Below are 116,888 nucleotides of genomic sequence, written 5' to 3' on the forward strand. Positions count from 1 at the left end.
GTTGGCATCTACGGAGTTTAGGAAGGATGATTGGCATTAAGAGATGTAAACATATGTTGCCAAGAAATAGATTTAAACCTTCAGAGCCCGGTGTCTTTGTTTCGATGGAAAGAATGATGCTCTAGAAGATGAGGAACAACATGGAAATGGTAATTTCATGTGAAAGTGAAAATGCTTTAGCATACGTTCAGCAAAATTGTTGACCGGATATTTTTTTTGAACAAGTGCCATCCTATTTAAACACAATGAAGTAGAAGTTTGAGGTATGTGAAGTCTTTGATCTTAGCCTTATAAGCTACTTTAATATTTCTAATCCATAAAAGATCTTGTAAAAACTGTCCATGTTAAGCTACTTAGTGCTGCAATACATTTTAGTCTTATTGATGCAAATCACTACTGCAATATTGAGAATGAGTAAGTAGATACTTTAGATTTTCAAAGATTTCTATTTAGGTTTTCAAAACAAGGACAAGAACCTGACCTCAGTTTCCCTAACCACAGAAAGTTGAAAATCTCCTCGTGTAGGAGGAAAAGTCATATCTAGAATCCATCAATCCACCAATAGTTTTTTTTTTTAATTAATTGATCAAATTCAATTTTTGCATAATAATGTATGTTTGGCTAATTAGTATTAAACTATTGTGTTTTTTTTAACATGACAAGCAGAATGTTTAAAACCTTTAGTATAATTGAGTGGTGAAAAACGTTTTTTAATCATTTTAAAAAGAGAACTTAAACTGTGACCAACCAACTAACTATCCAAAAGGAAAAGATCTTCATTCAATAAGTTTCTCATTTAAGCTATAAATGTTATCATCAAAGTGTACTAACAGCATCCATCTGCAGGATTGTTTATATCAGCGTTGTTTTATTTTTAGTCATGTTTTTTTATTTATGAATTATAAGTACTGATAAACGTGATCATATTTTCATTGTTGTAGCTCGACCAGATGACATCACATACTGTTTGGTAGTTCAACCAACAGGGAGACAAATATGCTCATGTGTTTCGTTGTAAAATCTTAGTCTGAAAACTATAAACTGAGTAAAGCTCTTAAAAGCTTAGATAAAAGTAGCAGCACAAAATGATTGGTTCAAAAATGGTAGTTTGAGTAAAGGTCAAGTACAAACATTTGACCTGTGAGCACAGTGTGTAACTATAGTATATATTACCATTATTCCACCACTAATGTAAAGGGTTATTATAGTTTTGACAAACTGAATTTGCTTATAGGCTTTGATGTGTGGGCCAATGTATTTTACCTGCATACAATATCTGAATACATCTTCTGTCACTGACTGTAACTCTGTTTAAGATATGGAAAATTAAAACACAATATAAATACATATTAGGCGGCTGCATATATGAAAAAAAAAACACCTAACCCTAACCTAACCCTAACAAAAGGTTTCTCAGCTGTTTTTTGTAGTATTAGGTGTCCTTAATAACATACTAAAAGTTTACCAAAATTTGACCACTAGAAAGGTGTCATTTTCAAGATGGCGTCCAAGATGGGCAGGAAGCCCTTAAAATATCGTAACTCCTTCATTATTTGACCTAGCCAAGTAATCTTGGTGTCTAACCCCATGTTTTAGGGGTCTATGAATCCATTGGACTTGTCTAAATTGCACTGACATGATTACAAACTTATGGAATACATGATTTTGTGAGATTACTGTAAGGTTTTATCTTTGTTTGGGGTGAACCAGAGATGTAAACGATTTAGCCTGTCATGTAACTTCTACTCAGTACGTGTTTTTGGACACATACCCTTTTTTTTTGCTAAAACACAGACTTGACATTCAATGTAAAAGTTATTGCACCCAAAAGTAACTTAAATTGGAGTTGTATAACTTTGATCAACAACTCTGAATTAGCCCGAACAGAGGCCTGTGTGTGAACCCTCTAAAATGGTCACTCATTTCAATTTGAATAAGGTAATACATATGTAATGCATCCTCTATAGATGTTTTTGAGTATAAAAGTGGAATTATACTAAACTCAACAAAACTAAATTCACAATTTTCAGCAATTCAGAAGATGGTGGAAGAGAATACTGACATTTGATATTGCTTGCCTCATTGAAATATTGTTGGCAGCACAGTGTATACCATTTTGCTATAAATTCATCCTTGACTATTTAAACCACCCCCCACATTAGACAGATCTCTAACACATGAAATGAAATGAGTGTGTTAAGAGAGGATGACATTGTTGAATTAGCTTGAGGAAAAAGTACACTCCAAATGCAATTTTGACCATGAGTCATGTTGTTGTAAACCAAGAAACGTGCCCAATTTTCAGTAAAAACTTAAGAGATGGCTCTGATGTGGTTGAGGTTCATCAGAAGGGAGCTGATGGAATCAACAATGCAAGTGTACAAAGAGGCGAACACGTACACATTTCCGCTGGCGAAATAGTAGGCTACACTCAAAATGTCGACAGAAGTACATAAATAACAAAGACATTAAAATCCAACAAGAGAATAAAGCTCAGCCACCAAAAAGAAGTGCCAGAGTAGCAACTGGTCCTTTCAACAGCTAAACCGATTGTCTTTTCTGTGGGACTACGATAACCGTGATCTACATGCTGCAGACTGTGTTTACCACCACTTATGCAGTAGTAGTTTTCGTAACGGATATAACATACCGATACAGTTCCAGAAAGATCCAGAGGCAAAGAGCAGAAAGTCTGGCAGGCCCAAAAATGAAGATCGGGAGCAGGCATTCATGAAAGTTTGCTCTTACCTCGAGAGTAATGATGAGGAACAGTTGACAATTACACATCTTCGAGACAAAATGAAGGAATCTCTGTCAAACCCAGATTCTGAACCATATGGAAATCAATACCTCAAGAGAAAATTGAGATAACAGTACCAGGACAATGTAGCTTTCACTGAAGGGGAAGGCCTCCATGACATGGTGACAATGAGAGAGAAGACATCACAAATACTACAATCTTATTTCAGCGAACAAGAAAAGGATGAGGAATCCCAGAAACAAGCGATCATTCAAATAGCTGCGCGATTGATCAAAAGTGATATCAAGTCCAATGTCCTGTCCGTTACGGATCAGTATCCGAGCACAAAGTCACTTGAGCTTGACTCTGCCCTTTCGTTTGTTCCTGAGACTCTCCGTACACTTTTGAATGTAAGGAGACAAGCAGAAAGGTTGCAGGAATTGGACAGGCAATTGTCCAGGCAACACGACCACGTGCTGTGGTAGCTCCATTACAACTTGGCCTTGCAGTGCAGGCACATCATATGTATCGGTCACAATTCCTGGTGGATACCCTTCATGGAATGGGATTTGCTTCATCATACAAGGAAGTTTTACGTTTTGAAAGGAATGCAGCAGATTTAGTTGCCCCAGATATGTTAGCGGATGACATAGATGTGCTGGACATGGCACTCTCTTTTGCTGGGGACAATGTTGACCACAACATCCTTACTATTGATGGTAAGGGGACCTTCCACGGAATGGGAATCATAGCAGCAATCACTCCAGGGCGAAAAAAAGGACCGTATCATTCCAAGGAGACACTTTACCAACCTAGATTTTGCAGTGCAAAGTAAAATCCCAGTCATCGAATATCGCTTTGCAAAAATATGTGCGCCAAACCATCGTGTTCAATGACCTCCCAGCACTGATCAACTGTGACAGAACAGTTGATGTCCTGTGGGAGCTCTCACTGAACTTCAAACAAGAAACCCCAGGGTGGCAGAGAATGATGCATATCATTCATCAAGGACAAGAACATCCAGGCCAATCATCAGTTGTGGTCCTGCTAATGATTGTAATCACTTGTAATCACTTATCTATCATGCAAATATGCTAATTAGAATATTACATGGCCAAAACATGTATCAGGCACAGAGGCATATCATATCCATATCACAGGGATTAACATGTTGTGCTGTGTAATTTGTTAATTTGTGATTAATCTGATACAAATGACAGCTCTGAGGCCGGGTAATACTTCATCAATATTGTTCAAAAATGTTTTGGAGAGAGGCAGAGACAGTGTGGAAAAACAAATGTTGCCCAATACAGGACCCTAAAGCTGATCATACAGGTCACTGGTAGAGTGGGGTAAGTTGAGCCAGTTTGTATGTGGTTCTCCAGTCAAAGACAATTGACACAGAAGTACAATAAAAACACCTCATTTTAATTTGGGATGTTGTTAATCATTTGAAAATATAAGAATGCATTTATGACAAAGAGCCATGAAAAAATGACCTCAGAAAAAAAAGTGCTTCTGTGACTCAACCTACCCCAGGGTAGGGGTAAATTGAGAATTTAAACGCATCAGGCCGAGTAGGAACATAGATTACCATTACGACTAAGATTATAAAACAGTAATATTCAAAAAGGTAGACACAACTTCAAAGTAATTTTTTCATGCAAACTAAGCTATTAGCAATGCAAATAATTTAGCCAATCAGAATCGGCGTCAGCTGACTGGTATTGTATACATTACCTACTTAAACAATGATGCTCGTCTCCGTTCCCCTGGTTTTCAGCAGAGCCTTCCTTTTCCATTGCTCCGGTTTCGAGGTGTAAAAGTTGCCTTTGTGTTGATCTTAAACTTCACCAGAAGATGGCGATAGTACAACTTCCGGTCCGGTCGTGACTGACCAATGAGGTTCCAGGGCAGTGGACGGGTGGGCGGGGACTGAAGCAGAAGGCAAACATGGCCGCGTCCTTAGATGATGATTACGAGTCTAATAATCAAGAATACTACGCTCTACTGAACGTCAGGAAAGAGGTACGGTTCATTCTGTTTAACAGTGAAGCTTAATGATTACTCACCTTCCGCCCTGAGTGTCGGTGGGTGGATCACCGGAGGGGAAACGGTGTGCAGTCGGTGCATCATCCTTCAGTTTTTGTAACGGTCTTCTTCCTCTGCACCATCATCCGTGCAGGTTGACACCGGCTGATGCAGCAGAAACATGATTATGCAGGTTTTTGACAGTATCTCTTCACTTCCTGCAGGCAGTAAATGCATCCAAAGCAGCTGCAAAGTTATATTATATGATGTTATGTTATATCTGTGCATCGACGAGCACTGTAACAAACCTCAGTCTTCTTCTATGAGACTGAGAGGCCTGAGTGGGACTGTAAACTGACGTTTATTGAATAACGTCAGGTTAGGTAACAATAAGTTCATACTGGAAGAAGCTTTCTTAATAATACATCTTGTAGACGTTGTTTCATGTCAGCGAGGTATTGGCTGTCTTCAATCAGTTTAAAGCAGTGTGCAATCCTTTCTTACAGAGATGATTCAAGCTCTCGATTTGCAACTTTTTTGATATTCTGTTGTTTTTTTTTTCAAGCAAGAAAATGACCCAAAATGAATAGTTTTAGATTAAGATATGGACTCCCTATTTGAATTCGTCATTACAAAAGTAAATTGTACTAAACAGCTGTAAACACAATCCTATGCCAATTGCCAAATAATACATTTAAATGTGCTTTCATGGCATTTTTACCTGCCCTCTCTTTGGTACAGGCTACATTGGAGGAGCTGAAGGCATCTTATCGAAGGCTGTGTATGCTCTACCATCCCGACAAACATCGAGACCCCGAGCTTAAAAGTCAGGCTGAACAGCTGTTCAACCAGGTTCACCAAGCATATGAAGGTAAGGACTAAACACCTCTAGAAACCCCTTTAGTTTAAAAATGTGTATTGCGATTCACCTGACAGTTGAAACTTTCATGACAAAGCAGTGTAAAAAGATGCAAACACAAAAGATGTGAGTAAACTAGACCATTGTGACCGTCTTTACCCTCAGTGCTGAGTGACGATCACTCCAGAGCCATCTATGACCTCTTTGGGAAGAAAGGGCTGGAGGTGGAAGGCTGGGAGGTTTGTAATTCTGTCTTAACATAATCCTTCTGTCCTGAAATTGAGTTGTTTTGCTGCTACCCTACACTTCCAGTCTAAACTGATCCTTCTTACATATGTCTCATGTTGATGTTGATGATATGCAGATTGTGGAAAGAAAGAGGACACCGGCTGAAATCCGTGAGGAGTATGAAAGGCTGCAGAGAGAAAGAGAAGAGAGGAGACTGCAACAAAGAACTAACCCCAAGGTTCTCTAAGTCACAATCACATTTCCTCTTCAATGTCACCATTCAATTATTTCTTGTGTGAGCCACCAATTCATGCAGATACTGATAAAAACATTGCGCCTTAAAACTTACTAACCTTTTACAGCTTTATTTATGAATTCCTGCCAATCTCTCCCCCTTTCCACCCTCATCACTCAGGGCACCATCAGCGTGGGCGTGGATGCAACAGACCTATTTGACCGTTATGACGAAGACTTTGAAGAGATGCCAGGAGGAGGCTTTCCTCATATTGAAATCAACAAGATGCACATTTCTCAGTCCATTGAGGTACAAAAAACACATACACACTGTTGGAGCTATTTCATTGTTGTTAGAATTAGTTTTGGTATTTAGTTTACTAATATTTGGGTGGTGTCGTTTATTTAATTATTCTACACGTTTTCTTTATTTAGAATAGATATTTGGGGTAATATTTTCTTTTGCTAGTTATTTGTTTAGTAAATTTAGTTTTGCATTAGTATTTTTGTTAGGTATTTGGGTAACACTGTGGGCACCAGAGGCAGGTAGAGGACCAGCATGCACCTGGGTGGGCCTGTGTTTTTTTTTTTTACCAGCGCAAGAGAGGCAGCAGGAGACACGATTTTCTTTGTTCTTTTGTTTGCTTTCTTTTGAACCAAATAAACCACCAAAAAACCGCAGACCTCTTGCATGGACATTGGACGTCTTTTGCCTGCGTACATCACATCCCCCATGGTGCATCAGTGGTCATTTGATGATGTTTGATATTAGTTTATTTAGATTTTTTTTTTGTTTCTGGACAAATAGCCACTACACACACATTTAAACACACACACTCTTTAGTATTACACTCTTCACAGCTGCTCACCTGCACCAGAGTCACTGTAGAATTCTCAGTTTTCATCCAGTTTTTTTTTTTTTTTTCCCCAGGCTCCTTTGACGAACTCGGACACTGCAGTGTTGTCTGGTTCACTCTCTACACACAATGGGAACGGAGGGGGCAACATTAACATGACTGTACGAAGGGTAACGTCAGCCAAGGGATGGGGAGAGGTATGCACCACACAGTACAAACTGTTTTTAAAATAATGTTGAACATGCCCTTTGTGGTAAATGTTAGCATGGGGTGATTTTGTTGTTCTTGCAGCTTATCTGCAGTAACGTCTTCTGTGCGTTTTCCTCTAACAGGTGGAGTTAGGTGCAGGAGATATACTCGGACCTCTCATTGGGTTAAAGGTGTTTCGTAATCTCACTCCACGCTGGTGAGTATGATCCGTGTGATCCAGGACTGAGAACACAAACTGTAAGAACATGTGAGCAACATTCCCCGTCCCTTTAATTGTTAATCCACTCTTGTCATTTCTCTGCCCAGTTTCTTGACAGCCCAGTGCGGCTTGCAGTTCTCACCTCGAGGTTTGCGACCAAGCTGTTCTCTGATGACAGCACGCCACCTGGACCAGAACACCATGGGTTATCTGCAGTGGCGCTGGGGGCCCAACAGCGCCATGACAACCAGCCTGGTGCGAGACACAAAGAGCAGCCACTTTACTCTCGCTTTGCAGGTACAAAAACAAAGCACCAGCACATTTACACCTGCTGTCATCATAGTCCATATTGTTTTTATAGTATCTTAAAATGTGTCCTAATCTAAGATTTGTTGCATTCTGTATGAATTATCTCCCAAAACATTTAGCTTGGTGTGCCTCACTCATACCTGATGGTGAGCTACCAGTACAAGTTTCAGGATGATGACCAGACCAAAGTGAAAGGCTCTGTGAAGTACGTCTGTCTGCTTTTAATGTCTCAAATGTCTTATTCTGTGATAAACAACTGTTTCCCTTTGCAGGCAGTGAAACTTATTTTTCCTAGTACTTTTGAAATGCAACTTAATACCAGCTGAAAATACTGCTTGGTATGAAGTGTTTTTAGAAAGATTTACAGTGATTTCTTTTAATTTAATGTTACACATGGTTGCACTTTTCTAGCAAATTGTGAGAACATGTTAAATCATGCCTCATAGGTACAAGAAAGCTGTTCATCTTTTCAAATCCAAGTCATGGTGATATTAAAGAATCATGTTCAGTAGTGCAAAAAAACATGAGAACTAAATCTCAATGGCCTTACATTACAAATATTCCCTTCACTGTTGCATCATATGACGTGCAAAACTTCACCTCGAATTTAATAGTAAAAGGTTTATTTTACAGCTCTCACATGCAGCATTAAAAGAGCTGCAGGAGATCAAAAGCAGTTTACACATAAGACATAGCAGGGAAATAAAAAGAAGTAAAACCACAGTTGAATATTCATAAACATGTAAATGAATACAAAATACATTTGACAATAAAGAAATAAAAGATGAAAAAAAATTAATTTGTCAAGTATTGGATCCTCAGAGGTTTTTAATCTCTGCTTGCACAGTCTGTATGATTGATTTCATCTCACTGTAGCTGCCTCACTCTTACAGTCTTTGTTTATTTTTGTCTTCCTCTCTAGGACAGGCTGGTTTGGCACTGTGGTGGAATATGGAGCAGAGAGGAAGATCAGCCGACACAGTGTCCTGTCAGCGACTGTCAGCATCGGAGTCCCTCAGGGAGTCACGCTCAAGATCAAGTACGAGCCAAACCCCAAAATATGAGCTCATTCCTCTCTGTGCACCTCTGTCTCTCGTGATTATCTGGTGTGTGTGTGTGTGTGTGTGTGTAAATTGCTTACCCTTTGTCTCCATGCAGGTTGGCACGCGCCAGTCAAACGTACCTGTTTCCAGTCCACCTAACAGATCAGCTGCTGCCCAGTGCAGTCTTCTACGCCACCGCCGGACCTCTGCTGTTCTACATGGCCGTCCACAGACTCATCATCATCCCATACACTCGCGCACAGAAACAAGAGTTAGTAAACATGTCCTATTTGTTTTTAAAATGATATTTTTAAACATTAAAATTAAAAGAGCTTGTTTTGCATCAGAAATATGAATGCTCTAATGAAGGCTGCAAAACCCAAAACCACTACGGAAGTCCAGGCATTTTGATGGAGTAGTACAACATTTAAATGGCAACATACTTCATCATATGCATGTGACTCCCATTGGGTAATTATTGATGTCTACTCTGTCTTTCTCTGCACTACTCAGAGAGCTGGAGCTGCACAGGAAGAGCTCAGCCACAGACATCGCTAAGAAGAAGCAGGAGGCAGAGTCTGCTGTGAGTACTCAACATGCAGACACACTCAACCTGTCTGTACACGATCACTGATCATTGTTTCCGGGGTTCAGCTCCCCTAGTCTCATCTTTCTCTCTCTCTCTCTCTTTTCCTGTTCTGTTTTTTGTTTCCTCCCTCCCCCCACCCCTCCTCCTCCTCCTGCTCCTCTTCCTCCCTCGGCAGGTTCTGCTGATGCAGGAGTCTGTGAGGAGAATCATAGAAGCTGAAGAATCCAAGATGGGTGAGAGAACACACATGCACACTCGTGCACAAATGCACTCACGCAAACACAGCATTAGGGTGGGAAACAGAGTCCTTTTCTTTTTAAAGCTTGCAGACAGATAAGACTTGATAAAAACAGCATAATACAACAATGCCTGAAAATTCAGTTTTTCAAAGTCTGACCTCAATTGTCTCTTTCTGTCCAATAAGTGATAGTGAAGGTATCATCCGTTATACTACACGTCGAACTAAGTTAATACATCATAGTGGACTTATGGAGTAGATCAGCCGTTCAGGCTGCTAGTTTGACTCAGTTGGTGGAGCAGGCGCTTGGTTAGACTTTGCGTCGACTTATTTTTAAAAATTAAAAAATTGATTCATATGTAAGAATGGATTGTTAATGAATACTGCATTGCTCATTTTCACATATAATTGTTTTTTTTTTTAATAAATGAAACAGCACTGGTTAAGCTCAGCCAATAGAACATGCACCTCCCCCTTTTTTTTTATTTGTGAGAAGGTTGCATTTAATTATTTGAAGAATTTGTTTATTGGATGTGTTCAATTTACCCTTTAATCTAGACGCTCCGTCCACAAGGAACAGTTAGCTACATAGTATGAATATCCAGCCAGCAAAGTAGCAGGACTGTTACATGAAGACACTTTTAACTTAAAAAAAAACATGTGATTCTGTGTAGGACTGATCATCCTGAACGCCTGGTATGGAAAGTTTGTGTCTGACACCAGCCAGAGGCAGGAGAAAGCAAAGGTGATCGACGTCACTGTACCTCTGCAGTGCATAGTCAAAGACTCCAAGCTCATCCTCACTGAGTCCTCAAAGGTGCGTGGGTTTACGTGTCCCCTTTGACTACCTATACAGATCTGCATGAATACATCAGTGTTCTTTATGTCTCTCTCTCTGCTCAGGCTGGACTGCCGGGGTTTTACGACCCCTGTGTGGGAGAGGAGAAGAGTCTCAAATTACTGTACCAGTTCAGAGGTGTCATGCACCAAGTCATCTCTGCAGACACCGAGCCACTACGGATACCTAAGCAATGTCAGTATGCATTAATATAATGTAGATGTACAATACATTACAACAGACTGCAGTATTTTGAATGCATCCATGTTGAGAATATTTGTATTTCTTTTCAGCACACAGACTTGAGTCTGAGTCTTAGGAGCCCAGCAAATGTTGGAACAGCATAGATAAAAATAGACTCTCTAATCAGAAGCATCCAAGAGTGGAGAGGACACATCAACAAGAAGTCTTTTTCTCCCCTCTGGTCCTCTTCTGTCATGGTATTAGTGAACCTGTGTATCCAGTTTCTCCACTCCTCCCTTTCCCGTGGGCCAGCTCCAAGGGTCAGTACCATGCAGGAGTGGGCTCAGGGTTTCTACAAGGTATCACCCTACGTGTCTCTAGGCTGCTGCCAGAGTGCAGACTCCTGAAAACATAGTTTAATATATGCACTACAGAAGAAGAACTGATAGTCACCACAGACATGGTGGTCATTCCTGCTGATAAAGAGCGAAAGGTGCACACGAAGAGTTAAAAGATATTTCTTAAGTCGAGCATATACAAATGAGCTGTGCTGTAGTTTTATTCCATATCATTGTCGTCTTTTGTCCTGTGTTTGTGTCACCCTGTTAGGTTTGAATCTAATAATGTAATAACATACAAGTCGTTACACTAACTCATGCAAAAATGTTTAGAGGAACACCATGCAGGATCGTGTCTCAGTGACCCTGCTGTGGCTGTTCAGGGATGAGTTTGTTTTTGGTCCTTTTTCCCTTCAGTCACATCATAAACCGGTGCTCAAATTTTCTGTGATGGATGTGGGGGGGTTTAGGGAGGACTTCTACATGACAAATATGTGCTTTGATGGTAGCGTCTCAACCAAGGTGAGACAGGCTTGATCTCTTTATACAGACACATATCTCAGGCCAGGCTGGAATTGAAAGTTCTAAATTGGTAAATATTTAGCTAAAAAAAGCTACATGTGTGGAGAGTATTTTACGGTTGGGACGTTAGCACTAGAGGACATAGATCAACATTTTCCCCTCATGAAGGTTGTGTTTGCTGCTGACAGTAACTCGTTAACGGAGCTGACCTGAGCCACTCTTAAGTTTGACTTATTTGACTGACTATGGCACATTGACATAGATACGTTTATTTATTTCATTTGTATTGTTTGTACTTCAATCATGTGCCATGTATTTAATTTGATGTAATGTGCCCCTGCTTTCTTTTTTTAATTGACTGCCACTGTCACTTGTATTACTAAGTAATACATTGTAATGCAATGTTCAAGATGATAAAAACACTTGTGAGCAGACTTTAATGAGCTTCTTCTATGCGGTTATCAAAACACTAATTTACCTGCACTGTAGCTTTGTTTTGTTTTTAAATCAGGATGGTGAGGTATACATGAGGACATCTAATTCAAACTATTGCACTTTCTGTTCAGATTTATTATTATAGCACAGGAATTGTTTTGTTTTCTGTTTTGCATCAGATGCACATTCCAAGAAAACCCCCCCCATTTGATAGCTTTCTTTTAGTTGTAAAAGGAGAAATGTGACAGGAGGGATTTGGATGGGAGATCCTGTCCTAGGCTTAAGGGAATCCTGGAAGACTCTCAAACCCACAACTACAGGATGCAAATGGTATTTTATCTAAACACAATGGTAATAGAATAGAATTACTTTATTGATCCCAAACTGGGAAATTGTGGAAAATTTAATTAATTTGCACAACATACAGTGTCATATATTTTAGATGTTAGTTGTCATGAAAGAGCTGCTGATGTTGACAACTGGACTTAACCAGTGTCTTATAAAGCTGACTTCATATGGTTCCCTATTTTGATTAGTTTTGGTTTGACTATTACTGCAATAGACCTTGAAGACCAGGTGACTGGTCAGCATTGAGATGGAGACGTTCTTGTCTGAGTCTGAAGGATGTCGCTCCCTGTCCTTCTCTGCAGTGAGATCTCTTAACAGTCTTGAGTTGGGGTCCCTTTTACATCAGCAACTTTGCACTGCTTTTGTTTGTACTCTTTGTTTGTCTTGAATGTTTTATTTGGAAGGTGAGCTGGCCGCCTCAGCTCTGGTGCCACCATGAGGCCAGCACAAAGACTGCTATCCTGCTGTTAAACTCCAACCCCCCACTGAACCACACGAGTATGTCCATGCATTGTATGGTGGAGGAGCCTGTTTTCTCTGTCCTGTAAAGATTACAATAAATATGATCCTCTATGATTCTTGTTTGATTTCAGTGTTGACTGAGTGAACCTCACTGTATTACCAAAAGATGAAAGGAAACCCAGTTAAAATGGTAACTCTTTATTTACAATAGTTTACAATAGTTTCACAGAAACAGTTTGCACCACAGTACAGACAACGCTTTCTCAATAAGGGGATAGGACAACCCAGGATCAGAATAAACTGCATCACAATGAGCATTGTTAACAATAATTACACAGATGTCTTAAAGACGCACGTAAAAATTAGACATGTTTGCCTAAAGATATCTCCAGGTTCTCATCAAGACATGATCGTCCTGAGAAATCATTTGGGGGTCTTCGAACGTCTAGAAAACATCAAACCTGGATGCTTGCTGGGTACCAACAAGTTAACCAACATTTGTAAATACCAGAAGACAAGTGCAGAGATGAGCTTAACCATTCTAAACTCTCAGAAAGTCTTGTGTATGTTACAAACCAAACATTCAATGTGTGTGTGTGTGTGTGTGTGTGTGTGTGTGTGTGTGTGTGTGTGTGTGTGTGTGTGTGTGTGTGTGTGTGTGTGTGTGTGTGTGTGTGTGTGTGTGTGTGTGTGTGTGTGTGTGTGTGTGTGTGTGTGTGTATTTCCCTGGCCAAGTCAATTGATTCTGCATGGTTAAATCCCTCCCTGGACTAATATCCAAGAGTCTAAAACATGTCACTCTACAGTATGGCTTTTATATATAAATCAGAAAAAAACAGCAGATGGCACATGAATAACAGCTTAAAATCTTTTGTAATGTGCCTTAAAAACATCTTCCAAATAAACCTGCTGCATACAAAAGCAACTATTTACTGCTGTAAAAAAATGTGAGAGATGATACGAGTCTGATATCTGCTCTTCTGATATGACCCGTCAGAGACTTACTAAATATTTCCCAAAACCATTGCCGTGGTACTTTTAGCGGACAATCCCGTTTCTCCATCCCACAAGTGACCAATGACCACCAGGGGATTTTTTTTAGCTGAGACAAGTCATAGCAGCACAAGCCTTCACCCTCACACAGTGTAAACCAGTCAGTCAAACTAACACACTCGCATGCATAATTCCAACTGGAGCATCTTCATCGGACGACACTTGCCCAGTTAAGAAAGAGAGCTTTTCACTCAGCTGATACCTCTACAGGACGGTCATGAGTTCCCTTCTTTAAATGTGCACCCTCTCTGAAAACGTGAGCATGAAACTGTTGAAAACAACAAAATGAGGTTCCTGCTCCTTCCTGTCAGCAGAGACAACGGAAAACGCTTGAAAGATATTCTGATAACATTCAGATTCTGATACCTTTAATCTTGAGTTAAAAAAAAACATCATCTTTATTAGTGTTGGACAAATACTGAGTGGTGACTTTTTTTTTTGCTTGCTTTAAAGATGGCTGCACTTTCTGCAACTTCTGCAGCTTGGGATTTTTGACACCATCACATGATATTTTGCATGAAACACAGTTTGTCTTTGCAGCTCTTAAACTATAGGTAGTATTCATTAATGCTGTGTAGCTTTACTGTTTAAGAGAAGAACAAAAAAACCCTTACATGCTGGGGTTTGAGGCTGTTAAATAATGTTATCCATTGAGATATTTGCAGATACTCAATACTGCAATTTGGAAAGTATCGGACTGATTTTTGAACCGGTTTTGGAACAACTCCTTAAAAGACTTTAACTGACAACTTGCATGTTGTCTGTCTTTTTTTTTATATGAACAAACAGTTACTTCTGAAAGAATCCTTAGAAACAGAAGTCTGGTAAAGTAAGAACACTGTAACGTGTGTAGAAGCTTCACGTGTGGCCATCTGAACACCTTTCATTCAGAGTAGTAGCTTAGGCTGGAAGACAGTTTGTGAAGTAGAAGAAAGGGCTGTACAGGCTCATAGCCTCAAAAGTATTCTTCCACAAAGTCTTAAATAAAAAACAAAACAGGAAATAGATGAAGCAGATGCATACTTTACTCTTTTTCCTACATCTTTGTTCTATTGGATAATACCTCAGCTTTACTATAGCACCATCTGAAGCAAGTGACACAAGGCTTGACTTGTTTTCTCTTTTTTTTTTATCCGTTATTTGTTTAACAATGATAGGAGGCCTGTACGAGAAATCAAAGCTAGTTTAATCAGAAAGATATACCTATCCCTGTGACAGATGGTCAGATAGATATTTCTTTGAAGAAATGAGAAAAAAGTGCAAACTGTCTCTCCCATAAATCACAAAATGCACCATAGAGGGTGGCAGTTGCGAGGGGTTTTCTCTCTACATATGGCAGTTCAAATGTTTCCAGTGTTCACGAGACACAAAGTCTAGTCGGCGCAGTTTTCTGCTAATGTCATCTACAGACAGACATCCATTCAGTGATTGCCTTACGCACAGAGTCTGTAGGGAAGCAGAAACAAGTCTTAGGAAATCTAAAATAGCACTCAAACTGTTTACAAACGGGATAAAGGCTTGGGAAAGGTCCACCAAAGTGTCTGTAGAAAATGTGGCTGACCATGAAGGACAGAGACTGAAGGGTGCAAGACCTGAATTCGAGGAAGGAGTCAGTCCAGCAGGTGCAAGGGGGGGGGGGGGGGGGGGGATCAAAGTTCAGGGTTCTTGAGTCAGTCAAGCAGATGCTTACGTGGGCCGACTCGTGAGCGGTGGGAGCGACGGCTATCCGCGTTTCCGTGCGTCTCTCGGCAGCTCTGGCACACGTATGTCTCTGGCACATGGCTCTTGCGGATCTTGGCACACGACAGGTGGATCCAGGTGTTGCACTTGTTACACTCGATCATGGCGCGGCCTGCGAAGGGCTTCATGCAGAAACAAGTGACGAGGTCCCACGAGTCGTCGTCTGAGGAGAGACAACATGACGAGTTCAGCTTGGTCACAAGGGCTGTGCTTAATACTCGACACAATTGTTTTCACAATACTTCATAGATATTCCAGCCCCCACACATCAAAACTTTAAATGGATTAAAAGTGTCCTTTTATTTCCCTTAAATTCCTGAGATCACAACAACCTCTGGGTCTGTAGATATCACTCTTCAACTAGTGGACACCGAGAGAGAGCAGCAGTGGTTGATTAACGTAAAGATGAAGAAAGCGAGGGCGGTTTATGTAAAGAAAGTGGTAAAATAAAGAAATAAAGCAATATTTCAAGGTTATTTTGAAGGTGCAAGAAGGAGCAACAGTTTGGATTTTGTATGATGAGAAAATCCAAACTTAAAGAAAGTGGCCAGGGTCTTTGCAGACACAGACACCACCACACAAATCAAACTGGATTAGGAGTGATAATTGACGTGGAATATTTTAAAATAGGTCCACGTCCTACTTTAGGGAAATCCTCCTCATGATGCCTTTAGTTGCTGTTGACAGTTTTTCACGAGTTAGTAAGTATTTACTTTTTCTACACAAGCATTGGATGCAGGTTATAAATTAAAAAACAGGAGGGTTCACAATTAATGGTACCCATGGCTTATAATGTTGTTACCATGGTATTAAGACCGGTATTGATATTGTTTGATTTTTACTTTTACCACATTAACGTTTAAAATTCTGGTATTGTGAAACTGTTCTAATAAATTGAAATGGAAATATTAAACTAAAAAGATAAAAATTTCAATTTGATTTAACATAGCAAGTTGTATTCTTATACAACTCCACTTTCGAATTTTCAATAAATTATGGAGAGTATTGCTAAGTATCACAATTATGAGGTCCTTCCCAATATCCAACCCTATTGGTCATTTGGTTGAACTTCTAACAATTAAATAATGCACAAAAAAAATAAAAACCTACCCGAGTCTACCATGATGTCTTCATCCTCTCCTGATCCATCTTCGTCTCTGAACACCACCTGCTTCCCCTGACGGAACACTGTTCTGCTTCCTGAAAAGCCCTCCACCTTCTGTACCTTTACCACCCCTTCCTCCAGGTCCTGACCTTCCCATGATTGGCCCTCATCATTGGGCTCCTCTTTGCAGGGGGCTGGACAATGTAGACGCTGGGGAGGGAGGGGAATGCTGAAATCATCTTCTGGCTCTTCTTTGATCATTTTGCCACCGAAGGAGACTGGGTACTGCAACTCTTGGACTATAGACTGGGCCTGCTGAACCGCACCTTCCTCACCACCTGAATGCTCCCTTTCCTTTCTCCTTTTCTTCTTCTTCAGCTTGTCAGCTTTCCTGCGGTCATCTGGGTGCAGGGTGGTAAATGTGTGCTTAAGGGGAAAAAAAACAGAGGGCCGTTAAAAGGTGTGAAGGTGAACACATTCTGTTTATGTCAACTTTTACCCACTCACATCTTTCTTGGTGTGACTGGACAGAGGGGCTCCGGGATGTGGACGTTTCCTGCTCCTGTCCTGGGGGGCCTTGAAGGGCCGTTGGGGGCAGGAGGTTGGGGGTCCAGGTGTCCAACCATCACTGTCAGCGGTGCTGCCTGTACTATTAGGGGGGCTGGAACTACTGCGCAGTGGAGAGTCCTGTAAACGATGAAGATGTTACAGTGAGTGAAATTAAGCAGGTAAATAACTGATTCAAAATATTTGTTAAAGTGCTCCAGTGTGAGAAATTCCCATTTTAACAATGCACAATAGAAGGTGTTCTAAATCAATTACAAAGAGCATCCAGTAATGAAACTGAATTCAGATATGTGTGAGATCTTGGGATGTTAAAAGAAAAACTACTAGCTTGTACCTAAAAAGATACTTTTATCAATTGTAAAGAATCTAATAAAAACAATTCATGTAAGAAATGATTATGTTGTTTTTGACAGCAATGTATCACTTTGGGTTGTTGTTGGGGTCTTGTGGAGGCCAAGCTTTTCTTAGAATCGATTAAGGAAAAAATGTTAAATACAATTGTTTTAAATGACAAAGATGTGTATAAATGTGTTTGAGGGAGAAACTTGGGTATGAATGGATGGTCCATGTGACCAAGACTACTTGCAGCAGAACAGACAAGCTCTGCTAAGGAGATGACAAAAAAGCATAGTCGGTGAAGGAGGCTTTAAGTAACAGACAGTTTGTGCATTCCTGCAAACAAGACAGGAAGACATTTGTTACACTAATAACAGAGTCACACATGAAATCTTTTTTTACAAAAGGGAGTATATATAAGAAAGGGCTTAGGTTAATTTGTAACAGAGGGAGTGCTGAAACCAAAACAAACAAAGCCAGGGAAACTACAGAGACAAAAGAATCTGTTTTAGATAATCTCATTGTCGAAATCTGTTTGCACACAGAGGATGAAATTCAATACGCCTAAAAGAAGTCAATGTCCCATGTCAGATTTCCAATCCGGTACCCAATTTGCTGAGTTGGCTAAATGTAATTTAAGAAAGATATGTGACATTTTTGTAAGAACAGTTTGACTGTGAACGGTTTCACTTCACCTTTTTCAGTCAACATAAAGTCAGGACTTCTCAAAGTTAATTACAATGTGTGTTTAGTTTTTGTGAATTGATTAAATCCATGCGATCAGAGAGTGACAACTTTTGGATTTCCCTAAGCATAGTGCAAGTCTTTTTTTTATGTATTTACGTTTTGATGAATTTTGGATCTATGTCACCCACTGTTTAGGAATTCCTACTTTAACAAATCTTTTATTTGACTTAGGTCCTCAGAGTTCAAGAACCTGCGCAAGAGAAGTGTATTTAACTTTAAAAAAATGTTTAGCTCAGAAATACAAGTGCTTATGTCAAGTCTACATGCAGTGCTCTCGTTTACTCACCTCCTGGGGATATGGGATGTAGCCGGCATAGGCCAAAACAAAAGTACAAAACTTGTTAAAATCCTCGACTGTCCTCCTCCTCCTGTATTGAGGACTGAAACCCTGTAACACAGAAACGTGATTGAAACATCAGCTGCATCGGACCTTCACAGACCCTGACATGGCGTTGACATGATCGGCACACACAAACTGACACTTGACTCGTCCACTATGAGGGACAAAAAAGTGGCTAAAGTATAAATAAATGAATAAATAAATAAATGTTGGGAGAAATGCATACAACAATGTATAAATAAATGATTAAATAAATGCATCAATAAATATATAAATGCTGAAAACAATACATCAATGAATAAATAATGAATACACTTTGTTAATGAAAAAGGCTATTTATATATTTTTACATGTATTTATTCATTTATTAGCGTATTTCTACAGTTATATATGTATCAATGCATACATTTCCACATTAATTGAGTTATTAATTTATTTCCGTATTTTTACATTTACAAATCTATTTATTTATGTGTCCAGGTCGTAAGAGGAAATTTTAATTTGCTTCTGTCTGTTTTTCAAAATTGATCAATCTTACTTCAGTAATGTTAGGACGGCCCACTTAATTTATATATTTACTTTTCCTTGTACAACATGGACACAGAAATACATAAATACATATATGAATATATTTATTTATATATCATTTTTTACATGAATTGTTGCATTTATTTATATATATATTTATTAATGCATTTTTTTATTATACAGTATTGTATGTATTTCTCCTAACATTTTTGTATTTATTTATTTATACTTTAGTCATTTTTTGTCCCTCATAGTCCACTTAATAAATCTGGGCGAAATTAAATATTAACATTGTGACACAAACATAGCTGAAAGTTGAATTCGTCACATAGATGCCTTTTTCTTTTTGGGCTAATCAGTGAACACTACCAACCCCCACCCAACAAACCACAGCTAATGTTAGCTGGGTCGACTAGCAATGCACCTCACATAAGTAACTAATGCTAAGAGGCTAGTTGCTGGCTAATAAAGGTGGAGTTTATCTGGTAAACAAAACGTTCAGGTCATAATTAAATTCGAATTAAAAAATGCCAAAGATTCAACGTGAGTCATTAAAAAATAAGTGTTAATAATCTGTTTACTGACATGTAAAGCAGGTTGTCTCATGATGCTTAGTTAGCATCTGTTAGTGTTAGCATGCTAACACTATGATGATGGAATGTTTTCTTTACGTTAACCAGCAAAGCAACAATCATACACAGCAAACAGCTGGACTGTCGCCAAACACTCATTAATACTGACAATGTCAAGTTTTACTATCGAAATGTTCAAGTCTTAACATGATTTATCTGAATGTAAAACTTAATCTTATTTGTGTACCAGTTGCTAACTACATGTCAACATGCTAACTCTTACTAATCAGCAGCTGCTACATCGTGTGGTGACAAGTTGATGTTTGCTAACACCGTTAGCCATGCCTGCACACTACTCACTCTATAATAGTTCATTAAATAATAAACTTACCTCCGGCTGAAATGCATTGGATGTCGATGGGTCAATGTCACCCATCTTTATAGAATACCCGACAACCTGGCGTTGTGTTCGGGTGACAGACTGGAGAAACGGACCGTAAACACCGCTGTGGTTACCTAGCTCTCCATGCTAACATACCTATCGTTAGCGTCAACGTTACTTATGATCAACAGTGTTCACTCAGCGTGCCAATAACGTCACTTCAACTGATGTCAGAGTCGGTTCAAAGTTTTAAAACGTGCCTCCCGTCACCATTAAACGGTAGTAAACGCCACCACAGTGTTTCCACCGAGCTATCTGATAATGTCTCCGTCTGATCCAGTTTACTGTGGGGGGGAGCGGTTCACGGCTGTCACCAGCTGCCTGTGCGCTGTTCTTCTTCGTCTACTATAAAACCATGTCAGCTACGGGTCAAAGCGGCGCATTACCGCCCTCCTGTGGCGGGCGTCGTGAATAAAACATTCAATGGCTCCCTTCTATTAACTGATGTGTCGACTGACTTGTCTCACAAACCGGATTGAAGAAAGGGAAAGACACTGAAGAAATTATATATGGAAATGTTTAAAGTCGGGTCAAAATACTCTGCTTCGATTTATTTTTTTAAATTGTTTTAAATCTGCCTTCCATAATAGCCACAAAATATAATATTATATATAATAATAATAAAATAAAATAAAATAATAATAATAATAGTAATAATAATAATAATAATAATAATAATAATAATAATAATAATAATAATAATAATAATAATAATAATATAATATAATATAATATAATATATTTGGCCAAAATCGCCACAAAGGAAATAATTTGGACGTAAGATACTGTACCAACCATAGACTGTAAGGGTTATTAAAGGTGAAACCTTACTTCCAGAGCTCAAATACAATTTATTTTTTTTCAAATTGAGTGTGAAACATGTCAGGGAGGAGAATGCAAAAAAAAAAACAAGAGTACTGTACAAAGAGGCAATACAAAACAACAACTCATACTACTGAGAAACTACTGAATCAGGAAATTGAAGTATTTAAAAATTGTCCACTAAATCTTTTTACAAGATACTGCGACTTTAAGTTTATTTTTTTCCATTTGTGAAATTATTTTTGTAGGCTACTGAAACCATGCAATTAATTATTTCCTCCATGTTATTTAGTAATGCATAGGCTACTGTTTTCACGTTATATTCTAGTACCTAGTTATTAAAAAATAAATGTATTACCGATCAATATAAAATCAAATGTAATGAGTACACGTTCAACAATATAAAATGATTATACATGAATAGTATTCTATAGATGATTAATGTTTGATATTTATAATTCATGCAAATCAATTTGATGTATTTAGCTTACCGTCGGGAGGAGGGCGCTCTGCAGCAAATTAGACGCGACCACACGGAAGGTGGATTCTCCAGTTTCCGGATGTTGTGGATGTTGTGGACGGCGCGTATTTCACAGTGGTCGACGAGACGCTAAACATTTGATATCGTTTATAACTTCAGCCTTCAAAATGACAAGCATTAGACACCAGAATTTCCGCAGCTTTTTAACTGAACGCTTTACTTCCGCGGCGGTGGACATTTTTGGAGAAGTTGAAGCTATTGTGGAGGCTTACTACGAGGAAAACAAACGTCTGCGGGATATCCTGCACATGGTGGTCAACCCCGAGATAAAGATACCGAGGATAGGTGGGTTACTAAAGTTATCTGTATACTGACGACACTTCCAGCAATAATAAGCCGCATGGTTTAAATACAGACTTGTTAGCTGGTTACATTGTAAAACATTTGAAAACAATAAAAGCTAATTGGCTTTCTAGATTAGCCCATGTTTTTATTTTCTTCTTTCATTGTATGTATGCTTCTTGCTGTTGTTTTGTTTATGTAAAGCACTTTGTGACCTTTGTCTGTGAAAAGCGCTCTATAAATAAACTTTATTATTATTATTATTATGTAGTTTTATTCACCTATGTATGAGGGACAAAAAATGACTAAAGTATAAATAAATAAATGTTGGGAGAAATGCATACAATAGTGTATAAATAAATAATTTAATAAATGCATCAATAAATATATAAATAAATATATAAATGCTGAAAACAATACATCAATGAATAAATAATAAATACACTTTGTTAATGAAAAAGGCTCTTTATTAGGGATGCAACAATACAGTCAGCCCACGGTTCAATACCTACCTCGGTTTTTTGGTCACGGTTCGGTTCTGACGGGCCGGGCCGTTAAAATGTTTCCAGTGTTTTAGACAAATTTTACAGAACATCAAGGGATTTAGAAAGAGAGCTACTTTTTTTTCATTTTAAAACTATTTATTTTACTTTGAAGTAAAGCAAATTCAAGTGCTCTCCTTTCAGCCTATTGGAAAGTCAGATTAGATTTGAACATGAGGTAAACTACAATTAGCTCAATGAATGTCAACAAAAAAGTGCTTTGGTGGCATACTGTCATATTTCTCTTTTAGTTACGATTATTGCTTCTCTCTTATTCTTGTAATGTTCAGTATTGTAAATATTTTGAGTATTAACAGCAGCTCAAACGATTTAAGAACACTTCAAAATTGAGGTTCAGACGTGGTTTATGTAATAAGAGCAGTGAGGGTGATGTGCAGACAGAGGAGCACTCAGTTGATGTTGACAGACATCAGTTAGTTAACAGACAGCAGCCTGCCATGTAGTTCACATACTTCACTGGTTAACATGGAAACTGTGGAGCAGATGATCAATTTCACTTTTTCTTTCTTGTCTGTCCACTTATATGCATAATGGCACGTTCCCCGACTCTTGCTCACCCGTCTAGCTCTCTCTCTCTCTCACGTGTGCAGACCCACAGTTATGTTTTAATGCATGTTTTTGACATAATGAGGGAGAGAGGCTTTCGGGAAAAGGGCGTTTGCGGCCGTTAATACACCTGGACGAGTGGGAAACACTGTGCAGTACATGTTTTCCAGGAGCGCACGCTCGCTCCACACTATCAGAAACTGGTCCACATTTCCACATTAATTGAGTTATTAATTTATTTCTGTATTTTTACATTTACACATCTATTTATTTATGTGTCCACATCGAAGAAAAGTATATATGTAAATTTGCTTCTGTCTGTTTTTCATAATTGATCAATCTTACTTCAGTAATATTAGGACAGCCCACTTAATTTACATATTTACTTTTCCTTGTACAACATGGACACAGAAATACATAAATAAATATATTAATATATTTATTTATATACTATGAATTGTTGCATTTATTTATATATATTTATTGATGCATTTATTAAATTATTCATTTATTTATACATTATTGTATGCATTTCTCCCAACATTTAATTATTCATTTATTTATACTTTAGTCATTTTTTGTCCCTCATACCTATGTACCATTTGTGTATGCTCCTCTGTGCATGCAGTATACGCTATCATAAAGGGGAGCATTTGTAGTTATGAATCCCCATCAGACTGTCAAAATGCATTTGATAAGTTAGTGATCAACTGAAGTACAGATGATTTCACTTTGCATTAATGCTGCTGTTAAATACCTTCAGTTAAATACTTTTCCTCTACTTCAGCCCAGCAGAAGGACGAAACGGCAGATAACAATAACACATTTAATGTCTGTACTGCACATGTTCATGAAAAAAGCTTTTTGTGCCCAAACTGAAGGGAGAATTGTCTAGTTTATAAAATATGTGGTTTTTTTTGTGTGACCCTTAAATAGATGATATTCAACACACCGGGATATCTACAGGCATTGGACATGGGCCCTCTGAGCAGACCGGGAGTGTGAGCATGGCAATATCAAATCCATTGCCGTTAAATCCTAAAGAAGAGCAAATAGAATATGACATAGGTCAGGGATCAACCAATCGACAAGTTCTGGAGGAAGCTGATAATCTTATTATATCAGATTGGGTTAAAAATGACCCCGATGCAGAAGACTTAAATATGCAGTCCACTGACTCGTATCATGTTCAAGAAGTGGAGGTTAACCAGGAAAGTTTAGCCACAATCTCAGTGGATGAAGGGAATAATGACGATCCCCTTTCCTCACCGGACTCCGATGATTACCAACAGCTATCCATGAGCGAGGAAAGCTCAAGTGAAAATGTGGAATCTCAAAAACACAATAAAAAGAAAAGGATAGAGGTAAGCATGTTCAAATGCCAGAGAGCCCATGAATCAAAGCATTTGATGAATAAGTCAGACTGATATGGACTGGTCAGGTCTTTGTGATGTAGTTAAAAGGGGTTTGTGTAGCAAAACATCAAAGTTATTTTCTAAATAAAGGATACAAGGAGCCTTTTGATTGATTTTCCTGACCTGTAGGTAGTGGGTTAGTGTTTGGGTAACTAACCATTGCATACTAGTGCTGAAAAAATGAAGTGACTAATGATCTTTTAGTAGACAAAAAGTTCACTTTGAAGCTTATTGTTAGTTTCTTTTGAAAAGCAGAAACACTCATTGTTTTCTTGATGTCGTTTTGGATTTGAACGTCTAACACTCTTATCTATTGAGTGTTTTTATAACAAAATGTTTTGGATAAAAGCATTCCCAGTTGACTGAATATAAGTATGAATTGCCAATGATAAAACAGTCAATATATAGATTGTTTTTCAGTAAATTGTAAGACACTTAAGGTAAGTAAAAATGATCATTAAAAAGAACTCACCATGGGGCGCAGACAGTGAACAGGTCTCGCCCTCCAAGTGGACGTTGAGAAACTAGGATGGATTTTTTTAAATTCTTAGATATTTTATAGACCAAACAATTGATCCATAAATCCTGATATAAATCAACAGATTAATCAATGGTGAAAATAATCGTTAGTTGCGGCCCTGATTCTAAATCTACTCTGGCTTTGACCTGGTCATTACAAAAGGCCTGTTTTTAAATTTTGTCAGGAGACATGCCGTGGCATACAGCTAACTAATGTTTAAAAAAAGCCAGAGTGTAATCTTTGTGTCAAGAACTTGTGTTCCTTCACTCGGCGTATGAGGCACTCCAGATGCACCCTGGGGTGGGCAATGGTGTGTGGGTCTCACTGGTCTCACTGATCTCAAGGGCACACATCTGGGACCTGCCAGAGGGAAATGCCACACGGGCAACGGCATAAAGAACACCTCAGTTAACCACAATGACCTTCCCAGGTGTGAGGATGTTTCAACTTTTGCCAGATCTGTTTGTCACTGGTATATCAGTGGAAAAATGATCCTGAATTTGAAGATACAGCCCCTTGGGAGAGTACAGTGGGACTCGAATGCACTTTCAAGAAGCCACTTACAGATGACTTTAATAAAGTTAGTCTGAAAAAGATTACTTCCAGAAGTTTAGAATGGCCCATACTTCACCCATTCAACCTTTAAATTCAGCATCATTTCCTGTTTCACTCCTTGAGCTCTAATCTGGGCTCATTGTCAGCCTTAACCAAACAAACTCCAGTACAACACTAAACTGTATTTATAAATGCATGTAGTTGATTTAAGATGTCATACTTTAAATGATGGTATGAAACAGTTGACAAACCTCTTGGTGTCCTAATGAATGTATATACTGTTTTGATTATTTTGCAAGGTTTATGTTTGATAGTTAAAGTTTAAATTAATGAGTTCATTTCTTTATTTGGTGGAAATCTTCCTCCACAATAGAAGAGGCGCTCCCTGCAGAAAACCGTGCTAGAAATGCCAAGGTAAGATTATTAAGACTGTGTGAACTACAATTTCGCTGCATAGCTTCCTTCTTGCTTATGTGCTAACAGTCGGAACCTTTCTTTATTCAGGATGATGCCCTACAAATCTCTTATTCCTACCCCAGCTGACTGCCACTCTTTTTTGGCAAGGCTAACTGAAGCCTACAAGGACTTCCCTGATGATCAAAAACCTCTGATAACAAAAATGGGCCTCACTGAGAATTTTGAATCAGTGGACTGTGCTTTTGGAAAAGTCCCAAAGGGTTCCCCATTGTCGTATCAGTGCCCTTTGCCTTCAAGCAAGGATTATCAGATTCATGATGACGCTCCCCCTCGCCCAAAGCTTCCCTTGTTATCGCCACACATGTTAGATCCAATGACTGATTGTCCTACTCTCAGTGCAAAAGAACTGGAACATTTAACGGTCCTGCAGATCAACTTGGACGCAGCACAAAGTCTGGAGAGCTCCACACGCCCTCCACATGGTCACAAGGAATTAGCCGAGGAGCTGCGGAAGCTGCGTCTTACCAGTCGTTTTTGGGAAATCTGCAAACTCAAAGCAGGACAGAGTAATGTAGAGCACCTGATATTTAAGATTCGGAATGGAACCCGTCGGTCCAAGACGGCGCAGATAGATGAGGAGATGAAGACTGAAGCACTGCGGGAATACTGTCGCAATGTGTGTGTCAACTGGTCCCCATGCGGCCTGGTCATCCATCCTCATGCTCCCTGGCTGGGGTCGCAGCCTGATGGGTTGGTGTATGACCCCAAGGAGAAGCCCAAATTCGGGCTGGTGCATGTCAAAGTCATCCAGTCCAGGAGCTTCATCGACGGCAATTTCCTGGTCTGCAACTACGGAGTCCTGCAGCTGAAGAAGACCCACTCTCTGTATTGGCAGATCCAAGGAGAGATGATGGTAGCAGGCATGTCGTGGTGTGATCTGCTGGCGGTCTCCAATGAAGACATACTGGTTCAACGCATCTACAGAGACAAGGCTATCATTAACATCATGAAGAAGAAGTTGAACGACTTCTTCTTCTATTACTACTTGCCAAGTCTGTTATAAGCTGATGTCACACTGCGTTCATTCTCAACATTATGTTCCCCACGGGGTGATGGTTGGGAGTTTTTACAGATTGGACATGACTTGAATGTAATCTTTAAAGAAAACGACCCACAGTACATTATTACAAGGAAGTTTCTTCTTTTGATCATCTCTAAGTTCTCATTGCAGCTCGAGAAGTGTGTTTGGTGAGTCTTATTTCCTCTAACCTTGAAATGAGAGATGAGTCATTATATTAAATGCTTTTCAAAGTTTAATAAAATGTTCTATTGGCCATGTTTACCTACCATTCTATACTCCTGTCACCTGTTATAAGGCTGCTAGTGATGTGAAGAATATTTCTATAACAGATTAATCTACTTATCACTTATTCATTCATTTGATTAATGATTTAGTCCATGTGATGTCAGATGAAAGTAAAACAAATCTGCCTCAATTTGAAGAGTTCAAGCCCTATTTTATGTCTGATTGGATTTTTGAAGAAACAGAAATATCCTCATTTGATCCGGTTTTAAGGAGAAGATTTGAATGTTCAAAATAAAACGTATTGTAAAAAAGCACAAAACAAAATAATTCACTTGTGAACCGCTCTCCCACTTTCTGGCTGCTTTCATCTCCTCACTCTTTACATGACCTTTGAACTCTTCAGGTCTTCACCTTTGAACTGCAACAAAAAACATATTCAGCTCTTACAGAACCAGCCCCCCTTCACTGTTAATACTGGATTTTCTACAATTCACTTAGCAGACGCTTTTATCCAAAGCGACGTACATCAGAGAGTAAGTACAACACAAGCAAGGATCTAGAAAAAAAGGGAACAATGTCAGTAAGAGCAGACGATCAGCTTTGAGTCTGATTGGACACACAGGTGCTGACAGGAAGTGACCAGAGGCAAAGCACAACATTGACGGCAGTTCTTGAGAGCTCTAATCAGTATAGAAACCATCTCATAAGTCATCGTTATCAAATAAAAACCATCGTCATTACCATCGTCATCATCAATAATATGGAGACCATCATCATTAAGTTAGTAGGTATTCATGAAAGAGCTGGGTCTTTAGCTTTTTCTTAAAGGTGCAGAGGGACTCTGCAGATCACATGGAGTTTGGAAGTTCATTCCATTTTCTTTAAACCAAAGTTTAGATGTTTTTATATCAATGGGTTCTTGGGTATAAGACCATTACAGATGCTAAATGTTAATTACTGCCAACCCAGAGGAGATGCTTTATCTAGTTTCATGGTCAAAAAAACGAGCATTTTTTTAAGGAGGTTTTAATGTTCAATAACAAATGCTATTTAACCCCTAAAGTCATTGGCATTAGACTTAAAGAAGTTGACTGAAATCTTTCCCTTTGTGGAGTTTGGGTTTCTTCAGACCAAAGACCCTCTCAAAAACAAACCCAATATTAACATCATCAGACACAATGGTTTAGGACTTCAATACATTTTGTAAGAATTGTTTGTAGACTTGATTTTGATATGTACAAGCGGTGACCTGTAGGGAATTTTAATCATTTCTAAATTAGAGGTTGGAGTTTGAGATGCTTTCTATGCAGCACCCTACCTGCTTGATTGAACCAATCAACAGCAGACAAAGAAACATCCAGCATATTTTGGCACTGACCCTACGCAATAGTGTGTTTTATTTAATAGACAGTTATAAACCTAAACATATGATGTCCCAAAAAAAGTATTGAATTGAACTAAACGGAGCATTGTTGCTCAATAAATCATGGTAGTTAATTTTGAAATACAATTATATCATCTCAGTTTTATGAAATTCTCCTATTTGATGGCGATTAACTTCATTCTCTCAGTTAAATGAAAAAGACATTTGAAAAGAACTAAGAGTAATTTTTCAATTATGATTTTTTTTCTCCACCTAGTATATGGTAAATCCTCCATGTGCACAAAACAGTGGTGTTTCCGCTGAGCTCCTCTAGAGGGCGCTGTGTGATTTAAACGTGTAGGATTTAGCGTAATCTCTTGGGTTAATATCAGATGACGTTGAATGAGGCGATGTGTTTTTTTCTGCTGATAAAAAAAATTGAACAAACTAAAGAAACGCTTTGTCATGTCACACTTTTCCCCCTCTGTGGGAAAACAATAATTAGTCAGCAGGAAACTCATAGTTAGTGACATTTTGTCCTCTCGCGTCTCTTTGTAAAACACCCGGATGCTGTTGTTTTGAAATTATCAGATCGCTGCTCTCGCCCGTCTTGTCGAGCTCTTGTCACGGCTTCACTTTGACCTTTGTTTTTTTTTGTTGTGTTGATAATGGCCATTAATAAAACTTACATTAGTATCGGATATGCCTCGTTTGGGATGCTTATGGGCTTCTCCGCTTTCCTGGTGTGGAACATCGTGTTCAAGCAGCCGTGGACTGCAGCCATGGGAGGACTGTCTGGTAATGTCAACAATGTGCTATCTACATGTAGCTGTATGTGTCTGTAAGTGAGAGGAGAAAGCTGTAGGTTTCTTGACCCCCCTCCTCGGACTGAAGGTGCCCAGAGTTAAACAGAGATCACTTTAACTTGTTTGTGAAGGGCAGACATGTCAGCTGTTCTGGTGTGTCAGACAATCAAGTGAAATTCTGATGTTTTTGATGGAAGGGCAACATGTTCTGATGCAAATGTGTTTATTCAGAACTAACATGTTTCAGTACATGGGTTCTTCTTTGACCCCCACATGAACACTCTGGGACCATCTGTAGGAGCTAACTATAACATTGGAGGTATACAAAAGTGTTTTAAATAGTAAAAACCTTCTTACCATATAAAGGTCACTGTTTGATAAATAATGAAAATGTGAAGCTAAAAGATTTCAGTTTTCTTCAGTGTTTTAATAAGACATTGATATTTAGTATTAAAGGTGACCCATGTTTCAGTCAGCTTTGGTTAATAGTTTAATGTGTCTGCTATTATCTTTTCTAAAATTGAAAATAAAATACACAGAAGCATATAAAACTGGGGGCGAATGGTTGATCTAATGTAAAGCAAATGAAAGTGTTACTAAAAGAAATACACACATCAGACATTAGAAGTTATCTGTTGGTCTGTAGTTATATTACTTAGTTAGTTAGTCAGAGTGTTAGCCTTAATATTTACAGTCTATGGCTTTAGCAAATTTATGCTATCGAGCTGACCTTTGAACCAAGGTTTGCTGGTTCATATCTTTAACCCCTGCTCTTAAATGTCCTCACAACAATGTACTGTGATCCATTTTATTGGTTGTTTAACCTATATGTATACGTGAATTTAACCCCATTCCCTGAAAAGTTGTCACAGTTTTAAAATATGAATGACATCTCTAAGGGCTGTTTAATTTTACAGAAGGTAATACGTTTGCTACACACTCAAATAAAATAAAAAAAGCTCTTTTTCTCAACACCAGTGTTAATGAAGATGTATTAACAGGTCCATCATTGTAGCAATGGATTGAACATTGTGTCCCCACCCTGCACAGGAACAACTAAAGTGTAAACATCACTTCCATTCTCTGTCAGGCTTTTTGCTGATTGCTTGAGAAGTTAAGTTCACTGTCATGTAGAATAAATGTATAACACTGAAGCTACAAAATAAGAGGGAAGAAGAAGTGATTCACTGACTCAGCAATTAACAACACGCTGTGTCATGATGTGTGTGTTATTTAAGTTCAAAGTAATGGTCATCCACACTTTGGTCTGCAGCTGTTACAGTATGAGTGAGTTGTCTTTAAAGTCGACTTCACCTGACACTCAGTTTTTAACAAAGCAAAGCATTAGACTGTATACTGCTACTGGGTTCTGTTCATTCATAAGAGTTTCTACAAGATTTCAAATTTTCTCATTATTCTTCAGCAGAGAGCGGCTTGGAATATTTTTCCTTAGCTGTTTTCAAACATGTTCTCCTGAAAATTAAATTTCTAAAGAAATGAAGGACAGCCTGCTGCTGAAATTTGAATGAGTTGCTCTTCATACATGTCCTCCACACCCTGAGGTTTGCCCTCTTGGATCTCAGGAGGCAAGACATGACATAAAAAAAGACGTTCCATTTTAATTTCGTCCTAGAAGAAATCCGAGGAAGCCCACCTGATTTTCACTTACTTTAGTAGGCATAAGGCATTGCTTATCCATTCTTTTAGTCTGGAGTTGTTGTTCTTTTTCAGAGTCTAACTCAACCAGCTGTTTAACATCCACAATAATAACAGGAAAGTGTTGTTTCGGGTTCTTATTATATCTGTATTACAATGACACTTTAATGTGGCTTTAACAAAGATGAAACAGTTTTCAAATAATGTTGGTTTTCACTTTGTCTACTGAAGAAACTGCATCATGTTTAATTATCAAAACATAAAAAAATCACCTCCAGTGTTCATCTCTAGAGAAACAATTTGTAAAAGCTAACTTGCTGTTTGTGTTTGTACCTCAGGTGTGCTGGCTCTTTGGACCCTGATCACCCACATTATGTACATGCAGGACTACTGGAGGACCTGGCTGAAGGGCCTCAAATTCTTCCTCTTCATGGGGGTTTTCTTCTCTGTCCTGGCTGTCGTGGCATTCATCACTTTCCTGACTGTTGCCATTCACCATAAGGAGTGTAAGTTCTTCTACATGGCTGTCCTGATTTAGACAGCTCGGTGTGCTGCTTTTCCTGCACAATTCACCTGGGTTCACTCAGAAAAGTTTTATCTGTCATCACACGAAGCACACTTAACCAAAAGACCCTTTATACAAATATAAAGGTCAATATCTTGACGTTTTTGGAGACTCACTGTGGCATTTTCTTCGTTTACAACTGGGGGTTATATGTCAACCAGTTTTTCAGAAGATACACATCATACTGTTGATTGTCATAACAAACAAAAATACCAAAAAGATTTGGGACAACTAAAATATCCTGAGTGACCTAATTGGAGAGCACCACTGGAGTTTGGTGTCCCCATTGCATCTCTGCTTTTGTTGTGTGTACCTAATGCAAACTACCTACATTTCCCAGAATGCCGTTTAACAATCCTGAAGGAAATATGTTGAGCAAATATCTAAATGTTAGTTAAATGTGTCTTATATTTTCTTTATTTTTTTCTTTTGTACTTTTTTTTTTAATTGGCTAAAATTAAAATTTTTGACATAAACTAATAGATGTTTATAGAAAGCTATACAGATTTAAAATGCAATTACAAAAAACAAACAAATAAATCCATCGTAAGAAAAATAAAGTACATTTTTTATACTGTATAAAATATAACATTTCTGTTTGCAGTTTGCAGAAGATATTCCTTCATTAATTAGTAAAATGTTAGTCTCTCTCTCTCTCTCTCTCTCTCTCTCTCTCTCAATATATATAAATATATATATATATATATATATATACAATGACAGACACTGGGTAAATCATCACACATTCTCAAGACATACATGTGATATTCTATGACCACTTAAAGTTGCTCTGAATCTTACTTAATTGACGCTCTTAACTTTTAACAAACTTCATTCAGGAGTAAGTTGTTTATAAAGGTTTGAAGAACTTTACATTTTTTAAATTGTAATCTTAAAAGTTGTCTTAATTTGTATTCTTATAATGTATGATAAAAACGGGTCCTGGACTTTTCACATAGCAGTGTGATCTAGTAAGTGAGTAAATCCTTCAGCCAGGTCCCAACATCATGTTGAAAGTCTTTGCAGTTAAGTACTCCAGCAATGTCAAGACCTTTCTAGAGAATATATTTCATGTTTGGACAGGCATGTGAATATAAAACTAGACTTAATGATAAACTGTGTTTCTCCCTCCAACAGCCCTGACTGACCCCAGAAGCCTTTACCTGTCCTGTGTGTGGAGCTTCATGAGCTTGAAGTGGTCGTTCCTGCTCGCCCTGAGCGCTCACCGCTACCGCAAAGAGTTTGCTGATATCAGCATCCTCAGTGACTTTTAAGAACACTTATACATACCGCATCATGTAAGTACACAGAACTTGGAGTGAACTTACTGCTGGCCTCACAGCAAGCAGTGATTATGGACTTTTTAAGAGAAATCAGAGGAGAGGATGATATATTTACAGTGTGGATAAGCACCTTGATCTTTGGCAAGTGTCTCCTCTAAACCTTCTTTTGCTTTCATAATGTGTGCAGGGTTTGTTGTTGGCTGTGCCACTTTAAAGACAGTCCTGTTTGAAATGATCAACAGTGAATTTTTATTTTTCCTTACCTTAGCCCGCTTTGCCATGCATCTCCATAATTGTCTCACAGCAAACTAAATTATTTTTAACCATGACTCAGTGAAGGGAATTCCTGTGCTATAACACAGTGGTAATAATAAGCTGCAGTTTCATGTTGTAGCCACTAGAGGGAGTCATGGTTCCAACAATAAAACACCATGAACAATACATATCATGACTTGTATCGATACATAGTATTTACATTTCTACCAATTCAATATAAAAAATGAAGACTTCTGGGTTTTTTTCACCACGAGTTGCACATGTGTGTGATGAAATCTGCGTATCACAAAGCGTCTATCCTGCGGAGAACAAAGCGTTTTATGGTTGATGGACCGTGTCAGGGTCCTGCAGAGGAGCAGGTCGAACTTAAATCCTTGCTGCATCAACATGAATGCTTTCATGTGCAAGTCCAAATCAAACCACATGTTCTAGTTCAATGTATCGCAGAACTATTAACGGGCATTTGTAACATAATGAATGACTTTTATATTGTTTTTATTTTTGTGACTTACGAACAGAAGTGGGAGTGTAGGATTAAGCTTCATGTATGGCTTTAATTCACAATATTAGTGATGCCACTCGTGTGCATTAATGTTTTATTGTCCTCGTGAATGATGTATGACACTCATGTTGTTGCTTAATGAGATTACTTTGCCATATTTTCTTTAAATCTACATCTCTGTACATGACTATATCAGAGATGAAGCATTGTGTATCACCATGTATCACCTGACTGATTGTAGGCGTGTGTGTTTGTACAAGAGTGTGTCTGAGTATCACATTAATAAATATGTTTTTTTTTATTTCAAATTCTGCTGTGTAATGTTGTGTTTTTTTGTGTTAGGGATTTGAAAATAGAGATGTCAGCAGGTATTAATTGTTCCTCTTTTTTTTAATAGGAAGCAGTATCCCTTTCTACAGTTTCTGTTCCTCTGAATCGTTTGATTTCTCTGTGCTTTCAAAAGGAATGATACTAGCAGAATTAGAAACCGTTGATCATTTTCTACATAAAGTGCTGTGGCTCTCATTAAAAAAAAAAAAAAAAAGTGTCACACAGGCAGATTAAGGTGCTACATGTGATTCTTTATGCTCAGCCCAGGACGGTCGGTGTTGGGCATTATAGGGGGGGGTTTTAACCATAAGAGGAACAAACCACATTTCCCACCAACCCTGAGTCAGGCAATTATTCCATCCGTCCACTTTTCTATTTTGTCCCTCAAAGAGGAGTTTTTTTTTTTTTGGTGCATAATTTTGTTCAAGCAGCAGCCTGATAGAAAGACTTTGAAGTTGATGTGAAAAATGTGTGACTGAATTTATAACGACACAATCAGTGTTTGGTGCATTAATAGTCATGTAGTTATTCATTTACAGAACAATATCTTGTTGAATCCAATCTGAAGCTGTTAGGAAAATCTCTTGTAAAAAAGTCTTAATGAAAGTGACTCTGGCACGAAGAGTTTAATTATTTATCAGGAGCTTTTATCTTAAAAAAGACACTATCATTATTTCACTGATGCTGTCCTGCATCCGTCCTCGTGTGTTTAAAGGACATTTTTGGTGGTACTTATATCTTAATTGCATTACACTGGTTTGTTTGTAAGCCTCCAGAGTCTCATTGCATCAAGGTAATTGCGATGTTGTGGTTAAATCCCCATGGCAACATTTTTTATCTGGCTGTCATAAACTTCGACATTAAGAAACTGAAAAACAATCCGGCTCACTTTCCACTGAGCAAGCTGGGGGCTTTGGAACCAAATGCGTCCTATTAAGTTTATACACCAGCCTGTAAAACGTGTGTGTGCGTATTGTGTGCGTGTGTGTGTGGTATGTAAAGAGAGGGAGGGAGGGGTCTGGTTTTATTCAATTATGGGACTCCTTTCTACCCAAATCAAGGAAGGAAGTTGTCTCAAGTGTTGACTGGCAGTCTGGCACAGTGTGGTGAGAGTGGAAACAATAGTTTATGCATTCAAATAACAAAAGTATCCTAAACATCCTGTACAATTAGAAAGTCAAGAGCAACAGCAGCTGAACCGAACCTGTAACAAACAACCTACAGCGGATATTATTCCTCAGCTCTCATTGTGCACACATGCACACCTTTCATGCAGATGATGTCAGAATCAAAGGATCGGAAAAGACACAAACATACCTCTCTTCTTAACCTGGACATTTTCATTATAAATACTACTCACATCTATCAGTGAGAGGTTGACCGTAACACTTACTTCTTATTGTACTTTACGTGGGTATTTCTTTTCTATGAAGAAACAGAAAAGGGTTTCCTGTCACAACTTCACCGACCACCAAGGTGCATGAAGAGAGAAATGACCCTGATGAAGTGCTGCTGGAGCTATTTCTTTTATTTGCCACCTTAATCTTCCATTCATAAACCTGACTACATCTCAGAGAGAAATGTTCTCCTTTGTACCTCCTATTTGAAGGTTTCAGCAACATTTGAGATTCATATTTTACATAAAGTATGATGAGATATGATGCATTGTAAAAGATCAATCTACTCCCACTGTCTCGTCTTAACTGCAACAGTGAGGTACTACTCATATGAATGCGTGTATGTTCATGGTCCAATAATGTGCTTTTACCTTGCACACGTTTTTGGACTAATCATGTACTGTAGCATGTTTAGTAACATTTTGAATTCTTATTTCACTTGTAATAGAGTTGTTGTATTTTACAGAAACAGTTAAAGCAATGCCACCTTATATTAGTTCCTAAATAATATACTCTACTATAGTTGTCAGCGTCCTGTTTATTGCATATTTCCCAATCTTTTTTTTCATCTTTTTATCTAAGGCATTGGTGGAAGAAGTTTGGAGATCTTTCATTCCTGCTCTCGCGATTTAGTTTCAGTGAATAAAGCAACGTGTGTTTACCAACATCATTTAATGAAAGTATCCAGAGGGACAGTACTATTGAGGCTGCCGTGTGGCTCATTCATTAGTTGTAAATTATTACCGCTGATATGATCGCAACTCAATATTTGTTGAAGTGACAATGTGATTTACAGTAATCTATGCTTATTTATCACATTCTATCACTTGGTCATTTGTAGGGTAGATAACATGTTAAGCCTCAGAGTTAAACAATAATAAAGGCTATGTAGTAAAAATATTTATAAAAAAAATGACTATGCAAGCTGTAGATGGCATAAAGATACAAACACAGGAAACACTTAAGGGGAGTAGACGATTCTGAGTACTTGAGTAAAAGTAACTTTAAGAGTAACTTTCCAGCACTCAGAGGAGGGCGGGGGTCTGTGCGTGCTCACCAACAGATCCATTGTGAAATATGAACAATGGTAACAATAAAGCAAAAAGTGCAGCATTTGATCTAAAAAAAGAAGCATCAGGAGGGAAGAAAAAAGCTAAATGAAAAGCAAACATCTTGAATTGGTCGAGAACCAGATGGCCTCTTTGACATTAAGAAGCCGCTTTGGCATTTTAAGAAGGCCGTCCCAGAATGATTTCCGAGGAACTTCCGCAAAGCATGGTACAAAGCCCACAGATATTTAAGCAATATCCATAGCAATTTACTGTTTTATTTACAAACTGAAACATATGTTAGCAGCCCCCCCCCCCATCTCTTCTTATTACCACACTGATTTACTGCTGCAGGATTTCTCCCACACTGTCTGCTTTTTCCTTTCCTTTCTTCTCCCCCTCTTTCCCCTGAATTTATCAATCTTTATCATCTTCTCCCATCATGCAACAGTCAGCCATACTCCCTGAAGCTCTACCTTTACACTCAGCTTATTGTTTTTGTTTTTTTTATCCTCCTCTGTCTCTTGCGTCTTCTGTGTGCGATGCTGTCTGTGCCTTTGGGACCACTGTGAACTCGCATCTGAAACATTTTAGAGAGACACATATTTACTGTTTTAGAGCACAAAGGGATATGCCATGGCAGAGCCCGTTTGAAGTGGCTTCACAGGGGGAACCAGAACCAGAGCAAGGGATTTGTGGAACCATAAAGAAATGTTAGCGCTATGTAACTTTGACTAAATTCATCTAGTCTAATGGAAGTAGGGATTGATTCAATGTGAAGGCGTGCCCCTTTGAAGCTGGTCTCTGTTGATGTTTCTAATGCAATTGCTCTGCTGGAGGAACGCAAGCATTCCTCTCTACCTTGCAGACAGAGTTTCACTATTACTTTGACAGGAGAGGATGCGTGATATGGCCCAATCCTGAAGATCCCAGTTTGACACCACTTCAAGTACGCAGTGTTTGATTTGTGAATCTGGAGACGGCGGAGTCTGGGTTTCCTGATAGGCGCCATATCTGAGGATGTTATGTTCAAATTGATTTGTGGTGTAGGCTGTTTTTGCAGAGTCAAAAAGGTGTTTCATCGCCCTTACAGTATCAAAATAGTCACATTTAAATCAGCTTTAAAACACTCACTGCACAATATAAATGTAACTTAAGAACATGCAGGTACATATTTACTTAATAGTGCTTTTGATTTCATGTTTTACCTAAGGATCTTTATTGCTTTAGTTTGAATATTCAGATCCCCATTTAACCTCTTTTTTGGGGTTTCATATACACAGGTTTTGCCGTTTTTAGATTTGATAAGTTCATCTTCAAATGTCAAGCTGAAGCAACATTTTCCAACCCATGTGTCTACACAGTCAGCTCTGATCTGCTGACTCGCTCACAGTCTTATTAGTGTTTACAAAGAAAGTGAACCTTACACATTGAGGAGCTGACTCAGCAGTAAAGAGGACTTTCATCTGATGATTTACTATATATATACTCCATCACGTCAGCGTCTAACTGCCATGTCTGATTAGAATCAGCAGGATTATAAAATAAAATGTGCTGATTTTTCTGTTTTGGTTAAAATGCAAAGAGCTAAAATATATGACGTGGTGATCATGTGACCTGCTACTTGCCCATATGGACGTGATATGATGCAACGTTCAAGCAATCTTCACACTCACTCACACGCGGCTCGAAGCACGCCTCAAATTTTTGTGTAATTTTCATATGTTGTAACAAATGACTTACTGATGCCTTAAAGAACAGTTTCAAGTCATGGATAATAATATAGACTTTTGGGTTGTGATTGGTTGGACCATATTCTGACACTTACAGCTGTTTTACTACCAAAAGGGAGGTTTTTTTCTCAACCTCAAAACCCCAAACCTGTTTCTTATCACTAGATTATTGTGATTGCGTTTGATAATTATGAAGCTTTCACAATTGAAAAAAAAAGAATTTGTTTTAATGATGGAGGTCTCCTAGTAATCATCAAGCTTTGTTTCTCCCCTCCACACCACACTGTCTTCTAACCTGCTGCTCAGCATACTCCAGCTCAGCTGTGAGCTCCACTGGGACTGTTTGTAATGTGCCATGGACCAACCCCAGAACTTAAAGTCTGTAATCAGAGCCAGAGCAGGATATTGGCTAAATTACACATGAAAGCAGGAACATTTGAAGGAAGCTTGAGCACTAAATATTATGATAAATTACGCTCTAATACGAGAAGATAAGTCACAGCTAAGGAAGAATAATAGAGGCTCACACGCAGCGGGGGAGGGGAGGGTTTTGATTCAGCACTGCACTTTTATATTTGAAAAACATGTTAAAAGTATCTTTAAACATAAATATATATTTTTTAAATGTCCCACCTCAAGTTCATTTTGGTGTCTTAGGGCTTTAAAGAAAAAATATATAAAAATATTCAAATATCATTTTTTTCATCCTGAGCAATCAGCCCTTGGTTTCAAATCCTAAATTACTGTAACTATAGATATACATGATAGAATCTTCTCGTAGCCAATCAAAATGACAACAAAAAAATCATCAATTATTTTTTTAATTCAAAGTTGAACACAGATCTTATTTCTTCATAGAGCTTCTAAGTCAGGATTCTTGAGTGTAGTTTGGTCAGATTTGATTGACAGTGGCCCAACAACACCGGCAAACAACCCAACAACCGTCACATTTGAATATTGTACAAATGGCTGAAAGGTCTGTATTAACTTCAAAAACACAGGTAAAAACACAGGTAATGAATGTGGACTCTTTATGACTTGAAACAACCCCAAAGTGCACATCCCTTTCTCTATTGCTTTTTAAAGTTATAATACAGGTTATAACGACTATAAATGACGCTCAGCTATCTATGTAACCTGAAGACTGATAGTTTGACATTCTGGGTAATGTTTTTGCAGAAAGTTAGTCGTGACGATTGAAACCACCTTCACACTTATTTTTAGATTTTGTTAGGGATTAAAGAGACAAGATGAAGCTTGCTAATTAGTGAGATTTAGATTTAGTGATTTTATTTAGTTTATTTGAAAGGAGCCAAGCTAGCTGTTTCTCCCTTGATTTTCTTTGTTTTGCTAAGCTAGGCTAACTAGCTACAGGCTCCAGCTTTTTAATTTCTCAAACAAACTTAAGAATGGTATTGATTTCCCCCCATCTCTGACTTGACAATAAGTGTGACTTTTTGACCTCAGAATCTATCCTTCCACATTCTTTATTAAGTTGGCGTATCTTTAACACCTCCTTTCCACTTTATTAGTTTTCAAAATCCCCACCTTCACCCCTCCCCAGTCCCATCACCACCATCCCCCACATACCATTCACCTTCACCCCTTCATCCCCCTCCTGCTCCTCCTGAACCCCTCTAAGTGGATACCCCACAGGAAGGGCTTCTCCAGGGGGGGAAATGGGTCCCAGATGTCTGCCTTTGTGCCACTCTAGGCTCCTCTGGAGGGATGGAGCCATGGTGGGTATTTTGGTGGTGTAGTGTGCTATGGGCAAACATCAATAACACCAGTGACGAGGGTGAGGAAACTCCAGGGGTGAAGGTGAGGAGGAATTGAATGATTAGTTCCTTTTGTCCAGCCAGCGCAGGTTTCCAAACACATCACTTATGATCAGTCACACTGCGGTGCTCCTACCAGCTGACGACGTCACTGCCGCACTCCAACCTTTGTGTGTATGATGGTAATTGAATTGACTGCATTACAAACTTAAAGAAACTGTTTTCCTTTTTTTTGTTCTCCCTTGGAGAACTTCAAAAGTTTCAACGTCCTCCTCAGTGCAGTATTTCAGGACTGAACCATATGTTGGAGAGTCAGAAACAGACAATACACTGACTCTCTTTGATATTCAAGCTCCCCCCGTGTGTGCGTATGTAAGCCAATATATATTGATATATATTGATATGTGTATGATCTATTTTCAGCTCCAGAGAGGGTTAATGACGAACCCCCCCTTAGAAATAAAAAGAAGACGAGAGCACGGCCTGAGTGTTTAGTGAAACATTATGTCAAGACTCTGACAAGGAAATGAAATGTGCAACATCAATCAGCCTATGAGGACAGAGATCAAACGAGCCTCCACACTCCTGCATCTGGTTCTGTTTGGACAGCCTCACTTTTTTCCCCTTTTCTCCCTTTCCTTTCTTCTCCTTTTCTTTTCCCCTTTTCTTATTCTTCTCCCATTCTCTCTCTCCTTCTCTTCCTCTCTCCTTCTCTTCTTCTTAGCGCCACGACATTCCTGCAGGCCTACACGCTTTGTTAGCTCATTTTTTCCATGCTGGTGGCACGACGCCATGCTTTTGCTAAAGGTAAGCGGCAGCTTGCAAGATTAGCCTTTGTAACAATGACTTTCCTGTCCCTCCGCTGTCCTCCAGAGCTCCCAATAAGCCCCAATTCAAATACAAGTTAATCCTGGCATTGACTTTGCTCGTTATGTAATTTGAGTTTTGTATGATTCGTTGTCTTTGTCCACAGCCTCGCTTGCTTGCTTGCTTGCTTGCTTGCTTGCTTGGATGTCCAGATGACTTTTTTTTCTCTTCCAAGTTGATTGAACCCAACTGGGATCAAGCTACATTCCCGCTCTTGAATGAAATGTAAACCAGCACAATCACGAGGCTCATCAGAAATCTTCTGAACTGCTCCACGCACAGACACTCCTTCAAACGGCGCAGTAATCACGCCCAAATTGTCGGCGAGAAGTTGTCAAGCAGTGTATCGAGAATTATACGAAGCTTAGCTCCAACCCAAGACTCTTCTGTAAGCAAATGATTGTCGCTGCATGTGTTTGATTGAAACATATCTGGAAAGTTCTTGAACATGAAAGATTCAAGGACTCTAGTAAAAAATGTTTGGAGGTGTTGAAATGTAAAGGCCTCCATTAAGTATGCTGTCATCAAAAAGTACCAGATTTCTACAGCTTAGGGTAGCGGAAAACTCCCCACAAGACTTCTCTGCAGTGATCCACACATGACTCACCCATGTCATGACGCATGAAGGTACAAATAGGCACAGTGTTGGGAAATTGATTCAGAAGTTTTTACGCAACATGTAGCCAGTTATTGTAAAAAAGGAGAGTCTACCTTTAAAATAGCACCAGGCCATGTCTTGTCATTTTCTCGAGAAGTCTGCTGTGTCATGACTGTCCACATGTCAGTGAGTGTGTTTAAGTGGCTGCAGACGCACATGGGTTCACGGTTTGGAGGTGGAACATGTGTTGGCGCTGCCCTGAAGCCATGGATGGCACAATTAGGTGCTCTCTCACCTCTGCAGACCGAGGTCACCGGGGCACTGAGGTCAGAGGTTGTTCAGGGTCCTTGTCTGTGTTCCCTTCTCCACCTGGTTACTTGGACAGCTGACGTCAGTAGTGAACGTTTGAGCTATTTAAACATAGATTAGTATTTCTGAATGGATTGGTCGGATTTGAGATGAGATGAGGTTTCAGTGTTAAACATTGGATGTAAAGATGTGTGTACAGAAACAATTGTAAGTCAGAAAAAAAAGAAATAATCTTTTGAATCAATTCCAGGATGTCTGCTTGCACAACCACGTAGAGAGATTTATACATGTTTTTACTCAGGTGTTGCAAGACATTAGGGTATTTCATTGCTAAATGTATGATTTGCCCTCCATATAAACTCTCTTTCTATACCTAAAATGCATTGTTTAGCCTATGACTCCTCTTTCTTTAATCTGCAATCTTTTTTTTTATTGATGCAGTCCACTTTATGTTAAACAGATTGAAATTTCTAATGTCCGCTTCAAAAACATGGCAGACAAATATAAGTGTGAACTGAAGCTTGTTTTGCATGTCAAAGGGAGAAGCACTTTACATCAACGCACAGGATTCATTTGTAAAGATTTGTTGGACATATTTTTTTTTTAGTCATGTGAGTTTACAAAGATACTAGATAAAAGTGTTCAATATAAACGTTTGCATCACCAACGCTCAGAAATGACACGTTTAGACGGATTTCTGTCTTAATAATGTTTCAATGAAGGGGAATGCAGACACAGGGGCTGACGCTTCAGCCCCAAATCTGGAACCCATAAAGCCTCAGACATCCCTGCAACATTAGACACAGCTCTTCTTATTGGCCGAGAGGGCCACTTACCCCCTTCCTCCACCGCCCGCCCAGCTAACACACTTCCTGCTTCTCTGCCTGGCTAAGGCCGAACCACGCCCTCTGGAAGTCCGCTGAGCCATAGAGAACTGCCCGCAGGCCCTTGGTTTGATTTTGGGGTATAAAAGAGGCGGAGGTGGACCTGCCTGTCAGATGGTTTGTTGTTGTTCTGTCTGTCAGGTCTAGAGAGGGATGTGAAAGTGAGAGGTTTAGAAAGGTAACAAGGAAACAGGAGAGCAGGAACAACGTCCAATCTGATGGAGTTCCAGAAGCCATAACTTTTTGAAAGACCTTTTGCTACACAAGGTTGTCAGGCTCAGCTGTCAAGAATCACAGTGTCCTGCAGTGGAGGTTAAAAGGTTTTTGGCTGACGATACAATGAGAGAAGAGGTGTCCTGCACCAACTCTCCAGAAGGAGGTCTGGGGGCGAGTGAAGAAGAACTGGAAAGAGGATCAAAGAAGAGCAACCAGCAAGGAAATCGAAAACGTTCGCCTTACCCCAAGAAGGAAAACCTTGCCCAGGCGGAGGAGAGTAGCACCGGCAGCCCAAACAGCCTGTTGCCATCTGTGCCAAAGAGGGTGAAGAAAAGCCCTACGACTGTTGTATCATTGGCCCCAACATCGCTGGGACCCCGGCTGGACCAGCCCTTTGAGGACCTCCATTCCCAGCGTGTCATCGCCAACGTGAGGGAGCGCCAACGCACTCAGTCCCTGAACGATGCCTTCGCTTCCCTGCGCAAGATCATCCCAACGTTACCTTCAGACAAACTGAGCAAGATCCAGATCCTGAAGCTGGCCTCGCGCTACATTGACTTCCTGTACCAGGTGCTGCAGAGCGATGAAATGGACGCCAAGCTGGCAAGCTGCAACTACCTGGCCCATGAAAGACTGAGCTATGCCTTCTCCGTGTGGAGGATGGAGGGGGCCTGGGCCATGTCTGCGAGCCACTAGGATCCCACAGAAACCATCTCACCTAAAACCCTATTGTGTCCACACCTCCGTCTTTGTCCCGCACCCGTTTCCCGACCTCTGACTGCCTTCCTGTCAGCCTGATCTTCACCTTTTCATCTGAAACCCCTGCACATATTCTTGCTTTGTCTATGTGCTCCCTAATAGTTATTTCCACCTCTACACCCCGTTCCTCTGCATTGTTTCCAATGCACTCCCTTGTCTGTCCTCCAGTTTGGTCCTTAGCAACAAGACGCCCCGCTGCAGCCAATCAGGTATGAATAATATAACAACACAAAAAAATGCACACTTACACTTAACATGCATGTACACATCTAGAAATCATTCAAACACAAACATGCACATGTGCTCACACATTTCTGTATCCATTACGTCATCAGCTCATGGACATGGATACACATGTTAAGCATGTTTTGATGTTTCTTTTTAGGATCAAAATTATCTCAATGTTGTTTCAATACATTATTTGTACTCTCTCAGATGAACAGTAAAACAGAGAGCTTAATATATACATAAGAATAAAAAAATAATCTGCAAATCTCTGCAGGTCACAGGGCAAAATATCTCTTAAAACGTCCCCATCAGTTAAAAGGATTAAATTAAAACATCATGAAGTTAACTTTCTTTTAAAATCTCTGTCAAACATGAATTGATGACAGATACTTTCAGACTGAGGGATTTACAGCACAATGCTATAAAGCACATTCATTCAGCTTTGCATTAACAGGCATGTTATTGAAGTGATAATAAAATCTCTGATTTAACATCAGCACATGCTGTGTTGGTCTTTTAACACACACATAGTATGTCTACATATACGATTTGATCATTATGACTGTGATGAGTGAAGGGTTGTGAGCTTTAATCTGTGAAACTCTAAAATTGTAAACAAATATAACATTCTTTTTTATTTTATTTTTTTATTAGTTCAAACAAAGTCCTAAATACATTCTCGTGAGATAATCACACAAAAAAAAACACTTCCACAGGAATTCAATTTTTTCTTACTTTTTTATAAAGTAGAACAAAGCATTTATTTGTGGTTACATGTGGTTAATAAATATTACGTTACTTGTAAAAAGTATGTTTTCGTATGAACTCAAGTATTGGGTTGGTTCATTTTCATTTTTGTTGGAATTATTGCAAAGAACTTTCTTGTTCAATAACATGTAGTCTGAAAGATAAAATTAAAATAAATATAAAATAAATACAACAAAAGAAAAGCAAACTTACACGCAATAAATAACTTCAATAACATTTTTCTGAAAGATAAAAATACAAAATGCTTCAAATGGAGAATTCCAAAATAAATAATGAATGATGAATAAAGACAAATTAAGATTTATGTAGTAAAAGCAAGTATTTTAATTACAAGCCAAGTAATAAGAATATCTTTAAATTCCTTCCAAACACTGCCATGTACATGAACTTAGCTCGCCGCAAACAAACATTCTGTACTTGCAAAATCGATCCTTAGTCAACAGGAGCAACTGTTACGTGTTTCTGTCAGGTAGAAGTTGATTTATTGGCTTTAATAAAAATAATTTAATAAAATAATTATTCAGATAAGTTTGATCAAGATTTTAAAAGTCTGAGCTTTCTTTTAAAGAAAGCATTTGAAGCTCATTGGTTTTCTCTCCTTTAATAACTGAGATGAACTATGAGCACGTTATCATCGTTGTAATCTAAACTGTGCAGTGTTTGACAGACCTCTGATGTGCTCAGGACAAATGTTTTCCTCCACAATCTGTAGGATACACTGCACACAGGCTCTGCTTTTTTTCAACCATTTTAACAGACACCAGATTGCTGCACAGGTACAGGATGAAAGGGAAAAGAAAGGGAGAGTGAAGAGAAATAAGTGGAGGCATATCGCTCTCTCTCTCTTTCTCTCTCTTTCTCTCTCTCTCTCTCTCTCTCCCCTGCAGCCTTGCCTTCTCCTCATGATCTTGTATCGTGCAATCAGGCCCCGCCGGGGCCCAGACATGCAGGAACCTTTAGATTGGAAACAGTTGTGAGGTATTAGGAAGGTGTGTGTACCAGGGTTAGGGTCAGGCACACGGGCCTGTGTGTGTGTCAGTGCATGTACATGTGTGTACTCGTGTGTGTGTTTGTGTTTAGAGTGAGCTTTAATTACCTGTGCAGCAGTAGCAGAGCACAGGCATGTGCCTGTTAACGTGTGTGTTAAGACATCTGCAGATTAGTAAACAGGAACAATGGCAGATGTTGTTTTTGTGATTTTTATCTTTCATACCTCATGGTTTTTCTATTAGAGGAGTTATTGATTTAGTTTTGCTAACAGGCAGATAGAGAGTCCTTCAAAACAAAATGTCAACATCTAAGATCAGTGTTTAATTGGAGGAAAAAAAAAGTTTAAGGGGGCGTTATTTGATAAAATGCTGAGATGATTCTGAGTCGTTGGTTTGAGGAAATACAAGAGGTTGACAAGAGGTTACTAACATATTTCAAACACACACGCACGCACACACAAACACACACACACAACACACACACACACACACACACACACACACACACACACACACACACACACACACACACACACACACACACACACACACACACACACACACAGTTCTAGAACTGTCATAGACGTTGCAAAGTGACGAGAGTTACACATTATTTTTGAACTGTGCAGGAATCGGCACATCACAAACGCTCCAACACATGCTCTGACTCTATCAACGCGACATACAACATATCCAAGTTACAATATCCAGACATATGCAGTCCCCGGCAATGTGCACGCTGCAGGTGTTCCTCACCACATTATAATTAAACCTCCAGTGGCGTCTGCAGCAGCCATTGAGGGATGGAATGCAGAGGCCCCTGCACGTGGAGCGTGGAGTGTCCTTGAATGCAGCACGGCAGTTATTATTACCTACCACTTTGCCTGCTCTGCCTGTTATCATCTGCTCTGCAGGGGCCGCCACAGAAAGTGCTAGAAAATTCAAGGCCTGAAGGGGACCTGAACGACACATTTCTAGGAGAGAGATGAGGTCAGAAAGGGTCTTATAGGAACATCAAAGACATCGTGTTCATGTGTGTTTGTGTGTGCGTCATGTGGATTAGTCCTCACAGAATGCACAGATTCCCATGATGTTTTCAAAACTTTATATTTGAACATCTTTTTTAAGTTTTCTGAGAGCTGTAAAATCTAAGCGGGCGTGTTTTGCAGGAGGTGGATAAAACCATTTGAAACCTTGACCTCATGTCAGATTGTATAAGGTTTATTCTCTGTTGAGACTAAGGTCAGAAAGGTTTCATTTTGTCATATTGTTTTGGACTAATTCATGTTGATGCATTGAACAGCAGCAAATCGCAAGACATTCCTGTTTGTTTATCCATCCAACATAGCTTTCTCCGAGAAAAGAACAAGATAATTGGTTTGTCCTGGGCTTACACCATCAGTTTACTCCTTGTAAAGTACTTTTTGTACTGAATACTGTGTATTGTACTGTCAGTGCAGAGGAACCTTTAAAGATTTGTCTTAAGAGTGTATAGGGTGCACAAACCCAAACATGAATGTACTTCAGACACGTTAATGCATTTTGATGAACATGATTTGAGTAAGTGTGGATGTTTGGCTCAGGGTTAGATCTTCAAAATAAGAAGATTGTACTGTTTCAGCTGGATAAAACAAATACTCTCCCTTCTGTTTACATTATAATCAAAATTCCTGTCACCGCTCTTTCCTCTGCCGGAACCCCTGGCTCTGCTGCATACATGCAAGTGTGTGTTTATGTGTGTGTATGTGTTTTATTATTTGCACTGACCAGCTGTTGGGTTTCTCTTCTTTGCATATCAAATCTCTGGCTCTCGCTGCAGAGCGATCTGAGACCAGATGCATAGTCCTCTGCGGCTCATCTGCATTTTTAAAAGCCTCTTCCAGGAGTTGTGGCTTGATAGTCATCGTTATTTTTAGAGAGCAAAACTGAACCAAGCACAGGTGGGAGGGTTATGTGTGTGCGAATGAGTGAGTGAGTTCGAGAGAGTGTATGACTGCTACATGCACAAAGTACTTATGCATGTTTCTACATTCGCGCTGGCCTCGCTCAGGCAGCTGCAGGGACAGAGAGTCTTGGAATAATGACGTCTGATTTGACACGTAGACAACAAGACACCACACAGCTGAGGTTCAAAATGCATCAAAATCTGTTAAACATAAAAGTGCATATAGTCCACTGGAGCAGAGAGAAAACAGCATGCATTATGTGCAATTAAACAATAAATTATCAAAATAATTTTTGTAGTTTAAATAAAAAGAAATGCCCCACCTCCCAATATTAAAAATGTGTTTCCTTAAACAACTTTGAATCTCTTAAAGTGAGGCAATCTGAATCACCGGCTAAGAATAGACATTTTTGAATGGTTTCTGCAGAAAGTTTGACAACCACATGTCGTAATGTTGTGAGATTTCATGACAATCTTTAGGAATGTATTTAAAAAAGATTATAACACACAAAGCAAACTTGGTGTGAAAAAGACAAAGAATAGACGGTGCTATAAACTCTGTTCCACTAGGTTTCTCTTTATGACTTTTCAAAGGGTCACGTACGCTATAATGAAAGGCATGTTATGGGTTGACACCAACAGACACTCTTTCTTGCTGGATTCCCTGTTTGACCTTTTTCAATCATAGACTGACACTGGAATGAAGGAGAACCAAGAACGCTCTTGATTGACTGTTTGATTGTAAAAACAAGAAAAGAGAGATTAATGAGCTGCAGCAAATGTTACACTTTTCACTGAACTGAACGTTTGTTTCTGTGTTAAAACATTTTATAACCTCAACACAAAAAGTCTTTTAATGGAGTTCTATATCATACAGTATTATATCTAAACTCAAGATGTGTTTCTTATCTTTGCAGAAAACCAACAAATGGACAATCCTCTGCACTCAAAGAAGACATTTCTCCCCTCCTGAAAAGACAATCCCCCATATTTGTATCTTTACAAACTCTTTCTTTTCTCCTGCCTCTCTGGACACTGAGATGTATTTGAAGCTCGACTCTAACAAATTCCACTTTGTGTTTCTGAAACACTGCTGAGGAGACACAACAGTCGAGAGCGGAACATTTTGAATGACGAGAACAAACACCAAACAAACAAACAAACAAACAAACAAACAAACAGCTGGCCTGCGTTGACAATGAAACAAAATGGCTGCTGGTTCGAGTGCCTTGAGTAACACCGTGATAACCATCATCCACCCCGACTCTCCTCCTCGGGTGACTCACAGCCAGACAGACATTACGATGACTGATGATAATGGCACTGTGATGGTTAGAGGGCGGTCACAGCCAATGAATGTTTACAGCTAAAATGCTAATAAGCTAATCGCTCCGGCTCTCTGAGGCCCGTCTTGTGGGAAAAAGAGGAGCACCAGGAATCTGGCGCAGATCTCTACTTTGTTGTGCTGTAGTAACTGGATAGCTTTGTGTGTATTTTGGGATTGTGTATCTGTATGTGAATTTGGTGTATGCACACTGTATTACTTTAACTCTGCTCAAGCATTATCATGCATAACATCAGCTTCGCCATGAAACAAACGTGCATGGGAAAGGTCCTAAAACCACTGATAACTTGTTTATGTATTTTTTTTTCTTCAGTTGTAATCATTGAGCTTTGCAAAAAAAAAAAAAAGCATTTTAAAATGCAAGGATATTTGACAAATGTTTGTTTTCCCTGCAGCTTTAAGAAATATATTTCTAAACTTGCTGTGAGCAGTTTAAGTCATCTTATTTCTGTTTGATTGTTTTTCTTTTGTACTATTTTGCATTCACATTTGATAATGTTGTGTCAACGCCTGTGGACAATAAAAGTTTTCTTGATGCTGTACATGAGTGCAATATTTTTGAATAGAAGAATTATATATAGGAGGTTAGTGGAGGTGTGACAAAAAGAAATGCACTATGAATTAATTAAAAACAAACGATAAGACTCGAGAAGTTCAAATGAGCATGGCTTTAGAAATAAAAATAGTCCCCAAAAAATATACAAATGTATCGCAATAACCTTTATTGAGGAGTTTTGTAAGGGAACAACTAGAAAAGACAAAGACGAGAAAGGAAAAGAGTTATGTACACTATACAGAACTCCAATGAGAGCGTCAGTTATGTTCAAATTTCTGCCTTCAGATCTCATTAAGATCCAGTTTGTTCAAGCTACCTTCACACAGGTTGGTCTGCATCACACTTCAAGGCACACGAGCTGGTTATTTGGTCTCTATGTACGAACAGGGCTCATTTTTTAAAATCTGATAGAAAAATAAGTAATTTCCATGAATTAAGACAAAAGTTTAAACATAAGATATGTCAGGTCACTGCCATGAATGCTGTTGTAAAAGTAAATAAAGCTACACTCCCCTGAAGGATTGTCACATGTGATACGGAGCTCAAAGCGCTCTCCCAGCATCATTTTCTTTTTTTTCACATTTTCATCAAATTTCCAAACATTACACCGGTTTTGAGTTGCGTTCACAAAATGCAACATAAAGAAAGAAAGAAACCAAACCGAGGCAAAAACTCCACATTTTAGAAAAATAATCCATAGCACCGTAAAATCTGTGTTAGACATGCAAAAAGCACTTCAAAGACACAGAGTCTGAATGTATGAAGAGAAGTCACGTCCATTTTTTTTTAATGAATGAATTTGTTTCATGTCCGTCCTTTTTCTCTTTGTGCTTTTCAAATGTTTGGATAAAAAAAAAAAAAAGAAACATTCACAAAGTCCTCTAAAGTCTTTGAAGTTCTTTGAGCCATGCCAGTCCAGAGACGGCACATTGTTCTTATAAACTTTGGTTGCGCTTAACCTGTGTCCAATTGCACTTTGAGGACATTCAACTATCTCAGTATTATTTGTAACTGCTAAAAATGTTGTAGTTCGGTTCGGGGAGCGAAAACGTCCCGGACGCTGAGAGTAAACAGAACGACACTACGTCGGTAACGTAAAGAGGACGCACCAATGTCCTCGCTATGATAAAACTAAAGTATAAAATACATTTACAAAATACAGCAGGAATGCAAATCCACAGGAAGAAACACAGGTCCATTTAAAAAAAAACATTTTTAACACTCAGATGTTAAGACAAGCCATTCTGATCCTGCCACCCTGAAGGCACACTGAGTCCTTTGATGAGAGACGTTTCAAATGTTGAAATCAATATCGTGATCTTCATCCTCATTCAGACAAGGATTTCTGAGTGGTCATGCTGCACTGACGAATCATCATCATCATCATTTCTGTTTTACGCTGACATGTAAAGGATCCCCCCCCCCGAAAATGATACACATTAGAGGTATTAGCTCTTCATTGTGACTTAATGCCACCGACGCAAACTACAGTATGTCTAAACATTTAAGTTGCGCTTCATCAAAGACTGCTGAGTCGTCTTTATCTGTCAACGGCAGCCATCTGCAGTCTTACTGCATGTGCTTACCCGACAGGCCAAGAAAAAGAACAAAGATTTAAGAAAATATGTGGACATAAGGAACAATATGAACCATATGTATCTCAGACTTCACTGTAGCTTCACTCTTACTGGATTCTTAAAGAAAAATAAATCTCCGGCTGACGTTCACAAAAAAAATAAAAAAAATGTGTGCCATAGGTCAAGTTAATGACAAGTTGAATAAACAACAAAACAGGGACAAAACGAGATGTTTGATTGTCAATATGGCCGACGTGGCTGCGTCTCCTCCGTCTGGTCTGGTTCACATTACAGAACAGTGCAGTGCAAAATGATCAGAAAGCCCTGATCTTTTCCTTCATTTGATCTTTGTCTCTTGCAGACAAATGACATCATCATAGTGGGAAGTGTCTTAATTGCAGAGGATACGTCTGCTCTCCTTCATCGGCACGTCCACCTCGCAGGTCTTTGGGGAGTCAGTTACAAGGAGAAAGTCTTAGAGCTGCGATTTGTCAAGTGTGTGTTCATGCTACATCCTGTCATCAGCTCCCAATGCTACTATGAGTACAGATCCTTCATTTGATTGGCCTCTGATTGTCTTTTTCAGTTCAGGGACAGATATCCCCAAAAATAAGAGTCTGAAGAGGCAAGAGAATAAGTGTGTTGTGAAGGTTAATGTTGAATCAGAGTGGTCAGACTGCAGCCAGTAGTAATGCAGGTGGAGGGTGATGAATACAGTGGTCAAACTGAGGAGGACATCTGCTTCCAGCAATGTTCCAAATGCATAGCTGTGTGCGTGTGTGTGTGTGTGTGTGTGTGTGTGTGTGTGTGTGTATGTGTGAGTTTGTTTCCATTGAGCCCTGGTTGAAGGCAGCTGTCAGGTGGTTCATTCTTCAGAGAGACCTTTTCTCTGTCACTTTTTCTGTCACTTCCCTTTATTAAACCAAAGAGGGAGAAAAAGCACATGTTAAGATAAATCTGATGCGTTATTGTAAATGTTGTTTTTGTTGTTATTGATATTGAATGTGTTTTCCTTCTTACTCGTCTGGGCTAACAGCTCTCATCGAGAGCGAGGCGAGGGCGCTGATGGCCTCGCTGTCCGAGTCCCGTCGCAGCCGTCGTCTCTGTGCCTGCAGGTAGGAAAGATCCACTGTGGCGGCCGAATCCTTCAGACTCTGCCAGTATTCACCTGCAAAAAGCAAGAGGATGAAAAAAAGGGGAGGGGGAGAAAGGAAAGAGAAGGAGGGAGATTATTGGTCTCAGTTGTTTTCATCCTGAATGGTTCCTTCAGGAAAGAGTCTGCAGTGGATTATTAAAAAGCAGTACTGTGTGTTTGATCCACTAGTAGTAGCTCTTTGATCTGAATGTAAGCATTCACAGTGATATAAACAGCCCCTGGTCCAAATACCCATGTTGATAATTTCAGCAGAGTAAACCTAAACTCGGACTGTCCTCTCAGTAAAACCAATCAATGTTTTCAAATGTCTTCCTTTATGAGTGTGTGTGTGTTCTGGCTGTGTTTGTAACTCACATATATTTCACCCCCGGCCTAAATTATGGGCTTTACATTCTTGTGGCTTTGCAAATATTTTTAATTAATCTAATTTGGTTGGGATAACATTTGTGTGCAATCAGGAGGGGATGTTGCGAAGGTCGTGTGCCAGAGAAGTGTTTGAAGATAATTGGAGCCAGGGCGGCAGTGTGTGTGTGCGTGTGTGTGTGTGTGTGTGTGTGTGTGTGTGTGTGTGTGTGTGTGTGTGTGTGTGTGTGTGTGTGTGTGTGTGTGTGTGTGTGTCTGTCTGTCTGTCTGTCTGTCTGTCTGTGTGTGTGTGTGGGACGGCTGGAGGGAGGGATAGGAGACAGGGCCTTAAAGGAGGAGAGGTGGTCAGAGAGTGTCAGGGATGGAGAGACATGCGGGAGTGCTAAGTGAGGGAAATAAAGAGACCACCATTATAGAGAAATGGAAATATGAAAAAAGACACCCTGAGGAGCCTGTAGAAAAATAGATTTGTTCTCCTAGTGATTGTAAAACTGGAATAATCTCACTATACGTGTAGATTAAAATGTATAAACGTTTCTTCAACTTAACCTGTTTTTCCATTTAATTTCCAACTAAAGAGGATGTGATGTAAAATAAAGCGTTGTAAAATAAAAGCAAAAATAATCAAGGTTTTATTTAATATTGAGTATGTAAAAGTTTTTATGCTTTCCTTTTTTCTGGTAAAATTCATACAATTGCATTTTCTGAGTATATATTTTCTTTAACCGAGACATGCGGAAGTGGTAAGTGAGGGACTTACTAACTTGATTTTGTTGAGTTGTATTATTGTTTTCTAACTTGAGGTCAGTCTAAAGACAGAACATGTTTTAAGTGTTCGGATTGTGCAGTGGCCTGAATGATAATTTTCAAAAAAGATAAATATGACTTCCCTTGAAGTCTTCTCTGGTACAGTACAAGGTGGCAGGACTATAAGCTTGATGGACATTTCTATGTTCTTATCTTCAGAAGAGAGTGAGTACTTAATCCAACATTACACACTGGCCAATACAAAGACTTTCCTTTGTCTTATTTATGAGCATTGGGAGCTGAACATTTATTGTGCTATGTTAAGACAGGTATTTGAGACTTGCTGGCTAACGGATGCATCTTTGCATGTTTGACCTTGAAAGGAGTAGTAAAGAAAATGTTGAAAAAAAGTGAAGTGACAGGTCATGTCAAAGAAACATTGTGACAATTTAAGAGGAAAAATTAAAACAGGAAGTGTATGTGAGTTCTTTTTTCTTCTTCTAACATTTGCCAAATACTAGCAGAGGGGCTAGCAGAGTGAGGTTGTGCTGTGTGTGAAACATGGAAGGGTTGGGAGATATGGTTCTTTGCTTCCTTCTAGAAATAATCTCAATGTGAATCTTTTTTTTTTTAAAAGCCCCCAGGACACAGGACCCACTCTAAGTAAACAGGTGAATAGTTAGCCCCGATGTTGAGATTAGCAAGTGAGTGGCAGGTTTGGAAAGCTGCAAATGCGAGTGACAGCGGATAGAAAATGACAAAGTCTTCCTAATTGTAACATTGGTAACTCTGAGAAACAGTTCTTGTTTTATTTGTAGAATGAAAAGTTGTCCACTGTAGCTGTCATTGTCATGTTTTTTTGTTGTTGTTTCTTTTTGAGATACTTCAATCAGAATGGTTGACAGAACCCTGTCTGTCGAGTGTTGATCGACAGACAGGTGATCACACTGATCAGCACAACTGTATTGATGGCTCTTTAACCCAGTTATTGAAACTTGAGATTTATTTGCTGACACAGCCAAAAGTTACAACTTAAAAAAAAACGACCAACAACCTGTCAGTATCTCTGGATGTGGAGCTCCTGAAAGCTCTTGACGCTACAAGTGTGTTTAATGTTAGTCCTCACCTTGAACCTTGATGACACTCTGCAGAGTTTTGACAGCGTTTCCACACGGCTTCTGGTCCAACACAGACTGTGACAAAGGCTCCACCTGGGACACAACAAGCAGTGAGCAGATCAAACACACTCACAGTGTATCTCTACGGAAGCACACACATGTACTGTCACATGTCTCACCTCCATGCCCAGCAAGGCGCTGACACAGGCTTCAGAGGCATCACATATGGCCTTAAGGTCATGCCCCCCCTCCAGAGCCAAGACCACACGACCCCCCGCCAGTGACATCAGCTGACGAGTCAGGAAGCCAAAACCTGGAGGGAGAGCAACACAAACAAGCACGCACAGGTTTGAGTCAGAAGATGACTTGTGAACTCTTTCTCCCGAGACATTAACCAAAGAGAGAAAATGTTATTACGGTGGTGAATATTAACATGTTGGTGTCACCATTATGAGTTCAGAGGGATGCTCCCTACTTTGAAGACGCTATTCACTTATACTCAGAGCAGATCTGTGCTCATCAATGACCATTTAATTTACTTAATTCATTTATTAAAGTGATATTTTATTTCAAATTAAGGAGTAGTTCCTGTTTAAAATGTTTTTTTTGTGAGAAATTCTGTTTATTTGATGGATTGCCCCTTGAAATGAACCATCTCGTTTTCGAGGGGGTCCAACACAAAAACAAAAACACAACAGTACAGTGTGATACAGACTGTCAAGCACAAAATACACACATAAACATAAAGGCTCTCAAACACCCATCCGCCCACGTATCCCTCCCGCAAAGCCGCAGCACCCACACAAAGTCATCAGAGGTAGATGTACATAGTGACATATGCAATCAAGAAAACAAAAAGATATGATATTAGAGGGGTAAGAAGACATTACCATTAGAAGCAGCAACATGGTTTTGTGAGAAAAGGTAGCAGTGATTTCTTAAAAATGTGTAGTGAATTTAACCATATTTATTATCATAAGCACACACATTTCTCCAAGTTTTGTTATTTGGATGAAGCTACTGCATTCTATAGTACTTCCTGTCTGATATCTGTTCTTAAGGCTGATCAATAGGAAACCAAAACTAACAGCTGATTATTATTATTATTTATTTTGATAAACCTCAATTAAAAAGTGTGATGGATTTTAAACTTCACTCTGTATGGAGTGTAAGAAAACATTCTTATAAATATGTGCTGTAGGTGAATAAGGGGCGGAGCCTTACACTTGGCTGTGACTTTGTAGCCACCCAGTGCTGATGAATGTCCTTCAACAGCATCGAAGCCAGCTGACACCAGCACCACATCAGGGGAGAACTCGTGGGCAATGGGCATCACCACAGCTCTGAGGAGGAGGAGGAGGAGGAAACAACACGCTGTGAAAGCAAATACTGTGATGTATGTTACACTCGTTCAAGCTTTGTGGCCCAGCTGAAATGAGATAGTACATTTGAGAAATCATGTTTTTAGCAGGTGTTTATCATTTGTGAAAACCCCTAACTTGGAACAGTGAACACATTATAATAAGGTAAAGTGTATCTAACATCTCAAATAGACTTTTAAAGTTATTGTCGTTAAAACAATTTAAAGTTGCATGTAAAGTAAAAAAACAGAATCTGAAGTTTACGACAAAGTCAGCGGGATTAATTTGAGTCTGGGACATGTGGTTGACTTTTGTACGACCATGAACAACTTTGGTTCCTGATTGTTCACTGCAAACATTTACTTCATTGTAAACTCCATCCATTTGAAAATGATGAAAGATAAATTATCCAAGGCCGTGTTCCAGGTGTTTGAACTCTGTTTTTGATCCCCTCCTGGAGAGCAGCCAACACATGAGTGTGGGGTAGCTCCCAGGTGTGAATGTGTGCAACTGTTTAAATTTGAAGCAGAGTTCTGAAAGAAAAAAAAAAAAAAAAAGAGGCACGGGTGTCCTGAAAAAGCTTTTTCTTGGATGCATGAAGACCACATAGTGGTTGAAGCAAAGACTCAGTGACTTTTAGGCAGGTGGCAAACACTGACAAGTTTTTTCTTGTGAGTGAAATAAACAGATAAAAACGAGGCCCCCTGACATTTGTGGACTGAGACGCCCACATACTGTATACTCCGCTCAGGGGAGACCACTTTCCTCGCTTCTTTGCTCTCCTCCCCACTTCCTCTCCTCTCCCGCTGCCAGTTATTTAGCAAGAGCGCACGGCCCATGCCGCGTTTGATTCTCTCTCTCTCTCTCTCTCTCTCTCAGCGGCAGTTCAAAGGCGTTTGTGTGCGTCTGGTTCCTATTAGGAGCTCGTCCCTCTTCTCACGTCACTGACAGCCAGCCATCTGGGATCCATTGGGCCTAATTACGCCGCCTTTGGATTCCCTAACAATGCACCCCCCACTTCTTCTCCTCTCCTCTGCTCTCTTCTCCCAAGTTTGTCAGTAGCCACTGAGAGATGCTCATGAAAATATGTATATGCACACAAACATGATGTGCACATTTAAAAAATTTAAAAAGAAAAAAAAGTGAAAGTCCAAAAGTTAAACACATTTCTCTTCCTTTGCACTTTTGAAGGTGTGTGTTTGCTGTGCTACCGGTGGTTACACCTTAGTAATGCTCCACACATTCACACACACACTACGTCATGACACTTAATCGCAACGCAGCTGAGCTCTCTCCTGATTGTACTGGAGTCCCACCACCACTCTCGACCACAATATTTCCCCTGTCACTAACACACACACCCAAAAACAGAGACACATCATCAACGACTGCACTCTGGATGCTTTTCTGTTCCAGAGGAGCGCTCAGCCTGGAACAGCCCAACGTCTAAATAACGGATTCAAATTGGATCACAGAACTGGCACTGGACTTCATACTTAATTGCATAAACATGAATTCACGATGCATTAAATTTTGTCTGTATGGCATGTTATGATTTTATCCACACCAGTGAATAGTGGATGAAAAAGTTATTCAAACATTCGTATAGTTTGTGTTTTTTTACTAAAATCCCCTTTTTGCTGTTTTGTGTGATTCGCTTTGTAAAATTCTTAATTTTCTTGCAAATCTTTTCAAACAGTCTCTGTGGAAGTTTTTGCCTAAATCACATAGTTAACAGTGGCAGTAAATACGGCGGGCTGCTCCTCAAATCGACATGTGACAAAGGTCTCAGGCCAAACCTGCACCACCAGCACTAGGACATCAGAGCGATGTGGTTTGTGTCTCAAACCGCTGGACCACCAGGACACTCCTTTTCTGCAGAGCTTTGAAACAGGAAGAAGTTACACAATACTGTACAGTCCTACAGTGTGGTTGACTGAAGATGTTTTACACGTGAAAAAACTTGCCATTTTCAAAACTTGATGAAAAATACCCAAAAACCAGACGCCTGCTCAGGAAAAGAGCAGTTGTCTCTTAATTAGAATCCAGAGTTGCAGTAAACAGTGGACTTAGTGTTTCCTAGCCCGCCTATTGGCTCTATGGATTTATACCAGTGCGGGTTAGCTCATTAGCATCTTTCCTTCGACAAGGGGCCCACCCACTGTGTCTGCTGTATGCGGAACTGTGCAGAACTCACACACTGTTTTATCATCTGGTGGTGTGCCAGTGTTGCTGACAGAAACACTCTGAGTTCATTACAGTGGAGAGCAGAACCAAGCCTTAATCATTGAGGAAAAATGGCATGAATGACATGAGAGGAGGGGTGAGAGCAAAGGTGTGTCTCAGAATCAATTGGGGTTTTGTTTTTAGCTTAACAGCTAATGTAGCATTATTACTAATATCATTGCAACCACCAAATAAACCTGTTGTCCTTTAATATAAAAGTTCTTTCACATTTGCCATGATCAACAATTTTTCCAGAGTGAGTCAGGATCCAGATATAAAAACCTGCTTAAGGACAGAACAGGTAATCCAATGCAGTTAACAAAGTCCAGCAGCGCAGTGTAATTGCAGGATAATGTAGGCAAAGTGCTGTGTTTACAGGTGTTGCATTCCAGTGCAGATGGGAAGTTCTGCCCTCCAAAACCTGCGAGCAGATTACACCAGGCGAAAAACAAAGGCTTGTTGTTTGTCCTGCTGGCATACACAGTTGTCGTTCAAATTGATGAAAAAAAACTTTCCAACTCCTGAAGAGAATTTTCATTTTCTGCCTTTTCTTGACCTGCAGTCATGGCATATCCGCTGTTACTATCCTACAAATCACAGAGGGTCACTCACGGCCTCTCTGAGATGAATAAAAACCTTGATAATTATTCATCTTATTTCACTAAAACTGAGAGCAAAGACTGAAATGTTTATGTATCTGATAGGATTGGATAGGGAACATGTTGACCTAGGTGTGTTTTAACAGTTTTGTACATAGTCGTTTAACCTTAGTGATGCATGAATTTTTTTTGTTTTGTTTGGTGTTCAGCATCCAACTCTGCAGTTGCAGCGCTTACAGCAAATATAATGCATCAACTTTAAGATAAATCTTACTAATAAAATATAAACAAGATAATGGAACCTGGTTTAATGTTTCAGTGAATATCCAAGTCTCTGCAAACATATGGTGCCCCAGAAGGCCAATAAAAAATGTAGATATGATTGTAGTTAAAGGGCTGAAACATTAGTGAACACCAGCAGAGACCTTAAATATAAGGTTCAATTAATTCCTTACCTGAATGCAGCCAGGTACTCTGCATCACCCATGGGAGGGTTCAAACCACCTGTCCATCCTACGTTCACATTGAAGCCCTTGCCTTCACCTTCACCAACCTGGAGAAAGAGAGAGAGAGCAATTTGGGCCAGAGAGTTAGTCTAGGACAGAAAAACTGTCTCTGTGAATGTCAATAAAGTTAATGAGTCCCACTGGAAGTTGAGAAACTTCGCGACGATGACAGATTTGTGTCGAATGTTCACAAAATTGACACGGCTGTTGCAAAACCTCACATTGCAGCAATTTAGAAAAAGTGACTCCAGCACCAGGGAGTGATTATGATTCCCAAATAAAAGACTGATGGCTATGAATTCAGCACCCCTATCCCTCCATTTTGATTTTGATATAATTTGTCAAACGGCCTTATAAATCACTCACAGCCACAACAGAGCTACACCCGTTTATGATTCCAAGCTTTAGCTTCGGCTAAACTGGGAAACATTTCACATTTGGCTAACGCTCCCCGATCGATAAAGAAACAATGCATCACAATCACATACGGGATGTCGTGAAATGTTTTATTTATATTTTAAAACACTACTTCTTGTTCTGTGTATAGACGTTAAATAGGTTTGGTATATATGACATGTCAGGTTTACTGTTCATACTTCATATTGTAAATTATTTTAAGGTTGTTTTTTCAGATTGACGTGTTCCTCAAAATGCCAGGCAGAGATTATGGCGGCCTTCTCGATATGACCTCGCCTATTCGGGGCAGAGAGTGAACTGAGGCCCAGCAGCTCTTGGAAAGGAGGTTCAAGGATTCCTGCCTCTCTCTTTATAGTCCAGCTAGAAGCCATTTAGCTGTTCTCGAAGCCCTTCACCATCAGTCAATGTGTCAGTTTGAGGGAAGGATGAGGAGGTTGATTGACATACTCTTGGCAGGAACGCGTGGTAATTTCCTTTGTGTGTGTGTAGAAATGTGTGTGTATGGGTGTGAGAGGATGTTTGAAAGAATGCTGATGAGCATCACAGAGTGTCTGTCTCCATTCTTCTCTCAGTGGACGGCATGTTCACAGGGCAAACGAAAAACACATGAGGCCTCCTGTCCTCTGCCAACTGGTAATGTACCCGCATGCACACGCACATGCACACATGCACATGCACATGCACATGCACACGCACACGCACACACACACACACACACACACACACACACACACACACACACACACACACAGTTCCTGCTTAAGCTTTAAGTCTCTTGTGCTCCTCTCCGTCCTTTTCTCTCTCTCTTTCATGTTTCAAGAGTTGCTGGACTGCATTAGGCCTTCGCTGGGTTCTGCGTGGTGCTCGGCTCTCTCTGTTATGGCTATGACATCACACCCCTGCCCCATGGTGTGTTATATACCTACACGGGGGACAGCAAGACTCCAGAGGTTTACCACACAGCTCAACAGAGGTTGAGGGGCCACTTAAGGGCAAAAGCCACATCCAAGCTCGCTGAGCGTTTTATGTAGCGTCCCTCATCAGGGGATTTTATGGGAAAACATTGACTATTTTATGCTCATTATTGTGGGGGAGGAGTGGAGAAAGGGAGGAGGGGATGTGGGGGATTGAATGGGTGGTGGATGCCGCCGCGGGTTGGGGTCAATTCATCTGACTGGGGATAGTCATCACACTTGGTTTCTGGGGAGACCGCAGGCAGAATTCATAGGCATCTCAATTTCCTGTATTCAAACATAGGCATGCAATTCCACTGTACACATCCTGTTGTGACATTCTGACATCCAAAGCACTGGAGTTTATAAAATAAACTGAAACAAGAGAAATAAACCTACAGTTGATACAGAAAAACCAAAGTGTTACAGGCCTACAGCGAGTTCACTGAATGAACACATGTGTGACATATGGAGAGTTTATGTTAAATACGTCACAAAGTTATCGTGCTGACGAAGAAAAAACAAGACCACTGTGAAAGGAATCTAACAAACGCTTGTGAATACATGTTTATGCTATTCATGTAAAGTCTAAACATGCTTAAACCACAAGAGAAATTTTAAATAAAATATTTATTTCAGGATAATGTTCTTTTATGTGATCTTGTTATTTCGTCTCTTGTCATCTTTCTAATGTCCTTTTTTATTCGACACTCTTTTTGGTGCTGATTGTTTTTTTTTATCCTTGATTTTTACGAGAGTTGCTTCATTCATACAGTTAACAATTCATTCCAACAGAGATGTTTTCAACATAGATTTTTGAATGAAAAAAGTCAAAAAACTACAAAAAAAAGAAGAAAGGATTATTAGTACTTCATATGTCCTATACATGAATACGTTCTGTTTTCTGAATTCAAATATCGGTCTGCTTTGTGTAAACAGTCTAATGTGTCACTCACTGTGAATCTTTGCTAATGGAAGTGTAATTAACTGCTGGTAGTAGTCGTGTGCAGACCACGCCTCCTCTAACACCAATCCGTTGGCTTCAAAAGCTGACATAAAAATGACTTTATAAAAATAGTCACTCTTACTGCTGATTGTCTTGATTGTTTTTTTAGTTCATAAAGAGGCATCACTATTAATTTCAGCCTGTTACATAACCATCTTAAATCCCTCACATTTGCGTTAATTCCTTATATCTATGACATTCTGTATTACTGATATTATTTTTGTACTCTATCTTTGAGCTTGTAGCCTTGTGATCATGAAAATGTACTGTGGAAGAATATAAACAATCAGCACTTTCTGTAAAGCTCCTCTGGTCATCTCCTACTGTATTCTATATAAATTAAGTTTCTAAGATTCCTGAAGTTTAAGAAATATTTGATCCAATCATAACAGTGGTCTAAGGCTCTTTAGTAGATGATTTAATCCTACACATTACACACTGCTAACTATCCATACTTACAGTTTGCTTCTTTTCTCGTGCAGTACAGACTCCACTACATGAAAATCAGTCATCATGACCAAATGGAGCTTGTAATTGGGGCTTTAAATCATGTAAATTAATCCGGGATTTATTGTTACAATCAGTCTTCTTGTTTTGACAAGTATATGGTAAACACAAGGCTCTTAAGCTCCCTAATGTTCCACTTGAATCACATAATTAGAAAATATTTCTATGCCAACATATCTATCTTCACAACAGACGTGGGTGGTATAATAATGAAGTCTGTATTGTGAGGCAGATTAAGAAAGAAAAGCTGTATTACATAAACAGAATGGACTCACATCAGCTCCTCCACAAGAAGAAACCTGTTCAACAAGTTTACATGTTTCTCATGTGTTGTTCTGAGGCTATTGTGTTCACAAGAGTCTATGTACATACAAACACACACAAACACCCAGACGTTACCATGACTACACAAACAAAAGCAGGAAACAAAGCCCTGCAGAATGGAGGACTTCCTACCTCGCTGGGATGTCCACCACCGGGAAAGAAGTTGCCGTTGTCAAAGCGATGAAGAGAGATGTACAACACTCCCCGGTCGTTATAGAAGGCCTCCTGGGTACCGTTGCCATGGTGAACATCCTGGGTAGTGGTAGGTGACGTTAGGTAGCTGTCATGAACTAAATTAGTACTTTTACACATGATTAAAAACATTGAGAGACTGGGATCTGATTTTGACACATCTAGATAAACTTCCCACTCTACCTGATTCCACTTAGCGGTCTCTTCAACTTAAGGATAACTCTTTACAAGGTTCACAGTTCAGACTCATATATAACTAATGCATCATAAATGCTTGACTTTTTTACATGTACATTATCAACGTCTATCCCCAAAACAATCATTTCATTATTTTGATCTTAACCAATATAGGGTTTTGTCGATTTGTGTGTTGTATTACATTAAAGATTTGGATAAAAGAACAGATTGGCTGCCTTATTTTTCTTTTCCCATGTCTTTACTTAGCTTGTAAAACGTATTATCAAATCAACATGTATGGGGGGGCGGTGTGTTTGTTGCCTTTATAAAAAATAAAATAAAAAAAAGCTTAAGGAAGTATAAAGTTGAAATGTTTCCATACCATATAAGTTATACATAAAAACTTTGATGGGTTCACATAAGTTTCCAAATCAATAAAATAAAAAAACTTTAGACTTAAATTTCTAAAAAAAAAGTCAAAAAAACATTGTAGAGATCTGGGTCTGCGAAGGGCTGTCTGTTTTGATCACAAAACCTTTCTGATGAGGCAGGTAGTAATCAGTGTTTGATGCAGTAATATGTCAGACAGCAGAGCATGTTTAAAGTCATGGTGCAGAGTCATATACACACACATGGTGAGCAGAGACGACCACCTGGCTGTGGATCAATATCTGCATATGTGTGTGTGCGTGTTATAAGCGTGTGTGACTCTAAAAATAGGTGACGGGTTTAGAGCACACATGGAAACCAGAGATTTGAAGATATGAATGAACCTAATGATAAATAGGTGTGCTACTGTAGAGGCCTGTGCATGTGTGATTTTCCTGTCTATGTGGGTGACGATGACGATCATGCAACAGGTCCTCACCCAGTCAACGATGAGGATCTTGCTGACGTTGAGTTTTTGTTGGAGCTGTTTGGCAGCGATGGCCACAGAGTTGAAGAAACAGAAGCCCCTGTGGACAGACAGACACATGTGTTTGTCGTACATCTTCAGCAAATTAATATCATAGAATCCCCATATGGACCTTAGGAACCTCTAAGACAAGTCTCTAAATCTGTGTTTTCATGTGGTGGCTCTTCATTCCAGGTTGTGATAATCATAGCACTGACTTTAATGTGCCAGTCGTAGAGAAACTCCTGCCAGGCAAACATTTAGTGCAAATATTTGAGGAGTTTCATTTCAAGTTGTTTTGTATTTAATCTTCCACTGCTGACAAACAAAAATTGCTTTTCATATGAGAACATTATGCCGAGACCAAATTTTCACCTCTTGAGAAATGCAACCCCCAACACATTTAGTGACAAACAGAAAACTGAGATTATCATAAAGCTCTCTGCACATTCCTGACGATAACAGAATAAATCGCTGGTGTTATGTGTGAGATGATTTCTGAGAAATGAACTCACGACCTGGCGCAGCATCTCCCCAAACACTCGCTGTCGACAGTAAAAGGTATGCAAAAAAAAGTGTTGATGCATGAAAAACAATGGAGGAATGTTGGAAGTGGCAGTGTCAGCATGGATTGTAAACTGTGACTGTCTTTATGTTTGTGTACGTGTGTTTGTGTGGACGGTATATCATATGCTGTCCAAACTCTACTCTTCAAGAAAAGTCATTATCATCCCATAAATAACCAGTGACATGTACTGCTGAGCACACACACAGTCCCAGCTGAATGTGGTTACTTGGCTAATGCCTCCTATCAAAGACACTGATAAAAATCTAGACACACACACACACACACACACACACACACACACACACACACACACACACACACACACACACACACACACACACACACACACACACACACACACACACTTCTCTTTGAGGTGCTTTGCTCAATGTGTTGAAAGTTTCAAAGAAACTTGGTGGAGGCAAAGACTTGCCTCAGGCATCAAGCAGGTAGCACACATTACACAAACCAAGACACCTATTCCAAGACAGATACACACGCACGAACGCACGCTACTTCAGAAGCGTAGGTGATCTGTAATAAATCCTTTGAAACACTTTTGGGAGACCTCCTGGAATGTGTGTGTATGTGTGTGTTTGTGTGTGTGTGTGTGTGTGTGTGTGTTTGTGTATAGTGCTGTACTTACTGAGGGTAGGAGTGACTTGCGTGGTGTCCAGGGGGCCTCACCACTGCAAAGCCATTCTGCAAGAGGAGAGCAAAAACTTTAGCACCTTTCAGCTGTTACCACTGTTCACATCTGTCATGACCACACCTGGTTATTCTGATTATAGACTCCACTTTTTACTTCACAAAGGGGGAGCTGACAAAGCATTTCTATACTGTTTATAATATTGTTTACCTAAAAAAACGGTTGTACTGCAGCCCTGAAATGCCTGAGAAAGAAAAAAAATTATTTGCTGATAAGGAATTTGGGCGATTAAGACACACCTTCAGCTCTCTCTGTGCCACCTTTAGTGCCAGGTCTGTGACACATCCTGCTGCGATACGGGAAGCTGCTGACGTGTGAAGCTCATTCCAGACTGTATCATTATCAACCTGTTTGTAAAGCAGAGGTGAAACAAACAGTCAGTTTAAACATGACTTCATAAAACAGATCAGGAATCCTCTTGACTGATCGACATATAAAAGATTGACCTTATTCCCATCAGACTGGTGAGCTATATTTCTGAAAAGGGAACCGCTGTTGACCAATAAAGGGTCAGCTATTGACAGTTCAGTCTATGAGGATTTCAAGTAATCTACTGATGTTTTCTTTTGATTGCACATAAAAACAATGATTACATGTAAAAACATGTCTTACAGTGAAGTGCTGTACATTCTTGTGATGCATTAAAAAAATGATTGAAGATCGACAGTTATCTTTTTAGTTGTTGCAAATACTTTAAGTGCTGAGAAAGTTCATTTTCTCACATCAACATTCTCATCTTTTCTCTTCGTAAACCATGCCCTGTTTCTTTTTCCGATGTAACCCCATGTTTCAAAACTCGCACTGGTGGTGTGCCGCGGAGGAACAATGAAATAAGAGGAATTTCTTTTATCACAGACTCTGCCATCTTGTTCCAATCAACTCTCTTCACCAGAGCAGCGAAGGGCCGGAAATCCAGGCAGATCAGTCGTCTTATCAACTGACACCCAGCCTCCTTTTTCTTCTCCTTCCTTCTCTCCTCTCCTCTCCACCTCTATTATCTGTCTCCTCTCGTCTCATAGTGCCTCACCACAGTTTCTCATGGCCATTATAACCTCTGCTCTTCAGAACAGAGAAGAAACAAAATTCCCAATAGGTTTTTTTTCCTCTAATAAGTTTCATCTAGTTTGCTCTCTTATCTCTACATCGTGTCTTTTTTCTTCTTATTCCAACACCCATTCATATAGTTTCACTGGCACGCAACACTTCTTAACGTACAGCCCCTTTTCCTCTTCATCCTCTAGTTTTTCCTCTACCACATCTCACCTTAACACAGCCTTTGATTTTGATTGTGTTTTTAAGTAATCTTTGCCAAAAACAATAGCATTAGCAATTTGTGGTGCTATTAGCTTAATTGTGTAATGGAGCAATCAGCCATGTAATGTTTGCTGTCCGGTAATGCAATTACATAAGTGGAAAGATTCCCACATGACTTTTGTTTGAAAGTGGTCTTTGCTGTGTGTGTGTGTGTGTGACGGTGTGTGTGTGTGTGTGTGTGTGTGTGTGTGTGTGTGTGTGTGTGTGTGTGTGACGGTGTGTGTGTGTGTGTGTGTGTGTGTGTGTGTGTGTGTGTGTGTGTGTGTGTGTGTGTGTGTGTGTGTGTGTAGCACTCACCCCAACTCCTCCACAGGGTAACATCACAAAAATCCGTTGAGATAAGATTCCTGCGGGCGATAATGTATGTAATGGATCTTTGATGAAATGATGTTGATTTTGTTATTAAAGAGTTTTTGTTGTCATTATTATAATCTACAGTTTATTACCGGTCAGCTTGCGGTTGTCCAGCTTGAGGCGGTTGAGCGGGTTGGTGCCGAACAGGAGAACATGTTTCTCTGAATGAACCGACTGCAGCTCTTCTAGAGTTGCCTTTCTGCTGCGGACACGCTACATAAACATACATAATTACTTAATAAAGAAACAACTTTGGAAAGACTTTTCTGCAATTTGTGTAGTTTTTGTGTACATTAATGAGCCATACCTCACACTGGCTCCTAAGACCTCTTTCATGCAGTCTGGACCAGATACTCTGTACCCTCCCAGCATGCTCAGGGTGGCGGCTGTTGTCCCCACAGGAACACTGGTGCTTCTGCATCTGAGCATCATAAGCCAAACCTACACACACACACACACACACACACACACACACACACACACACACACACACACACACACACACATACACACACATACACACACACACACACACACACACACACACACACACACACACACACACACACACACACACACACGTTAACAAGTTTTCCATTAATTTTAACTAAAATACATCACTGGCTTAAGGTCTTCAATGGCGTCTTTAATCTTTTATGCTGGTCAGAGTTGCCCCTCACCTGTGGTGTAGTGTAACTGGACATCTGTGGCAGGGCTGGACAGCGACAGCGAAGATATGTTGCTTGGTGCATGTGGAGAAGGAGGCAGGGAGGTGGAGGCCGGCGAGGACTTGGTTCGAATCAGACGCTGGTGAGACCAAATTCCGGCAGGCACACCTAGATGGTCCAGCTGATGACCCTGTCTAAGGATCACCTGTCTCTATGGATCACAGGGGAGGTCAGAGTATGAAAAAGATTTTGACAGCAGCACAATGAAAGGACTAAGAGTGTTTAAAAGTGAAATGTCTCTCCCCAGTACGTTGTAACTACTTCTTATTTGGCTAATGTAAATTCTGTTTTTCTGGAACAAGCAACTGATGAAGACAATTCAGAAATATGCTCCAAACTCTCACTTCTATCATGAGGTAAAAATAAAGCTACAGCGCCCTCTGATGTCCTAAACATGGAACAAACAATTGCAAGCTAAACTCCTATAATGGTTTGTATTGTTTAAGGAGTACAAGAAGATCTTAACTGGTAAGGAAAAGACCGAAATCAATACTGATGCCTCTTCATGACCTACGACACAGCACACAAGACAATCAGCATTAAGATTGTCCATATAGTTATCTTTAAAGCCTGATAGCTTTGCTGCAGGGTTGATGAAGAGTTTAAGCACACATGCTGCAGAAACAGACGTTCTCCACAGAAAGGATTATAGATAAAGAAACATTTAACTGCTAAACGAAAGCAGGATGAGCTACTTACACATGTATAGCAAAGAAACAAGAGTTACACATTTGTCCAGAACGTGAAAATATTGACACAGACCAAAAGTTCCTCAAAGGAGCTTTAAGCTTAATCCTTTCTCAGAGAGTCCTTGTTAAAATATTTTTTATGAGAAAAAAAGAGCATTGAAGTAATCAGGAGATTACTTTTACAGGACAGTTATTACTTGTCCATTTGGAAAGCTGTGTGTGTGTGTGTGTGTGTGTGTGTGTGTGTGTGTGTGTGTGTGTGTGTATAGTATTGTACCTTCTTCTTTTAAAGTGTGTGGTTGTGTGTGTGTGTGTGTGTGTGTGTGTGTGTGTGTGTGTGTGTATAGTATTGTACCTTCTTCTTTTAAAGTGTGTGGTTGTGTGTGTGTGTGCGGATGCAATTGTTTAATTTAGTACCTGGCTGAGAGAATGTGAGGACTCAATCAAGCTCTCCCGTGAAGAGGTACTGGACTCTGTGTCGTAAACTGAGTCTGTGCTGGCATTGCTCTGTCTCCTGCAGTAGCCTTCATCACCCACTGAGCCCGGCTCGGAGCCACATGCGGACCCTGGTCCCGAACCAAATTCTGATCCGGTTTCCTCCAGGTCCATGTCCTCCGAAGGGATCTGTTTCAGGTAAGGATTGAAGGTTGCTATAAAGTCTGTGTTTAAAAGTGTGTACAAGTCTGAAAGCTGTTTACGTATCACAATTTTAAAAAGAGATATCCATACACAAATCCACACAAGGACTAAATCCTCTCACCTTGCTCAGGGGTGCATTCTGTTTGAACCTCTCCAGCCCACGGGTGTATTGCTGATGCAGCTGGGGCTGGATGTGCGTCTCATGGATTGCTTGCAGTGTAATTTGCGAGTGGCTGTAGGGAGGGGGCTCTGAGCGCGTTCGCTCCAGGGGTCTGTGAGAAGGTAAGGAAACAAGACCTTCCCTTCTGGACAGGTGAGACTGCTGCTGCTGCAGAGGAACGGGGTTCAAACCATGAACTGCAGAGAGGAGAAAGAGGAGACAGAAAAGGAGGTTAATACAGATGAAGGCAGAGGAGACGGGGGGGGGGTAAGGGGGGTAAGGGGGGTAAGGGTACATGATAACATTGGGAGGAAAAAGTAAAGCACAATTAAGAAGGAGATTAAAATAACTAAACTATGAAGCAAACTTCAAAGAAAGGATGGTAAAGGGAAAGAATATAGTCCAAGAAATAATATTGTCAAAAAAGTTTATATTTGACCCAAAAAATGAAAAAAGAGTGCAGGCGGAAATAGATCAAAGCTGCATGTCAAATGCATTGCTTGCATTAGAGTGCATCTCAAACCTGCAGCACTGTACTAGAACTCCCCAGTAGAGGGCGCTCTTGTGCTTTTATAACAATAAGGACAATGAAATATAGAATAAGAAAGAGGATATCAATGTTACAGTAAAACCTCTAATAAAAAAAATAGTGGATGTTTGTCACAGCAGATATTTTGACTTGATAAACACAGAGTAGTGCAGGTGTGTCAGTAAGATTTTTTTTATTTATTTTGGGTGTAAATTGATCACATACAGGCTTTCTTATGTGACTTGACTTAAGGGTTTTGAAGAAAAAAAAAATCAACAAAAATACTTGACTCAAAATAAACATCGACTATTGGCAGAAAGAATCTTGTCCCAATCATCACATTGAGAGACAAACTGGGGCTCAAAAGCTCAACAGTGCAAACACTGCGATAATGTTAATGTGGAGAACAACAGCCCTGGGATTCAAATATGGTGAACATGAATGTGTCACTTATCATATTCTAGGGCCCCAGCAGGGTGCAGTGGTTATGTTAATCATCGACAGCAATGATCAGGGATAAAATGTTTTCACTCAACAGTGTGAATAAAGTAAATGTGTTTATCTCTGCTCGATAAGACGATACATTCCCACATGACTACGATCAGTGACGAAACAATTGAAACATTGAAAGACTTGGTTTGATGTTTTTCAGTGGGGTGAAGTGTTATTCAGTCCAATGCAAATAGATAATTTAATCTTTTTCGGTTTTTTTTAAGTACATTTGTGGACATTTTTTGCCTTTATTGGAGAGGACAGCTGAAGCTAGTCAGGGAATGTTGGGGGGAGAGAGTAGGGGATGACATGCAGCAAGCGGCCAAGGTCGGTTTCAAACCCACAGCTGCTGCGACGTGGACCACAGCCTCCACATGGGGTTAGGGTTAGGCTTCATAACCTCTAGGCTATCAGCACTCCCCACAGTCATCTTTTTGATTTATGGAATTGAGTTAAAATTATAACAGTGTTTTATTTTTAAATATCATGACCTTGTGTCATATTTTTTCCAAGGGACGAGATACTAGGGTTCCTGTGAAAATACTTTGACATTATTTATATAAACTGAATATTATACACCAATATGTCTAACTTTGTCTGTTGGTTAAGAAACATGTTGTTTTAATTAATAAATAAATCTTAGTATATCTCACATCTTGGGCTTTTCAAAGCTCTGCATTTACTCTTAGAAGAACGTATTTCATTCCCTGAAGAGACACAAATTAAAGCCAATTAATTTATAATAAGGGATTAAAAAAACACTGTATGACAGAGCTCTGTGTGTCATCAATGCTGCTGTTTTAAATTAATAACTAAACAATTCAACACATGATTTTTTTTCCTTTCATAGTTTCTCTGTGATTGTCACATGTGACTGCACATGATGTTCAGACATCTGTTGGGATTGACACTCGTTTGTTTTTTAAATGCTAAACATTTCTGATAAGCTCAAAGGAAAATGCTGTTTTTGATATGAGGCGACGTCTCCGAGCTAGTTCAGGCATTCCACTCGAGCTGCACTAACGCACACACTGGACGTGCCTCATTCTCTACAATCACCTGACAACACCTCCTTCCAATTTGAGGTCTATTTAAGCTGCAAGATGTCCGGTCTCTCTCTCTCTGCTCGGCCCTATCACCACCCCATAGTTTTTCTTCTATTGAGCTAATCTATGCTTACTGGCAAGCCACCTCACTTATGGGGTTCTCGTAATGGCTTAAAGGTCAATGTCAAGTCTTACAAGATTGAAGAAGCTGAGCACAGTATGAAGAATAAGCAGCAGAACCTCAGTAAACCAGTTCAGAACTTTAAAATCAGGCCATTGACGGGTTTGTACTTTGTAGTTCTATTCTACCAATCCAGAGCCTTGCAAACTAATGAACCTGGAACCTTTAAGGTTAACGGATATGGATCGAGGAATCTTTAAACCCCGAACAAAAATGTATTTTGACATCAAACTCGTTAAAAGCAAACTTTGAAGCTTGATGTAGAACCAGCAGATTCTGTGTTCTCTTTAAAGCATCCACAGCTTTTGTTGAAGATGATCTGAAGGCTTCATCAACTTACAACAGATGTCAACCATCACTACTGAAGTCTTTCTCTCTTTAAGCTGCTTTGTGTTGTCCATAGGTCACAAAAACTGGGACAGACAGTCCTCTGTAGAAACAACTTTAAGTAATAAGATGGATTTTCTCCTGCAGCCATGTGGCACTAATGTCAGGTCAAAACATTCTGAAAGGCTTCACCATGAAATACTATGGCCTTTTACTTAATTGTACATTGCTTTGGCTAACAGTATCTACCCAAAACAAAACTAAACAAATACAGTATAACTCACTTTATTTTTGTCACAAAACCACAAGCTGTGTTTCATATCAGAGGTATCAGTAAGGTTCATCCAAAGATTTTTTTTTTAACATAAATTAAAATGCTAAGGTTAAGCATTGCAACGATAGTGCAAGTCTTCAGTTTAGTCACAGGTTTACTTCACCATGCTGTGTGTATGTTGGGTTTGATTACCTAAAGTCATTTCTTACTGTACCTCAAAGAAAGAGGCTTTTACTGTGACTGATAGTTTTAATCAATGTGAAACTGCAAAAGAGAAAAAAAAAATGCAAGCATATGAAATCCATCAGTTCCCCCATCAAGACTGAAGACTAAAGACTAAATAAAAGCGTATGCTTCACATCTTTTATGTGCTGCACAAAAGATCAAGTTGCATAATAGTTGTTGCAGAATAAAAAAACATGTTTTGTGTTGTCTCTTGCATGACCAAATGAATGTGTCTTGTACATGAGCATATTGAGTTTTTTTTTTCTTTCTGAATGCATATTTAGAATTGAATAACTCACAGGAGACAAGTTGTGAGTGCACTATTCCAGTATGTGGCTCCAATATGAGCACCGGCTGGAGGCGCTGAGCCAGGGCTGGATTGGTTCCATCCAGAGGCAGGAAGACCTGATGCAGACCAGGTACTGCAAACGGCCTCGCTATTCGAAGGTCGGCCTGGGAAGAGGAGAGGTAAGAAATGCTTAAATTGTCAGCAACTTAACCCACATGAGCACCATGGCTTTTTAGTGCATTGGGTGTGGCTCAATAGGTTGTTGAGAGACTCATCAAACATTTTAATAATGTCATCAAGAGAGTAAACTACCTCATGACTGATTCATGAGATATGAAAGCACCACAGAGACCAAGAGGGAAGTGAAAGCTGATCATAAAACAGGTTTCTAAATTTGTTTAGCTCTATTTAAGACATTAAGGTTTAGATATACTGTACATTTATAGCATACATTTGTATCTATGTGATCTAAGACCTTGCTTTATCCTCTATATAAAGTAGATGCAGGATTATAATTTTGGGTTGTTATATATAATGTGCACAAAATAAAACAGATTGCTCACCTGTGCAGGAAGTCCAGCAGTGATGTTCGGCATAGCAGACGAGTTAGGAGGCAAAGTGAAATGAGCCAAACTACCATCCTTCAGAAGCAACCTCTGTACCTGAGAGAGACAGATAGACTTTCTATAGGTTATCACATAAAAGTGATTACATCATCCCCCAAATATAGAAACAATTTAACTTCTTTCTTTTGTGCTTTACACCAAGTCTGATGGGCTGAGCCTTAAGTGTTTTTTTTTAATTAAATCATATTCGATTAAAAAAGTCAAAATAAGAGACTTATGTGTTAAAGACTGTGAAACTGATACTCCTGTTTGTAAATAGCAATGTGATTTATAATAAGTGTGCAAATATAAAATTGATTTATATTCATTTAATTTTCTTTTCTAATCTTTATTGTGCAAACACTGAACAAAATACACATAACAGAAAGATTTAGATTCTATTACATTAAAGGTAAAATATTAGAAGAAGAAGGTAGAACAAAGGTTGCATGCTTGTGTGCTTGGACAGGACACTAAACTCCAACCTCACAGCTCATCGTATTCTTAAAGGAGCGATATGTAACTCTGACACCTAGTGTTCAAAATTGTTACTGCAGACCAAATTCAAAACATTGAAGAGAGCTGTCTCCCCCTGCTCCCTCCTTCCTAGAGTCAATGCGCACAGGGGTTGCCATGTTGCAGACACAGAAGCTTCAGTGTTTATCCGGCTCTGCAAAGGTCCTGAAAGCATCTCTCAATTTTTTAAAAGCATATCAAATATCTATCCTAGTTTCACCATGTTTCTGCTCTCGGAGCTGATTAGAAAAATGCTGAGGCTTTTTTAGGTCGGGTAGAGTCAGTTATATCTGAAGCAGTTTGCTTGACCGCTTCCATCGCTGCAACACCTGTTAGTTTGCCGTTTTCCTGGCAAATCGAGGGGTGTTCATGTGGGGGTTCCTTAAAACCGCCTAGCTTCTCTGATCCATTCATACGGATCATTATGGACTGAAATCAACATTTAGAACGAGGACATACTGGCTGCTGTACTGTTGTCAGGGAAGCGAGCACGTCAACATAGCATGTTTCCTATCCTGACATAGCATGTCTGACAATATAGAAAAGTCATTTTATGATTTAATTCAGTAGAAATCCCACATATTGATCCTTAGAGTGGATAAGAAAGTCTGCTTAACTACTAGTCTGCTTAGCCCCTCGACTTTGGAACAACCTGCCTGAGGAGATAAGGCAGGCAGAGTCAGTGGCATCTTTTAAATCACTTCTTAAAACTCACTTTTATAGACTTGCTTTTATGTGATTTCTCCTTTTAAATTTAAACTAATTGTATTGCTTTTAACCTTTTTATCTTTCTCTTCTTTAAATGTTTTAGCCTTTAAATGTATCCCTTCCTGTATTAATTGTCCTGTTTATCCTTTCTTTTTATCTTCATTCTGTGTTTACAGCCTGTGATGTGATGTCGTACCACTCTCCCTCAATTTTAATTTTGTTCTCTCCTGGTTGATTTTAAACTAATCACTGTGTTGAACTGCCTCTCCATACCTGCCTGTTGAATCTGTCTTATTCCTGTTATTTGCATTTTTACAATTTTGCCCTCTCTGTTGATCTTTGTTCTGTTGTTGTGTTGCTGTATTTGCTCTGTCTGTCACAGCACTTTGTAAACATTTGTTTTTAAAGATGCTATATAAATAAAGCTATTATTACTATACGGTAATATGAATATAAAAAAGGGCTCACCTCATGATTCAGTGGGAGCGCCCCGTTGTCTGAATGGAGGCTGTCATTGGGGGAGCTGCAACCCGATGCTGGGTTGCTGCTACTGCTGGTGGACGAGTCTGGGTGACAAAATTGAGACATGCCCATCAACTCATCGACAGTATCACAACAGATGCTTTCATAGAGCACCAAATGACACACAAAGCAAACTGTGTCAGCACAGTATGTCTTGAGAATAAACTATTAAGAAAAACACATCTTTCAAGTGTGTCTCGTAAAGTAACAGCGATAGAAACAGCACATGAAATCGCATCGTCCCAGCTTATTTTAGATGCTATACCCAGAGTTTCTGTCCTGTGCTTCATGGATGGAGGGGCACTGATTTTTCGATGAAGTGGGTTTGGCCTCGAACTGATGAGTTTCTTTATCTTCCACTTCAGAATGGGCTCAGAGACTGTATAAACACAAATACACACAAATGAATGAAGAAGCAAACACAAAAAATGTATACAGAAATAATCATCGCTTAGTTCTTTTAAAAAAGAAAATTAATCTTTGAAATCAGAGAGCTCGGTAATCAACGGACGGATTTCCAACATCTTCGACATCACAACAATGTTCTTACTCAGTAATGCACTACAATGTAGCATCCAAATTCCATAAAGCAACTGTAGCATAGCTGAGCCAAAACATATACTGCAACCCAGGTCAGCAGCATGATAAGAGTGCCATGTTTCCATTGGTCAGCCTCCATTATGCCCAAACAAATAACCAATCAGAGGCTGGCTTACAGCAGATAAAAAGCAGCTTTTTTTAAGCTTAGACAAGGAAAGCAGTGAAGGGTGTGTCTGCTGGCACCTAAGGGTTCTAGGGCAAGTAAATAAATAATGGTATTTTGAATTGTTAGTGTACTCGCGGATATGTACAGGAAGACGAAACCACTCCCCAGACCTGCTCCAGCCTCTCACACAGTTCATTTTACACATACCTGAGCTAAAGTTATGCAACTGCTTTGGTCTTTGAATCTCACGGTCACTGTTGTTATTTTATGACTGTTCGGTCTCTCTCTGGCCCTGCAGGCCTGCTGCTTAATGAGTTTTATTCGTCTCATTGGAAAGGACACTCCATTGTACATTCAGTGTCTCCCTCACTGTCCCTTTCTCTGCTCCAGAGTGTGTAACATAATGACAGTGAGGGAAACACTGCAAAGTATCATGCTGAACAAAATATCCCACTGAGCTATGCAGTCAGATGACTTTGAATGTGACTCAAATTACACAGAGCACACCACAACAGAACAGATCTGAAATGGAAAATCACCAGTGACCTTCACCGCTTAAACCTCAGACTGGGAACCCCCACCACACACACACAAATGGCCAGAGGTTACTCACCTGTCCTGCGCAGAGCGAGGTCTTTACGTTGGTCACAGGGGGAAGCCTGAGGACTTGGGGATATGTCAGGATTTGGGAGCCTTGGTAAGAAAAAAATTAAAATATTAAAAAAGCATTCTGGGTCTTGCAGTTAAACACAAAAATTACAAAACTGTACATTCTGCATAAGCTATTCTGGTCCTGCAGCGCTCACTCCTTGAGTTCTACTTCAGAAAAAATATCGAGTAGTGTTTGCAATATTTGCTTGTTTTTCTAACTCACCTGTAGCCCTGGGTAGGAGTGCTGTGGGTGGGAGTTACCCTGTCGTGTGTGGACTGACTCTTCATTATTAAGTGTTCCCGGAGTTTCTGCCTTACCATGGGACTGGATACAGCACCTACCAGTAAATAAAAACAATGAATGAGGAAACACACAGTGATCATGTACAGCCAAACAAAATGAAAACTTACAACCACAGTGGGTTAATCATTAAATCTTTATTGTTTTTTCAAAAACACTGTGTTACACTGAGTCATTTTAAGTAGAATCCAGGATTTTTGTCACTTTCCCATATGATCTACTGATTTACTTTAAGTGGTAAAAAAATAAACGCAGCAGAAAAATGTTTCCTGTAAGGATGTTTGCTTCACTTAGGTACGATATGAGAACAAATTTCCTTGGAATCTGAGGATTCATCACAGAAGTTTTGGAAATCCCCCATTTTTTCTTCATGAAACCTACAGTGAGCTATGACTCAGATGAGGAGCACATCAGCACCAAAATGTTTTTTAGCAGAGAACTTACGCAAACCCCTTACAGTAAAGAGATGTACATTGCATGTGATACTCACTCGGCCCAGGTTTTCTTTTTCGTATCAGCTGTTGTAGCTCTTCTCTTTTCTCTTCCTCCTCCATCTCTCTTTGCCTTTGCTCAATGTTATACTGAGTAGAAAAACAATCAAGACACATAAATATTAGCCCTGCTAGCCTGCCTTAACCAGTCATGAGATTTGCATTAAAAAAGACAAACACTGCTTCTATTGAACATTTAAATAAGATACACATCTGTACACACCAGAATATTGCTTCAAGATTTACATGTCAGATAAGATTGCAAGTTTAACTAAAACAATTACACGATTGAAGTGCTGTACAAATCAGCTTTTCTATGATCAGCCCCTAGCAGACTCTAAAGCTGAGAAGGTTTTCTGTTTACTGTAACCTGACCTGCTTCTAAGAAATTTCTGCTGAGCATTACACCTGTGTAAAGTAGTGCAGAAAAAGCAGCTGGCGTGTTCTTGTGGTTAATGTGGCAGGAGGTCGATCTGCCTTTCACTCTGTCAAGCTCCCCCAAATAAAACCATGCCTGTCACTCTGTGTGTTTCAGACAATGTTGTATTTAGTGTGTGTATGTACTGACAGCTTAAATGCCTCTTATGGTTTGATGAAGCTGTCCAAAGGCGATAAAAATTAAAAAAAACTACATGAAAAGAATAAATATCAAAGATTTAGCCAGTGTGTGCCTTTACCTGCAAGTGATGCTGGGGCAACTGGGTGAAATGCTGAGAGGTGAGGGATCCCAGGAAGAAGGGAGAATGGGGGGTCAGCATGGCCGAATCTGAGCCTGGATGTAGCAACCTCTGGCTCACACTTAGGTCCATGGACTGCTCCCCATGTATGGATGATGAAACCTGGTTTTCTGATGATCACCTCCACTGCAGAACCGACAAAGAAGAAAATGACAATTTGTCAATGTGACCATCATTTATGGAAACTCAGTGAATCATTCTTGAGTATCTGTTGAAATTACATCATAGTCTACTTTATAATTTCGGTTTAAGGGCTGTCCAGTATAACCTTTAAGGGGCTTTAAAGTAGTCAGTAAGAATTACAAGCCAATAATGTGAAGCTCCAACTACAATGCACAAACAACAACACAAACTATCATTTCATCTACATTCATCATTTGCTTCCATCTTTTGCTTTTTTTGTAATATGAGTCAGTGCTAGGGCCCGACCATTATGGGATGTTTGGGGCCCATACCGATATAGATAATTGGGAAAGAAAATGAATCTGATACCGATAAATTGGCCGATATCTTTCTTGGATCTATGTTCGGTCAGCAGACACAATACTTTATTGTGTTAATCCCTCAAAAGCAGTAATCACTTGTGAAAAATATATACAAGATGGTCACTCAACTGAAAAGTAACTGCGCATATGTGCATCACTGCTTGACACTGTAAAGAGATATAATGCTTGTTGTAATCCATATAGCACACTCTGCTGGTGAAAGAGAACTGCTTGTTTAATACAATGAAATTCTAATCAAATGCTATTTGATTGGGGGATATATCTAGTAATACCGGTGCATGACTGTGATAAAATTAGCCAATATCGATAGTCCCTGGATATGCTCATATATTATCAGCTGGTCAATATTATCGGCTGGCTGATTAATGGCCCGGGCTCTAGTTCTGATCCAGCTGAAGCAATCCACAGTTTTCAATATAACCAATGAAACTGGCTACAGTAGGCACAAGAGCAGAGAATATGATATATCTAAACATGAAGTGTCCGCAGGCTTCTTGCAGACATTAGTCAATATTAAAATGTATTAAACAATAAGTTTACGTACAATGACTGTTGATAATTTCCAACTTAATTTTTAATAATATTTTCAGTATCTTGATCTCTTACATAGCTCTCCATAGTCCGTGGATGTGAAATTACCAACAATACAACTTGGGTGAAAAGGTTCCAAACACTGAAGACACAATGTCACATAATAATGGATGCGACATACAGTATGGTCATCTCTATATTAATATATGTAAACAACTAAAAACTGAAATGGTTACCTGACACAGAATATTTTAACTGATATTCAAAGAAAAAGTCAAAGAAAATTTGTTTCTGTGTGTTCTTTACGTAAACATGATCAAGAGTCCACTCAGTTTGTTTGGTGTAAGTTTATGCACAGATGTTTACTTGGATGTGAACTCTTCATGTTAAACAGTAATGTTTCATTTAATTTAAGTATTCCTGCCTCCATGAAATGGCTATTGTCCAACTCTGCATTCAGGAAAGCAAAAGAGAGGGGGTGTTTGTGTGTGCTGGGGTTGGAGGGGCAAGAAAGTGTGGAGGAAACAGGGTGGGGAGCTAGATTTGAACACTGTGTGGTCAAGGCATTTGGGTCAGGTACATCAATCTGTCATCTCCCTTCCAGGCTTTACAAAAATGAAGGAAATAAAAAGCTAAATTTAGCACGAGTGAGACAACTAAACCAAGCTCCTGTGCCCTAACATAAGACAGATGTATTTTATAGGTGCAGGGGAGTAGGTAAAGCATTTCATCCACCAAGCAATTCACAGGCCGCTGTTAATATGTCAGAGCACACTTGCAATATATTCATTTTGATAGATTTATCTGCATATATGCCACATTTCTGATAAGGAAACTTATAATAACTAGTACTAAGAAAACATCAGCCTCAGGATTTTCTAGTGTTTTGTGTGGCACCATAACAACGGTACAAAACAAATGCAAACTCACAGATAATTTGATACTGTTTTCACGTGTCATTGTGTCTGACATTTGAAACCAATAAACATGTTGAGGAATGTTTTGGAACAACTGATACAAAAGCATAGAGATACAGTATGGAAGGAGATAGCTTCACCCTCTGGGGTAAATGGACAGAAGGAGGGAGGGAAGGCCGTGGAAATTTACTGAACTCATAGACCGACATGACTGCAACTCAAAATATGACTCTACAGATTTCCTGTAAGTGGACAGTTCTTTACTGGCATACCCTGCTGGATCACCTTATCTGCTGAGAAATGCACTGCAACACAGTGACAACTATACAATGACAATGCTGTATCCACATCACAGTCCGCCTGAAATAATATCCTTGCAAAAAAAAGGATTTACTTCATTTAGGATTAATTCAGGAGTTTATAAGTAGAAGGTGACATTATCAAACCACTTTATGATAGGGCACACTGAAAAAAGTTAAAACCAAGTTCCCAAAATAGAATATGAGATTTAATCAAGTAGATGGTATTTTTATATTGAAAACACACATAACTTTGATGCCTGTTTCAAGAAAACAATCAGAATCTCCATCACACTGGTACACAACACTTGGATAAGGAAAAGAGATCACTTTAACTGATCTAACCGTCAGCAGTGATACAAACCCGATAACAAACCTCAATTTGCAGGCTGCACCCAAGGCCTACAAAACCTCCTGGTGCAACGGTGCAGCAAGTTCCCCAGCCAAACGTACTGTTATTTGGTCCTCTTTTCCAACAGAAAGACTGACTCAGAGGACGAAATAATCATGTCTGTAAAGGCGTTTGAGGTTGACAGAAATCCTCTGGTGAGGAGAACTTTCCCACGGTCTTATTATTGTGGGTCAGGTGAGATTTACACACAGACGAACATGAAAAAAACAGGCGAGAAGTTTATAAGACCGGAGCCATTTAAAGTGCAAGATAACATCGTAGACTGTTATGCTTTGTTGATATCCTCAATTTTTTTCACTACTTTGCTACAATTCTACTTTTCCAATAATAACAATACAATCAGCTATAAAAAGCTGAACTGTGTTTTTATTCAGAAAGTGCTTTAATCTTCAACAGCCTGTAATATAAAAACTGCATCAATTAAATAACAGTATTATTTTACTCCCCATCAGTGACAACAACTTTACAAACAAACGGTGACATTTTTCTGTGAATAACAAGTCTGCTGTTATCTAGAGAAACAAGAACTTTGACAATGTTATACACCTAACACACACAGCATTAATTTAGCGATTTTGTGTGTGTCTGTGCACTGGTTGTAGCTGCAGCTATACGAGTCAAACAAAACAGCTACAGACTACAGCAGGCTGTAACATTACTGATGTAAAGCAGATCACAGTTGAGCTGTGATTCGTTTCACCACTAAATGTCTTCATGGGGCCCAGTCATGAGTTTTCATTGCATAGAGGTCAACAGAAATATATGCAAGTCTGATCTATGATTATATTTACAGATCATCTTAAAGACAAGAACACAAAGGATGACAAGCCACCTGTTAAAATCATTACACGCTTCTTGCTCTGCACAGTTCTCCGGCGTGCGTCACTGGAATCCTACCTTTCCAGGTAACTCAAGGAAGTCATGGCATTTCATGCAGGTAACACTTGTTCTTAGAGAGATTTGTGTCACTTTCAGATGGTAGAAGCCTGAATGTCAATAACATTATGTTGTTTTTAAGCACTGGATCTTTTAATAGAAAAAAAAGTAAAAGGTGCAACAGGAAGTAGCCATAGCAACATGACAGTTTGTGTTGTGTTGAGAAGAATGACTCTGTCTTTTCAAATAAATCACAATTACTGCTAATCAGACAATCTCTGAAACAAGCGTGTTGGTAGTGTTGCACATAAACACACTCAAACATGAATGCCAAACAAGAAAGCTCCATAGTGAACAAAGAAATGAAATGAAAACAGTGTTAGTTCTCATCTAAACGGTAAATACAGTGAAGATCAGGCTGAAGCCACCATAGGTATTTGGACTTCTACTCACTTTAAACCATGTCACACTAAATGTACTTCAAGAAACATATGGTCAACTTGTACTCGTTACATTTTCTAGTAGGATATTGTTTTGCAATTTTCAAGGGAAGGCCACTCTTAAGTGGAATCATCACATGACATGACATAGGCAGTGATTCATGCCTGATGAATTCAAAGAGCCAACACAATAGTTAAACTTCCTTCATCCTTAACTCTGAAAGGTTTTTAAAAAAGCTGCTAACACTCCCTATGATCTTACCAACAATATATTTACCCTAACAACTTCTGTCCACGTCACAAAACACCAAAAAGTAATGCAATGGAACAAATGTGTTTAGCCAACATTGCTTTCCAGGTTCTGCTATAAATCAACTGGGCTCTAAAAAACTAGATACATAATTTAAAAGCTGAAAACAAATGCTATTTATCAGATACACATCTGTACTGTCTAGAAGAATAAGGAGAACTGCATCTAGATAAGATCTGTTTGTGAGCTGTTCTGCCTCTCATTTGAGCACTGTGTTGCTAAAAATAGACAGGAGACAAACTTCTGGTTTCTGTAATAGCATATTTGTTTCACAACCATCATCCTCTTTCTGTGAGCCCTCTGCAGCAACGCACTCGAGCACTGACACACACACACACACACACACACACACACACACACACACACACACACACACACACACACACACACACACACACACACACACACAGAAACAGTGACTTCCTGTTTCTAAAGTTAGTCTGAACCATAACATCCTCTTAGTTCATTTAGGCAAGAAGAAGCTGCTATTTTGGTTGAAGGCCTCCATTGACTCATTGTTGCAGCTTGAGAGGAAGAAGTCTTTCAACAGTATTTATATTCACATTGTGGCCCTAAAAAGTACTTTGTTTATTGTTGGGTCAAAGTGAACTCCACAGTGGTATTGGTTGAAGTTAATTCTGGAAGTTGCACATTAGGGTTAAGTGCTAGTTACTATTTAGATATATAAACACTGGAAGCCAGTCTGAGGTCTATGCCTCGTAAGATGAGCAATGAAGAAGTAACAGCAGGAGCTCAAAGAAAAATATACTGTGGAGATAAGTTTCCAGTAAGGTGTGTAACTTACCTTACAATTTTACCTTGTACTCAGGTTGTCATAATTTTTTCATATATATGACTTTTGAATTTTAATCCTGATTCAATTACATTGTTTCCTCCAAACCTGTAAGGGTTTTCTTAATGGTTATGACAGTCTAAATTGAAAGGACTTTGACAGTCTAAAGCATGTTGTCTTAAATGTGAGGGGCAACTGGATTTGAGCAATGGATGACTGATTTTTCATGTTAACTCAGAACGCACTCTGGGTGCTAAGTGAGGTGCAGGGCCCTTAAGAGGTTGGATTAAGTGGCTTGATTACACGTAGGTGTGTTTTTCCTGACCACACAGGACACAACTAATTTATCTCTCTTATTAACAACAGTTTGCGACACACAAACTTTTTTTTGGGAAATCAGAAATTTGGCATTGTTGTGATGTGAAACTACTAGAAGGATCACTGATCATACTGAGGATCAAAATCAAAGCACAATTCAATGAATTTTTCATTGAAATACGAGTCGTTATGTTTAAAGAGGTCATATTATGCCCTTTATTGGGTTCATATATTTAATCTATGTACCTACTAAAGTATGTTCACAATAGCTAAAGTTCTAAAGTGTCTGTTTTCATGTACTGCTGCTCCATGCACCGGCTCGCTTCTGACTCTCTCTAAGGCTCTGAAGTGCCCACGTTCAGAGTCCCCACGTGTACCAAGTCTGATCTGATTGGTCGGCCTGTTGGCTCTGCCGTAATTGGTCAGTCGCTCAGCCACTCTGGCTCCGAGGGCCGGGGAGCAAAAACATTAGCGCCTTAACACTACTGTGCTACCGCAGGCTACGGCATATCGTGGGCGTGCTACAGAAGTTAACGAGCACACAACATGAGCTGCTGGGCTTGCCACAACGAGCCAATGGGCTTAGATCAGTGATCTCACACTGACAAGACGTCACACTGACACATTTTTATCGAGGGGGGCTAGAACCAAGCGTTACATGCAGCTAATGCTACAGCTAACAAGAGGACGTAGGAGAAGCTGCGTTTCCGCAGACTTTGAATTTTTGCACATAGATGTGCCTAAACATGCACAGAAGACATGGAAAACACACTAAAGAGCATGTAAAATGAATATGAAGAAGAAGAATATGAGAAAGAAGAATATGACCACTTTAAAATCCGGTTGAAACTAAGCTCTGTATTAGCTTTAGACCCACACACAATATTAAAATACAAGAGCTTCTCTACTATGGTGCGTCCACCTTCAGCCCGCCACCTATCTCTTGGTCCTTTTCTCCGTCCCCCCCGTCCTTAGGTTAAGAGGAATCCACAGCTGTTGGGGACATTCTGTCCCTCTGCTTCCGAGCAGCTGGAGTATCAATCTCCTAATGTGTGCATCCATGTGTGTGTGCTTGTGTGGGTCCATCCAATGTGCGCCAAGATATTAATAGCTTACAGTTGTTTCCTTTGAGTGTACACAGCAGGTCTTTGTGTTTGCATAAGTAGGATCTTCTTGTGCGACAGTTGAGGGTGCGTATACAAGTATCCGTGTGTTGGTGCCAATGTATTAATAGTGCCCATTTGTTTCTTTAGAGGAACACTGTCGGTCTTTGTGCAAGTTTCAGTGTATGTTACCATGCTGGGTTATTTTTAGTGTCACCTGTCAGTAAACACTTGTGTTATTGTATGTTATCATGCACACATTGATGACACTGAGTTTATACGATGCTGTTTTTTGACGTATTAATAGTATAGCAACACTTGTTTTGCTGAGGGTGGTGTGTGTGTTCTTATGAATGTATAAATAGTATTGCCAATTGCCCACACATGTTTCTGTATGTGAACGGCGTGTGTGTAAGTGGCTGTCAATAACTCCAGCCTCACATATATCAGCCCAACTGCAAATAGATGTGGATAGTTTACTACAGCCGCTTTAAGTAGGCGCTGATATTGGCTTATCACAGTATCTGTAGACTGTTGCAAACATGGGAACACTAATGTTTTAGAGGCTACAAATGGGTTAGGGTTAGGGTTAGGGTAAGCAAACAACGTATGTTTCACTATTACTTGTATGAAAACTTAAACACCATTCTCCTATTTGACAAATACATTTAATTGGTAACAAAATAATGTTTTCTGGGCCATTTTATAAATTATTCGCATTTCTTTCATGGCTTCAAAAGCCTTCCTTTTTTCTCTAAGATCAATGTTCTATTTTTCAGACAGATCATTTTATGTATGGAAAATATTTTGCTATAAATTTTTTTAGGAAAAGTCAACTATGTTCCAGTACAAATGTGTTTCAGTTCAGACTTTTATTCGATAGCAATAAACTCTGAAAAGCATACCACCCTGATTATTTAATTTCCCAGCAAAGCTCATTAGGTAACAACTTATTACAACATACACTCCTACACTTGGCTGTACACAATATAACAGTGCAAGCAAAAAAGAGACTTGTCTTATTGTCTGGTCCGATTTCTCTTTCTCTTCAGCCCTGTTTTGTACTGTCCCTTCTACACTTTTAAACCAAAAGATTAAAGGTCAGAGAGTTATAAGACTTCTCTTGATGCTGTGTCCCTGAGGCAGCACAGAGAAAAGATGAGGGGTTGCCTGCTCACTGAGGAGTTGTGTGTAAATGAGCAGTCAAAAGCTAGCATGCTCTTTAGTGTGATTCACTAGCTTGATTTCTCACAAGCAAAACAGACTGACAATTGTTGAGATTAAATTTTTCCTCTTTGGGATCCAAAAGGTCAATTTTTTGGAGGGTGAAAACAGAGCTAAATTTGGCCTAGGGATCAGTCATAAGGTTGGCATGAGACCGAAACTCTTGTCTTGCCTGAGGACACACACGATGTGTGTTAGTGCAAAAAGGATTAACAATGATACTCTCATAACTGGGCAGGTGCTTGATGTTCATAAGAGAGAGTACACTGGTACAAATACACACCCTCATTCAGACACACCACACACAAATAATCACCTTAACACTGACCTCAATTATGCAAATCACAACAAGAGCCACCGTTTGTCCTGATGGGAACTCCAGTGACTTCCTTTATGTAATTCAAAAGTACAGTGACTGATTATCTGAGCATATAGACTGTATCTCGTCAGTGCTGTGTTTATCTCATCTCCACCTACAAACATCCACCCATGCTATTACCAGATGTAATGTAGAGTAATGTGGCCTTAACACACACACAACATGCACACACACACACACACAACATGCACACACACACACACACACACACACACACACACACACACACACACACAACCATATATGTAAAAAACAAACTCCTGTCTTAAAGTTGATTTGACAGAGAGAACAAATCTTAACTTGAAGAATCCCATGTGTCTGCTGTAGCACACTGTGTATAACTGTCTGTTATTGCTCACTAAGTCTGACAGCTATGTACACAGAAGGGTTTGTTTCTAATCCACCCTGTAGTGAGTAAGAATAAGGTTACTTTCCTCTGGTACTACACTGTTCTTACTGCTGCTTTTGATTAAGTTACTTTCTTTATTTAAATTAAGTTACTTCCCATAATATACCAGTACATATTGCCCTCTTTCTCACAAAATCCACACATTCCCATGATACAAAAAAAAAGAGTGATGTTCCTGTTGGTTTTTTTTGGTTTTTGAGCAGCAGAGTGTATCAGTAGTCAGCTGAGTTGATCTTAAATCAGGAACAGGAAATGTGATCTGGGGCTCTGGCCGGGTCCAGAACAGTGTCCCTATTGTCAGTGCACTGCTGTGGCTCACACTGGGAAAACACTGGGGACTTTTAAAGGTTATCTGTCCTGGGAAAAGGTTTATGTTCACTTTCACAACTGGCCTGCAAAGTAAAGATAGATCCAAAATGGACACCTAAGAGTAAAGGCTCATGATGGTTTAATAGAGGGCTCAATAAAGAAGCTAATACAAAATACCTTCTCTATAAGTTTTTATTCAGCTAGAACCAAAAAACTGGTCCAAATCTCTAACCCTAACCCTCTATTAATCCGCTAATGCAGGAAAGTCTCTAACTGCTCAAGAAGACAAACTATCAACTTAAATGTCCTCTACTCATTTAGCTGAAGTCAAGAGGTTGTGAATGTGTCAACCATTTTATCAATAAGCAGTAATAGATCAACTATTTTAAAAATGTACAAGGACAAAACAAGATATGCAATGCCATCAGCATGTGTCCTGGAAAATTGTACTTGCTATTTTATGGATTTTTAGAGACCTATGTAACTAATAAAGTATGACTCATAGGATCGCTTCATATTTAGGAATAATGTTGACTACAGCTCCTATCTCACTAATATCCCAACAGTGAAAAGATTAATCTCTTGAAAGAAAATCAATCCGATCCAATTAGCTATGTCCTCTGGAAGCTCAAAAAGTTAACGGAAACAACTAGCACACATCTGGACACATCACAAGATGAACTGAATTTTTATATCAGGCTTTAAATCAACCTGGTTATATAATGTTTGTTGTTTTTAAATAGAGGGTTGGTTCATTGAAAGGAGAATCTCAGCTTCATATTTAGAAAGCAAGCTCATCACATTGCAGTTGTGTCATTAGAATTATGTAAGACACAAGCAATACTTTACAACTAGTTGGGCAGGAGTGTGACTGGTGGCTGACATGAGTGTAGAAGAAAGGAGACTTGTGTTGACATAAAAATGTCTTGTAAAAGAATGTAGACAAACCCCACAGACAGACAGAGTGACAAACTGAATTATATCACCTCCAGAGTAAGTGAAAATATTATTAAGCCTTTCCTCTAAGATGATGTTTAATACGTTTCATTTGAAACTTTAGCCACATGAGCTCTATTCTGCGTTTATTACAACAACAAGGCCAAACTTAGAAACTGTCGCAAGCTACGGGACATTTGTGTTTAACATTTTGGGTAAGATGAAACCAATTATGTTTCATGAAGGGCTGGTTATATTAGAATGATACACTTCACATATATATTCCTGGTGTGGATACAGTGTTAAGCATGCTCCAGAGGCAATCAGGCACACAAACAGCTAGACATCTTCCCATTCAAAGCATTGATGATGACTGCTGCTCATTTGAGATGATGAGTGGAAAATATAGAAGAGTGATACTGTAGACTTAAAAGTTAAAAAGAAAGGGGGTAGGAGTATAGGTGATGTCACTTCCTTTGGCATGGCAGACCTGTAACCAATGTAACTGAATCCTATCCACTACAGCAGTGAGGCTGTGACCTCATAGGGAACCTGGACACATGAGAACCTTAGTCTATGCATGGCTGCCTTTTGTGATTGTATGTTTGTGTGTTTTCTTTTTCTGTAGACCTTGGAGGAGTCCTCACCAATTTAACAACATGCTGTCATGAGCTAGCACACACTCAGACACACCTGTCCCACCCCTTGGTCCATCAAAAAAAGAAAACATTTGTTGCCTAGTAGTGAAACTTTTCAATGGCGTTATTGGCAGAAGTACATTCAGAAGGAAATCCACACCAGCACTCAAAATGAAGCCTTAATACCATAATTACACAATTATCCTTTCTATTTATCACCTCCAAAAAGTCATGTTACCTGTCAGATTAGGGTAATTGCTGCAGTCTTGGGTTTCACATTGTCATTAACAAGGCAGGTAATGATGGCATTACTAATTCAGACTGTACATCTGACTCTGGGTCATGACCTCGACATGTAGACTGATTTGGAAAATTATTATAATAGGATAAGTTTCATAATTCTTAAATAAACAGGACAAAACATCTTTTTTTTGCTTATGGGTAATCATTGCCAGTTGAGATTGAACACCTGTTGAGGTTGGATGCTAGCCAGACCAATAAGAAAACAGCGTTCATGGAATGTAGCTGAAATGTAGCTCATATCTCTCATCATAAAATAGGCTCAGGAAACAATACAGTTGTTTTCAGTTTTTAGTTTCACAACGTACACGAATATTTTTTCCCAACAAGAAAGCAGTAGACAACAGTTGAGTGTTGTATTTAGTAGGTCTTCAATAAAAATGTACAGAGTAAAAACAAGTTTGCTAGCTTCTTCACAGGTGGACGCTAATTAAAAGTTGCTTACCTTTTAGATTTTGGAGCTCAAAGCCGAAGCATTTTCAAACTACTTGTGTCCAGGTTTATGGTAGTAACAGCACGTTCAGAAAAAACGAAATTATGCTGTCTGCACTTTTTTTTTTTTTTATCTTGACTCTTTTTTTTAGTCGAAACTGGTTGTATTTGTGTCAGTAGTAGTAAAGGTTGGTCCTGTCGCTTTAAACCATCAGCGGGCGCTCCTGCAATGGCTGTATACGCACACAGCAAGTTTAAACTCAGCACTTTAAAACAATTCTCGATTAATTATGTAAAAGAAAGACTGTTCCCCGCCACGGAAAGCAGCTCTCCACGTTTCACCGTCTCCTCACTGAGTCTGACTGTCGGTGAATAGTGAAACTGCTGATAAGAACCTGCTGTGAGTTTCTCTTTCATCCGTGTGTGTGCTGCCGGTGTGAGGGCTCCATCTACTGAACTCCGCTGGGTAAGGATGCCCTTTGTGTGTGTGTGTGTGTGTGTGTGTGTGTGTGTGTGTGTGTGTGTGTGTGTGTGTGTGTGTGTGTCACTAACTCATCATGCAGAACAGCTAAATCTTTGCAGACAGCCTCTTCTTCGAACCAGAAGAGGCTGTGTGTGTGTGTGTGTGTGTGTGTGTGTGTGTGTGTGTGTGCGCGTGTGTCAATATGAGTACCAGAAGCCTAAACTCATATAAATTCATAAGCACATCAAGAGCAATTTTAGGATTAATAGTAAGGGGGTTTAGTTTAGGGGGCTTACTGATTGGCCAGCTTTTAACCATGCCGTTCTAACATGAGCCTGTGAATAATTTCATCCACTGTGTCAGTGTCACAGTGTCCACACTCAGCAGTGCCCCTGCAGGCTGGAGTAGGGACTTCAACAACTTACTATGTGCATATTTTTAGAAGCCTACACCTCTCCATAATGTGATAGGTTTGCAGCCCTAATTATGATGTATGATTATATGTAACACAAAACCTGAAGGACCTGACAACCTTCAAGATTATCTGTTGATTTATTTCCATACGTAATACATTAAGTATGAGCCTAAGTGGAAGTCCAACCAGGATAGACGGATGACCCAGAAGTCAGAATATTGAAAGTAAAAAATAGTTTTCTAAAGCCGTATACAGAAATAGAGCCACAGTTAGCCAACATGCCATAGAATCCCTATTATAATAATGAAAAGCAATCAATATTAATTTAAAAAAGGAAGTAATAAGATAGACTTTTCAATTGTTTCCCACTTTACAGCTGTGTATGAATAACAGCTTTGGGAACAAGCAGGCAAAAAAAAAAATCCTAGTAGAATCAATTATTTGTGTACAAACTTTAATATTTTTGACTATTGCTGCTAGAGGCCTTAAAGAAAATACAAAGCAGAATATTTTTCTGTATTCAATGTGTGTCCTGCGCTTAACAGATTTCAGTTCAATATAACCACTTTGTGAAGCCAGAGGCTCATTTCAACCTATTTAAAAAAAAAAAAAAAATTATATGCATAAATGCAAAAATGCAAATTCAGACAAACACACCCTAAACAGGCAAAAGAGGCCTGTAAATGCATAGTGTTGGTCTCACTGTTTCTCACAGTATTTTCTTTCTGCTTGTGGCCAAATCTGTCTCCTGCCAAAAACAATATTTGGGACAAAGCAACAGGTACAAAATTGTGAGCTAAAATGAGATTTGTTGTTCTGTTAAATTGTGTGAGGGAAGAATTATGGCCTGAGTTTTAAAAAGTGAATTGCTGTCGACAACACCACTTATTTCAGCAAGAGTATATCTTTCCTCCTGTGTATTTGGCAGTCCATCCCCCTGTCACGAGGTTGACTGTGGCCGATACAATTTGAGATAAGTACAAGCTAATTTAATTTAAGATCTTCCATTTTGAACAGCACATGCTAGCGATAATAGCCCCTTTCACACATACACTCCTGGAAATGTAGGCTATAGACATTTTCAGGACAGCCTGACCCTGAAATTTTCCTGATTTGCACTTTCAAACATGACCCTTCACTGTCTGGGGGTGGGGTGGGGTGGGGTGGTGTGGGGTGGGGGGGGTGGTGGCAGACAAAGCACTAGAGTCCGAAACTATGATTAAACTATGAACAAGTGAAGATGTAGTATTATAAATATATTATATAGCCTACGTGTGAGAACATAAATACAAATCCTTATTTATTTATTTATCTATTTAACTTAAAAAAAAAAAAAATGGACTATATTCCATGCTGATGAGAGAGGAGAGATGGCACGGGTCATACTGTGATTCACATGCAGTTTTTCAGAGTGTCTACCATTACACAGCACACTGACGATACAGATAGTAATGGAGGTTCTCTCCATTACTATCTGTATCGTCAGTGTGTAGTAGATATATCACCAATCTGTCTGCCTGTCATGCTCAATATCTGACTCAATAATGGATATATCTGTTCTGTATGTCCATGCACAGGCTACTATAAAGCATGATCCACGTCTCCACATGCATTGCAACGAGGAGCGGTTTCATTAGAGAGTAGGACCCACTCTGCTGCTGATGCAACGTGTGTTGGTGAGGGTAGCTGTCCTTGTATCACAGTTTATTATAACTACTGAATGTTTTAAAGGTGTAATGAAGCTGAATAAGACTCCTTGTTTATGTGCAAATGAAGATCTGATCTGAAGTATTTACTGGGGACAGATTTGGAGACGTATACTCTGGCCGGGTAGAGCTGCCCGTGTGATTGGATCGGCCAAGTGCATAACTAATACCAGGTGTAGATTGCCCTTCTCTGTGTTTCAGCCTACAGCCTATGGATCATAGAAATAAATACAGTCGTTAGACCCCTCAGTAAGATTATCCAAACCTTAAAGTACAATGAGACTTTGGGTGAGATGCTGTGGAGAACTCATCATTTTGGGATTGACTCTCTTGGAGACACACTTTTATACAGGATCCCCAAGATGATTTCAAAACTAAAAGCCAAAACCGTTGTGGAGAAGGGAAAAGACACATATGGCATACATGGGTAGGACTCCAATGGTGAGTTTTGTGGCCAGTAGGACTCACTCCTCTTCTAGTCACAGGAAGCCAGTAGGAATGAGAGGAATGCAGTCAGGCAATACGGTGATGGAGGGAGCAGCAGTTGCAGGGCGGATTGCCAAAAAAGTGAAAGAAACTGAGAGAGTAAGGAAAAAGATAGGAATAGTTAAAGCGTGATTCCAAGATGGAAAAAGCAGGGGCATGAATTATTAATATGCACAATCAGTCATTTGGGCACTGGGATGCCTCAAGCCACGCACAACCATACTCATGGTGTCCAGTCATGCTATTTGTAGTTAAATGAAGTGAAAGTGTAATCCTTCTCTTGGATAGTTACAAACAAATGTCCTGGTAATGGATGGAGACTCTGGTGGTCTGCAAACCATGATTGGATTTTTACACACAGAGGGTCAGACACACGAATATAAAGACACATGCATGCAAAAACATACACTGGCATGTAGATAAATACATGAGAAACACAGCCATTCATACACTTGACTTGTTTTTTCTTCTTTCACCAACATCTCCTTCAATTTCTCAAATACAATTTTCTGTCAGTATTTTCTTGGTTGAATTTACTTTCAAATATTATCTTTAATCACAAATGTGTCTGTCTTAAAAGGCTATGAAATGTGTTTTACATACCAAAAAAGAAAACTATCCTTAGAACTCTTTCTTATATAAAAAAAACAAAAACAAAGAATAGGAGGAACCTTTGGAAAGAGATGATATTTGTTTAATGGTTGACAGGCATAGAATAGGTGTCATATAGTTGACACATTTTGCAAGCAGTTAAATTGATAATATAGTTATTAAGAAAGTTAATCAAAAAAATGCACTCATCCTCAATTATGAGTGCTGAATCCTCTACCAAAAAATGTATCAAAATTATTTTAGGACAGCACATCAAATTCTAAAATTTCCACTTTTAGAATTTAAGGTGTGGGTGTGCTGTCCTGAAATCCTTGAAATATAATAATTAAGTCAAGAATTATTCTCAAACAGTGATCAAATATTACATGAATGAATAGCAGAAAACAATAACCCAGCTTTCTAGTTTTTAGTTATACTCTATTTTCAAGAGTTAGTGCACCTCTAATCAAAGTAGTACTCCAGCAGCACCACGCTGTGACACACCCACTGTAAACTACCCCACACCAAACAGCAGACACAGTGAGAGCTTACTGGTTAACATAATGGAGCATACAGAAACTATGAGCCTGATGCCCAAGGTAAAAACAAAAATACATTTGCCACATCAACTTTGTGACTTTTCTTTGTTGTGTCAATGCTTGTGTATTCTACTGCCATAAAGTGGCCAAAAAAATCAACAAATATCATGAATATCATGACTGATTATTGTCCTTTTGTATTCTTGAAATGTAAGTGTTGCTTCTCACAAACCTCTACTACGTATGTTGAAGATGTTCACAAATGTTCAGGTAGGCACCCCTTAGCTCTAGCCGGCAGCTCTGTGGTAACTTTGAACCGAGACAGCGCTGGAGGCTGTGCGAGCGGTTGATAGCCTCTAAAACCGTTTCCATTCCCAACAGCAAAGAAAAGTCAGCCCACAGAGGGGATATATAGAACTAAGAATTTGCCTAGTTTCTCTGGAAACCGACAACGATGGTGGAAAGTGTTGCTTTATGACGCCCTCACACTCCTGTGTGTGCGTGTGTTGAATGAAAAGGTCAAATCATAGAGTTAGGAACAGTTTGTTCCCCTTCTGAAAGCTTTTCACTTCTTTTTAAGTGTCAGCCTGTACAAATCTGCAAGCTGACTGAAGCTTACTGAAGATGCTGTCAACTTAATATTTATTTTTAAATATCTTGTGATGTCTCTTGTGTATTGGAATAAACAATTGTTATAGGTTACATGCAGTGAGAGAAGCAATACATTTCCCTGTGCAGTTTAATTCATGGCTTGTATGTACACAGAAATGTGGAGATGAACCTACTTAATTATTTGTAATTCCAGGTAAATGTGGTATTTCCATCTCTGTTCAGCAAGTTTTTAGTTTAACTGCTACTCCATGACAACATTTTCTGACACCTTTTTTTTTTCTCCATACAGTATAATTTCCAAATGATCGCTGCATTCACATTAACTTTAAAGCAAAGTGTTGTAGTAAGAAAATAATTCCACAAGGGGGCGGTACTCAAATAAATGGACCATATGTTAAGTTTGTTATCCAAACACAAACAACAGCCTGTGTAGGTGTAAGAAATGAAGTGTTCTTCACCTCATTTAGCAGCCTTCGCTTTAATGAAGAACCATCTTCAGACCAGGGAGGACTTCATGAGAAGTCATGTGTTTCTGTTGCCTTACTTTTGTCTCTCTGTGCTACAAATTATGAAAGAGTCTTAAGCAGTTTTGACTTTACAATAAACCCAAGTTCATGGTTATCTGAAACATTAAGTTTTTAAGAGAAACAAAAAAACATAAACACATCAATTACTAATCCTTCATGTCCTCACTTTGCTTGATTTAGAGACTCGTGACATGACTCGCTCACAGAGGTGATGTCTGATTCAGTGATTCAGTGAGACAGAGAGTCCCCAAGGGCCATTACCAGCTGACTGTGGCCTCTTAACTTGTTACCTCTGAACTTTTACAAACCAAACAAACCTAGAATAGAAAGATTTATCACAATGTCAGAACCATACGCTGTCAAATTCATCCTGGTATAAATACAGTTTGACTACTTGGACTGTTTCTTCAATTTGCATGGGATATTTCATTTAAGGGAGTCAGCTTCACTGTCTTAGCAGAAGAAGAAGAATATGAGAAATTATTTAGATCTGAGAAGCAGGATATAAAATATCAATTGATTGCTAATGAATGCATTACAATTGATCAATAATCAAATTTACTTTCTATGAATTTACCGTCAATCAACTACGCTAACCTATTATAGCGGCTCTCCTTCTCACCATAAAACCAGAAACAAAACAATAGGACACTTATGGGGGCAAGGTGCTTACTGTTTATTACCTCATTTTAATTTTTCAGAATAACAGTAAAACTAGTTTCACGTGGATTTGGGGACACATTCAAACTATTAATTTAATTATCAGGTAATCTGAAGTATACAGTTAAGTACTCATACTGAGTTAAACTCTAGCTGACAAGGTCTTCATCTGTTTTAATCAAATTACTGAGACATTAAAAACGATGAGGCCAATTAAACATCTAATGTCATCATTGTAACCCCGTTACTATCAGAGAGAACACTAAGGAATAACATTTTTTTTATTGAGAAGTCTCTAAATGTGCTTCAATGAATTAGTGGTCCGGAGTTTCGGTGGGAAAAGCAAGCAAAGGGCTGAGGCCATCGTATTAATTCATTATAAAGCAAGATTTATGTACAGTGCAGAAATAAAAGACAGCAGGAGGGTGAAAAACTAAAGTTGATACACAGCACACTCTGCTTACTTTTTACTTTCTTTATTCTAACTTTTACTAACTGGTGGTGTTGTGTTGTGTTGTGTTGTGTATAGGGCTTTTCCAGATTTCGATAGAAATATATTTTGTGGTCTAAAACTTTATGAATGCACAAGCATAATTCATACGGCATTAACAGCAGCTTCGTCTGCTCTCACTGTGTAACCGAACCTCTGTTCAGCTTTATTTACACTCATCTCTCTCTCTCAATGCTCCTGTGCTTCAGCATTGCAGAAAGGAACTGTTGGTCCGTCTCCTCATTCTTTGCGCTCTAATACTGTTCGTGGACAGACTAGCTCTCCGGGGTGGGTGGGTCTGTTTCCAATTTTCTCCCCTTCCCCGTGCTGTGAAAAGCCACATCCTAAAGCAAACAAATAAAACATAAAAAAAAAGGGGTACTCCTAAAGCTTCATACACCTACATTATTTTGGAAGCCTTAGCTTTGATAGTGGCTTCACAAAATCCAAAGCAAACCCAAGCTTCTCACAGTTGAAATCCAACCAAAGCTGACAATCTGCTGGCAGTAACAGTAAAGATGAACCAAAACCACAAACTGGACCCAAAAATCCTCTGTTTGTGTACACATCTGCAAACCCCTCTTTCCAGTCCACATAATACAAAAAGCAATGCATAATAAATACTCATCTGTTAATGTCCAAGATTTAAAGACGTCTTCTTGCACAGCTGTAATACATGTTTCACTAATAGATCTAAATGTGCAAATATAATGTCTCCTACCAGGTTGGGGTGCTGACATCCACTGAGAGGTCTCTCCAGTCAATCACAGAGGCAGCAGACAGACGGGCAGGCTGGCTGGAGAGGATAGATCCTGCTTTGACAGGGGAGTGGTGCAACCGCGCTGGAGCACGACCGTGCACTGACAGAGGGAGTCACAGTCAACTGGTTGACACAACGGGTTCACTCTGACTTTTTTCTGTCTTCTACTTCCTCTCATGTGAGCTCTCTCGCTTTCTCATTTAATCACTCCCCCTTATTCTTTTTTTTTTCTCGAGAAAGACACAGTTGCTCTGCCCTATCAGATCTCTTTCACTTTTCTTGTCAGTGCACCAGAAAAAAGTTTTGGGGATGTTGGTGTATTGGAGGGGTAGGGGGGGTTGCAGAGGTTGTGTGTATCTGTGTGTGTGTAGAGAGACAGAAAAAGAGAGAAAGACAGATTGCGTGGTCCCTTAGGTCTGTCAGACAATGGCAGGAAGTGCTGATTTAGGATGCACAAAGTACAGAGGACCGAAATAAGAAAGCTGCATCGAGCTTTGCAAGTATTGAAGACATATTTAAGTTGTGTGAGGCTGATCCAAATCTTAAAGCACTGTTGTTTTGGGTTTATTTAACAGTCGTCCTTTTTAATACCTCAGCATAATTTCACTTGTGTAGTCAAAACTTTTTTAAAAGCATCATCAAATTGCAGGTGACACTTATATTTGTAAGTTAATTCAAAAGGAGTGCATAAAGTAGTTCTCCCTCTATTTCTGGAGAATATGCTTCTGTCCCTTTAAACTGCGTGACCCAGTCAAGCCTCTATTTCTGAGTAAACACACAAATTGAGCATTCAGGGAGATTACTAGCACAAAGCGACATATTACACGCAAGCAATTACATTTCAGCCTGAGCAAGTTTAACGAGGACGAAAGCAGGCAGGATGATGGTAATTTATCAGAGAACTTAACGGTGTTTGAGCAAATTATAGAAGTTTGTGTCATTAAGATCTTATCCTTTGAATATCCTTTTTTTTTTTTACTTTAGCATGATTGAGCGTGTGATGAGTTTAGATATTTTCTAAGGTTCATTCATTCTGGAAAATCCACATTTTCTCCAGAATCACGTGTTGGAAAGGACGAGTTAAAGTGTGGTGTTTTCTTACTAAATAGTCACCAATGAGATCTGTGAAGAACTGGAGATTCATTCATGTAAATCAACATCAGATGGTTCAAAGGGCTGAGCCTGTTTTTACTGAACGTTGCTGTATCATAAGTCATGGGGTGAGGATAAAGCACATTAAACAGTAATTGAGGTTTTTGCCAATCCAAAATGTACTTGGTCCTTTATTTCCCACATGCTACACTACAGCCCTCACACAAGTTACATGAAAATCAGGGCGGTAGATTAAAAAAAAAACACCTTCGAGAAAGTTAGAAGCAGTCAAACAAAAAGCATCGAAAAAAACTTTAGCCGAGGAAGTCATAATGCATTTGCACAATTTGTGAAATACGTTTGCTTTTAAGACGGTTTTTGGGAAATAGTTATCCTTAAGGCTAAGCCACATTCAGTTTTCTTATATAACATAAACATGCTATGATTTTGTATATCCTCAACACTGGAGTCCTGACAGTTGTGATGGTTTAGAAGAACCCTTGAGGCAGAGAGTTGGAGATACTGCTGACCCCTTTGTGTGTGTTTGTGTGAGGGCTGGGGGGGATACAGGAAATATTGTGAATGATGATTCAGATAGTTGGGTCTTAATCTGTCAAGACCTAGTCCTTTCCTGATTTCCTGATGTGTCTACATGTGACCCTTTTCCCAAAAGAAAAACAGGACATGAGGCTTAACTAGCAGCAGTTAAAAAAACACGACTAAGTAATGACCCAAGTTGACTGTATGATAAGTCCTGCACAGGCAAATTCTGCATTTCACAATACCATGCATGTTTACCTACGCTCTGCCAATGAAAGGCGTCTGATCCAACCTTCACAACAGGGTTCTAAGTCTCTGACTAGACTTTTCTCCTCTGTCACTCCCTGGTGGTGGAATGAACTTCCAAACTCCATGTGATCTGCAGAGTCCCTCTGCACCTTTAAGAAAAAGCTAAAGACCCAGCTCTTTCATGAATACCTACTAACTTAATGATGATGGTCTCCATATTATTGATGATGATGATGGTAATGACGATGGTTTTTGTTTGATAACGATGACTTATAAGATGGTTTCTATACTGATTAGAGCTCTCAAGAACTGTCCTCAATGTTGTGCTTTGCCTCTGGTCACTTCCTGTCAGCACCTGTGTGTCCAGTCAGACTCAAAGCTGATCGTTTGCTCTTACTGACATTGTTCCCTTTTTTTCTAGATCCTTGCTTGTGTTGTACTTACTCTCTGATGTACGTCGCTTTGGATAAAAGCGTCTGCTAAGTGAATTGTAGAATTGTAGAATTTATTTAGCTATCTGATGTGCATTAACAGGTTGATCATTTGAGACCATTTTTAAAACATGAGCCCAAGCTGGTTTGTTTTGGGTTCTATCATCTTAGTAGCACAATGGAGATAACCTAAGTTAAACCTAGGTTAAAATCAGGTGGTCAATACCATTAGCATGTTTTCCTTGCCCTAATTAAATCAACACGACTTTCATTTGACCTTCACAAACCTTTCAGCAGACATAACAATGCCACAGACGGACGTAACAAGTCAGTAAGAAACAGCATACTGCTACGTCAACACAAAGTTGTATTGTTAAGTTCAATTAACCTGAGTTTACTTTAGGGTGTGTGCCACCATCTTCTCCATCTGAGGAAAAGAAATGCATCTAAAAAGGTCCACAAACCCTCTGACCTCATCTGCTGTGTGGTCTGGCTCCTTCTCCTGCTGCACTAGCAGGGATGGATTAGCTCTGTGGTTCAAATGTAACTTCATCCTTTGGGAAAACATACTGACCAAAGGAAACTCGTGTTTGGGGGTTATGACCCTTTGTCCTTATGGCAAGTGAGAGGGATTCTAAGGTTGGCATGCCCTGTACTCAGTTTCTCCTCAAACAAACTTTCCACAGAAGAGGATTGTGATGTTATAATATCAGATTCATACAAAAAGCTAGAGAGCAACAAATGGATGGTTGTGATTATACTTTAGTAAAAGAAACTTCAGTGAATAGGTGTTCTGCCTCGTTATAACAATTTTAAAGAATGTCATAAATTTAAAAAATATATATTTTGTCTGCAATTTAGAATCTAGAAAATTTTGAATTTACTTAGCAGATCCATGACTACCAAGATTTTTTATAAGACAGCATGTTTTTTTTTAATAAATAAAATAAATACATTTTAAATATCACTTACTGATTTTTTCAAGCCTTGCAAAAAAAAATCCACACCTGTTATCAAAGGGAGTTGAAGATGCAAAAGTGTGTGGTTGAGTTGATACAAATAGATAAACAGTTTCTTTTAGAGCATGAAGAGGAAAAGGAGCGACACAAAAAAAGACGTCAACACTGATAACAAGGTTAGGAGTCCTTGAGGAATACAATGGGATCTGCATCATCTGGAAACATGAGCAGCAACAGATCAACGTGAGGAGGAGACGAAGGAAAGGTCGGGGGGACCTTTATCTGCCCAGAGGGGTTTAGACAGATGACAAGAAAATGAAAAGAAAAGAAAAACATTGTGAATGTCTTATCAGCAAGTGAATGACCCCCCTCAAACAGGAGTAAACACTGCATTAGATTGGGAATATTATCATCAGAGATTTTATACACAATGCATGGTCATGGGTCTATAGCAGCAGAGTGGTGTAAGTTGGATTCTATTTATCACGTCAGCCAGTTTAAGTGTTGGTATTAGATGTTGTTTTGCAACCATGGACATCTGCGAGTAGTCTGATCCAGGCTAGTTGGATCAATACAGCGGTGATTTTGGAATGACAGGATATTTTGACATTCAAGAAAGAATGTGCGACTTTTGGATCCAGTAGATGTCGCCCTTGAGCGCCAGCATTAAACCAAAACGAACTTCCTGTTTGGCGACACCTCCACTCTTCTGAATCCTCTGCTTTCCTCCAGTGGTACACCTCCAACCCCTCTCAGATCGTTTGCACAAAGTAGTTATCAATTAGAACCAACAAACCAAAATTAAGCACCATTAAGCACAAGCGGTGGACACCAATTGTCCTTTGCCCGAGCTGCCATGGCCTGTGGCCTGCATTGTTGTGTTAGCAGGTTAATGTTAGCACACTTTGCTTAAAGTCTTTCTATGTGATTTTTCACACTTAAATATAATAGAAATCAAGTATATCCTCTGAAAATAACTCTGTGAGTCATGACTGTCTACAATGGGTGTAACACCCGAGTCCCACTGTCTGTGATGTTTTCAGAGTTTTCAGAGTCCTATCTTCACTTTGTTTACATCGCCCGGACGGCCGGCTGACTCCTCCCCTCGCGTATAAAAGTTGTTTAATTGAGGGACTAGAGAAAAGAAGAATAACATACTGTACTCACTGCTTAACTGTGTTTCTAGATCACGCTCATTTCAGGTAAATTTACATGCAGTGTGAAGATACGAGCATAATAAAGATCACTAGCATTAGCATGCTAACACAACAATGCACCGCGACTTGTTTTGGTTTCATGCTGACGCTCAAGGGCGACACCTGCTGGATCAAAAAATCACATATAAAGCCTTTAACTCATGGCTTCACATTGCGTAATTGACAGGGACCGTGACACTTATGTGACATCAGAATAAGCAGTGAGTAGGCTATGTTATTCTTCTTTCCTCTAGTCCTTGGCGAAATCAGCTTTATGCAAGTATGTAAACATCTCTCTAATTGTTATATCGCTACTTTTTGATTCCGCCACACTTCTGCTAATTTGTATTCTGTTGCTGTTTGAGCTGAAACATTTTGAGCAGCAGTTTATTATACTGGCTTGTAATAATGTCGGAAATGTTGTAAATGCAAGAAATACGACTCTATCCAGCGGTCCAATCAGAGGGCTCGTACAGTTAGTTCCATTCTTTGGACTTGTAGTTAGATTATTGAGGAGGGGCACGTCAGGCTAAAGAAGAAGGCTTTTCCGAAGGTAGAGGGCTACGCAAACCTATGGCATATATTCTTTAAGACAGTGTTTCCCAAAGTGTGGGCCGCGGTCCCCTGGTGGGCCGTGTTGGTACTGCATGTGGGCCTTCAACCAAGTATAAAAATAAAATGAATATCACAATAATGATGATTAACCATGAGTCAACCCTTTAAGTGATTAGTAAGGCATCTCATGACTATTCATAGACATATTGTTTAGTAAAATGTTGTATCTATCTTTGCCATAATATCATGTTGTAATGTACAATAATTGACCCTAACTTAAAGTTATAGCTGTAATCATAACTTTTATTTTATAACGGGCAACAAAGTAATTTTGTATTTCAAAGTGGGCCGCGGCAGTCTTAAATTTGGGAAAAGGCTGGCTTAGAGGTATAGATATTGTCAGGCTCAATGACCTCTGTAAGAAACATACCTTCTCAGTCAAAGGCGCTGTCACACTTCCAAACTTTTGTCTGTTGTGCTTCTCGGCTCTTTAATCAGCCCTGAGCAACAAGCCGACCCTTCTCTCTCAGGAAGGGGGAGTTTCCTGAAAGGTCACCGTTGTTCCAGCAGACCAAACACTGGCTAATTGCTTTGTTGTTTGTCGGGTCGGTGCCTGTTTTTGTGTTGCACTTTTCCTTTGTTTAGCATTCCCAAGTATATTACCTGATCCTTTGGCCAAGAAATGTGGAGGATGGGAAAGGCAAGTTTGAGGAGTGGGAGACAAAGAAAGGGGGAGGTTAAAGGCTGAAAATAAGAAGGCAGCGGTTGTACAGAGGAGGCCATGATTAAGGCTGTGAAGGGGCCCCCCGTCTTTCCTCGGCTCCCAGGCTAAAAATAGCCGGAGTAGGAAGGTGCTTATGGGACCGGGTCAGGATTGAAGGGGACAGGACGAGCTAGGACCACAGTAATTGGCGAGAGACAAACAGCTGGGGGAGTGTGTGTGTGTTTGTGTGAGAGGGGGGGGGGGGGGGGGGGCTCTAGTCCATGCAGCTGTACTCTGTCTTTCAGGCTCTAGACCCCTCTCAAATTGATACACTGCTTCTCTCTCTCGGTCACACACACACACACATACACACACACAGCAGGAAGGAAAGTAATGGGTCCCTGACAGCCCTAAAGAATGAAAGAATGTGCAACATGAGGCAAGGGAACAGCTGTATGTAGTGGAGGGGGGGGGGGGGGGGCAGGAGAGTAGGATGCAGTTGATTCACAGAAGAAGGACTAGGTACAGACACAAATTATGAAAAAGAGAAGGAAGAAACACACTAAGAGCAACAGTATGCAGAGAGGGTGGACCTCTCTGGAAGTGGAATCAACAAATGTATCGTTTAACGCAGATTTTAAATCAAACCCAGAGCGTCCTTGTGGGGGGGCGCACGCCCTTGCAGATGTTTTGCTCAACTGTTGCAGAGCCTATCTGCTGTTGTGGTGGACGTTCCTCTGATTAAGTGGGCTCTCTGTAATGAAGAAGCCCTGGGAAATTGAACGGCTGAAAGAGACTGAATGAACAGGACCAATGCATAGGACAAGTTACCTTTGACTGCTTGTGTGTGAGTGTGTGTGTGTGTGTGTGTGTGTGTGTGTGTGTGTGTGTGTGTGTGTGTGTGTGTGTGTGTGTGTGTGTGTGTGTGTGTGTGTGTGAGTGTGTGTGTGAGTGTGTATGGGAGGTAGAGGAAACAGCATACAGTCTCTCTGGCTAAGAGGGTATGGACTATTCAAAATTGGCTCTGCATTACATCTTTATATGTCAAACTGGACCGCGAATAAGGTCATGATGGTGTGTTGATTTGCTGGAAACATACCAGCATTGATTTTCACCTCACCACTTTCACGAGCTGTTGACCATCTATTACAGCTGTGACCTGGCCTGGATCTACATCTGTGCTTTATGTTTCTATGTCGACGCGGTCTGTATTTTCATGCAAGAAAGCATCTGTTTGCGGTTTTATTTTGCCACTCCCATTATCCAGAGGACGAGCTACATATTTGTTCAGCATAGTGAGCAGGGAGAGAGAGGGAGAGGGGGAAATCATGAGTTACAGCCAGAGGACGGCCGCATACATGTATACATGCACAATCATGCAAACACACATCAACCAAGGTGCCCAAGTATTCCAGTCAGATTTATTTAACACAACCATTCATTTTCCTCTCTTTGTATTGACACATCAACACACACCTCTATGAAATGAAACTTTTTTTTGGAGAGTTTTTACACCAGAGTGCTTCACATGTTGTGAAATTCCCTTGTCTTTAGAGCTCTACTGAAAAAAAAAACAAAAAAAACCCTCAGTCGCTGCGGTGGGAGATGACACTTATCACAATATCTAAAGTGTATTTGTTACAGTGTGTGTATTATTATGTGTGCATGCACGTGTGTGAGATCGAGGCTTTACTAGGGCTACATTCACAGTGCACCTGTGTGTTGACGGAAATGCTTCTCCCCCCACCACCACAGAACACACACACACACACACTAATGCACACAAACCACCTGTACTGCCTCTTTTCTGTGTTCTAACCTAAATACTTGAATCGTTTGCCACAGTTACTGTAATTGTGTCACTTGTTGCCACTGTGTGTTAGTTATATGCTCAGTGTTAAGGTTAATAGATATGACACTGTACATGTGCGGCCTCATCCTGTTTCATGTTAACATCGGTTCTAACAATCATCCCTTTAAATACCTTTTGCTAAGAAAAATCAGTGATGGATTAGTTCTAGTTTGTCATGAAACTTTAAAGAGCCCATATTATGCCCTTTTTGGGGTTCATATATTTAATCTATGTACCTACTAAAGTATGTTCACAATAGATTAAGTTCTAAAAAAGTGTCTGTTTTCATGTACTGCTGCTCCATGCACCGGCTGCAACGGGCGTGCAACATGAGCAGCTGGACTTGCCACAACGAGCCAATGGGCTTAGATCAGTGAACTCACACTGACAAGACGTCACACTGACACATTTTTATCAGCTAATGCTACAGCTAACAGGAGGACGTAGGAGAAGCCGCGTTTCTGCAAACTTTGAATTGTTGCACATAGATGTGCCTAAACATGCACAGGATACATGGAAAACACACTAAAGAGCATATAAAACCAGAAAAAGCATAATATGACCCCTTTAATGACAAAGAAAAACAGAGATGGAAGATTGAAACAAATACAAACATACTTAAATAAAGCTATTACTAAATCATTTCAACAAAGGTTAGTTAATATATTCCATGTCTTCAGTAATCATAACACAAATGTTTGGAGGAGGTATTACAGGATGGTGTCATCAGAGTATTTTAACAGGAGTTGAACAGAGACAGTGAGAATAAGGCTATACATTATCACGTTGTTCATTTTTTAAAATTTGAGTAGCCATTTTACTTTATTGCTGCTATAAAAATGTATATTTTTGATAAATAATAATTGATTAACATTAACATTAATTTTAACATTAGTATTTTTTTCTACCCCATGCTGATCACTTTGTGTGCATACACGTGTATATAGGTCAGGGTGACCACAGGGCTGCGGGGGTCGACAGGTGTCCCCCTGCCTTCAGCTGTGATCAGAAACACTCTGTGTGGTTTTTACTGAGAAAAAGTTTCACTGCAGAGGCGTGAACACACAGCTCCAAATCAAGACCTTCTCTGTACACATAGCCTACACTTTCTTCTGAATTATAGCACAGGTTATTATATGGTGGTAGTGAAATACATATAGCCCCCCCTCACAGATGCATGCAATCATCTCAACCCAGATACAAGCATGCAAACATTACCACTTTACCTTAATTGATGTGAAAGTACGGGCACCGTCTTGCTGCAGGAAAAAATAAAAACAGGCAGAGAGGTTTGCCAACCCAGTAGCTCACATTTATATGAGACTTGTATTTTGGTTTATCCACACACACCTACAGGAATGTTATATGTGCTTTGCTACTGTGTGTGATCTCATGTAGGCCTGAGATGTGAATTGTTCAGGAAACCACAAAGACAAAGACACACACATACACAAATGACTTTTAACATCATATATACTCTTCACACCCATAATGTGCACATAGAAGTCAATTGGCTACCTTTCTCCCTTTGTTTACATTTACAAATATTTACAACAGTATCTGCACAAGTATGCACTTATTCTGTCACTAATATAGTTAATGCTGCCGTTTTTTTTGTGACACCAAATTGATTCATTTATACACATGTATCCTGTATTTCTTAATACCATACTATATACCCCTGTCACTTTCTGCAACACTATTTCTTCAGTATAATTAAAACAACTGGTGCACTGATTGTAGGAGTTTTATGAACCTGTACTTTGATGCTTGGTCTTAATGCAAATGTCAGAGTGCTAACATGCTACAAGGAGCAGGTTTAATGATAGTCAGGCTCCACACGTTATTTTTGTAAACTTTTGGTTTAGCTCATGTCTTAGCTGACTTTACTGTCAAACAGTGTTACACATTCAACAATACAGTCAACACTGATTTTAGTGCTAACTATTAGAATACCAAAATGGTGTTTTTCATGAAAAGAAATGTAGACATTTGCGGATTCCTTCTATTTATATGTAAAGATTTTTCTGTTTTGTGTGAGATAAAGGGGTCTTCCCAATGTATTAATTTGTATTGACTCAATAATTAATCTTCATAATGATTGGCATGTGAACTGAAAATATTCCATTTTTGCAGCCCTACAATAGAGTACAAAGATGCGCTGTTTGAAGGGATGAAGCAAAACAGTCAAAAAAATATAGAAGTTATGTTTGTTGAGGGCACAATTTAAAAGTAATTTTCACTTATACATAAATACATATATTTAACTTTAGTACCTCAATGAGAGGAAACAGGACTTCAAAGTTCAACATGTGTTTATTGAGAACACAAAAATCTGCACTTTCTCCTACTTTCCACCTAAAGTCCATCCATAATGAAGTCAGGACCATTATAACAACCACAAGCACATGACTAAAGTGGCTGAAAAGTGAACCAACAAAGTGGTATGCTGTGTGTGTGTGTGTGTGTGTGTGTGTGTTTGTATGTGTGCGACAATGAGAGTTTAAATATAGGACACGGAAAAAGACGGGGAAATGTCTGGCTGGTAATGCGACCTTGGAGCCATTATTTTCGAACTTCCTAGACACACACACACACACACAGATCTGCCCTCTTCTTTTTTCCTGGAAAGTAAATAGGGCGCAAGAACAACCGACATTTAAGAGAGCCAATATGTTTTTCTTTCCTCTTGAAACAATGTCCAGCTTTGGTCCAGATTTTTTTTAAAGGCGACTCATATTTTTAAAATGTGTTTTTCTGTATGCAATGCTGCAACTAAAAGAGAACAGGTGAATTATGGCCCTCTGTATGTTAGATCTCAGAATCTCTCATAAAACACTGGTTTATTTAAATTTTTTTGGATGTATGTATTTTCTGTCTGGCTCCCTCATCAGCTGTGTGAGAGCAGAAGATGTTATTTTGCCCTGTGGAGGGCCTGAGAGCAGAGAAACATCTACGAGCCATGCATGCGTTCCTTACATTCTGCACCAAAACCACATGGTGGCTTCATTCCTAATGATATTTGAAGGACTTGCATGAAGGGCATCAAGCATCCAATCGGGCTAAGCAGGCACAGAATCACTCGTAAAAAAGTGGAAAAAAGTGATATTCTCTCTTCCAGCCTGCATGCTCACACAGAAACTCATTGAATTCAATGAGCTTCATGGTATAACAGATATGATTGCTTTTGGCTTTGTCTCATCGAAATAATTTGTTTAGTTTAATATAAAACTCTCTCTCTCTCTGTGCTTCACACACACACTCGTACAAAAGATATGCACACAGAAAACAACACGCCCTTGTTATTACTGGAAAGTCACAACTGACATCCCCCTGCAGGCGGCTATGTGCCAACTGAACAGTCATACCCCAAGCTGGGCGGCAAAAAATAAAACTCCTTATTATGGCAGGGGCATGCCTAGACATACAGTTACATTTTATAAAGTGGTCGCAGTCTATCAGTGTGCACATGTGCTGCTGTATCAGTGTGTGATAAAATGAAGACACCACCCATTTGTATTTATACCCTCTATGGACACACACAGTCCTAGAAACTGTCCTGGTGTGACCCAGGTCCCTGAGTACACAGACTGAAAGAGGTGACTTCATATTTTTATCACAACAGACATTATGTACAAATTACTTTTGGGAAAAATGTACACCAATGTCATGTTTAAAATGTCATATTGTTGAATCACATTTTTCTACAACTACAACTATGATTCTACATTTACTAATGGTTCAGCTTTATTATTGAGTTACGGCTGTGTTCCTGTCCAGCTCTGCGATGAGCCTTAAAGAGGGGGATAACATTGAGCGCAAGGATTATTAATCCTTGCGCTATTAATTAATTACTATTAATTAAATAGTCATTCGTCTATTACACTGATTTTGTCTGTCTTTGTGAGATGCAGGGAGAGTACCAAGCTGTGTACTGTAGCTGTAAGGACATAACAAGCAGAAAGCTGAGGGGAAGGGCAGACCTGAATACAATTTATTTTCAGATTGTCATTCAGAGAATACAATCTGACACATTGCATATGTATATGTTGTAATGAATAACTGTATTTTTATGTTTTACAGACTTGCAGTGTAGTTCATTTCAGTGTTCTAATGGGCTCTTATACCCTATGTGTTTCTTTTAAGTGACTGTGCAGCACTTTATTGCTTTTAAAATGTGTTACATTTGATTGAAAATATAGAAATCAGCTTAATGCAGCTTAGTTAGATATAATTTAGCAAATGATTGAGTCTATTAGTGGAAAGAGAACTGTGAGATGTGAATAAGGACTAGTTTAAAATGTGTTATACATACAGTATACTTGTTTTTTTTAGGATTAATAAAAAGGGCAAATCAGTGCTATTGATTGAAGGTTCAGAACAACTTGAAGGCAATTTGGTCTTTTTCATATAAAACATATTGACCTCCTTGACGCACCTAAATGATAAGGCCCAAGACTGTTATAAGCCACACTTTTTTTTATCTTGGTGGAAACGTGCAGCCAGTAATATGCCCACTCTGCAAAAAGTAAAGGCTGCTCAGGGTCTGGTTGCTCTGTTATGAGATAATGCAGTCGGGAGAGTCCTCACCTAAAGGATGTTGCTTCAGCCAGAGCCCCTCTTTCCTTCATCTGACCTAACGCACAGTCGCAACGGCTCGGCAGACCACGCGAGTGAATCCTTATCAGCAGTCAAAAGAAGTGCCTCTGCTTCGTACCAGAGCTGACAATTAACTGTCGAACAATGACTGGATTTCTCTGATAACCTTGTATTTGTTCCTCCTGCACATCAACACTCGTGTAATCTTGTTCTGTACATAAGCAGCCAGAGAGAGGTGAGCTGAGGTGAGCTGAAATCTCTTCGGACATATTGTACATGTACATGTCAGATGTATCTAAGTACAAGTCTGCTGTGTGTGTCTCTGTGTGTGTCTCTGTGAGTGTGTCCTCACCAGAACTGTTTTGTTTCCCTACATACACCACAGCTCAGTGGTGAGGACATCTAGTACAACCAAAATAATTTGAACTGTCTCTGGCTGACCTCAGAGTTATACCATAGAGGTCATTAGGTCAAATGAGTGAGCACAGGTTCATGTAAAGAGTGACAGTGCCCTCTGGTGACCAAAAGATAGCATGAAAATATTTGAACTTGATCAGAAACTGCATGGGAAAACTTACAGCTTACATTTCCGGAACAAATAAAAGAACACGGACAGAAATAAAAGAATATAAAATCTCAGTATGTTTTGGTGTTCAGAGTTATAAAATGTACAACCAAACTAAGAATAACATTGGCGGTGAATTGAGCACTGGCATAATATATGTCATAAACCTTCTCTTCTTTTCCTTTTTTTTTTTTTTACAGTAATTAACCAAAGTACACTGCCATGCACCTTTCTGTGTAATATAATCAGATTTAGTTATTTACAACATAGCCTGCACTGCACCTTCATTTATTTGTTGCATCTTAGTTGTACTTATAACATCATCTTATTTTTGTTAAACTTGAACTGTTTTACCCATATTTTGTTTTAGTGCATATAACAGTAAAATGTGGCGTACACTTATTTTTACCTTCACTAGTGGAGGATAAACACAGTTTTCACATTTCATAAAAATGCAGTCAGACTTTTAGAAAAAGTTCATTCATAGCTCGGCCCAGACATATCGTTTTTTGACAAATTTGAGAAGAGGTTACACACTGTGTAACGTAACTTTAATTAAGGTCTTTTATTGCACATTTATCACTTACAAACTCACAATCCCCAACAGTTTTGGCATGGAATTAATAGAGTAGGTCCTAGAAAGTCTAGTGGAATTCCAATGCAAATAAAACTAGAGAACTGGGAATGTATTTTTGTTTTAGGAATTGTATAAGATAAATAGGGAAAAGATTTTGCAGATCTGTTCTCTGGGTGCAATAATTCATTTGATGGATGCTTTCTTGAAAGAAACGATTGGACTAAAAGAGGTAATGGGCTCTGAAATGTTAGCTGTTGAAAATAATGGTAATAGGTTTTTGAATGAACATTTTTCATTAGAAGAGAATCACAGAAATGCAGAGCAGTTCAGGCCAGCACTGTCATGATGCACAGCTACAAAGCGGGCTGCTGCAGTGGCTTCTTTAGGCGTTTTTACATATGCACTCCTGAAAATATGTAGATCATATCAGGAGGAGTGCTACGGATTTTCTCCTGACCTGCCTGTTCACACATTCAATACACGGCTGGACACTACTCCTGTCAGACAGGATGGGGGGCAGGGGGTCTCCTAAGGTAAGAACTTTTAAATTATAATTTAAACCTCCATGATGTGTAACTTAGAAAGTTATAACATAATCAAAATTCTTTACATGCAGGTTTTAAAAAAGAGGTCAGACCATGAGATCCCAACGATAAAGCGTGCTGCAGCTGTTAAAAGAAGCAACTCTCTGTCATCATAATCATTAAGACCTGCAGTTTTATTTAAACATACGTGCAATATCATGCATTTAACAAGTACGATTTTGAATTTTGATAAGGATGACTGAGCTTCAAGATGCACAGAGCGCAGAGACATCGGTGGCTTTACACATTTTGCCTTCTTGTTACTAATCACACCTTTATCACCTGCAGGTATTTATTGTGGAAATAATTAAAGTTTGGTAATTAAGGGCAGGGTTGGTAATATTTGAAAGCTAGCACAATTTTGAAAGTAGCATTCACTCAGGGTTCTGTCAAAACCCATCCCCTTCCCTCTGTGCTCCCTCAAAAGCCGCTGCACGAGTGGCATGTGCCAGTCTGGTCCACTCATGTGCCGCAGCATATGCCGCATATGAGTGGCATATGCCGGTCTGGGCCGCAGCATATACCGCATGAGTGGCACATGAGTAGCACATGCCGTGACATATGCCAGGCGGTCTCCTCATGTGCCGCAGCATATGCTGCATAGGAGTGACTTAAGAGTATGGTTAGAATGTAATTTTTTTTCTCGTGTCATTGAGCTACATATGACTCACCAATTTTCGTACATGTAGGTTAACCACAGTACCCTGAGTTACGTTTGGGGGCGCTGTGCAGCCATTCGGCGATGCCCATGCACCTAACCACTTTCATACATAAATTTCACACGAGGCTGAATTTTGGGTGAAGTTTGGTGAGTTTCTGTGCACGTCAAAGCCCCCAAATAAACGATTTATTGTGGTGAGGGAGAAAAATAACTCCTTCAGTTTCAATAGGGTCCTCGCTCCGAGGTCGGTGCTCGGGCCCTAATTATTTCAGTCCTCTTTTCATAATGGCATTTGTCCCACACAGTGGCACAACACTATCACTAAACATACTCACAAACTTTCAAAACAATTATCCTAGGATTCCACTATATTAAAGTGGTATAAGTCTAAATGTATGTATAAATCATATTCTACGCTTTTAAATTGAAGACTATTTGACCACCTTCAGAGAATGGGTTTGCGTGTGGATAAGCACAATGAATACAGAAAAGCTAGAGCATGTATTGACCATGTATATGCAGTCACCTCAATCATACATGCTAGAATAAAGGAAAAGAGATCAACGCTTGTTTGTTTCATTCATTTCAAGAAGGCGTTTGACTAGATAAATAGGGAACTTCTGCAATATAGGTTATTAAGTGCTGGTGTGAATGGCAACTTCTATTCTGCTGTTAAGTCTCTTTATCAAGCACCTGTTGCTGCCTGCGCTCAGGTTAATGAATACAAAACTGGTTGGTTTCACCAACAATTTGGTGTGAAGCAAGAAGGTATTTTCTCTCTCTCATTGTTTTCCATTTATATCAATGATTTGGATCTTCAAGTTAAAGCTTCTAACTTTGGAGTTAATGTCTACGATTGTTGGAATATTATATGCGGATGATGTAGTTCTACTGGCTGAACATGAAGATCTAGAGATTATGCTGAATATTGTTAAAGAATCGTGCTCTGAATGGATACTAGTAGTGAATCAAGACAATGCTAGTGCTATCATATACTAATCAATATAAATATGTTGGTTTGACATTGGACGAACACATGACATTTAAAGATGCTGTGAGTGTTTTGCTTCAGTCAGCTGGTAGAGCTCTGGGATTTGTATTGAACAATGTTCCAAACTTGTACACAACTTTGTCATTGATGTGTGTGCCCAGTGTCTGATTATGCTTCTGATGTTTGGGGGCTCCAAGTTCTAATTCCTTCTACGGAGTCCATAAATCTACTTCAGTCCTGTCTTTGAGTGGAGATATGGGATGGGAGCCTCCAAACATCAGGCATACATGTGAAAAGCTTCAGCTTTAGAATAAGCTTGTTAAATTGTCTGATCAGAGACTCTTTAAAAATATCTTTATTTGGGATACTTTTCATTGTCATACCTGGGCTAATGAGTTGACATTTGGATTTAATTTTAATAATATGGGATTTTTGGTCTAAATAAGTTCCTTGTGATATTCAGGACATTAAGCGGAACATTTTACTTATGTACAGAGAGAAATGGTCTGTTGGTATATGGTGTAAACCAAAACTACCAAACTTATTGTCCCATAGGATAGTTACAGTGTAGAGGCCTATGTTAAGTATAATTTCACCAAAAGACAAAGATCCCTCTGTGCACAATACATTCAGGAACATTAGCTTTAGAGACCAGCAGGTTTAAAGCCACTCCTGAGGAAAACAGAGTTTGTTGTGTGAGTTAGGTGAAATTGAGAAAGACTGCCATTGATGACGAAATAAGGGATGTTCTTCTGAGAAAAATATCTTCCATTAATGTTGATTTCTTCTGGTAAGACCATTACAAAAAACTTGGGTTGTGTTTTAGAAGAGGAAACTTCCTTGTTGCAGATTTTATCTGCAAAGCCTGGGAGAGTTCTGTGAGAGAAGCAAGCAACTTTGTGAAGTTCAAAAATGGTAAACCCCTGCAATTAGATTTCTGGTGTCTTATAAACCCATGAGGGTTGGGCTTTTGTGTGCATGATACATAAATAAATACAATCAATCATATAGAATATATATACATGTTACAATATCAGGATGTCATAACTATGACATTCTGAGCTGACACGGATGCACTTAAAATGTGAGCCGGTTCGGAGAGGTTTTAAAATAATCTCAGTAATCCAAAGTGTCTGATGTACATGTTTCCATAACATGTGGAGTTTAGCTGATTATTGCTTAAAACAATAACATTTTCATTCCTGTTCAATGTTTAAAAAGACTTCTGAGAGAGAGCGAGAGCTCCAATGGACGAGCAACACTGAGCGTGCCACTGCACATGAAGTTTTTTGTTTCTTGTTCTTCCTGTTCCTTGCACAATGGCACGCTCAGTCAGTCGCTCGTCCATACGATCTCTCACTCCCTCCCTCTCTCAACGTTATAAAGGGAATAATCAACCCAACACATTCTGGGGAAATATTTATGCTGCTATCTCTGACAGGATGCTCAGACAGCTTTGATAGTTTAATGTTAACACCTCTCCAATACGCCTCAATGTGTGCGTAAAGATGGGAAATCCCTCACAGTAGTATTTAGGTTGTAATTGAAAATGTAGTTATGTAAACTGGGCTCATGATTTTCTTATTAGAATGTACAGCAGCCTTGAATAGCCTTAGATTGCTCATAAGTAGCATGTGATCAGAAAAGACCACTACTCCAACAGACGACCATAAAGCAGATGTAAAGTACGGTATAAAAAAATGTGAACCAGATAGAATAACTCACACAGAATCCCGCCGCTCTGTACAATTGTTTATTTTTGATTTGCAAAATATTTGACAAAAATAACATAACATAAACACCAATTTATAATAGAAAAAAGAAGATCTTTGAAAAAAAATGAGACAAAGGATAAATTGCAATTACACTAGAATTTAAGTGACTTGAACTTTTTATTGATAATTGAAGCCATATCATGCTGACCAACACAGGCAGTGTATGGCTAGACGATTCATAAGTATGCACGTGTTACAAACATTACATTAAGTGCTTTTTGTTGGTTCAGGCATTTTTAATTGATTCAATTTGGGTACACAATGCAGGGTAAGAATTCAACACCTAATTCAGAATTTAATCCTCAAACACGGTCAAAACATACAGCTGACCGAGTCCCAAAGTTGGAGACTAATCTCACACTCGTCAGCATGTGAAGCCAGCTTCATCAACACCCTCCCCCTGCATTGAAAAGGGTTGAACTATGGCACACAGCTCAGGGTAGATGTGACCATGTCCACATTGTTCCTCAGTATTCACTGATCAATAAAAACCTCTCTTATTTCATTCAGTGTTTACCTGAAGCAGTTTGACATGAATAAAAAAAAAAAAAAAAACTTGGTTTCAATTCACCAAAGTGAGTAGTTGCTCTGTTAATATGATACTAGGATTTGAAGGGAAAGTTTATTCCCCCAATAAGCGCCACTAAGTCGTGTGCGTTTAAAAGACACAAGCTTTACAATGAGGCTTGTCGCACCGCCTGGGGCTGACATTTTGGACGATGCCTGCATTATTACGTTGTATCGATTACACACGACTTGGTGGCGCTCAAGATAAAAAAGCAGCATTGCATGGATACTGAGGATTTCACTTCTCCTATATTAGACCAAACATCGGCAGGGAATAATGAAGGTGCAAGAGCAGACTTTAGGACAGAAGGAGAGGTGAAGACAAAGGACGGGTAATGAGGAGGAAGAAAGGACTTGGAAAAGTAGCAATGAAAAAAGGTAAGGATGGCGTACTACAAAGCAAATACCATGCTGTCAGTACCAAGCGGAGCCCAAACACAACTCTCCTTTCTCCTACTGCCGCAAAGTCTTTCAGGCTGTTCCTTCTTTAAAGCTGCATTCACTCCACAGAATCCTCCTCTTCGGTTTGCTCTGAGGGACTTTAAAGATAAGTTTCAGCCAAATAGCAACAAGATTTGATGCATATGTTGCTATAAGTATCGAAAAACGTCCCGTAAACAGAACAACGGATGCAGAAAAGGAGGTACTTTGTGTTGAGTTAATGCAGCCCCTCCCTCGCCAGTCTGAGCCCCCTGTTGGTCAGAGTGCAGGCACTGTATTAAAAACACTCCAGGTACTTTGTGCGTTAAAAAAAGGCAATGCTAAGTCTGAGAAGAAAAAAAATAAAACTGTACAAAAAAATAAAAATAACTATGAATGACTTCATTAGCTGGAGTCTCCCAAATCTGTGAGATATCTCTGAGGTAATCATACAAGTATGACTCATTAGACAGCAATAAATACCAACATGAATACAAATATTACAAAAGTAAAAACAGAGGCAAATGCTTAATGCTAAAGCAAAAATCTGAGCTAAAAGAGGTAGGTTTTTTAGGTAGATTATGGTGTACATCCATTGTGGACACTCCTTTTATAAGAACTACATTAAGTTGATTCCATTACAATCCCTGTCCTAATGGGAAGAACAAAAAGAAAACAAAATCATAAAATACAGACTTGAAAGCCTTTGCGTGGGAGATGGCCTACTGTTTTCTAAGGATGAGAATATCTTACATGTTTGTACAGACAGGATTTGTATTGGCAACAGTTATAGAAAAATCTTCAAAAATGTCTAAAATGATATCCTGTAAAGCTTGCTGGTGATAGTGTACCATAAGTTTCATATTGCAGGCATTGTTATCGTGTGTTGTGTTTCAAATGATAAGGAAATCTCTCCAACGATGGATCCATGTTACATGTGGTAGATCTCCTTTGATGCATGGTTTTTCAAGTTCCAGTATTTTACCAACCACAATGCAGAGTTCAAAACTTACGGATTCTGAGCAGCCCACTGTGGTGAAACCAAACAGGAATCTCGAGTGATGCCCCATATTCAGATTGAACTGTAACATGTAACTTGCATGTTATGTACAGTTGCAGGTGGGAAATAAGGGTAACAACAAATATACTTATTCTCATATTTAGTCATAAAAGGGAAACAGGGGGTTCCCCTTTTACGAGAAAAACTGATCAGTGGCCACATGATGCATCCTCAAGACTTTTCCTGTTCAGTTTTCAAATTCCCCAGAGCAACTCCTCTTTTACCCTGTTCTCGTGTAGAGGGAACTCTCCCCGTGGCACTTACAAGTTCACCAAACTTCCCCACACTGTATTTTACATACACACACATCAACACCAAATCTCTCTCATGAACAAAAAAAAAAATAAGATTCCCATTTCTACATACTGAAGTATGTATTCAGAGAAAAATCGTCATGGAGACTTTTCAAAACTTCAAAAGTCAGTGTTCAGTAACCAAGCACATCATACCCCTCATCATACTGACATACTACACACAAGAGTGGTACTGCCTAAAGACACTTGAGCCTCAACTTCTTGAAGTCCAATAACAGAAGGGGCATTTGTGGGACACTTGGTATTACAAATATACACTAGATAATTCCCATGATTTTCATAGGACAACTTGTCATCATAAATGTTTAAAAACTCCAAAAAGTACTTTGCTATCTGTGCTATGCAGATTATATACGTCGTGTATATCCCGACCGAAAGCATGCACACAGTCACAGTGACAGAAGAAGTGTTGGAATAAAGCCACAGTGACAACGATTTGACTAAATATTTCATAGAGGTTTAAAATAAACCCTAATCGCCCAAACATATTAAAGCATCAACTTTACCAACTCTTTACAAATCAGCTCATCAACTAACACATGCTCTCTCCGACCATCTCTCTCCAAGATGCCACACTAACACCGGCCTACTGAGATGTTGGAGGCTTGAAGTCTACAACATAAGAGCCGTAATGGTCGATCACAGGAAACCCTTTTGTGTCTTCTTTCACAGCAAATAGAAGACAAAAACCAATTGAATCATCTTTCTGAATGATTTCATTGTAACCAAGTTGGCTCTGGTTACATCACATGAAGTCATCAGGAAGTTGACTTAACACTTAATTCAGTTAATGTCTTGATATAAAAGACAGGTCATGTCAAATCTTGAAACCATAATCCCACATGCATCACTGACCTCTAGACACAAGCTTTTTTTATTATCTTGGCAGTTTGGTTTGTAAGCCATTAGATGCTGTCTGAGCAGAAGCCTAAGATGGTGGCAGTAAAAGGCATGAGGTCCAATCATGTACAAGCTTATCTCTGAGAAGCCACGGTTAAATAGCATATGACGTTTTAAAATGAGAATACCCATGGCTCTGGATATTCTGTAATGCATTACTGGTAGGTGTGTTACTAGCTTGGTGATCAGTATGGCTTATATTAGAGAGCAGAGCAGCATGGTAAGTTTAGCTTGTCCTCTTTCTCAGAGTGAACATGAAAAATTAGGGCAAATACATCAACCCAACCACTAAACAAATAATCTGACTGAGTAAAATACACAAGTGATCCCTGTTCAGGCCAGTCCTCACTCATTCTTACCAGAAGTAATGTGATCAAAGTCAAACAAAGAGCATAGTGTATCAGAACGTAGTGATAATGACTCAAAACCAAAAAAGGGTCTATATTGAATTTGCATATATATTTCAGAAAAATGTGTCTTGAGAAATATCTATGTAGCCCTATGTACAGCGACAGCCATATTACACAGCCATATTACACACACATATACATATATATATATACATACATATACACACATATATATATATATATATATATACACATATATATACATATACATATATACATATATATATATATATATGCATACATATATATATATATATATACATACATATACATATATATATACACATATACATATATATATATATATACATACATATACATATATATATACACATATACATATATATATATATATACATA

General features: G+C 39.3%; 6 protein-coding genes across 7 annotated transcripts; 4 read left to right on the top strand and 2 right to left on the bottom strand.

Moving 5' to 3' along the window:
- The first annotated feature begins 4,646 nt into the window (after positions 1-4,646).
- Positions 4,647-12,777, top strand: LOC109993794 (dnaJ homolog subfamily C member 11). Its single transcript, XM_065954575.1, has 16 exons — positions 4,647-4,768; positions 5,513-5,642; positions 5,796-5,869; positions 5,995-6,096; positions 6,274-6,402; positions 7,024-7,146; positions 7,282-7,355; positions 7,466-7,655; positions 7,787-7,872; positions 8,590-8,706; positions 8,826-8,981; positions 9,224-9,293; positions 9,475-9,532; positions 10,212-10,354; positions 10,441-10,570; positions 10,669-12,777. Exons 1-16 carry the CDS (start codon positions 4,694-4,696, stop codon positions 10,692-10,694), a joined length of 1,683 nt encoding a protein of 560 aa, XP_065810647.1. The 5' UTR covers positions 4,647-4,693; the 3' UTR covers positions 10,695-12,777.
- A 68-nt stretch (positions 12,778-12,845) lies between these two features.
- On the bottom strand, positions 12,846-20,427 carry phf13 (PHD finger protein 13). The gene is made up of 5 exons (XM_020646869.3): positions 20,043-20,427; positions 18,498-18,599; positions 17,069-17,248; positions 16,567-16,987; positions 12,846-15,619 (listed from the first exon to the last, which is right to left on the bottom strand). The coding sequence occupies exons 1-5, from the start codon at positions 20,085-20,087 to the stop codon at positions 15,387-15,389; spliced, it is 981 nt and encodes a 326-aa protein (XP_020502525.2). The 5' UTR covers positions 20,088-20,427; the 3' UTR covers positions 12,846-15,386.
- Positions 20,428-21,460: 1,033 nt separating this feature from the next.
- Positions 21,461-27,404, top strand: LOC109993799 (uncharacterized). Its single transcript, XM_020646879.3, has 4 exons — positions 21,461-21,741; positions 23,784-24,211; positions 25,711-25,751; positions 25,842-27,404. Exons 1-4 carry the CDS (start codon positions 21,564-21,566, stop codon positions 26,815-26,817), a joined length of 1,623 nt encoding a protein of 540 aa, XP_020502535.2. The 5' UTR covers positions 21,461-21,563; the 3' UTR covers positions 26,818-27,404.
- A 1,406-nt stretch (positions 27,405-28,810) lies between these two features.
- Positions 28,811-33,819, top strand: LOC109993796 (heme transporter hrg1-A). Its single transcript, XM_020646875.3, has 3 exons — positions 28,811-29,221; positions 31,224-31,391; positions 32,588-33,819. The coding sequence occupies exons 1-3, from the start codon at positions 29,092-29,094 to the stop codon at positions 32,722-32,724; spliced, it is 435 nt and encodes a 144-aa protein (XP_020502531.1). The 5' UTR covers positions 28,811-29,091; the 3' UTR covers positions 32,725-33,819.
- Positions 33,820-42,551: 8,732 nt separating this feature from the next.
- LOC109993816 (twist-related protein 2) lies at positions 42,552-48,709 on the top strand. The gene is made up of 2 exons (XM_029279886.2): positions 42,552-43,640; positions 48,279-48,709. The coding sequence occupies exon 1, from the start codon at positions 42,796-42,798 to the stop codon at positions 43,366-43,368; it is 573 nt and encodes a 190-aa protein (XP_029135719.1). The 5' UTR covers positions 42,552-42,795; the 3' UTR covers positions 43,369-43,640; positions 48,279-48,709.
- Positions 48,710-49,405: 696 nt separating this feature from the next.
- LOC109993810 (histone deacetylase 7) lies at positions 49,406-95,629 on the bottom strand. Of its 2 annotated transcripts, none has more exons than XM_020646901.3 (25): positions 95,490-95,629; positions 77,088-77,273; positions 76,410-76,500; positions 75,842-75,956; positions 75,581-75,660; positions 74,527-74,640; positions 74,208-74,305; positions 72,474-72,572; positions 71,921-72,074; positions 68,509-68,744; positions 68,166-68,372; positions 67,012-67,210; positions 66,639-66,772; positions 66,424-66,544; positions 66,275-66,324; positions 64,903-65,010; positions 64,601-64,656; positions 63,360-63,447; positions 62,255-62,374; positions 58,865-58,962; positions 55,448-55,566; positions 54,403-54,536; positions 54,232-54,316; positions 51,860-52,007; positions 49,406-51,751 (listed from the first exon to the last, which is right to left on the bottom strand). In XM_020646901.3, the coding sequence occupies exons 2-25, from the start codon at positions 77,217-77,219 to the stop codon at positions 51,712-51,714; spliced, it is 2,826 nt and encodes a 941-aa protein (XP_020502557.1). In that variant the 5' UTR covers positions 77,220-77,273; positions 95,490-95,629; the 3' UTR covers positions 49,406-51,711. The 2 variants fall into 2 exon arrangements, with proteins under 2 accessions (XP_020502557.1, XP_020502558.1); XM_020646902.3 differs by lacking the exon at positions 95,490-95,629 and adding an exon at positions 88,293-88,732.
- Between the last annotated feature and the right edge of the window lie 21,259 nt (positions 95,630-116,888).

This window comes from Labrus bergylta, chromosome 5 (assembly GCF_963930695.1).
Source record: "Labrus bergylta chromosome 5, fLabBer1.1, whole genome shotgun sequence".
NCBI classification, from domain to species: Eukaryota; Metazoa; Chordata; class Actinopteri; order Labriformes; family Labridae; genus Labrus; species Labrus bergylta.

What these genes read in the sequence shown, in the direction of transcription:
- LOC109993794 (XM_065954575.1), top strand. Translation starts at nt 4,694, where the DNA reads ATGGCCGCGTCCTTAGATGATGATTACGAGTCTAATAATCAAGAATAC. An exon ending in GGAGTCACGCTCAAGATCAA is followed by an intron (nt 8,707 to 8,825) that starts GTACGAGCCAAA and finishes GTCTCCATGCAG; the next exon opens with GTTGGCACGCGCCAGTCAAA. An exon ending in AGCAGGAGGCAGAGTCTGCT is followed by an intron (nt 9,294 to 9,474) that starts GTGAGTACTCAA and finishes CTCCCTCGGCAG; the next exon opens with GTTCTGCTGATGCAGGAGTC.
- phf13 (XM_020646869.3), bottom strand. Translation starts at nt 20,087, where the DNA reads ATGGGTGACATTGACCCATCGACATCCAATGCATTTCAGCCGGAG. An exon ending in CCAATGCATTTCAGCCGGAG is followed by an intron (nt 18,600 to 20,042) that starts GTAAGTTTATTA and finishes TCTGTGTTACAG; the next exon opens with GGTTTCAGTCCTCAATACAG. An exon ending in ACATCCCATATCCCCAGGAG is followed by an intron (nt 17,249 to 18,497) that starts GTGAGTAAACGA and finishes CATCGTTTACAG; the next exon opens with GACTCTCCACTGCGCAGTAG.
- LOC109993799 (XM_020646879.3), top strand. Translation starts at nt 21,564, where the DNA reads ATGACAAGCATTAGACACCAGAATTTCCGCAGCTTTTTAACTGAACGC. An exon ending in GATAAAGATACCGAGGATAG is followed by an intron (nt 21,742 to 23,783) that starts GTGGGTTACTAA and finishes ACCCTTAAATAG; the next exon opens with ATGATATTCAACACACCGGG. An exon ending in ACCGTGCTAGAAATGCCAAG is followed by an intron (nt 25,752 to 25,841) that starts GTAAGATTATTA and finishes TTCTTTATTCAG; the next exon opens with GATGATGCCCTACAAATCTC.
- LOC109993796 (XM_020646875.3), top strand. Translation starts at nt 29,092, where the DNA reads ATGGCCATTAATAAAACTTACATTAGTATCGGATATGCCTCGTTTGGG. An exon ending in AGCCATGGGAGGACTGTCTG is followed by an intron (nt 29,222 to 31,223) that starts GTAATGTCAACA and finishes TTTGTACCTCAG; the next exon opens with GTGTGCTGGCTCTTTGGACC. An exon ending in TGCCATTCACCATAAGGAGT is followed by an intron (nt 31,392 to 32,587) that starts GTAAGTTCTTCT and finishes TCCCTCCAACAG; the next exon opens with CCCTGACTGACCCCAGAAGC.
- LOC109993816 (XM_029279886.2), top strand. Translation starts at nt 42,796, where the DNA reads ATGAGAGAAGAGGTGTCCTGCACCAACTCTCCAGAAGGAGGTCTGGGG.
- LOC109993810 (XM_020646901.3), bottom strand. Translation starts at nt 77,219, where the DNA reads ATGGACCTAAGTGTGAGCCAGAGGTTGCTACATCCAGGCTCAGATTCG. An exon ending in CCAGTTACACTACACCACAG is followed by an intron (nt 66,773 to 67,011) that starts GTGAGGGGCAAC and finishes GTGTGTGTGTAG; the next exon opens with GTTTGGCTTATGATGCTCAG. An exon ending in GCGCCTTGCTGGGCATGGAG is followed by an intron (nt 54,317 to 54,402) that starts GTGAGACATGTG and finishes GTTGTGTCCCAG; the next exon opens with GTGGAGCCTTTGTCACAGTC.